Below are 121,896 nucleotides of genomic sequence, written 5' to 3' on the forward strand. Positions count from 1 at the left end.
ACCTCCTCCTCCATACTTTACGGTGGGAAATACACATTGGGAGATCATCCGTTCATCCACACCTCGTCACAAAGACATTTTCTGTATTGACTGACCTTCATGTCTTAAAGTAATGATGAACTGTCCTTTATCTTTGCTTGTTTGAGCTGTTCTTGCCATAATATGGAATTGGTATTTTAACAAATAGTGCAATCTTCTGCACACCACCACTACCTAGTTACAACACAACTGACTGGCTCAAACGCATTAAGAAGGAAATAAATTCCACAAATTAACTTTTAAGAAGGCACACGTGTTAATTTAAATGCATTCCAGGTGACTCCCTCATGAAGCTGGTTGAGAGAATGCCAAGAGTGTGAAAAGCTGTCATCAAGGCAAAGGGTGGCTTTTGTTAGACTCTCAAACTTAAACATATTTTGATTTGTTTAACCTTTTTGGTTACTAAAATGATTCCATATGTGTTATTTCATAGTTTTGATGTCTCACTATTTTTTTACAATGTAGAAAATAGTAAAAATAAACAAAACCACTTGAATGAGTAGGTGTTCTAAAACTTTTGACTGATAGTGTACATTCTTAGTATATCTTGTGTAAATTCATCCAGTGTTCCCAACTCTTGACTCTGTCCACATTTTGTTGTTTAACAAAGTGAGATTGTCATTATTTTGTGAACGATATACACAAAATACTCTAATGTCAAATTGTAATAATAAAAAATAAAAAACATTACTTATTTAAATGAAAAAATAAAACACTAATATACTCATGTTAGAATCACCTTTGGGAGCGATTACAACGGAGTCTTTCTGGGTAAGTCTTTAAGAGCTTTGCACACCTCGATTGAACAATATTTGACCATTGTTATTTTTACAAATTCTTCCAGCTTCTGTCAAGTTGGTTGTTGATCATTGCTAGACAGCCATTTTCAAGTCTTGCCATAGATTCAAGCAAATTTAAGTCAAATGTAACTAGACCATTCAGCATTGTCTTGGTAAGCAAACCCAGGGTATATTTGACCTTGTGTTTTCGGTCATTGTCCTGCTGAAAGGTACATTTGTCTCCCAGTGTCGGTTGGAAAGCAGACTGAACCAAGTTTTCATCCAGGATTTTGGCTGTGCTTAGCTCTATTCCATTTCTTTTTATCCTAAAAAACTCCCTTGTTCTTGCCAATGACAATCATACCCATAACATGATGCAGCCACCACCATGCTTGAGAATATGAGGAGCGGTATTCAATGATGTGTTGGGTTTGTCCCAAACATAGGTGGTCAGAGATGGTCGCATCGCTTCAGGTCCTTAGGAAACTATGCAGTTATTTGTTTTTTTTAATGTATTATTTCTTACATTGTTAGCCCAGAACAGCTCAAGTGTTATTACATACTGTCGGGAAGAACTATTGCATATAAAAGCGATGTCAACTTACCAACATTACGACCAGGAATAGATCTATCCCTGAAGAGGATCCCTTGTTCTTACCTCCACCCTGGACATGGGATCTTATCCCAGAGGCCGACCCAAAACAATGTGGTTGCCGCAGGAGATGCAGATGGAGCCGCCTACTGGTCAGACTCAGAAGGCGAGCACACCATCCACCGCTTCCGAGCATATTACTTTCACTGGACTCTATGTAAACCATACTTCCCGGGGCTGCATTTATTGTAGCTGGGGATTTTAACAACGCTAACCAGAGAACAAGACTTCCTAAATTCTATCAGCATATCGAATGTGCGACACGAGCGAGTAGCATTCTGGATCATTGGTACTCTAACTTCTGTGATGCATACAAAGCCCTCCCCCGCCCTGCCTTTGGCAAATCTGACCATGACTCCATTTTGTTGCTCCCAGCCTATAGACAGAAACTAAAATAGGAAACACCCATGCTCAGATCTATCTAACGCTGGTCTGACCAATCAGATTCCACGCTTCAAGATTGATTCGATCACGTGGACTGGGATATGTTCCGGATAGCCTCAGACAATAACATTGATGTATACGCTAACTCGGTGAGTGAGTTTATTAGCAACTGTATGTCGTACCCACTGTGACTGTTAAAACCTTTCCGAACCAGAAATAGTGGATTGATGGCAGCATTTGCGCAAAACTGAAAGCGCGAACCACCGTTTTTAATCATGACAAGGTGACTGGAAACATGACCGAATACAAACAGTGCAGCTATTCCCTCCGCAAGGCAATCAAAGAAGCAAAGTGTCAGTATAAAGACAAAGTGGAGTTGCAATTCAACGGCTCAAACACGAGACGTATGTGGCAGGGTCTACAGTCAATCACGGATTACAAAAAGAAAACCAGCCCTGTCGCAGACATCGACGTCCTGCTCCTAGACAAATTAAACAACTTCTTTGCTCGCTTTGAGGACAATACAGTGCCACTGACACGGCCTGCTACCAAAGCCTGTGGGCTCTCCTTCTCCGTGGCCAACGTGAATGAAACATTTAATTGTGTTAACCCTCGCAAGGCTGCCGGCCCAGACAGCACCTGTAAACGCGCCCTCAGAGCATGCGCAGACCAGCTGTGTGGTGTGTTTATGGACATATTCAATCAATCCCTATCCCAGTATGCTGTCCCCACATGCTTCAAGATGGCCACCATTGTTCCTGTACTCAAGAAAGCTAAGGTAACTAAATGACTAATCGCTCTGTGGCACTCACTTCTGTCATCATGAAGTGCTTTGAGAGACTAGTCAAGGATCATATCACCTCCACTCTACCTGATACCATAGACCCACTCCAATTTGCTTGCCGCCCCAATAGGTCCACCGATGATGCAATCGCCATCACTCTGCACACTGCCCTATCCCATCTGGACAAGAGGACTACCTACAGTGCCTTGCGAAAGTATTCGGCCCCCTTGAACTTTGCGACCTTTTGCCACATTTCAGGCTTCAAACATAAAGATATAAAACTGTATTTTTTTGTGAAGAATCAACAACAAGTGGGACACAATCATGAAGTGGAATGACATTTATTGGATATTTCAAACTTTTTTAACAAATGAAAAACTGAAAAATTGGGCGTGCAAAATTATTCAGCCCCCTTAAGTTAATACTTTGTTGTTAAGTTAACACCTTTTGCTGCGATTACAGCTGTAAGTCGCTTGGGGTATGTCTCTATCAGTTTTGCACATCGAGAGACTGAAATGTTTTCCCATTCCTCCTTGCAAAACAGCTCGAGCTCAGTGAGGTTGGATGGAGAGCATTTGTGAACAGCAGTTTTCAGTTCTTTCCACAGATTCTCGATTGGATTCAGGTCTGGACTTTGACTTGGCCATTCTAACACCTGGATATGTTTATTTTTGAACCATTCCATTGTAGATTTTGCTTTATGTTTTGGATCATTGTCTTGTTGGAAGACAAATCTCCGTCCCAGTCTCAGGTCTTTTGCAGACTCCATCAGGTTTTCTTCCAGAATGGTCCTATATTTGGCTCCATCCATCTTCCCATCAATTTTAACCATCTTCCCTGTCCCTGCTGAAGAAAAGCAGGCCCAAACCATGATGCTGCCACCACCATGTTTGACAGTGGGGATGGCGTGTTCAGCTGTGTTGCTTTTACGCCAAACATAACGTTTTGCATTGTTGCCAAAAAGTTCAATTTTGGTTTCATTTGACCAGAGCACCTTCTTCCACATGTTTGGTGTGTCTCCCAGGTGGCTTGTGGCAAACTTTAAACAACACTTTTTATGGATATCTTTAAGAAATGGCTTTCTTCTTGCCACTCTTCCATAAAGGCCAGATTTGTGCAATATACGACTGATTGTTGTCCTATGGACAGAGTCTCCCACCTCAGCTGTAGATCTCTGCAGTTCATCCAGAGTGATCATGGGCCTCTTGGCTGCATCTCTGATCAGTCTTCTCCTTGTATGAGCTGAAAGTTTAGAGTGACGGCCAGGTCTTGGTAGATTTGCAGTATTCTGATACTCCTTCCATTTCAATATTATCGCTTGCACAGTGCTCCTTGGGATGTTTAAAGCTTGGGAAATCTTTTTGTATCCAAATCCGGCTTTAAACTTCTTCACAACAGTATCTCGGACCTGCCTGGTGTGTTCCTTGTTCTTCATGATGCTCTCTGCGCTTTTAACGGACCTCTGAGACTATCACAGTGCAGGTGCATTTATACGGAGACTTGATTACACACAGGTGGATTGTATTTATCATCATTAGTCATTTAGGTCAACATTGGATCATTCAGAGATCCTCACTGAACATCTGGAGAGAGTTTGCTGCACTGAAAGTAAAGGGGCTGAATAATTTTGCACGCCCAATTTTTCAGTTTTTGATTTGTTAAATTTTTTTTAAATATCCAATAAATGTCGTTCCACTTCATGATTGTGTCCCACTTGTTGTTGATTCTTCACAAAAAAATACAGTTTTATATCTTTATGTTTGAAGCCTGAAATGGGGCAAAAGGTCGCAAAGTTCAAGGGGGCCGAATACTTTCGCAAGGCACTGTATATAAGAATGCTGTTCATTGACTACAGCTCAGCATTTAACACCATAGTACCCTCCAAACTCGTCATTAAGCTGGTTCTCGACCCCGTCCTGTGCAACTGGGTCCTGGACTTTGACGGGCCGCCCCAGATGGTGAAGGTAGGAAACAACATCTCCATCCGGCTGAACCTCAACACTGGGGCCCCACAAGTGTGCGTTCTCAGCCCTCTCCTGTACTCCCTGTTCACACATGACTGCGTGGCCATGCAATCTTCCAACTCAATCATCAAGTCTGCAGAAAACACTAGAGTGGTATGCTTGATTACCAACAACGACGAGATGGCCTACAGGGAGGAGGTGAGGGCCCTCAGGGTGTGGTGTCAGGAAAATACCCCCCATCCACATTGACAGGACAGTAGTGGAGAAGGTGGAAAGTTCCTTGACGTACATATCATGGACAAACTGAAATGGTCCATCCACACACAGCGTGGTGAAGAAGGCGCAAAAGCACAGGAGGTTGAAGAAATTTGGCTTGTCACCTAAAACACACAAACTATACAGAATACAGATTCTCAATCGAGAGCATCCTGTCGGGCTGTATCACCGCCTGGTACGGCAACTGTACCGTCCTCAACCGCAAGGCTCTCCGGAGGGTAGTGCGGTCTGCGCAACGCATCATTGGGGGCAAACTACCTGCCCTCCAGAACACCTACAGCACCCGATGTGACAGAAAGGCCAAAAAGATCATCAAGGACAACAACCACCCGAGCCACTGCCTGTTCCCCCGCTATCATCCAGAAGGCGAGGTCAGTACAGCGGCATCAAAGCTGGGACTGAGAGACTGAAAAACAGCTTCTATCTCAAGGCCATCAGACTGTTAAACAGCCATCACTAACATAGAAAGGCTGCTGCCAACAAACACTCAAATCTCTGACCACTTTAATAAATGGACTTAATAAAGGTATCACTAGTCACTTTAAATAACGCCACTTTAATAATGTTTACATTTCCTACATTATACATATGAGATGAGTATACTGTATTCTTTACCATCTACTGCATTTTGCCTATGCCGCACAGCCACCGCTCATCCATATTATAAAGACCCTGGGTTTTTATAAGCGAGGATATCGACTCTGCTGCTCGAGCATGCTTTTGCGGCACAGTCGATAGCGTGCTGGACTTCGGGCTAGAAGGTCGAGGGTTCGAGACCTGCTCCCTGCCTGTTTCATTACAATATATTTATATGTACATATTCTTATTCATCCCTTTATATTTGTGTATAAGATAGTCGTTGTAAATTTGTTAGATTACTTGTTAGATATTACTGCATAGACGGAACTAGAAGCACAAGCATTTCGCTACACTCGCATTAACATCTGCTAACCATGTGTATGTGACCAATGCAATTTGATTTGATTTGTTTTCAGGACATAAAGTGTATTTCTTTGCCACATTTTTATCCATATTACTTTAGTGCCTTATTGCAAACCGGATGCATGTTTTGGAATAGTTTTACTTCTTTTCACTCTGTCATTTAGATTAGTATTAGTAGTGGAGAAACTACAATGTTGTTGATCCATCCTCAGTTTTCTCCTATCATAGCCATTAAACTCGAATGCAAGTACATTATACACTAATGGCAGAACAGCAAGCCAGAGTAAAGCCAATGACATAGCCACCAGACCGGTAAATTTACCTTGGCAACATAACTAAAGGACCAGAGATGTAACATAGCAATGAATACATTTGAGTAGATTGGGATGAATGAGCAAAAATATACCCTGGTTCCTTTACCATTTGTGTCAGGGTTAGACTCAATTCAATGAAGGAAATTAATGGAAATTCAATTAATACCCTGGAAAAATGTCCCTAGTGCACTTCCTAAATTGACTGGAATTAAAAGGGAATTGACTTCAAATCTATAGTTGGAGAAGCCATATTGGATGGAGGTGCACTATTTCCTTAGAGAGGAAGGGTTTGTTTAGGATGTGTTGTCAGCAGAACTGCCTGCTCATTGGCTACGTTTGAAATGGCAACCTATTCACTATATAGTGCACTTCCTTTGACCAGGACACATAGGGCTCTGGTCAAAAGTAGTGCACTATATAGGGAATAGAGTACCATTTCAGACAGAGCCAATGACTTCCTGGGGAGAATGGAAGGATTTAGTGGACAGAAGGACATTTCTTTCCCATGTGACACCTCTCCACTATGACATGACAGATGTGTCAGCGTAAGAAAGTTTCTGAGGGCAATTGGCATCCTCAAAGCTTTTAAGATTTCTGTATCTTACTATTAAGCCACTATTATTCTTAGAGAAAAATATAAAGCGAGAAAAAGACAGGGGAAAAATGCAATGAGAGCATTAACTTCAGCCAAAGATGATTGATATACTGACAAGACACATGTTTCTCCGCCCTGACAATGGAAGTCGTTGTCCACAAAGCAGCACGACGGGCTGTCTAGCTCCCGCCTATACTTTCTTTGGATTGGTGGATATATCTCATTATTGTAATAGTTTTTTGAACATTCGTTGAGGGTGACGTCAACCGCCTGTATTCAATGGTGAGAGATGCTATGCTACTAGCATCACGCCATGAATATGCATAGCCATCTCGAGACAACTCCGATATAAAGTGTTTTTTCTCAAGGTTTCTGGGATGTTGTGTGTCTTACTTATACTGAACAAAAATGTAAACATGCAACAATTTCAAAGATTTTACTGAGTTACAGTTCATATAAGGAAATCAGTTAATTGAAATTCATTCATTAGGCCCTCATCTATGGATATCACATGACTGGGCAGGAATGCAGCCATGGGTTGGCCTGGGAGGGTATAGGCCTACCCACTTGGCAGCCAGGCCCACCCACTGGGGAGCCAGGCCCAGCAAATCAGAGTGAGTTTATTACAGACAGTTGGAGGCAGCTTATGGTAGAGAAATTAACATTCAATTCTCTGGCAACAGTTCTGGTGGACATTCCTGCAGTCAGCATGCCAAAATGCACACTCCCTCAAAACTAGAACACAATGCCACATATGTCTTATCTCATGAAACATGGAACCAACACCTCACATGTTGCGTTTATCTTTTTGTTCAGTATTCTATATATAGCAGTACACTCGTAACAACTAAAGCATTGCAGAACTTGTATTTGATTAAATAAACCTCACGTAGCAAATAGAGTGCATTCGGAAAGTATTTAGACCCCTTCCCCTTTTCCACATTTTGTTACGTTACAGCCTTATTCTAAAATGGCTTGAATTAATTGTTTTTCTCATCAATCTACATACTATACCCCTATAATGACAAAGCAAAAACAGGTTTACAGTAGTTCGCAAAACCCCCGCACCTTATTTACATAAGTATTCAGACCCTTTGCTATGAGATTCCAAATTGAGCTCAGGTGCATCCTGTTTCCATTAATCATCCCTGAGATGTTTCTACAACTTGATTGGAGTCCACCTGTGGTAAATTCAATTGAATGGAAATGATTTGGAAAGGCACACATGTCTATACAGTGCCTTGCAAAGGTATTCACCCCTCTTAGCGTTTAAAAATAAATAAATCATTACAACCTGTAATTTGAATGGATTTGTATATGTATTTCACGTAATGGACATCCAAATTGGTGAAGTGAAAAAAACTACTTTGAAACTGAAAAGTGGTGTGTGCATATGTATTCACCCCCTTTGCTATAAAGCCCGTAAATAAGATCTGGTGCAACCAATTCAGAAGTCACATAATTCCACACCACTAAGCAAGGGGCACCACCAAGCAAGCGGCACCATGAAGACAAAGGAGCTCTCCTAACAGGTCAGGGACAAAGATGTGGAGAAGTACAGACCAGGGTTGGGTTATAAAATAATATCTGAAACTTTGAACATCCCACGGAGCACCATTAAATCCATTTTTACAAAATAGAAAGAATTTGGCACCACAACAAACCTGCCAAGAGAGGGCTGCCCACCAAAACTAATGGACCAGGCAAGGAGAGCATTAATCAGAGGCAACAAAGTGACCAAAGTTAACCCTGAAGGAGCTGCAAAGCTCCACAGTGGAGATTGGAGTATCTGTCCATAGGATCCCTTTAAGCAGTACACTCCACAGAGCTGGGCTTTATGGAAGAGTGGACAGAAAAAAGCCATTGCTAAAGAAAGAAATAGGCAAACACGTTTGGTGTTCGCCAAAAGGCATGTGGGAGACTCCCCAAACATATGGAAGAAGGTACTCTGGTCAGGTGAGACTAAAATTTAGCTTTTTGGCCATCAAGGAAAACGCTGTGTCTGGCGCAAACCCAACACCTCTTATCACCCTGAGAACAGCATCCTGCGGTGGGGATGTTTTTCAGAGGCAGGGACTGGGAAACTGGTCAGAATTGAAGGAATGATGGATGGCGCTAAATACAGGGAAATTCTTGAGGAAAACCTGTTTCAGTCTTCCAGAGATTTGAGACTGGGATGGAGGTTCACCTTCCAGCAGACAATGACTCTAAGCATATTGCTAAAGCAACACTCGAGTGGTTTAAGGGGAAACATTTACATGTCTTGGAATGGCAGAGTCAAAGCCGAGACCTCAATCCAATTGAGAATCTCTGGTATGACTTAAAGATTGCTGTACACCAGAGGAACCCATTCAACTTGAAGGAGCTGGAGCAGGTTTGCCTTGAAGAATGGGCAAAAATCCCAGTGGTTAGATGTGCCAAGCTCATAGAGACATACTCCAGGAGACTTGCAGCTGTAATTGCTGTAAAAGGTGCCTCTACAAAGTATTGACTTTGGGGGGGGGTGAATAGTTATGCACGACTCAAGTTGTCTTATTTCTTGTTTGTTTCACAATAATTTGTTTTGCATCTTCGAAGTGGTAGGCAGGTTGTGTCAGTCAAAAGATACAAAAATCAATTTTAATTCCAGGTTGTAAGGCAACAAAATAGGAAAAATGCCAAGGGGGTGAATATTTTCGGAAGCCACTGTATAAGGTCCCACAGTTGACAGTGCATGTCAGAGCAAAAACCACTATGATGTCGAAGGAATTGTCCTTAGTGCTCCGAGACAGGATTGTGCCGAGGCACAGATCTGGGGAAGGGTACCAAAAAATGTCTGCAGAATTGAAGGCACCTAAAGCACTCTCAGACCATGAGAAACAAGAATCTCTTTGGCCTGAATGGCAGCATCCCTACGGTGAAGCATGGTGGTGGCAGCATCATGCTGTGGGGCTGTTTTTCAGAGGCAGGGACTGGGAGACCAGTAAGGATCGAGGGAAAATTGAACGGAGAAAATGAAAGCCTACTCCAGAGTGCTCAGGACCTCGGAAGGTGAAACTTCGCCCCAGTCTAAGAGGACATTCACCTTCCAACAGGACAACGACCCTAAGCACACAGCCAAGACAATGCAGGAGTGGCTTTCGGAAAATTCTCTGAATGTCCTTGAGTGGCCCAGCCAGAGCCTGGACTTGAAAATAGCTGTGCAGTGACGCTCCCTATCCAACCTGACAGAGCTTGAGAGGATCTGCAGAGAAGAATGGGGGACACTCCCCAAATACAGGTGTGCCAAGCTTGTAGCGTGATACCCTAGAAGACTTGAGGCTGTAATCGCTGCCGAAGGTGCTTCAACAAAGTACTGAGTGAAGGGTCTGAACTCTTAAGTATTTGTATGTAGTTTGTGTAGATTTGAGGGAAAAATCTATTTAATCCATTTTAAAATAAGGCTGTAACGTAACAAAATGTGTAAAAAGTCAAGGGGTCTGAATACTTTCGGAATGCACTGTAAGCCATAAATGTTTTGTTGACCAAATTTGACACTCTTTCATTGACCTCCATACAAAAAACTTTGCTTGGTGGGCAAAACAATGAAACAAATGCCACCAGCTGGAGGGAGACAGATTTTCTGCTGAGTTGGGCCTCTCTTCCTCTCTGCTTCAGCCCAGAGTTCTGATCAGACTAGATCTCAATGCCTCAGCATACCAGTGCCTGTCTTGTTTATTCAGCCTCTCCACAGTGTGGTGAGCAGCACTACCGCCACCATGCAGTAAAGACAGGTACTACAGCTTTGTTCTTCCTCACTTTTCCAAAAGCTTACTACAAAGCACCTATTTATTAATGTAGCTGTCCATCTGAGTCCCCGTGGGCTTTTATGGATACACTTCATAAACAGACAAGGCATCTCTAGCGATATCACTATTTGTGCAATGTGTGCATCCCATATTCCTCCTAATTATCTAACATTATTAGCCGATATTCTCAGGGCATGAGAGGCCCGACTTTCTCACACAATCAAGTCAACATCTCCTCTTCTCTTCAACACAGCTACTGTAATGGTGCAGTCGCCCACCACAGGAGGAACACTAGAGGCAGGGCACCATTAACCTTGCGGCCATAAAGCTAGGAGGAGCTTCCGTTAGATGAATGAGGACATGCGTCGACAAAGTGCACCAACTCCTGGTGTGATAGTTTCTGCATGTCTACACAGCAGTCTGTCTGTTCCTCTTGCGCACAGGAAATGCCAGGCTGGCTGTGTGCCCAGGCTAACACTCAGCAGCAGGTTCCCATCCTGAACTAAACCCAGCATAGAAGGGCCGGCTCCAGACATAAGCGGTTGCTTAAGGCCCCCAGCCGCTATTTAACTTTTTTTTTTGGAACTCAGTCTGGGTCTCAACTTACTGTTGAGATTCAGAATAGTAGAATACACAAGGTGCAATTTCAAAATGTGGTTGTTTTTCTCTTGTTATGTCAGTCACTGAATTATCCATTTTAGCTAATAATGTTTGGATTGTTAAGTTAGTCTAGCAAGCTATCTAATTATGGCTGAATACCAACCAGACAGGCAGGGCACGTACCTACAAGCCCTGACCTCCAAGGGGCCCCTATTGATTTTGTTAGTCATTCTCCCTCAGATATCATTAACATGGTACAGTATAAGTCTTGGCAAAATGTGTTGCAGGAAATTTAGCTTTAAAACTTAACTTCTCTCTGTCTCATGGCAAAATGAGTAGAATTGCATGATATTTTTTATAAAATTACTAAACTTCTCTCCACCCCATGGAAAAATGTGTAGAATTGCTGAACGATTGCTGAACGCTTGCTTTAAAACGGCACATTTGACTCTACTCCCCAAAGCAAAATGCTTAGGGGTATGAATTCAGAAAGTACTCAGACCCCTTCACATTTTCCACATTTTGTTACGTTACAGCCTTATTCTAAAGTTAATTAAATAAGCAATTTTCCTCATCAATCTACACACAATACCTCAATGACAGGAGGACAGAAATACCTTATTTACATAAATATTCAGAAATAAATAGCCTTTGCTATGAGACTCGAAATTGAGCTCAGGTGCATCCTGTTTCCATTGATCATCCTTGATGTTTCTACAACTTGATAGGAGTACACCTGTGGTAAATTCGATTGGACATTATTTGGAAATGCACACACCTGTCTATATAAGGTCCCACAGTTGACAGTGCATGTCAGAGCAAAAACCAAGCCATGAGGTCGAAGGAATTATCCGTAGAGCTCCGAGACAGGTTTGTGTCGAGGCACAGATCTGGAGAATGGTACCAAACAATGTCTGCAGAATTGAAGGTCCCCAAGAACACGATGGCCTCCATCATTCTTAAATGGAAGAAGTTTGGAACCACCAAGACTCTTCCTAGAGCTGGCCACTCAGCCAAACTGATCAATCGGCTGTGAAGGGACTTGGTCAGAGGTGTGACCAATAACCTGAATACAGGTGTGCCAAGCTTGTGGCGTCATACCCAAGATGTCTCGAGGCTGTAATCACTGCCAAAGGTGCTTCAACAAACTACTGAGTAAAGGGTCTGAATACTTATGTATATGTCCTATTTCAGTAAAAAAAAAAATTATACATTTGAAGAACTGTAAAAAAGAAACAGTTTTTGCTTTGTCATTATGGGGTGTGTAGATTGAAGACAATTAAAAAAAAAAACATTTTAGAATAAGGCTCTAATGTAACGAAATGTGGAAAAAGTGAAGGGGTCTGAATACTTTGCGAATGCACTGTCACCAAAGAATACATTGTCACCAAATTATTGTGATAATATCGCATCGTGAGGTCCCTGGCAAATCAAATTTTATTGGTCACATACACATGGTTAGCATATCTTAATGCGAGTGTAGAGAAATGCTTGTGCTGCTAGTTCCGACAATGCAGTAATATCTAACAAGTATTCTAACAAATTCACAACAACTACCTTATACACAAATATAAAGGGATGAATAAGAATATGTACATATAAAATATGGATGAGTGATGGCTGTGTGCCATAGGCAAGATGCAGTAGATGGTGTAGAATACAGTATATACAGTTGAAGTCGGAAGTTTACATAAACCTTAGTCAAATAAATTTAAACTCAGTTTCACAATTCCTGACATTTAATCCTAGTAAAAATTCCCTATTTTAGGTCAGTTAGGATCATCACTTTATTTTAAGAATGTGAAATGTCAGAATAAAAGTAGAGAATTATTTATTTCAGCTTTTAATTTTTTCATCACATTCCCAGTGGGTCAGAAGTTTACATACACTCAATTAGTATATGGTAGCATTGCCTTTAAATTGTTTAACTTGGGTCAAATGTTTCAGGTAGGCTTCCACAAGCTTCCCACAATAAATTGGGTAATTTTGGCCCGTTCCTCCTGACAGAGCTGATGTAACTGAGTCAGGTTTGTAGACCTCCTTGCTCGCACACAATTTTTTAGTTCTGCCCACAAATTTTCTATGGGATTGAGGTCAGGGCTTTGTGATGGCCACTCCAATACCTTGACTTTGTTGTCCTTAAGCCATTTTGCCACAACTTTAGAAGTATGCTTGGGGTCATTGTCCATTTGGAAGACCCATTTTGCAACCAAGCTTTAACTGATGTCTTGAGATGTGGCTTCAATATATTCACATAATGTTCCATCCACATAATATTCCTAATATTTCTTCCTCATGATGCCATCTATTTTGTTACGGGCACCAGTCCCTCCTGCAGCAAAGCACCCCCACAGCATGATGCTGCCACCCCTGTGCTTCACGGTTGGGATGATGTTCTTCGGCTTCAAGCCTCTCCCTTTTCCTCCAAACTTAACGATGGTCATTATGGCCAAATAGTTCTATTTTTGTTTCATCAGACCAGGGAACATTTCTCCAAAAAGTATGGTCTTTGTCCTATGTGCAGTTGCAAACCAAACCATTTTTTAATGGCGGTTTCGGAGCAGTGGCTTCTTCCTTGCTCAGCGGTCTTTCAGGTTATGTCGATATAGGACTTGTTTTACTGTGGATATTACTCTTTCCTTCAGCATCTTCACAAGGTCCTTTGCTGTTGTTCTGGGATTGATTTGCACTTTTCACACCAAAGTACATTCATCTCTAAGGGACAGAACGCATCTCCTTCCTGAGCGGTATGACGGCTGCGTGATCCATGGTGTTTATACTTGTGTACTATTATTGGCACAGATGAATGTGGTACCTTCAGGCGTTTGGAAATTGCTCTCAAAGATGAACCAGACTTGTGGAGGTCTACATTTTTTTTTCTGAGGTCTTGGCTGATTTATTTTGATGTTCCCATGATGTCAAGCAAAGAGGCACTGAGTTTGAAGGTAGGCCTTGAAATACATCCACAGGTACACCTCCAATTGACTCAAATGATGTCAATTAGCCTATCAGAAGCTTCTAAAGCCATGACATCATTTTCTGGAATTTTCCAAGCTGTTTAAAGGCAAAGTCAACTTAGCGCATTTAAACTTCTGACCCACTGAAATTGTGATACAGTGAATTATAAGTTAAATAATTTGTCTGTAATCATTTTCTGTTGGAAAAATGATCCGTGTCATGCACAAAGTAGATGTCCTAACTGACTTGCCAAAACTATAGTTTGTTAACAAGAAATTTGTGGAGTGGTTGAAAAATGAGTTTTAATGACTCCAACCTAAGTGTATGTAAACTTCCGACTTCAACTGTACATATGAGATGAGTAATGTAAGACATGTAAACATTATTTTAAAGTGGTGTCAGTTAAAGTGACTAGCGATACCTTTATTAAGTCCATTTATTTAAGTGGCCAGAGATTTGAGTCAGTATGTCGGCAGTAGCCTCTCTATGTTAATGATGGCTGTTTAACAGTCTGATGACCTTGAGATAGAAGCTGTTTTTCAGTCTCTCAGTCTCAGCTTTGATGCACCTGTACTGACCTCGCCTTCTGGATGATAGCGGGGTGAACAGGCAGTGGCTCGGGTGGTTGTTGTCCTTGATGATCTTTTTGGCTTTCCTAGGTGCTGTAGGTGTCCTGGAGGGCAGGTAGTTTGCCCCCAGTGATGCGTTGTGCAGATGGCATTACCCTCTGGAGAGCCTTGCGGATGCCATTTGGGATGTAGCCTGTGTGTTCCCAGAGTTGTGGGTCTGCAGCAGGCAGCACTGACTCAGCTGCAGAGCCACCCCTAGCCTTTTGGGGGCCCTAAGCGAGCTTTGTTTGCAATTGCCATACCAGGCGGTGATACAGCCTGACAGGATGCTCTCGATTGTGCATCTGTAAAAGTTTGTGAGTGTTTTAGATGACAAGACAAATTTCTTCAGCCTCCTGAGGTTGAAGAGGTGCTGTTGTGCCTTCTTCACCACACTGTCTGTGTGGGTGGACCATTTCAGTTTGTCCATGATGTGTATGCAGAGGAATTTAAAACTTTCCACCTTCTCCACTACTGTCCCGTTGATGTGGATAGGGGGGTGCTCCCTCTGCTGTTTCCTGAAGTCCACGATCATCTCCTTATGTTTTTTTTAACGTTGAGTGAGAGGTTATTTTCCTGACACCACACTCCGAGGGCCCTCACCTCCTCCCTGTAGGCTGTATTGTCGTTGTTGGTAATGTTTTACTCACGTTGGCGATGGAGAAGGAGAGCCCACAGGCTTTGGTAGCGGGCTGTGTCAGTGGAACTGTATTGTCCTCAAAGCGAGCAAAGAAGTTCCCTGCCCTATAAAATGTTTTGCCCGCGAGGTGGGGGGCAAACAAAGCTTGCTTAGGGCCCCGAAAAGGCTAGGGCCGGCTCTGCAGCTGAGTCCGTGCTGCCTGCTGCATATAGTGGACTACTGTTGACCAAGACCCATAGGGCTCTGGTCAGTGGTAGTGCACTCAATAGGCGGCGTGTGAGTTTCAAGTTTGGAGAAGCTATTTCATCCCCTAGAAAAATCGTATTTTTGATAAAGCGTTTGTAGTCACATTTAAGATGGTCTACTATTCCTAATGTGATGAGTAGATTGGATAGTCATAAATTAGGATTATGATATACTGTTACCAAAAAAAATAAACGTTCTTAACATGTTGCTTTCTTTGCACACATTGGAGCTCAGGCCCAGCTAGAGGAACATTTAAAAGTAGTATTTGGGAAAAATGTTGCCCTTTATGAAGACATTTCATGCTATTCTACAACACTTGACTGGATACATATTTGCAGAATATTTAAAATGGCCTAATTCCACAACATTTACATGGGTAGCCTACTCTGACACTAACAAACTGAGATCAATAAAAACGACCTTGTCCTTAATGCAATCATCTAATCTAGGCCTACAAAAAGGGGATACACATATTGTAGCCTACAATATGACATCCATCTTGCCTGGAGGAAATGATATTGTCTTAAAATAACTTTCCAGTGGCACTGACTCACCCAATGTTAATGACAGTGAATATGCACACTCGCAGGGGTTATGCCTAGCCAACTGTTTGCTCAATTTAGGAGTTGAGAACTAAAGACAGATTTGTTTTTCTTGGTCTTTTCTCTTTTGTGTTTTTCCCGCAATTGAATTTTGGAATATTGCGATAGGTTTAGGACTATTTTAGATGCATTTCGCTGATGTTAAAATCACAGGCCACAGACGCGATAGTCTGGCGTCCCATTGTCACATAGATACGTGTCTCTGACAGTGCATTTCCACATAAACACGTTGGGGGCGATGAAACAATGGAGCCCCGTTCACTTTCAATGGAGAGAAGTGAAGTGGGCGGGGGACCGTTGGGCGATGTTAGTAGCATGGGCGAGGGAGAGTGAACAGGGTGGGACCAAAGTTGGGGAAAGCTGAACTTAATGAAAATACTCTATTGACCAATCGAAGTTCACTATAGCTTCCAGCCCCTACTGGATTGGCTGTTGATACCTAGCACTACCTACTCTGCTAGCTAACACCCACGTGAGGGAGAAGCTAGAACCGCTATCTAAATTAACGTGCCGTGTTTCAACGTTTATTCGCTAAGTGCACAGGACACAACAGGTGTAAAACAGTACAGTGCAATTTTTAACTTGAGACCTCTTTCACAACAATGCAAAGAAAGAGTAATAATAATAATAATAATAATAATAATAATAATAATAATAATAATAATAATAATAGAAAATATAACAAAAAAGCAAAAACACAAGAACTACAATGGGAGTTAAAGAAACACGAGAATGCAGGTACTGTATATACAGGTGGATATCCCTTCTAAGACCACCATCTTCGGGGAGGCACAGCCTGAACGGGAACCTCCCCAACATTCCCAACCAATGTGGCTCCGGGACGTGTCCTCTATTCATTTGAATGTGTTGACAGGGAAATTCCTTGAGCTGTGATGAGAATCTGAAAAAGTATGAAAGCCAACGGTCCAATATTGTAGTTTGCGTACATGTTTTGGACTCTGATAGACCCCGGCGATTTGATATGTGCAGCGTATGCTGCTGAAATGGTGTTTCCCGACTGTAGACTATGCGCTTGTGATTTTAAACAATACACAGCTATTTCTTTTAAAGAAGCTAATGATCTTCTGTAACCAAATCATGCTCTCTGGTGTAGTATTTTCAATGATTTCTGTATAATCAGGAGTAATTATATAATTACAAATGTACTTTTAGGCTAAACTGCTCCTAGCCTATTGCCTTTGCACTATATGTGTCTGTTTACACTCGGAAGAGGCATTACGCATTGACACATGGGAAGCCATTCAATTTCAATTGAAGGAAAGCAAGAGAATCGGAGTGAGCAGGGACCTAAACAGGTGGAATTAAAGTTGGGGAAAGAGGAACTTTATTAAAATCCTCTGGATATCTTGGCGCGAGTGTCCAATCAAAGCTCACAATAGCTTTCAACCCCTACTGGATTTGCTGACAATGACCGTTAACACCTAGCACTACCTACCGTGCTTGCTAGCTTGTTAGCACCCACATGGGGGCTTAAGCTAGCGTGGCTAAGCAAGTGCCGCTTGTATAGTGTAAATGCTACGTAAGGAATAGGCTGCCATTTTGGAGGCAGATGTAGACAGACAGAGGTAGCGTGACTCGGGCTGGCTGCAGCTCCCTGGTCAGGCTGTAGGTGGCAGCATAGCACCCAGGACCAAGTGCTGCCAGGGATGCAGAAGGCTTCAAGTGGTTGTCAGGGAGATTCTGGTCTCATTGATCAGGATGGCTGGCTGAGAAGAAAATAGCCTGAATCTTACTCTGATAGTGGACACAGTAGCATAGACATCTCCTGCATTGGCGTATAAGCTCACATATAAATTGTGTACATTTGCTTATGTAGGCTCCTTCATTGGGGAGAAAGTAACAACGCTCCTGGGTATACTCTATTTCATTGCAGCCTATGATCATGTGTCTGTTTACATTTGTGTCATTAAGTTATACATCATACTATATTAGCCCTTGCCATACAGTATAGCCCCTCCCCTCCCCCATCTAACTATCCCACTTTGCTCATTGCCGCTCCATCTCCCTCTGTCTGAATCACATTCCAGCTATTAAACAGCTCTGATAGGAGCATTACATCACTCAGAAGACCATCTCTGGCGTCGGGCCAGCGGCAGAAAGGCGATTAAAATTAATTAAGGAACAACGCCCAATTAAGAGGGGAGTCACAGGTCAGACAATGGCTGCATTCATCACCTCAATGCTCAGTTGGAGAGACGAGGCCATGTACTCTTATTTTATGGCCAGACTACATCTTATACGCTCCCCTTTCACGCTGTCTCTCAGTGGTCCATGCCAAAGAGTACTTTGTGTTGCACTACATAAGAATTACACAATCAAAAGATATTAACAGGGCCCTTCATAAAAAAGCTATTTTGTACGTTAAGTCCGGAGTGCCAGGGGATAGTAGTAACAAATATTTCCTAATATGCTACCTAATCATCCTCCATATCTGAACTCTTCATACCTCCTCTATAGAGGTACATTGACACAAAGAAAATAATGTATAACAACCCAAGAAGAAGAGAAATGAAAACAGATTAGGGGAACAGATGAGCTGAGGACCTCACAGAACCAAAGAGGAATAATATGAGACTGTACAGTCGTATTTGATACCATTCCACCTATTCCACCACAGCCATTACCACGAGCCTGTCCTCCCCAATTAAGGTTCCACCAACCTCCTGTGATACTCTTGCTGTATCTCCCTCCCTCCCTCCCTCCCTCCCTCTCGCTCCCTCCCTCTCTCTCGCTCGCTCCCTGCACCAGTCCGTCATTAAGATTCTGGTGCCATGCGACTGCAGCACTTTGCAAATGGAAGGCTGGACATAATTTCCCTAAAATGCTGTTTTTTTATCACCTATTTCCCCTTGATCAGGCTGCAGAGCGCATGCGATTGATGGCTGACGGCCCCTTTGACAGCCCAGCGTTTTTACGGTCAGATTTACGACCTATCTGCCGCTCAGCCCTGCTCTTTACGGCTCATACTCTGTAAAAATGCTTCTTTCACAGATAAGGGCTAAAGGGAAGATCGGGGGACGGAGTATAGCTGTGTGTGTGTGTGTGTGTGTGTGTGTGTGTGTGTGTGTGTGTGTGTGTGTGTGTGTGTGTGTGTGTGTGTGTGTGTGTGTGTGTGTGTGTGTGTGTGTGTGCGCTATAATAGACACAGAAACAGAGACACGTTAACCCGGCCAGAACAAAAAAAATGTAAGGTGCTGGTCCTCATAACATATTCTCTTTCTTCATTCTTCTCTTTATCAATGTCCACGTTTTATTCTTTCCACGGCCAATGCTAGGTATGACTAGAGAGATTCTACCAGGAAGAATCCGTAACAGGAGAAACAGAGAAGAACGTGTAGTCGGTGTTCATTTTAAACCCTACAATCTTCCCCTGCAGTAAACTGGGTGTTAATGTCTTCCAGAAAAGAGAACTTTACTATTGACAGATATATAAAGCATGTGGTCTTATAACCTCTGCTCTCTGTCTCTGATGAACCTTACCACTCTGAAATTCACACAACATGTAACAAGAACACACAAAGCCAAGTGCCATGAAACATTGCATGATGGGGGATATGAATGGCTGTGTGTGTGTATGTGTGTGCCCTTTTCATCCATTACATGCACAAATATGAACTGTGGCTATTTATTACGTGTAGCCCTCGATCACCCTGTTACAGAGAGAGCTACAATGATCAAAACTGAGATTGTATCTGATCTCTGACAGGTGAGAAATGGTAGGAGGAAAGTCAGAGAGAGGAATAGACTCTGGATTTTCAAAATCAGAGAAAAAAAATCACTATCTGGGGAAAATGAGTCATCAAAACGCTATTCTGTGTTACCCACTCCCCCTTCATAAAATCGTTTCCTGTACCCATAATGCAGGAGACATTTGCAATGTCTCTGTGGTTTCCCTTCAGCCTTCTCCTCAGCTCCTCTCCAGTCTACTTTGAGCTTTACGCATGACATCCAAACCAATCGCCAGCCAATGTTGCATGTATCTAAGCTGCTTTTTTAGAGGCCATTTCACTAGAGCCTTTCATTTTTACACATTTCCTCTGAGGACTCGTAACTTAGCTACTGAAAAGAGACTGGCCACAGTGCTTACATTCTTAAAGGTCACGTCAATGAGAGGTCATTGGCTTAGACGAAAAACTGCCCAACAACGAAGAGTCAGATATTCAAGGGAGGAGGATAGAGAATGGAATAGAAAACAGACAGCTCACACACACGCACATGCGTACAAACAGGCCATGCAAACACGCACACACACAGGCACGAACGCACACGTGTTAACGCAGGCACCTGGTAACGTTTGGCTGGCTGGTACTGGTTCACAGCTCCAGACAGATGGGAAAATGGCTCCATCTGACGCCTCTCCCCACCTCCCTGTAGGCCATAAATCTCAGCCCTTCCCCTGGGCAACCTTGCTTCAGCTCACAGCTAAAAAACGTCAATACAAACATGATTATGCTACAATTGGAGGTACTGAGGGAGCAAATTCAACAGAAAAACAACAAACACTGGTAGCTACTGGTACCAATATATCCTTGTACCATCCACTCAGCTGCTCTCTCCATCTTGCACTTTGCAAGTGAAGACAAGCAACAATCGATTGCCTGTCGGAAGAGCTTTGACACTAGTGTGTGTCTCCCTAAGCCCATCAATTACGTCAGTATCTCAATTACTTGGCTATCTTTTGTCAACTTTGCAGCGTGTTACTGTCTAATGGAGTAGCATCGCACCCATCAGGACCAGGGGGCATCTCTGAGCCCGGGCACCCTTTACGTCCGTTGTCTTCACACGGATGAGACAGGGGTTCGATTTTAATGCAACCGCCTCACTGAGAGCCTGGGGTTGAGCAGTAAAGAGGAATGCCACTGCCTGCCTGCTTGTAAACTCTGCTGTCTGGGTGGGAGGGGGTGGATGGGGGTTTGGTTTTAAGGGCCAGAGAGGAATTTGAGTCCTTCAGGGGATAAACACCTACCGCCAAAGTTAGGATCAATTCACGCAGTGCATATTATGAGCATGCACACTTTAAACAGCTATCTGCATAGTGATGATTTTGGAAATAAAACAGCATCTATGTTGCAGTTGCTTGCTCCTGTGTGTGTGTATGCACACACACACACACACACACACACACGATAACACTGGCTAAATCTATGAAGTTAAAATGCCTATTTACTCTGTTCCATCTGATTGCATAATCCATCAGCCCAGCCAGACAATTTATAAACTTGATCTCTACTATAAAAAGCATCTAGAATATTAATTTATTTATTTAACAAGGCAAGTCAGTTAAGAACAAATACTTATTTACAATGACGGACTACACCGGCCAAACCTGGACCAAATGTGCGCCGCCCTAAGGGACTACCAATCACGGCCGGTTGTGATACAGCCTGGATTCAAACCAGGTTGTCTGTAGTGCCTTAGACCGCTGCGCCACTCGGGAGCCCTAGATATTGTCTCACATTTCATTTTCAACAGCGGAGACCTGTATAAACCTTGTGATTGTTTTAGCTGTGTTGTTGTCTAGCTTCTCTGAACAAAAGTGTGCTGACGAAAGAGCACATTTTCTGTGCCAGGTGAAACCATGCATCATTAGCTCATTGTTATGGATGATTCCAAATAAATGTCACTAGAAAACAGCATAAACAAAGGCAAATGCAGCTGCTTCGTTGTTATTCTGGCTGCACAGTTCGACATGACTGTAAATAGCTGTAGTTGGCTAGTTAGCAAGCACGTTGCAAGCCAATATGGCAATGGAACATTTAGAATAAATGACTGGGTCGTGTTCATAGATACAAAACGACTGGGTCGCTTCTCTGGCAACCGAAACCGAGAGAACAAACGACCAGCTGGCTTGGGTAGCAACCCTAGATCTGTGTCGGGACTATATCTTGTGGAAGGATGAAATAGTATGAATAAATTAATCAAAATAAAGTTTTTCATGAGAATATGCCAATCATTATTTGAATATGTTGGTAACCCCTTGCATAAAAGTGATAATGCCCCTAAAGCCGGTGTTTGGAGGATATATTGATAGTTTGAAAGCCCTAGACTTCGTCTCAGGCCTAACAACGCCCATGTCCATATATCCTCCAAACCCCAGATTCTCGGGCATTATCACCAAAATCTTGAATGACAACCCTCATCTAACTTAACTTAACAGTATCCTGTTCCATATCTAATTGCTAAAAGGCATGTAAAAAGCATACTACAGAAAGAGCCACACAGAGCACCAGTCTCCACCCTCTCCTGGCTGTTTTTTCAACAAATATGGAATGTATTTAAAAGGTGTGTGTGTGTGTGATGGGGTGTAGGGTGCCCTTGTGACTGCCCAGCCCAAGAAGAGGGGGGTTCTCCACCTCCCTCCTGCCTGCCCTCCACTGCCTCATCCCGGGATCGGATCAGATGGACGATCAAACACTAATCATTCCCTCTCGGTCCATCGAGCGTAAAGCTGTCATTAATTTTGTGGAATTACATCAAATCCGGGACATTCTTTATGCGGCCTGCGGCCCAGCGACAGTTATACGACAAGGACTGCTGGGCTAAGCAGATGGGGCAGCTCAGCCCTGCATACTAACTACCGTCATCTCTCGCTCTCCCTCCCTTTAGCAATCTCAGTACCGATGCTGCCTATACCTCTCCCTCTAACCCATTTAAATCTCTCACTAGCTTTCTCTGTCCTTGGTTTTCCTCGCCTCCTACCCCCTTTTCTTTGTCGTCATTCAGTCCCTTGCTCTTGCTCCCCCCTCCCATCTCTCTCACACAGACGCTTATTTTCTCTTTAGCATTAATCCACTCCATCACCATGGTTCTACTGCCCCTGTCCCCACCCTCCCTGGGCTAGCCGCTTGCTGTCAATCACCATTTTTCCTCCACCCTATCTTCTCACTCCCCTCCTCTCCATCTCTCCTTGTCATCCCAGGTTGATTTATTTCTTATTTTATGTACAACCCCATCAAATGTCCCCCTCATCCTCCTCTCTCCTATATCCCCACCACCTTCCCTCATATATCCCCTGGTCGTACCCACCCGCTACCCCACCGTCATCTGATACTTTGTTAATAACCTTGACCCTATGGATTCTAATCATGACCTCTACCAACACTGACATTCCAACCTACTGACCGATGATACATCAATCCAGAGACCTGTAACTCAACCAATCACTCAAAATTCACCTAATAGAATTTACAATGCTCATTCTTGAAATACTTCACTGTATCATTCTTCCCAAGTCAAATCAAAACACACACACACACACACACACACACACACACACACACACACACACACACACACACACACACACACACACACACACACACACACACACAGTTTACAACCTACACAACCGTGATTTGAGCCTCAAGATTATCACCGCAATTAACACCACGTGCCAATGGTTTCCACACAGGTTTTAGGTTTCCAGACATTTCTCAGTATGGGTAGGTTCTTTGTGTCACAGACAGCGAATTGATGGTTACTGTGTCTTCCCAGAGGCATGTTAACATGACCACTGGTTGTGCATGTTTTCCCCCCCATAACATTCCATGTTGAGGATGACAATAGGAGGGTTTGGAGGTAGCTTTCCATCTGCCTGTATACCGTATGGCAGTAATTGTGCACTGTGCTGATATGGGGGTGGCTGGTGGACGTTCTCCTTACTGTGATACATAGCAGGACGAGTGGTGGGCGTGGAGGAAGAGGCAGGGGCTTGGACTACGCTGATTGGTAGACCAGATCTGAATGGCATCTCCTCCCCTGGAGACAAAGGGTGGAGTTCCAGCAGCGCCTCTACCGTGTGTGTGTGTGTGTGTGTGTGTGTGTGTGTGTGTGTGTGTGTGTGTGTGTGTGTGTGTGTGTGTGTGTGTGTGTGGTTACACAGCTAAAAGTGCATTGCATGAAAACGCTATTGTGCTTCATTCGTTGCAAGTTTCACCTGTGAACCATGCGAAGCTCAACCCAGTGTCCCCACTGCAAGCCGAAAACATCACACACACCGAACCCTGTGCACATGAAACTAAATAGCAGTAGCTACCGGAAAGTCCTCATTATCTAATCATGCGGCACTGCTAAGATGGAGGTAACGCAGCTGACCCAACTTATTATTACAGTCTTAAAAAAGACTTCTCGCAGGAAGAGAAGTGGGGAAATCTACTGTCCATTCTAGAGTTTTATGTGCAGACTACTGCAAATAACCCACGTCAACATTCAGGTCAGAAGACTTTGGGAGAACACAGACAAGAAGGCAGAGAAGTGTAAATAAAAAAGAGGGACGAAATACAAAACTCTTCTGTTACAAATTCTGTGTACCAGTTTTGCTCCTAAAGATGATTACAATAGCATGGTATTGTTTTTCCTGTTACTGAGAATGGAATCAGAAGGATGGTGGTCGGGGTTAATGTTAAGGTGCACACTTAGGAAATAAAGGTTTCAAAAGGGTTTTTCGGCTGTCACCATAGGGAGAACCCTTTTTGGTTCCAAGTAGAACCCATTTTGGTTCCAGGTAGACTTTCAAATCAAATCAAATTTTATTGGTCACACATACGTGGTTATCAGATGTTAATGCGAGTGTAGCGAAATGTTTGTGCTTCTAGTGCAGTAATATCTAACAAGTAATCAAACAATTATCCAACAACTACCTAACACACACAAATCTAAAGGGATGGAATAACAATGTGTACATGTAAATATATGGATGAGCGATGGCCGAGCGGCATAGACAAGATGCAATAGACGGTATAAGATACATTACTCATCTAATATGTATATACTGTAAGATATGTAAATATTATTAAAGTGGCATTGTTTAAAGTGAGAAGTGATGCATTTATTGAAGTCTGCAAGCGTAGCCCAAAGACTTATTTTGGGTTCCATGTAAAACCCTCTGTGTCAAGGGTTCTACCTGGAACCGTAAAGGGTTCTTCAAAGGGTTCTCCTATGGTGACAGCCAAAGAACCCTTTGAGGTTTTAGATAGCACCTTTTAGTGAATAATGAGTCCCAGGTGTGCCGCCAAAGATACCAGCGTGTGGAGATATTGGTAACACCCCCTCCCCCCCAACCACTCAGTTATGGACACCTCACGGGCCCTTTATTAGAGCAGTCTCATTCACTGCCTGGCTGCATACAATTACTACTCTATGGTCGGCCCATAGACCACTACATACTCTAGCCAGGTATGAGAGGACTAATGTGGCATCGCCTGGACAGACACATCCCTCCCAAAAAACATTTACAGAAAGACAGGCAACTCATATTAATAATTGACGATACTGACAAAAATATATACGCAACATGTAAAGTGTTAGTCCCATGTTTCATGACCTGAAAAAAAAAGATCCCAGAAATGTTTCATACGCAGAAAAAGCTTATTTCGCTCATATTTTGTGCACAAATTAATTTAGTAAGCATTTCTCATTTGCCAAGATAATCCATCCACCTGACAGGTGTGGCATATCAAGAAGCTGATTAAACAGCATGATCATTCCACAGGTGCACCTTGAGTTGGGGACAATAAAAAGCCACTCTAAAATGTGCAGTTTTGTCACAACACAATGCCACAGATGTCTCAAGTTGAGGGAGCGTGCAATTGGCATGCTAACTGCAGGAATGTCCACCAGAGCTGTTGCCAAAGAATTTAATGTTAATTTCTCTACCATAAACTGCCTCCAATGTCATTTTAGAGAATTTGTCAGTACGTCCAACTGGCCTCACATTCGCAGACCACGTGTAACCCACGCCAACACAGGACCTCCACATCCGGGTTCTTCACTTGCGGGACAGTCTGAGACCAGTCACCCGGACAGCTGATGAAACTGATGAGTATTTTTGTCTGTAATAAAGCCCTTTTGTAGAGAAAAACTAATTCTGACTGGCTGGGCCTGGCTCCCCAGTGGATGGGCCTATGCCCTCGCAGCCCCACCCATGGCTACACCCCTGCCCAGACATGTGAAATCCATATATTAGGGCCTAATGAATTTATTTCAATTGACTGATTTCCTTATCTGAACTGTAACTCAGTGAAATTGAAATTGTTGCATTAATATTCTTGTTCAGTATAAATCAATAGCCACTATTACATTACCCTATATTATAGTATACACTGAGTGCACAGAACATTAGGAACACCTTCCTAATATTGGATTGCACCCCCTTTGCTATCAGAGCCGCCTCAATTCATTGGGCATTGACTCTACAAGGTGTCGAAATCTTTACACAGGGATGGTGGTCAATGTTGACTTCAATGCTTCCGACAGTTGTGTCAAGTTGCCTGGATGTCCTTTTGACTGGTGGACTATTCTTGATACACACAGGAAACTGTTGAGCGTGTAAAACCCAGCAGCATTGCAGTTTGTTGACACATTCAAACTGGTGCGCTTGACACCTACTACAATACCCCATTCAAAGGCACTTAATCTTTTGTCTTGCCCATTCACCATCAATGGCACACAGACATTCCATCTCTCAATTGTCTCAAGGATTACAAATACGTCTTTAACCTGTCTCCTCCCCTTCATCGACACTAATTGAAGTGGATTTAACAAGTGACAACAATAAGGTATGATAGCTTTCACCTGGATTCACCTGGTCAGTCTCATGGAAAGAGCAGGTGTTCCTAATGTTTTGTACATAGTGTATAATACAAACTTTTATATTGAGTGGATCCTGACACAATGAATTTATGAAGTAATGTATTTTACTTGTATACATGCTAGATCAATCCGAGAATATAATGGTTGTCTAACAGTGCTATGCTGTGTAATATGCTGTGATTGATAGTAAGTAACTGCAGTTGAACACAAACAATCTCTCCAAAGTTAAGCTTGGGTTTTGGGGACAATACCATGGCACGGAGTGTCTTCGGCAGTGGTGTAAAGTACTACTTAAGTAGTTTTTTGGGGTATCTGTACATTACTATTTATATTGTTTTACTTTTACTTTACTCCTAAAGAAAATAATGCACTTTTTACTCCATACATTTTCCCTGACATGCAAAAGTACTTGTTACATCTTGAATGCTTGTTCTAATTCACACAATTATCAAGAGAACATTCCTGGTCATCCCTACTGCCTCTGATCTGGCAGACTCACCAAACATATGCTTAGTTTGTAAATTATGTCAGTGTTGGAGCATGCCCCTGGCTATCTGTAAATCAACAAAACAAAGGAGATGATCGTGGACTTCAGGAAACAGCAGAGGGAGCACCCCCTATTGACATCAACGGGACAGTAGTGGAGAAGGTGGAAAGTTTTAAAAGTTCCTCGGCGTACACATCACAGACAAACTGAAATGGTCCACCCACACAGACAGTGTGGTGAAGAAGGCGCAACCTTAGGAGGCAGAAGAAATTTGGCTTGTCACCTAAAACTTTAATTGAGAGCATCCTGTCGGCCTGTATAATTGCCTGGTCGGCCTGTATCATTGCAACTACACCGTCCTCAATTGCAAGGCTCTCCAGAGGTTGGTGCAGTCTGCACAACGCAGAAACGGGGGCAAACTTCTTGCCCTCCAGCACCTTTAAATTTGTGTGTATTAGGTAATTGTTGTGGAATTGTTAGATTACTTGTTAGATATTACTGCACTGTCGGAACTAGAAGCACAAGCATTTCGCCACACTCACATTAACATCTGCTAACCATGTGTATGTGACCAATAAAATTTGATTTGAAATTAATTTGCTTAAAAAGAAATTAGCAATTACATTTACTTTTGATAATTAAGTATCAAAAGTACATTTAATTGCTAAAATATAATCAAAAGTATAAATAATTTCAAATTTCTTATATTAAGCAAATCAGACGGCACCATTTATTATATATATATATTTTTTAATTAATTTAATTTCCGGCTAGCCAGGGGCACACGACAACACTGACATCATTTACAAACGAAGCATGTGCTTGGTGAGTCCGACAGATCAGAGGCAGTAGGGATGACCAGGAATGTTCTCTGTTTAGTGAGTCCCCCAGATCAGAGGCAGTAGGGATGACCAGGAATGTTCTCTGTTTAGTGAGTCCCCCAGATCAGAGGCAGTAGGAATGACCAGGAATGTTCTCTGTTTTCATACTTGTGTAAAAGTATTTGGTTTTAAAGAATATTTCAAACAAAATACTTTTAGACTTTTACTGAAGTAGTATTTCACTGGATGACTTTCACTTGAGTCTTTCTATTAAGCTATCTTTACTTTTACTCAAGTATGACAATAGGGTCCTTATTTCATCACTGGTCTTCGGGGTATTGACTGCACCCACTCAGGTGGGTCCTGATGACTTAGTGATAAAGTGAGGTTGGTTTGAGATTCACCTAAAACACTAGACGGCAGCGCAACAAGGCTTTCAGTGGACTCAGTATGGCAGTGGTCAATTTAAAAATGGAACCTTTATTTAACTAGGCAAGTCAGTTAAAGAACACATCCTAATTTGCAATGACGGCCTGCACGCCTAATGACATTACTTGTAGTGAATACTTCAATAAACTCAACTCGTATTCTCCAACAAAACCTCAAACAAATCGCATGCCTTGAGACTTGATTTCAAGTAAAAATATGATTCAAATAAAACATGACAACTAGACAAGGAATATGTTGCAAAGTGTCCTTCATATAAATAACTACATCGGCTGAACATTGTCTACCTTTCCTGAACTCAAATACACATTTCTAAGGGAATGACACTTGTAAGTTGAGGCCTCCAAACATCTACAACACAAGTGTCCTCAACCTCCTACTATTATGAGTCAGCAGAGACCTATCACTGTTTACAACATATTATTTTATTACACTACATTACTGTGGTTGTTGAAAGATGTATACGAGTAACAGAATTCGCAAAAACATTATCTACTGATAAATCAGCTACAGGGTATGATAGGTCAAGAGTGTCCATGAGCACGCACTCATGGACACGTCGGCTCTTCCCGGACACAGTTGCGCAAATTACGCAAACGTTGCAAATATCCATCTGTTAGTTCGGTAGTTTTCATATGAAGTACAGTCTGATTACATAGTAGCCTAAAGAAAATAGACAAACTGTACTCCGAAATGCCTCCATCCCAAATGGCTTTCGTTTACAACAAGTCAACCAATCTCAACAGCCGCAGTGAGTGACCGGTGCGTTTTACTACCCCACTCAGCACAAGGGAGCTGTAGTTCAGGAGCAATAGTTACAATCACAGAGTTTCTAAACTATATATTAGGTTCTATACCTTTCAGGATATGCTGTTCTCCCAAGAACTGTATTTACCAAGCCAACTGTTTATTTTTGTAGCAGTAGCAGGTACCCAAGTATTAGCTGACAGGCGGTTGTGTGCATCACTTTATTTCAATCATATCTTTGAGAATAGGCAGCACTAAAGCCATTGGTGGAAAATTGCATACCAGCATTAGGTAAGCTTTTTAAAACAATTCCATAAGAATGTATGTGTATTAATTTATCAATGTTGTTAATGTCTTCCATGACAACGAAACTATATTTGATGACTATTGACAAAACTTGAATCAACTAGACTGCCAATTAAATTTGCTTAGCCTATTACAATTCTTTAGAGTTTATCAGTAAATTAGACATTTATTGTCAAACGAGTCAAACCCTTTGATGTAGCATATATTTGATTCCAAATTGGTGAGTGAATATACATACACACACACACAGTACCAGTTACACTTACTCATTCCAGGGTTTTTCTTTATTTTTACTATTTTCTACATTGTAGAATAATAGTGAAGACATCAAAACTATGAAATAACATGTGGAATCATGTAGTAACCAAAAAAGTGTTAAACAAATCAAAATACATTTTATATTAGATTCTTCAAAGTAGACACTTTGCTTTGCACACTCTTGGCATTCTCTCAACCAGCTTCATGAGGTAGTCACCTGGAATGCAATTCAATAAGAGGTGTGCCTTGTTAAAAGTTAATTTGTGGACTTTCTTTCCGGGGGGGGGGGGGGGGGGGGGATGTACAGAACATAGCCCTATTTGGTAAAAGACCAAGTCCATATTATGGCAAGAACAGCTCAAATAAGCAAAGAAATTACAGCCTATCAATACTTTAGACCTGGAGGTCAGTCAATATGGAACATTTCAAGAACTTTTGACAGTTTCTTCAAGGACAGTCGCAAAAATCATCAAGCGCTATGATGAAACTGGCTCTCTTGAGGACCGCAACAAGAAAGGAAGACCCAGAGTTACCTCTGCTGCAGAGGATACGTTCATTAGAGATAACTGCACATCAGATTACAGCCCAAATAAATGCTTCACGGAGTTCAAGTAACAGACACATCTCAACATCAACTGTTCAGAGGAGACTGCGTGAATCAGGCGTTCAAGGTCAAATTGCTGCAAAGAAACCACTACTAACGAACATCAATAAGAAGAAGAGACTTATTTGGGCCAAGAAACACAAGCAATGGACATTAGACCGGTGGAAATCTGTCCTTTGGTCTGATGAGTCAAAATTTTAGATTTTTGGTTCCAACCGCCGTGTCTTTGAGACGCAGAGTAGGCAAACAGATTATCTCCGCATGTGTGGTTCCCACTGTGAAGCATGTAGGAGGAGGTGTGATGGTATGGGGGTGCTTTGTTGGTGACACAGTCTGTGATTTATTTAGAATTCAAGGAACATTTAACCAGCATGGCTACCACAGCATTCTGCAGCGATACGCCATCCCATCTGCTTTGCGCTTAGTGGGAATATCATTTGTTTTTCAACAGGACCATGACTCAACATACCTCCAGGCTGTATAAGGGCTACTTAACCAAGAAGGAGAATGATGGAGTGCTGCATCAGATGACCTGGCCTCCGCAATCACCCGACCTAAACCCAATCGAGATGGTTTGGGATGAGTTGGACCGCAGAGTAAAGGAAAAGCAGCCAACAAGTCCTCAGCATATTTGGGAACTCTTGTTGGTAAAGCATTCAAGGTGAATCTGGTTGAGAGAATGCCAAGACTGTGCAAAGCTGTCATCAAGGCAAAGGGTAATACACATTTGATCAGGTTTTGGGAAAGAAAATATTATTAAACAAACCGGAGAAGTGTCCCCACTGGCATTTCCAAGTCTCTGGATGAGCTGGAGACATTGACGGAGGAGCAGGACAAGGATGAGGAGGAAGGATATGGGGACAGGGACGACTTGCTCCTGTTGGTGCCCAAAGCTCAGCTCCTGCAGGTGGGGGTGGATAGATGGACAACTCACTTTCACTCAACTTCTCTATAAATATTTCATACTCATGGTGTAATGAGTCCAACATGAGTACAGTTTGCAGGTAAAATTAATGCACACGAGGGAAGTCTCATAATAGTTCTGTTGCTTGAGGTTACTCCATTCAAGTTAAGTGGTTTACCATTCCCTGTTTGGATCATCTCCTTTCTAAAATAATAGTTGCGTGCGGGAGTGTGGCGATGCAATCTTCCAAGCACATAGCTGATGTCTGGCATGTGGTCGAATCACACCTCAACCATTACTTTTCACCTTAGTCATTCCATGTAATTTCCGTAAGCCATGACACCCAACATCTCTTATGTATACTGAACAGAAATATAAACACAACATGTAAAGTGTTGGTACCATGTTTCATGATCTGAAATAAAACGACCCCAGAAATGTTCCATAATCACAAAAAGCTAATTTCTCTCCATTTTTGCACACATTTGTTTACATTCCTGTTAGTGAGCATTTCTCCTTTCCCAAGATAATCCATCCACTTGACAGATGTTTTGTTTACCTGGCCACTGTTTCAAATGCTAACTTTTTTGCATTTGTGGCACAACTCCAATGCAAGTCAATGGTATCTTATATATATTTTTAAATGTGCTTCATATCCAAATAATCTATAAGTAACCTCATTGAGTTACACAAAACATTTTTAGATACTAGATTGGATTTTTGACAGAAATGCATTTCAAACAGTGGCCAGGTAAACAAAACCAAAGCAAGGGTTAGGGTCATACCTGGTGCATAGACTGCTTAAAAAATCTATACGTAATTTAGTAATTTGTGTGAACCATCCCTTTAACAATGGGGAGGGGGGTGATTGTGGTCAGAACATGGTAATATCAAGACTGGGACATAAACCCAACAACTTCAATGACTTATTTCTCTAAACAGGGAGGAAAAACATCACCATATTTACAGAGAATACAATACACAGGATGAAGAAACAATACTCTGAGCCACAGCTCCATAGCTCCACAGCTCCATAGTACTTGTAAAACATAGTTGAAGTTGGAAGTTTACATACACCTTAGCCAAATACAATTAAAATCCGTTTTTCACAATTCCTGACATTTAATCAAAAATTCTATTTAATCTAAAAATTCCCTGTTTTAGGTCAGTTAGGATCACCACTTTATTATAAGAATGTGAAATGTCAGAATAATAGTAGAGATAATGATTTCTTTCCACTTATTTCTTTCATCACATTCCCAGTGGGTCAGAAGTTTACATACACTCAATTAGTATTTGGTAGCATTGCCTTTAAATTGTTTAACTTGGGTCAAACATTTTGGGTAGCCTTCCACAAGCTTCCCACAATAAGTTGGGTGAATTTTGGCCCATTCCTCCTGACAGAGCTGGTGTAACTGAGTCAGGTTTGTAGATCTCCTTGCTCGCACATGATTTTCAGTTCTGCCCACAAATTTTCTATGGGATTCAGGTCAGGGCTTTGTGATGGCCACTCCAATACCTTGATTTTGTTGACCTTAAGCCATTTTGCCACAACTTTAGAAGTATGCTTGGGGTCATTGTCCATTTGGAAGACCCATTTATGACCAAGCTTTAACTTCCTGACTGATATCTTGAGATGTTGCTTCAATATATCCACATAATGTTCCAGCCTCATGATGCCATCTATTTTGTGAAGTGCACCAATCCCTCCTGCAGCAAAGCACCCCCATAACATGATGTTGCCACCCATGTGCTTCACGGTTGGGATGGTGTTCTTCGGCTTGCAAGCCTCCCCCTTTTTCCTCCAAACATAACGATGGTCATTATGGCCAAACAGCTCTATTTTTGTTTCATCAGACCAGAGCACATTTCTCCAAAAGTACGATTTTCGTGCCCATGTGCAGTTGCAAACCGTAGTCTAGCTTTTTTATGGCGGTTTGGAGCCGTGGCTTCTTCCTTGCTGAGCGGCCTTTCAGGTTATGTCGATATAGGACTCATTTTACTGTGGATATAGATACTTTTGTACCTGTTTCTTCCAGGATCTTCACAAGATCATTTGCTGTTGTTCTGGAATTGATGCACTTTTCACACCAAAGTACATTCATCTCTAGGAGACAGAATGCATCTCCTTCCTGAGCAGTATGACGGCTTCGTGGTCCCATGGTGTTTATAACTGCGTACTATTGTTTGTACAGATGAACGTGGTACCTTCAGGCATTTGGGAATTGCTCCCAAGGATGAACCAGACTTGTGGAGGTCCACAATTGTTTTTCTGAGGTCTTGACTGATTTCTTTTGATGTTCCCATGATGTCAAGCAAAGAGGCACTGAGTTTGAAGGTATGCCTTGAAATACACCCACAGGTACACCTCCAATTGACTCAAATGATGTCAATTAGCCTATCAGAAGCTTCTAAAGCCATGACATCGTTTTCTGGAATTTTCCAAGCTGTTTAAATGCACAGTCAAGTTAGTGTATGTCAACGTCTGACCCACTGGAATTGTGATACAGTGAATTATAATTGAAATAATCCGTCTGTAAACAATTGTTGGAAAAATTACTTGTGTCATGCACAAAGTAAATGTCCTAACTGACTTGCCAGAACTATAGTTTGTTAACACGAAATTTGTGGAGTGATTGAAAAACAAGTTTTAATGACTCCAACCTAAGTGTATGTATACTTCCGACTTCAACTGTATATACTCATTGTTGGGGTGGGATTGGCGTGGTGTGTGGGGTGTCCGTGGGTGGCTTTCAACCATTTCTTTGGATTCCTCATGTCTAACTCATTGTTAGAAAGAAAGTGTGGTCCAAATTGAATGTTAGGTACTATATTTATTGAATATTATATGATTCCTATTAATTTAAATGACCCAATTGGATGCAATCAGTTAGCTTCATTTGTCAGAGACCAAATTATATTTCAACCAAATAATGTTGCAGATATGCTAATCTTAATAATTTCTAACAAACTATTTCACAACAATCTGAGATGGTGGGTGTCAAAATCCTCTTTGTGTTTTATGGGGTGGAACAACCCACATGTTCTCCCCTCTAAATACTGTAAACCCACTGACTCGTACATCTCAAGTTTCCTACTCCATTGAGAGGTGATGGCGAAAATAAGGTTCCAACTCATCTCGGTTTCACAGATCCTGAGTTCTGGGACAACCTTCAACATATCTCGGTTTCACAGATCCTGAGTTCTGGGACAACCTTCAACATATCTCGGTTTCACAGATCCTGAGTTCTGGGACAACCTTCAACATATCTCGGTTTCACAGATCCTGAGTTCTGGGACAACCTTCAACATGCAAGCCAGCACAAATACCCCTTTTCACTAACTCTTTTGACTCATTCACTGCTGTTACTGTTAATTATCTATCCTGTTGCCTAGTCACTTTAGCCCTACCTACTGTATGTGTACAGCTTTTCACAGTTCTACATGTATTACAATTAGATACTGTCATTTTATTTGCAATTAGATGTTCTAAACAGATGACCCACCACATGGCTGGACCGCTCATTGGACAGGATTAGGTGACTGCCGATGGCGGCAGATTGACGAGGGACGCACTTTCTGAGCTAAAACTGACCAAGAGGCATCTACAACAACAACATTCTGCCCAAAAACAATGACCATTCTTCTCAACAGTGGCATATGGGCTTTTTAGGTGAGCGTCGATGCCGCCCTTTGATAAGTAGTGCCCACTTAGTCAAAGCAGGGGAACAAAATATTTTGCTTGTCCATTCCCAGCGCGCCTCTTAAGGGTACTGTTGGAGAGATGCATCTCTTCAGCGCTCCACCAACATTCTGTACAAATAAAATCTAAAATAAATGATGTAGCAGATATAGGATACGATAGAAAGAGTATGTGGCCTATTCTATAGCCTACAGGCTGGAGATAAAATGTATGACAATGTAATGAGACGGAGATCCAGAGGCGGCGCTCCTATTGGCCGGGGACTTTAATGCAGGGAAACTTATATCAGTTTTATCAAATTTCTTTCAACATTTTAAATGTGCAACTAGATGAAAAAAAATCTAGACCACCGTTACTCCACACACAGAGACGCGTACAAAGCTCTCCCTCGCCCTCCATTTGGCAAATCTCACCATAACTCTATCCTCCTGATTCCTGCCTACAAGCAAAAATGAAAGCAGGAAGCACCAGTGACTTGGTCTATAAAAAGGTGGTCAGATGTAGCAGATGCTAAACTAAAGGACTGTTTTCCTAGCACGGACCGGATAATGTTCCGGGATTCTTCTGATGGCATTGAGGAGTACACCACATCAGTCACTGGCTTTATCAATAAGTGCATCGAGGACGTCGTTCCCACAGTGACTGTACATACATACCCCAAACAGAAGCCATGGATTACAGGCAACATCCACACTGAGCTCCTTTAGCACTGAGCTAAAGGGTAGTGCTGCCACTTTCAAGGAGCAGGACTCTAACCTGGAAGCTTATAATAAATCCCGCTATGCCTTCTGATGAACCATCAAACAGGCAAAGCGCCAATATGGAACTAAGATTGAATCGTACCACACCGGGTCTGATACCTCGTCGGATGTGGCAGGACTTGCAAACTATTACAGACTACAAAGGGAAGCATAGCCCAGAGCTGCCCAGTGACACGAGCCTACTAGATGAGCTAAATAACTTTATGCTCGCTTCGAGGCAAGTAACACTGAAACATGCATGAGAGCATCAGCTGTTCCGGCTGACTGTGCGATCACGCTCTCTGCAGCCAATGTGAGTAAGACCTTTAATCAGGTCAACATTCACAAGGCCGCTGGGCCAGACGGATTACCAGGACGTGTACCCCGAGCATGCGCTGACCAACTGGCAAGTGTCTTCACTGACATTTTCAACCTCTCCCTGTCTGAGTCTGTAATACCAACATGTTTCAAGCAGACCAGTCCCTGTGCCCAAGAACACTAAGGTAACCTGTCTAAATGACTACTGACCCGTAGCACTCACGTCTGTAGCCATGAAATTCTTTGAAAGGCACTATTATTCCAGAAACCCTAGACCCACTCCAATTTGCATACCGAACCAACAGATCCACAGATGATGCAGTTTCTATTGCACTCCACACTGCCTATTCCCACCTGGATAAAAGGAACACCTATCTGAGAATGCTATTCATTGACTACAGTTCAGCGTTCAACACCATAGTGCCATCAAAGCTCATCACTAAGCTAAGGACCATGGGACTAAACCCCCCTTCTGCAACTGGATCCTGGACTTCCTGACGGGCTGCCCCCAGGTGGTAAGGGTAGGTAACAACACATCCGCCATGCTGTTCCTCAACATGGGGGCCCCTCAGGGGTGTGTGCTCAGTCCCCTCCTGTACTCACTGTTCAATTATGACTGCACGGCCTGGCACGACTCCAACACCATCATTAAGTTTGCTCAATGACAACGATGAGACAGCTTATAGGGAGGACCGCGTGGTGCCAGGACAACAACCTCTCCCTCAACGAGATCAAGACAAAGGAGATGATTGTGGACAACAGGAAAAGGAAGACCGAGCACGCCCCCATTCTCATTGATTGGGCTGCAGTGGAGCAGGTTGAGCACTTCAAGTTCCTTGAAGTCCACATCACCAACAAACTAACATGGTCCAAGCACAACAAGACAGTTGTAAAGAGGGCACAACAAAACCTATTCCCCCTCAGGAGACTGAAAAGATTTGGCATAGGTCCTCAGATCCTCAAAAGGTTTTACAGCTGCACCATCGAGAGCATCCTGACGGGTTGCATCACTGCCTGGTATGGCAACTGCTCGGCCTCCGACCGCAAGGCACTACAGAGGTAGTGCGTATGGCACAATACATCACCGGGGCCAAGCTTCCTGCCATCCAGGACCTCTATACCAGGCGGTGTCAGAGGAAGGCCCTAAAAATGGTCAAAGACTCCAGCCACCCTAGTCATAGACTGTTCTCTCTGCTACCTCATGGCAAGTTGTACCAGAGCGCCAAGTTTTAGGTCCAGGAGGCTTTTAAACAGCTTCTACCCCAAAGCCGTAAGACTCCTGAATAGCTAATCAAACGGCTACCCTCTTCTATGCTGCTGCTACTCTGTTATTATCTATGCATAGTCACGTTAATATCTCTACCTACATGTACATATTACCTCAATTTACCTCGACACGGGTGCCCCCGCACGCACATTGACTCTGAACTGGTACCCTCTGTATATAGCCTGCTATTGTTATTTACTGCTGCTCTTAAATTATTTATTATTCTTATCTCTTTTTTTTTTAGGTATTTTCTTAAAACTGCATTGTTGGTTAAGGCCTTGTAAGTAAGCATTTCACTGTAAGGTCACCTGTTGTATTCTGGCACGTGACAAATATTTTATTTTTTTATTTGACACTTTTTACACAATGCAGGTTTCTCTAATCAAATAGCCTGACCTAAATGGAGTTCAATCAAATACATTTTTTGCTGTCATGTTGAAGAAAAAAAAACATATCCTAAAAACAGGACAGGTCAAAGTGAAATAGACCATATGGAAGGAACAATCACAACTGTGGTCCAGGAGTTTCACCCCATTGTCATGATCAGTGGTTTCACGTTTGTATCCATACATTTTGACAAGTTGATCATAGCGACAAAGAAAATACTTCTGCATTTCCCGCTGTGTAAACACGTTGCAAATAGGCTCACGATAACTCCTGATAAAGTTGGGTAAATTATATTCAGAATTTAAATAACCAAATTGATTAGTCACAGGAATTAAGACTAATAAAGCCAACGCAATGGCCTGTTTTTTCAAAACGGTGGGCCTACAACATGGATGGGAATTCATAAAATTCCATTGTTGACCGGCTTTACCCCAATAAGCACGAGCCGACGTAATTTGGACGTAATTCCTAGTCCTGTCCGGATGTCGTTTTAATGTGTTTTACAAACAGTAGGCTTACCACATAGATGGGCATTCATAAAATTCAATTTCAGACAACACTGTAGGCTACACCTCAGTAAGTATGTACTGCTGCCTACACCTCAGTAAGTATGTACTGCTGCCTACACCTCAGTAAGTATGTACTGCTGCCTACACCTCAGTAAGTATGTACTGCTGCCTACACCTCAGTAAGTATGTACTGCTGCCTACACCTCAGTAAGTATGTACTGCTGCCTACACCTCAGTAAGTATGTACTGCTGCCTACACCTCAGTAAGTATGTACTGCTGCCTACACCTCAGTAAGTATGTACTGCTGCCTACACCTCAGTAAGTATGTACTGCTGCCTACACCTCAGTAAGTATGTACTGCTGCCTACACCTCAGTAAGTATGTACTGCTGCCTACACCTCAGTAAGTATGTACTGCTGCCTACACCTCAGTAAGTATGTACTGCTGCCTACACCTCAGTAAGTATGTACTGCTGCCTACACCTCAGTAAGTATGTACTGCTGCCTTCACCTCAGTAAGTATGTACTGCTGCCTACACCTCAGTAAGTATGAACTGCCGCCAACGTCATTTGGATGTCTTTTTTTTATTCAGTTCCGGACCGGCCTTGATTTCCACATCCACAGACATTGGTTTTTGGTCTGGACCAAATCTGGACCAAACATAGTCTACGTCTATGTTTGGTTCAGATATTGACCGGTCTGTACCAGCTTTGATTTGGCCCAAACATAGACGTCTATAAATGACTTATTTTCAACTTTCAGTCAGAACTGAAAATGAACCTGATTTCAATGTCTGGAAAATATGTTTTTTTCAACCTCCTGAAAAATATGTTTTTAAACCATTTTAAACATACGGAAAATATATTTCCACCTTTCATTCAGAACCTAAATAGATCTTAAAACGTCTGGAAAATACTTATTTTAGAAGTCTTTTCAATGTCTTTTTGCTTACTGGGATTATTCTAGTTTTGTGGGGGGAGGAATTGTTTGGTCCTGCCTATGGCAGCAGAATGGCAAGGACTGACCCTGGCTCACCATATGTCTGCTACAGAGGGACAAAAGAGAGCCATGAGAAAACAAGCTTTGATCAGTCATGGAAATAAAAGTGCTGAAAACAAAGTGGGCTCCCTATTTAAAAAGAAGATGGAGAACACGATATGAAGGAAAAATACTGGAGTTCTGGTGCAGGTACAACCAACTAGCCCAACAATTATACTGCGATATCTTCAAAACAATGCAACATATTGTCAAAAATAATATTTTGATACGCAAGTGTATCAACTCTTTCCCCCATTACTAATTTCTAGATGTATTTACGAAGCACTGTACGTGTATCCTATTTCTCATCTATCTATTCATCTTTCCTTGCTGTAGCTTGATAAAGGGAGGGTGCAGAAATTGATCTGCGACGTGCAGTGGAAGGAGGAGTGGCTCCAAGAGAATAGGATTAAGAGGGAGAAACTAGAAGTGGAGCTTGGAAAAGAGAAGGATTGCAACAGGGTAATATAGTCAAGTGTATTGCAATAAGTAGGCTACACACAAAACACATAAACCATAGACCATTATTGGCACACAAAAACACACATCCTAAATATAACTGCCATTCCCCTAGTTTCTCTAATCTGTCCTCATCGGACATTCAAATCATATCGGAAACTGTTTCCAGTTTTTTTTTTTAAACATCCTCTGCCACGTTCACAGTAAACACAGAAAGACACATATGCTGGCAGCCTGGCATCAACACCCATCCATCACATTGCTCCCCACAGTGATTCACAAGAGGCTGGAAGTCACACTTAACCTAACAACTCTAAACACACCAGTGCCCCCTGCAGGTGCTGCTGAGCGATGCCCGCAGGGAGGAGCGTGAGATGAAGGCCAGCCTGAGAATGAACCTGAAGGAGGAGGAGCAGCAGCAGCTAGAGAGACAGGCAAGGATCAGGCTATGTGCCATTTATAAATCAGGTGGATTTATGTCTATACACCAAGTTTACAAAACACTAAGAACACCTGCTCTTTCCATGACAGACTAACCAGGTGAAAGCTATGATCCCTTATTGATGTCACTTCTTAAATCCACTTCAAATCAGTGTAGATGATGGGGAGGAGACAGGTTAAAGAAGGATTTTTAAGCCTTGAGACAATTGAGACATGAATTGCGTGTGTGCCATTCAGAGGGTGTATGGGCAAGACAAAAGATTTAACTGCCTTTGGACGGGGTACGGTAGTAGGTGCCAGACACACCCGTTTCTACACCTTGTAGAGTCCATGCCCCGACGAATTGAAGCTGTTCTGAGGGCAAAAAGGGGGTGCAACTCAGTGTATATTTAACTGCTGTTATGTGTGGCATCACTATTTATCAAATAAGATCTAAAAATTACATTTTAGTGTAAGATTTGGTTTGAGTAAACCATGTGGATGTTTCAATCTCTGTTAGTCTTACCATGTAATGGTTGCTGTGTACACATTCAAATACATACAGGACCTGCTGGACTACATGCATCAGCTGGAGCAGAGGCTGGAAGTGGCTACAGACAATAAGAGGAAGGAAGTGGCTCTCTACTACTCAACCAGTGATTGATATCAACACCACAGAGGCTTATGTACAGACCCAAAGCCAAGCACTCACAATATAAATTCTAGTCATATACAGTATAGTACAGACGTTGTCACATTCTTGGATGCTCATGAACTCATATTTAAAGAGACACCCTGTCTTCCTTTGTAGCTCGTGGCTACAAAGGAAGACTCCTAATATGACAAATTATTTGAGGATGAGAAAGCCTCTTCAGAGGATGAGAAGCCTACGTCTCCACTACACTACCAGACACCCAGACTACCCTACTGGAATGCCGCCCTGGAAAACTCCTCTCACCGGAGTGTCGAGTGTCCCCAGACAGAGACAGTAGGCCACCATATTACAGCCAAAGTCAAACTATATACATACCACCAAAACACAGAATACGTAATGGACACAGCATATTATACTTAACAAAAATAGATAAATGAATTAGGCCCTAATCTATGAATTTCACATGACTGGGCAGGAGCGCAGCCATGGATGGGCCTGGGAGGGCATAAACCCACCCACTTGGGAGCCAGGCCCAGCCAATAAGAATTCGTTTTTTCTTACACATTTTATTTTCCCCGGCACAAGGTGCACCTGTGTAATGATCCTGCTGTTTATTCAGCTTCTTGATATGTCACACCTGTCAGGTGGATGGATAATCATTTGTGCACAAAATGTGAGATAAATAAGCTTTTTGTGCCTATGGAACATTTCTGGGATCTTTTATTTCAGCTCATGAAACATGACACCAACACTTTACATGTTGTGTTTATATTTTTGTTCAGTATATAACACTATGGCTCATCCAAATAACACAAAAGCATGTTATTAACAAAACATACCAAATGACATCAGTACATGCATATCAATATCCCTGAAATCCTCACTTTAGTTGTTTTTGTGTGTGTATGTGTCCTTCTATCAATCTGGACTAAGGATGAGGAGGAGCACAAGACCAGTAAGGGTGAAGACCAGACCACAACAACCCAATCATAAGGTGACCATTCTGGCCTTCTGACATACACAGTGCAGACTGCTGTTAAACCGTCCCTGTTCCTTTCCTCTTCATGTGTGAGAATAAGTAAAGCACTGCAGCAGCGCCCCTGAATTAAAGAACAGCGGGAATAAGAGCATCTATAAAATGATAATGATTTTCCTCCCCCCCAAAAAAATATTTGAGTGTTATAGAGGTAATGCATCAGCTGGAGTAGGCCAGCGGGAGTAGAGCAGAGCCACATAGGGAGGGATGGGAGTAGAGGGAAATAAAGACCAGTGCTGGAAGCAGTGTGGGGATGATCCATCACTAGTCACCCACAGTGTTCCGTATTCACCACAGCATTACTCATTCTCCCACTCTCTCTCTCCAACCATTATTAACTACTATGCCCACTCTCTCTCGCTTTCATGCATGCATCCATCCACAGAGCCTCACCTAATGTCTCCCCATCTCCCTCTTTCATTGTGAGCTTACTGACTGCTCCCCCTTGTGGTAAAAAATGAGGACAAGTTGATTGAATATCCTACAAACAGTGATGGGCAACTTTGAAGGGGGTGGGGGCCACACAAAATCTGAACTCACCATGAGGGGCAGCAGTGGCTCGTGGGTCTGCATACCCACATATGCAGTCAGAGCCAGCCCTAGCCTTTTGGGGACACTAAGAAAAATATTGCCAGAGGCAATTCGACACATTTTGCCAATGGGTGGAGAGAAATGTTTGCAGTTTTGAATATGATATTAGAGTGAAAGTGACTAACAAAATCAATGGGGGCCCCCCGGTCGGTAATTGGATCAATACTACAAGTTTAGATAGCCGGCTAGTTGAAAGCAATCTGTCCAATACACTATTTTTATCTTGGTATACATTTTATCTAGGTGCTATAAACTAGCCCGATACATTTGGGAGCCGGCTGTAAAGATGTGTGTAGAGTTGTAAAAGTGTGCACAAGAGTGATAGAATGAACAAGTTCCCTCTTTGGTTTACTTTCAGAGTGCTTCACACTGTGTGGATGAGTTTTTGCAATAAAACACTGTCTGTTTACCGATTTATGCTCATCTCTATCCTGTGATTTTTGAGGCAGCGTTAAAACAAACGGTCCATACTCTATCACAGACTGGCTGGATGGAGCGGAAGATCAGGAAGGCGGTCAGCTGACGGCTACTCTGCCTCTGGTCGTCTTTCCAATTTATACACTCTCTTACTATTCTCCAATACTCCCTCTCTACCCAGCAACTGACTTTTTACAGTAGTCCGCTCCATGCACTTTCCTCCCTCCCACACACAAACACCTGTGCCCCCCCCCCACCCCATCAGTCCAGTCTAACATTCTTCTCAACCTTCCTTCTTTAGCACTAAAACATCTACATTCTGAAACCAACCTCCTCTACATAATCCGCTGGCCCTATTCCTCCCACACCTGAATCTGAGATGGAGGAAAAGCGCTCATTGTAAAATCAACGGTCTCATGCAGTTGCTTTTACAGCCTGCTCTGAGTCTGAACTCTGGTTTGTGGTTTTGCTCTGTTTGCTCTGTGCTAAAACGCAAACATTAGAGCTACCCTCTTTGAGAATCCCACTACCACTCTACTATGGCATCACATATCACACCACCACTCTTCAACAAGTCCATCCTTCCTTCCCTAATCTGCTCCTTTTCATTCGCCCTCACTCTCGGTTAATATTATGATTGTCTATCTTAAGGCCTTTAACTCTGTATCCTTCTTGGGCTCAAGAACATCCCTATCTGCCATCTACAACTAATCTACAAGGCTTCCCTGAGTGACCCTTGAATGATGTATGGTCCAAAATGCCTTTACCCTCTGATGTATCTGATAATATTCTCCTCATATTCATCTGCACCCAAGGGTAAGAGAGGCTCCCCCTCCTCCTTTTTTCTCTGTGCAGTTTTTATTTTTTTTATTTTTTAGAGCAGTCTCACTCCAGGCAGCCAAAGGCAGATCAAATATAAATGAAGGCAGAAACACATAAAAAAGGGGGAATAAAATATACTGCCCAGCCTCCTTAAATCCCCCATCCGCGTTCCCATGGCAACGTGCCTCAGCGCAGTCAAATATACAAGGTCGTTAAAAGCTTCCTTGTAAAACAGTGTATAATGTATGGACCCTGTTTTAATCCTTGCACTGCTTTATCGATCTCTGTTTAATGAAAGTTAATTATAGCAATCATTTAATTAGCAGTCCTATCCCAATTTATTACATTTTCTCTCTCCCTATTACTAAAAATGACCATGCTGAAAACACATCAATCATTGAAGGGAGGCTTGTGTATGTGTGTAATGCATGCAAAGATTCATTATGCCAACTTTCAAGATCAGAGTGAGCATTTTCGCAAAAAAACAGTAGGGCCTATCCCCCAATCTAACCAAATCAGGTGGGCCGGTTAGGTTATACATGACTGTCAGCAGCTAGGTTTCCATCCAATTTGCGACAGATCTTCATGCGAATATTTTAAAATCCACATAAAAAAATATGCGCATTTTCCCACCAGTGGTGTTTCCACCAAACGGATTTGACTTCCTGGGGATAAAAGTAATTGCGTGATGACGTAGTGTAAAGAAAATGTACTTTTTTCGCTTAATGTGTTTCAATCGCATATTTGACTAGTTTTGTCACAAAAACTGTTAAATAGCAAATGTATCTAGTCTGGTTTTGGCACGTGTGCTCCAGTCAACAGCTCGCAGTGCAGATCGGATGTGCGGTTAGGGTAGTGTAGTTCTACATGACATTATTATGGATAAGAGCGAGAATAATTTGTATTTGTCAAACAAGCATCAATCACTTTGTCACCAGAATAAAACCCTCGATATATATTCGAAAGGAGCGTCCAGATCACCGTGCACTTTCACCACCCTGTGAAGTTCATCATTTATTTAATCTGTAGCCTAATAAACTGTGTGGTTTCCTGAGTCGTAATGGGAGGACCACACACCATATCATCACGTGACTCCCACATTTGTTTAGATATAATAATGGACATAATATTAATATTTGCTCATAAGGCGTTTGCACCACAATTTCTCTCATAATAGGCCTACATTTTACAGACACAAAAATATTCAACCATGATGAACGAACAAATTATCTGTCCGCATTTATAAAATTGTACCAAAACTACCTGTTTCCATCATATCTGTCGTGATATTGCTTTTAATACGTTATGACTTTACTCGCAGAAAACTCTTGATGGAAACGTGGTTAGTGTCCCTGTAGATGTGGTCATGGAGAACATGACATTACAAACTAAGAGGTAACAGTTAATGGTCTAAATCTAGAGGACAAGAGAGCAACCACTGCACTTACTGTCAACTTGAGTCGACGGATGAAAAATGGGTCTTCCCCAACGTCCTGCAGCTTACTTCATTACAGTTTCAATATGCAAATGCATATTAATTCATAGTTACTTAAAATATTAATTAAAAAGGCATGTAATTCGTCATTGTCCATGTTTGGCTAATTGCGCATGGGCAGAAGCGTATGCTGAGTATTCATTCATCGGATTCAGTTGCAAAACGTTTAGCAACGGAAAAACATTGCCTGTTTTTCCAAACATTGGAAATGTTTTTAACATAGGAAAAACATTGCCTGGTCTGATGAATCCCGGTTCCTGCTGTTTCATGCTGATGAGAGGACTAGGGTATGGAGAAAACTACATGAGTACATGCATCCATCATGCTGCGTGTCAACATTGCAGGCTGGTGGGGCATGTTTTCATGGCACATGTTGGGGCAAAATTTGAATACCACAGGATTTCTGAAGATGATTGCCAATCAGGTGCATCCCTTCATGGTATCTGAGATATCATTTTTTATTTTACTTTTATTTAACTAGGCAAGTCAGTTAAGAACAAATTGTTATTTACAATGACAACCTACTTGGGAACAGTGGGTTAACTGCCTTGTCCAGGGGCAGAATGACCGAGTTTTACCTTGTCAGCTAAGGGATACAATCCAGCAACCTTTCGGTTACTGACCCAACGCTCTATCCACTAGGCTACCTGCCGCCCCATGGCTAGAATTGTCCAGGAATGGTTCCACAAACAGGACAGTGAATTCAGCTTACTGCAGCGGCCTGCACCAGTCACCACATCTCAATCCCTGGTTCGAGCCCGGCGAGGGGACGGACTAAAGTTATACTGTTACATTGGTGCCGTGACCCGGATCACTGGTTGCTGCGGAAAAGGAGGAGGTCAAAAGGGGGGTGAGTGTAACGGATGTGAAACGGCTAGCTAGCTAGTTAGCGGTGGTGCGCACTAATAGCGTTTCAATTGGTGACGTCACTCGCTCTGAGACCTTGAAGTAGTGGTTCCCCTTGCTCTGCAAGGGCCATGGCTTTGTGGAGCGATGGGTAACGATGGTTCGTGGGTGACTGTCTGTGTGCAGAGGGTCCCTGGTTCCAGCCCAGGTAGGGGCGAGGAGAGGGACGGAAGCTATACTGTTACATTGATGCTGTTGACCCGGATCACTGGTTGCTGCAGAAAAGTGTTAGGGTTGCGTCAATCGAATCTGGTATCAGGATAAGTATGAAACTGAGTCACTGAATTGTATATTATGTACTTTTTATTAGCTAAGCAATAAGTGGTAAATGCAATTTTCATATATACGGGCTCTCTGCCCCACCTCGCAGGGCAACCAGAGAACTGACTTGTTCCTGACAAAGATATTATAATATACTCTGACAGAAGTAGTTCCTGATTCACAGAGTAGAGACTGGGCGTGGTTTAAACTCACCCAGCCTATCGTTGATTGTTGGCGCACGAGCTGGTCCCAGCCTCCTAGACATTTCAGCGGTCAGTCGTTGTAGTTGTGTAGAATATCTATGCACCCATGCACTCGATACAGTCATCACACACCTGGCTCCTGTTACCTAACAAAAGACCAGTTGTTCCCTACCCTACGTTCTGTTCTGTATGTGCCCCCAACAATTCATGATAGCTGCCTACAACCAAGGCCAGCCACAGCCTTTCCGCTAGTCACACCATATGTTGCAAAATGTTGCTTTTAACATACACAGACACCCTCATGATAGGCCAAGCATATTTTCAATCCTCACAAAAGGAGAAGGTCAAAAGCGGGGTAGTGTAACCGATGTGAAATGGCTAGCTAGTTAGCGGTGGTGAGCGGTGGTGCGTGCTAACAGCGTTTCAATCGGTGACGTCCCTCGCTCACTCGCTCTGAGACCTTGAAGTAGTGGTTTGCCTTGCTCTGCAAGGGCCACGGCTTTTGTGGAGAGATAGGTAATGATGCTTCGTAGGTGTCAGTTGCCTGTGTGTGCAGAGGGTCTCTGGATCGAGCCCGGGTAGGGGCGAGGGGACAGACTAAAGTTATACTGTTACACACGCAGGTTAAAATACCAAAACCAACTGTGAACCAACTATATTCATTTGGGCACAGATGGTGGGAAACACACAAAACATTAATGGACATCAGTTAGATAGCTGTTGCTAGCAGTTTTTCCTGGGAGATGAACATTTACCTGACCATGTATATGGTCCTCATTTAAACTGGTTCTTTGTAGAATTTTGACCTGGATCATACAAAAATCGTGTGTTTTTCATCTCCCATAATTCATCCACAGATACAAAGGGAAACCTAGTTCGATTTTAGTTAGTGTGATTAATACCCTGTGAAAGTAACTGTTCCTTCCGATTGACTTACATACAGTTACTTACGTGTCCACTAACCTTTTGAATTGGCTTCACGATTATACCGTATCATCAAATTCGTGGAAACGCTAATTCGTGGAAACGATATCTACTTTTTGCCTGACACAAGTAATTTTTCCAACAATTGTTTACAGACAGATTATTTCAATTATAATTCACTGTATCACAATTCCTGTGGGTCAGAAGTTTACATACACTAAGTTGACTGTGCCTTTAAACAGCTTGGAAAATTCCAGAAAATGATGTCATGGCTTTAGAAGCTTCTGATAGGCTAATTGACATCATTTGAGTCAATTGGAGGTGTACCTGTGGATGTATTTCAAGGCCTACCTTCAAACTCAGTGCCTCTTTGCTTGACATCATGGGAACATCAAAAGAAATCAGCCAAGACCTCAGAAAAGAAATTGTAGACCTCCACAAGTCTGGTTCATCCTTGGGAGCAATTTCCAAACGCTTGAAGGTACCACATTCATCTGTACAAACAATAGTACGCAAGTATAAACACCATGGGACCATGCAGCCGTCATAACGCTCAGGAAGGAGACACATTCTGTCTCCTAGAGATTAACATACTTTGGTGTGAAAAGTGCAAATCAATCCTAGAACCACAGCAAAGGACCTTGTGAAGATGCTGGAGGAAACAGGTACAAAAGTATCTATAACCATAGTAAAACGAGTCCTATATCGATAACCTGAAAGGCAGCTCAGCAAGGAAGAAGCCACTGCTCCAAAACCACCCCATAAAAGCAAGACTACGGTTTGCAACTGCACATGGGGACAAAGATCTTACTTTTTGGAGAAATGTCCTCTGGTCTGATGAAACTAAAAAAGGACTGTTTGGCAATAATGAACATCGTTATGTTTGGTGGGAAAAGGGGGAGGCTTGCAAGCAGAAGAACACCATCCCAACCGTGAAGCACACGGGTGGCAGCATCATGTTGTGGGGTGCTTTTCTACAGGAGGGACTGGTGCACTTCACAAAATAGATGGCATCATGAGGCAGCAAAATAATGTGGATATATTGAAGCAACATCGCAAGACATCAGTTAGGAAGTTAAAGCTTGGTCACAAATTGGTCTTCCAAATGGACAATTACCCCAAACATACTTCCAAAATTGTGGCAAAATGGCTTAAGGACAACAAAGTCAAGGTATTAGAGTGGCCATCACAAATCCCTGACCTCAATCTCATAGATAATTTGTGGGCAGAACTGGAAAAGCATGTAAGAGCAAGGAGGCCTACAAACCTGACTCAGTTACACCAGCTCTGTCAGGAGGAAGAGGCCAAAATTCACCCAACTTATTGTGGGAAGCTTGTGGAAGGCTACCCAAAATGTTTTACCCAAGTTAAACAATTTAAAGGCAATGCTACCAAATACTAATTGAGTGTATGATGTTCACGTGTATGATTTCAGTTTGTGAGTGTTTCTCAACACTATAAAGAAAACTTTTTATAAACAATGGCAACACGGCCAAGTTGATCTGAGCCTTGCTGTTGGAAAACCACATTAGTGTCTGACTTTCGACTGTAGCAGATGCACCTGGGACTTGCAGTGTCTCTAATAAACCAAGTTCTATTTTAGCATTTGGCATCACAGAAATGAGCAGTGTGGATGAAATGATTGAATAACGTATGTGTACATATGTTTTTGCAACGCTAGCACATGCAATGTGTTGGTGCAGTCAAGGTGATCGGGCACCTGGTTCGATCCCATGTAACAAACCATTTATTTAGCTCCTACAACTCTGGTCTCTTCTGCCTTATAGGACACATTTGGTATTGTCCTTTTTTATTTGACCTTTAAAGTAGTCTATGGGCTAGGAGTAACCTTGATCCGTGGTTCAGATTTGTTTAAATAGCCACTGTGTCACGGTCGTCATAATGAGGAGACCAAGGCACATGATAAGCTTACATAATGAAAATGAATTTAATGAAAAGAACAAACACTGAACAAAACAAACCGTGAAGCTATATGACTAGTGCAAACAGGCAACTAAACATAGAATAACAACCCACAAACTATCTCAGGAATATGGCTACCTAAATATGGTCCCCAATCAGAGACAACGATAAACAGCTGCCTGATTGAGAACCAATCTAGGCAACCATAGACATAAACACCTAGACTAGAAAACCCCATAAACATACAAAACCCCCTAGACAATACAAAACTACACAAACCACCCTTGTCACTCCCTGACCTAACCAAATAATAAAGAAAACAAAGATAACTAAGGTCAGGGCGCGACACACTGATAAATTCAGCTAATAAAAAAAAAAAAATGCATTACCAATTGGGCATGGCCAATTCAACTAAATTACTTGGTTTGAAAATACCCTAACAGCCTTTTCACACTACAGTATCTTGCTGACCTGTAACCTACAGTACAGTGCTGGTTCAGATATTTTCTTTCAGCAAGGTTTCAGCAACTGTTGTGGATGTGCAACCAGGCCAGCGCAGTACAGCTCCACTCAGATTGGCTCGACTCAGTAGCCTAGTAATAAAAGGGTGGTGTGTTACACACAAATGTGTAACATGCCAATGTTGCCCCATTCACTCCCAATAGAGTAGGAGGAGATTCACCTTGCTATGGCATGACTACATCGCCCCCTTGTGTCCATGTGTTTTTACCAGGTATGCCATCTGTATTGAAGCAAATTACATTGTAATAGAAATTAGCACACACATTTAAAAGAGAAGTTTCTTTATAAAATCAAATTATTTGAAAATACAACAACATCCAGACATACAGAAGAGACAACTGCCTCAATGACAATCAAATCAAATAAAATAGTAACAACAACGACAGGCTACACAAAGCGTTGTTTTGAGAAAGGGACAGCAGGTAGAAAAACAATAGAAAAACAAACTACCAGTACATTTTATCTCAAAAGAGCATAAAAACAAAAATGGGGATTTCATGTTTTGACACAAACAGAAATACAAATCTTAGGCTGATTTTGAAATCCCTGAATTTAATTAAAATGTTGTATCCTTAGTTTTTTACAAATTCAATTCAAATGTAAAGTCATGGTTATAAAAAGTAACACCAACAAATAAGAACAAAATGCAAATGAAAATAAGTATAGTACATTCTGAAAAGCTATTATTTCTCATAAAATACCCAACAATCCTAAAGCATTGAAAAGGAAGCGCTTATTATCAATAATAAAATCTGTGAAGAGCCACAAATATTCAAACTCAAAAAATAGCACACATATTTCAAATGAATGACCTAATTGAGATTCTTCATGAATGATAACACTGGTGTAATTGTTTTTTCTTTGGCCAATCTATTTTCAGTTACCATCAAACAATCACTACTAAATGTCAGCTGTCTATGAAAAGCTTTTGCACCAAAATATATGCCCCATTTTCTTCAAATAGGCCTAAGAAAATACAGGTTCCCACATCTAGATTTCTTTCTACATTGGTTGCTTGCTAAGTGCTTGCTAAATGCACAAGAACCATGGCTTTTTGCTACATCTGCTTAGCTTCAAACAAAACATTGACTACTGTATATAAAAAGGAAACAATGAACAAACACTTAAATAAATGTCCTTTATTCATTACTGCTATTCCAAGAAGCTCCCCGGGAGTCCAATGAACCTGATTGAAAATCTCATTTAGAGGTATGACGATGGTATCAAATATATTGCTAATGTGACTAATATTGTGAGACAGAGGCTGAGAGTCCTCTGCAGCATTATGAGACCACACACACACAGAACACAGTTAATATGGCTTTTGTTTTGAACGAGCGCTGTCAGATATCCCACTACAGTAGCTACAGTGTGTGAACTGCGCTCCAGTAAGGGTTGAGGTTTATGCATCAGGGTGTGACTGACTGTATAGGAAAGTTCTCCCTCTACTCCATGAGGGCTGAGTACTGACTAAGACGTAGGCTTGTGCAGTGGCTGCTGACGTGAAGATGTAAATCACTCTTCCAGAAGAACTAATGGCCTCAATGCACACTGGGGATTAACTCCAAATCCATTCCATACACTGGAAGTCTTACTCAGCCTAAGGTCCATGTTAATGCTTTACAACCACAGGTTTGAATAAATCCACACACTGCTGTGTCTGTTTGTCATAGTAAGAGGCCAACGGCAAGGTGCCAACGGTATGCAATCTGAATATACTGTAGATGTGGGGTTTGAGTTATTATGAGCATTAATGTGCCGCTCCTTTATCAAAGTAATATCTTGTACAGTAATGCTTGGGACAGGAAGATACATGTATAGAGAACTGGGGTGGAATATCTCAATTGTGGACTTTCAGAGAATGAAATGTAGTCATTCTACATTGACTAACTTATTTAAATCTCAAATTCATCAGAAACATTTCTTATTACACATGTAAAGTACAGTATATCAAAAATGAAATGACATCAAAGAATGCCAGAATCCCAGCTTTGCATAGATCAGGGCTCTCCAACACTCTTCCTGGAGAGCTACCGTCCTGTAGGTTTTCGCTCCAACCCTAATCTAGCACACCTGATTCTAATAATTAGCTGGTTGATGAGCTGAATCAGGATTGTTACAACTGGGGTTGGAGTGAAAACCTACAGGAGGGTAGCGCTCCAGAAACAGGGCTGGAGAGCCCTGGCATAGATTCACTTTACAAATGAAGAATTCTCTATATGACTGTAGTAAGAAAATCAACCATATGGTTCTGTGCATGTTCTTGGAGAGAACTATGGACCAAAACTCCTAGAACCCAGTTTATGTATGTAGACAGTTTCCAAAATACTGTCTCATCTGCTCTATGGTAAAGTAAGCACAAAACACAAAATGTTCATTATACAAGTAATGTGAGAAACACTCTCGCTCACCCTCACACTCATTCACACACACACATCTACATACCACACACACAGTCATTTCCTGATTCAGGCAGCTCATACAAGGCTATCTCCCTCTCATGGGTTTGCATATAATTCCAATATTTCTTATTCATCGCTCTAGGAGGGTGAAATTTCATGGACATCGATGATATGTGTAATTATGACCTACATGCTTGAGTTATTCCATTGGATTAATGGAATGGACCCTAGACTGAACTGGTCCGGTGAGTGTTGCTTAGTGATCCAGTTCCATGTATTCTTTATCATATCGCTGCTCATTATGGCTTACTTTCAATGTGCTGTACTGTTATCAACACACCACCTGAGCCTTGGCTTGGGGCTGGGAGTAGACACCTACTTTCATCATCACAGATACTCAGCTATGTGCTGGATTCTGCCCACCCAGATATCGGATCACCCCCCCCCCCCCCCCCCCCCCCCCCCCGGTAGACCACCAGGCATTCCACTGAGAACAAAAGGAAATGACAACGAAAAGAGAGTCCTCTTTCACATTCAGATCCCGCTTGAATGGCTTGTAGATGAAAAGAACAGGGAGTGTAGCGGACCATCGGTGCTACCCCACACTTCCTTGTGGTGATTTTCTTCAACATTCCCACTGGTGAGATGTGGTCCTTCTCTAGAGTCTAGAGTCACCTTGAGTCAAAGCATTGGCATTAAAAAAGCATCAAATTGACTCTGCACACGTGGATGTTTAATGAGTGTGTTTGTGTGTTTATGAACTGTATGTGTTGCTCTGAACTATTGCTTGTAAAAATCCTTGTTGTTTTTGTTTGTCTCACCCTGCAGAGATCTAAAGTAAGCTCTGTCCCAATGAGTGAAGTCACAAGCACAGACAATGTAAAGATCAGAAGAGAGTTGTCAGTTTGCGAGATGGGTCGCCAGATTGAGAATCTATCGCTAGTTTGAGATGGCTCATCAAACATGAGCATGACTGAAGCCCAAACATACAAAAGAACAATAAAATAGAAAAATGCATAGTAATACACATGAATATACAATATGATGAAATATGAATGCATATGTTTTCTTTTGGAAAGTCATACAATAGAAGAAAAAAGGTCAAATGTCACTGGAAATGATTTTCAAAGGCATGTGTGGCAATGGTTTCCACATTAAGAGTTTGGTTGTTGCAGATGTCGTTTCGTCATTGCTCTTGCACTTATCCTAGCCGTTAAGGAAAGTGGGGGAGTGCATTTCCTATAGACCACCTCTCGAAGCTGCTGCCCCTCCGTTTAGCATTTCCTTGCATTTCTGTTTGTTTGGCGACAGCGTTGTAAAGTAACATAATGGTCAGTGTTATGGTTGGCACAGTGATCTCTCGCGACCCTTGACCCAACTCAGTGACATTTAGTGCTTGTTTTTCTCCCTCTTCTCTTATTTCCCGGACTACGTGTTCCACTTGTTCCGATAGAAAGGGCCCGTTTCACCAGGGAGTGTCAGAGTAGGTTCAACACATATACAGCCTTTACTTCTCTGTCTATCTAGAGCAAAGAGGGAATTATTATGGGTATACCGTATGTATCTGTATGTGTGTATATTTGTAAATGTATGGGGGGGGGGGGGTAACAACAGAGGTGAATGCTAGGTCTTGGCAAATACCCTTGTTACAGGATGGGCTGCTCATGTAGGGAGATGACTTGGTGTGCTAGGACAGGGAGTGTTGGTCTGTCTGAGGGTGGTGGAGCAGGAGGTGATGTGTGTGGGTCAGAGTGCATCACAATGTCTCTCACTGGGCTCTCCCAGTCGCCCCTTTCTGGGACCCCCCTGCTGCCACTGCAGCCTCCCCCCAAGGCTCCCCATCGCTGTCCGCCCCTCTCTCCCTATCCTCATCCCCCCATTCGTCCTCCTCATCTTCCTCCTCCAGGTTCTTCTCCTCCTCTCTCTCTTTCTTGATGGCCTGGATGGCGGGGGGGGCGGCGGCAGAGGCGCTGTCCCCAGAGTCGCTGCTGTCCTCAAAGGCTTCAGGGTTCTCCAGCATCTCCCTGATCAGAGGAGGCATGGGGCCTGGGATCTCCATCTTCAGAGTGATGGCCCTCTCCGCACCTACAGTACACAGAGAGAGAGAGAGAGAGAGACAGAGACATGCATAAACATGAGTTTACATTCACATTTACATTTTAGCCATTTAGCAGACTCCTTCAGAGCAACTTACAATCAGTTAGTTTTTCATTGTTAATTATTTGGGGCTCTATGTCTCTATCAATACTGACTGAAAGCCGGAATCTGAGGCTCTACCGTACATGCATATTGATCTATGTGTCAGGATGTGTTAAGGCTATGGCCGGCCTATGTTATGAATAGAGATCTAGGCTGTGCCGTGTCTCTGTTCTGTACTGTGTACTACATCCTTATCTGTACTGACCCTTGGTGCTGATGCCCCTGAGATCAGTGACCTTCATCAGCATACGGGGGAACAAATGTGGCTTGTTGGGGCGTCTGCGGCGGGCATAGATCTTTAGGGCCTCCAGGAGAGGCTCCTGCAGCTTGTCTACCTTCTGGGGCTCCTCCAAGTCCATACGGTCTGAGGGAGAGAGCCAACACACAGGGTCAGGAGGGGGGGTGGGCAATGATAGAGGGTGAGGAAGAGTAAGCAGCCAATGACAGGGTCGGGGGGGAGGGGGACTGGAACATTAAGAGAAGAGGAGAGAGTGCTTAGTATATTAAGACAAACACACATGCGCATGCACACACACACACACACAGTCACACAAACAAACACATGAACACAAGCAATAACAGCCAATGCTGCAGTACCTCCACAGATGAGGCAGATGGCGCTGAGGAGGCCAGTCTCTGTGTCGTCCATCTCCAGAGGCAGCAGCTGGCCAGCAAAGGCAAACACCAGTTCTGTGAGCGGGCCGAAGCCTGCGTTGTGCATCTGGGTCCGGTTCAGGGTCAGCCCGTCTGAGAAGGTCATTGTGTCCTGCTCCGGAGTGTAGCGAGTGCAGATCCTCAGCATCTGAGAGTGAGGAGAGGAAACGATAGAGAGGTTAGGGGAATAACGACAACAAGGATGATGAAAAGGGAGGACGAAGAAGAGGAGGTAGTGTAAAGTGTAGGGAGTGACAGAGGACAGTGACATGTGCATTGTGAAATGTATGTGTATAGTGTGTGTATAGTGTGTTGAGGGAAAGCAAAGTATGGATAGAGCATTGTAAGGGAGAGAGAGGAGTGAATAGATTGTAGTGAGGGAGAGAAGGGTGAAGGTGGAGGGGGAGATGAGTTAAGGTGGAGGGAGAGATGATGGAGGGTTAAGGGAGACATGAGTGAAGGTGGAGGGAGAGATGAGTGAAGGTGGAGAGAGAGATGATTGAAGGTGGAGGGAGACATGAGTGAAGGTGGAGGGAGAGATGAGTGAAGGTGGAGGGAGAGATGAGTGAAGGTGGAGGGAGAGATGAGTGAAGGTGGAGGGAGACATGAGTGTGAACTGTAAAGAGCAGTGGGGGAGAGAGGAGTACAGACAGAGTGGAGGTGGGGGTCGGGGGGTGTTCAGGTACCAGTATGTCCAGACAGGCTGATTTGAGAAGTGTGATCTGGTCAGCGATGGTGAGGGTGGTGAAGCCTGGCAGGCGCTTGGCAAACTCCACTATTTTGATGATGCACTTGGTGGAAAGTTCACTGAACTTATCCCACAGCCCCAGATCCAACTGCACACGGTGGTCTGCACTGGAGTTCTGGAACACAGGAGAGACACAGAGAGAGAGGGGTGAGATTTGTGTGTGCCTGTGTGTGCGTGTGCGTGTGTGTGTGTGTACTTGACTCACTGTAGTGTATTTGCCCAGCTGGACGAGTGAGGGGAAGGTGTCTTTGTGGGCCTTGCTGACTTTGTTGACTAGCTCCTCCAGTTCTCCACTGAGCTCATAGCTCTCCGGCAACACCACCTCCTCCTTCACATCTTTCTTCTTCTTGTTCCTGTCATTACGCACCGCTGCATGGGGGACAAGGCAGCAGGTGCCCTGGCGGTTAGAGAGTTGGGCCAGTAACCGAAAGGTGGCTAGTTCGAATCCACGAGCCGACAAGGTGAAAAAATTGCCGAAGTGCACTTCAACATGGCACTTAACTCTAATTGCTTCAGGGTTACTGTTGATAATGGCTGGCCGTGACCCTACTCTTTGAGACAACACATTTTCAACTATTAATACACTCTTGAACATATGTGACCTAGGACAAAAAAAAGCACCTACTAAATTAAATTAAAACGAAGGAGGGAGAGAAGATGAGTGAAAGGGAAAGTGATAGATTGGTGGTAGTTGTTGTCATCTAATAGAGCAACACATCCCTCATGCTTCTCTCCTTCCTTCCTCTCAGGATGGCCACTTATAGAGCGGCTATATTGTGATTTCAGTGCTACCCCAGTACAGACATGAACTGTACTGAGATCCCTTTCCAAAACACTCTTTGCCACACAATCACTCTCACACGCTCTCTGTATTCAAACCATCTCTGATCCCACCTTTACACTTGATCACAGCATACCCAGAAGGTATGGGCAAAACTGGCTGTAATGTCATCTTTCTGAGGCCCTGGCACTCACCTTCTTTGGACATGCCGACCTCAAAGCACTTCTGCAGCCGGCAGTACTGACAGCGGTTACGGGTCACCTTGTTGATCTGACAGTTCTTGTCTCGGTGGCAGGTATACACCATGTTCTTCTGAATACTGCGCCGGAAGAATCCCTGAGAGAGATACAGGGATACAGAGATACAGAGAGAGATACAGAGAGAGAGAGAGAGAGAGAGAGAGACCAAGAGAGAGAAATCAGCCATTAAACCATTGTTTCCAGGAGCATAGATCTCTCACTCCATAGCCACAGGAGGGGATTTGAGCCCATGCATTTGTCCTTAGATAAAGATTCCACCAGAGGGCAGCACAGGCATCTTTTCATCCTCTAACGTCAGAATAGTGATGAACTGCATGGAAACAATTATGGTAGACTGTCTGTGTGCCCCTGTCTGACTGTTCATGGCTTGTTTGTTTGTGTATGCATGTTCTGTATATATCATGTATTTGCTTGGGTTTTACACATCCTGTTTGTACATATTGACTGAGTCTCTTTGTGTGTCTCACCTTGCAGCCCTCACATGAGCTGACCCCATAGTGGTATCCAGAGGACTTGTCCTGGCACACGAAGCAAGGCTTGTAGATGCGGGGAGGAGGAGGCGGAGAGGGTGAACTGGGCACCATCTCCTCAGAGCTGGTGCTCTGGGTCTCTACTGCTGCTCAGATAGAGGGAAAGTTAGAGAGAGAAAGAAAGAGATTGTTTATTTCACTTTTGGTTATTATCTATTTCACTTGCTTTGGCAATGTAAACATATGTTTCCCATGCCAATAAAGCACTTTGAATGTAATTGGAGAGAGAGAGAGAGAGAGAGAGAGAGAGAGAGAGAGAGAGAGAGAGAGAGAGAGAGAGAGAGAGAGAGAGAGAGAGAGAGAGAGAGAGAGAGAGAGAGAGAGAGAGAGAGAGAGAGAGAGAGAGAGAGAGAGAGAGAGAGAGAGAGAGAGAGAGAGAGAGAGAGAGAGAGAGAGAGTGAGTAGGGGGCAATAAAGACAGACTTAAACTTACTGCACATTTCAGTATTGCAGCTAATAGGTAAACTGCATGTCAGATGATTAATGCAATTCATGCAAACCATCTTTGAAGGCACATTACAAGTACAGTACACAACTGGGGTTCAATGGGACCCACAGTGTTGCTCCCTAAATAAATTAAGCTGATATATAAATATGGAGTAACTGATAAAGGCAGACTTGTCAACAAACAAGCCCAACCCCCCTCTAGCCCAACCTTTCAGCTCTACCCAGGAGGGCAGCTCAAAGGCAAACATTTTAAGAGATGAGGGGGGGGTTGGTTGGTTCAGCGCTGATTGACATTGGAGAGAGAGAGAAAGAGAGAGATCGAAAGAGGGAAAAGAGACACAATTAGCTGATGGCCAGATGGCTATGCTGATAAAATGCTGATTGGCAGATGAGATTTGATTGCCGTCTCCACTTCTGGGGAGTGGGGGGTGGAGCATACCTCTGACTGTCTGACTAACTGACAGCTGAATGGTGTGTGTGAGTGTGTGAGTGTGTGAGTGTGAGTGTGAGTGTGAGTGTGAGTGTGAGTGTGAGTGTGTGTGTGTGTGTGTGTGTGTGTGTGTGTGTGTGTGTGTGTGTGTGTGTGTGTGTGTGTGTGTGTGTTTTAATTGGAATGCCTGTCCAACCCGACATGCTTGTATACCTCTAGCCACATTTGAACAAACAGACTGAAGGTGTTTATGAGACTGCTGTCTCCCTCTGTCCCTCCCTTCTGTCTCGCAGGGGGAAAATGGCACACAATATAACACCATTTGCTGTCCCACAAGCAGTCATTCAACTGCTGCCAATGAAAACCCTCAAAATAAACAACGTCAAACACACACACACACACACACACACACACACACACACACACACACACACAGAGAGACAAGAGAGACAAACATTTGAACACAGAGACAAACCTTGGTCCATGTCTAAAAGGGAAATCGTCTTTATTTTTTATTCACCTTCATTCTAAGAGTGCAGTCCTTCTCTTTTTCATCACTGACCATTTCAGGTCTATGCACCATCTAGCTACTCAACATAACTACAAATGCACTGTGTTTTTCCTGACTTCACACACACAAAAAAGATCAGACATTTGCATAGACACACACACATTAATTTATAAATGGTCAAAAGCACATATACACATACATTTAGCTACATTCACTGACCAAGCCCCCCAAACAATCCCCTCTAACATGCCTTTCAACTTTCACCTTCAGTCACCCCAACTTCACCTCCACATGCCCATTCCCAAACCCCCCTGTTTTTCTCTTGTTTCCTGGCCCTAAATTCCTCTGCGCAGGCTGGCCAGGGTTTAATAGAGGACCAGGCTCGTAAGCTGGCCTATAAAGGCTGTGTCTGGGCTGGGAAGGAGGCCCCCGGCCAGGCCAACCGCCTCTTTATTGGGATCCAGTCACCTTGGACAGCCATTCACACCACCAGCTGGACCCTCGCATCCCTTCCCCGTAAAAAAAAAGACAAAAAAAACAAAAATGGAGGGGTTGAAAATCCAAAAGCCACGCACAGCCCCCCTCCTAGCTGCCATCTTCAATGGATAGAACAGTTCTGGCCCAAATGTGGACCTCTACCCCCCTCCAGCCCCCTCTCTCTCACACTAGGGCCTGCGTTTAACAAGAGAGGCGAGACTTCAAAAATAGTAGAAAAGGGCATAAAGGAAAAATGTCATAAAAGAAGAGCGGGACAAATGAAGAGAGAAATACAGGGGGAGAAAGAGAAAGACACGAGTTAGAGGACAGAGTGCTACCAGTGGCTAGAGAGGTGGAATAAAACTCTGACCCTTTAGCTTTGACCTTGACTGATGAGATGTTTTGTAAGACCACCACCACCATCAGTATTAGCTACCAATGGCCTAACAGTCTACTACCACCACTACCATTAGTACTAGCTACAAATAGTGTGACAGTCTATTACCACCACTACCATTAGTAATAGCTGCAAATAGTGTGACAGTCTATTACCACCACTACCATTAGTAAATCAAATCCAATTTGATTAGTCACAGGCGCCGAATACAACCTTACAATGCTTACTTACGAGCCCCTAACCGACAGTGCCGTTTCAAAAAATATGGATAAGAATAAGAGATAAAAGTAACAAGTAATTAAAGAGGAGCAGTAAAATAACAATATATACAGGGGGGTGCCGGTACAGGGTCAATGTGTGGGGGCACCGGTTAGTTGAAGCAGTATGTACTACGTGTAGGTAGAGTTCATTTTTGTGACTATGCATAGATGAAAACAGAGAGTGGCAGTGGTGTGGAGAGGGGAAAGGGGGGGGGGGTGCAATGTGAATAGTCTGGGTAGCCATTTGACTAGATGTTCAGGAGTCTTATAGCTTGGGGTTGGAAGCTGTTTAGAAGCCTCTTGGACCTAGACTTGGCACTCCTGTATCGCTTGCCATGTGGTAGCAGAGAGCACAGTCTATGACTAGGGTGGCTGGAGTCTTTGACAATTTTCAGGGCCTTCCTCTGACACCACCTGGTATATAGGTCCTGGATGGCAGGAAGCTTGGCCCCAGTGATGTACTGGGCTGTTCGCTCTACCCTCTGTAGTGCCTTGCAGTCGGAGGCCGAGCAGTTACCATACCAGGCAGTTACCATACCAGGCAGTTACCATACTAGGCAGTGATGCAACCAGTGATGCAACCAGTGCAGCTGTAGAACCTTTTGAGGATCTGAGGACCCATGCCAAATCGTTTCAGTCTCATGAGGGAGAGTAGGTTTTGTTGTGCCCACTTCATGACTGTCATGGTGTGCTTGGACCATGTTAGTTTGTTAGTGATATGGACACCAAGGAACTTGAAGCTCTCAACCTGCTCCACTGCAGCCCCGTCGATGAGAATGGGGCGTGCTTGGTCCTCTTTTTCATGTAGTCCACAATCATCTCCTTTGTCTTGATCACATTGAGGGAGAGGTTGTTGTCCTGGCATCACACGGCCAGGTCTCTGACCTCCTCCCTATAGGCTGCCTCGTTGTTGTCGGTGATCACGCCTACCACTGTTGTGTCATCGGCAAATTTAATGATGGTGTTGGAGTCGTGCCTGGCCATGCAGTCATGAGTGAACAGAGAGTACAGGAGGGGAATGAGCACGCACCCCTGAGGGGCCCCTTTGTTGAGGATCAGCGTGTCGGATGTGTTGTTACCTACCCTTACCACCTGGGGGCAGCCCGTCAGGAAGTCCAGGATCCAGTAGCAGAGGGAGGTGTTTAGTACCAGGGTCCTTAGCTTATTGATGAGCTTTGAGGGCATTATGGTGTTGAATGCTGCGCTGTAGTCAATAAATAGCATTCTCACATGCGTTCCTTCTGTCCAGGTGGGAAAGGGCAGTGTGGAATGCAATAGAAATTGCATCATCTGTGGATCTGTTGGGGCGGTATGCAAATTGGAGTGGGTCTAGGGTTTCTGGGATGATGGTGTTGATGTGAGTCATGACCAACCTTTCAAAGCACTTCATGGCTACAGACGTGAGTGCTACGGGTCGGTAGTCATTTCGGCAGGTTCCCTTAGTGTTCTTGGGCACAGGGACTATGGTGGTCTGCTTGAAACATGTTGGTATTACAGACTCAGACAGGCAGATGTTGAAAATGTCAGTGAAGACACTTGCCAGTTGTTCAGTGCATGCTCGGAGTACATGTCCTGGTAATCCGTCTGGCCCAGCGGCCTTGTGAATGTTGACTTGTCTAAAGGTCTTACTCACATCGGCTGCGGAGAGCGTGATCACACAGTCTTCCGGTACAGCTGGTGCTCTCGTGCATGTTTCAGTGTTATTTGCCTCGAAGCGAGCATAGAAGTAGTTTCGCTCGTCCGGTATGCTCGTGTCACTGGGCAGCTCTCGGCTGTGCTACCCTTTGTAGTCTGTAATGGTTTTCAAGCCCTGCCACATCCGACGAGCGTCAGAGCCGGTGTGGTACGGTTCAATCTTAGTCCTGTATTGACGCTTTGCCTGTTTGATGGTTCGTTGGAGGGCATAGTGGGATTTCTTGTAAGCTTCTGGGCTACAGTCCTGTAGCTTAGCATCTGCTTCACCATTTTTATTGATCTAACACTGGTGCTTCCTGCTATAATTTTTGTTTGTAAGCAGGAATCAGGAGGATAGAATTATGGTCAGATTTGCCAAATGGAGGGCAAGGGATAGATTTCTATACATCTCTGTGTGTGGAGTATAGGTGGTCCAGAGGACTTTTCCCTCTGGTTGCACATTTAACATGTTGATAGGAATTCAGTAAAACAGCCTCTGACTGTGGTGGTATGTAAACTCTCTCAGTAGGTAATGTGGTCAGCAGCTTATCATGAGAAACTCTACCTCAGGCGAGCAATGACTCGAGACTTCCTTAGATATCGCGCACCAGCTGTTGATTACAAAAATATACAGACAGCCGTCCCTTGTCTTGTCAGACGCCGCTGTTCTATGCTGCCGGTATAACGTATAACCAGCCAGCTGTATGTTAATATTGTCGTCGTTCAGCCACGACTCCGTGAAGCACAAGATGTTACAGTTTTGAATGTCTTGTTGGTAGTTTCATCTTCCCAATAACTCGTCCATTTTATTGTCCAAGATTGCAAGTTCGCGAGCAGAATTGAGGGGTGTGGTCGTTTATTCGATCGCCTCCTACTACTCAGAAGGCAGCCCGCCCTCCGGCCTCTCTTTCTCCGCCTCCTCTTCACGTAGATCACTGGGATCGGGGCCTGTTCCCGAGGGAGCCGTGTATCCTCCGCCTCGGGCTCTTCAGAGTCGTGAAAGAAGAAAAATGATTCTGCTAGTCCGTGGTGAGTAATCGCAGTCCTGTTGTCTAGAAGTTATTTTCGGTCATAAGAGATGGTAGCAGCAACATTATGTACAAAAATAGTAAAAAAATAACTTACAAAGAACGCAGATAAACAAAACAAAACACAATCATTTGGGGGCTCGTAAAACGTCTGCCTTCTACTCCGGCACCATTTTAGCTGAACATTTTAGTACCAGCTATCAACAGCGTAACAGTCTACTACCATCACTAACATTAGTACTAGCTACCAATAGCCTAACAGTCTACTACCATCACTAACATTAGTACTAGCTACCAATAGCCTAACAGTCTACTACCATCACTAACATTAGTACTAGCTACCAATAGCCTAACAGTCTACTTCCACCACTACCAGGATAACAGCGAACGATATTGCCACTCCTATTTGACATATCAAATCAAAACAAATTGTATTGGTCACATAGACATGGTTAGCAGATGTTAATGCGAGTGTAGCGAAATGCTTATGCTTCTAGTACCGACAGTGCAGTAATATCTAACAAGTAATCTAACAAATTCACAACTACCTTATACACAAATATAAAGGGATGAATAAGAATATGTACATATAAATATATGAATAAGCGATGGCCATGCGGCATAGGCAAGATGCAGTAGATGGTATAGAATACAGTATATACATATACATATGTATATACATATACTGTACATATGAGATGAGATGCTATCAATTTATCAAAACGTCATTCCGCTACCTAAGAATAGTAAAGCCCCCTTTACTGGCTCAAATAGCCGACCAATCAGCCTGTTACCAACCCTTAGTAATCTTCTGGGAAAAATTGTGCTTGACAATGCTATTTTACAATAAACAAATTGACAACAGACTTTCAGTACGGTTATCAGGAAGGACATTCAACAAGCACTGCAACACTTAACAAAAAAGCTGCAGTTAGTTTCAGAATGGTTGGCAAGGAATAAGTCTTTCCTACATGTTACAAAAACTGAAAGCATTGAATTTGGTGATAAATCATTCACTAAACCCTAAACCTCAGCTAAATCTTGTAATAAATAATGTGGAAATTGAGCAAGTTGAGGTGACTAAACTGCTTGGAGTAACCCTGGATCGTAAACTGTCATGGCCAAAACATATTGATACGACAGTCGCTGGGGAGAAGTCTGTCCATCATAACGCGCTGCTCTGCTTTCTTAACAGCACTATCAACCAGGCAGGTCCTACAGTCCCTAGTTTTGTCGCACCTGGACTACTGTTCAGGCGTGTGATCAGGTGCCACAAAGAGGGACTTAGGAAGATTGCAATTGGCTCAGAACAGGACAGACTGTGGGAGGCACACAGTACTACATAGAGCCATAACTACGCAGAACTATATTCCACATCAAGTAACTCATGTAAGCTGTAAAATCTGATTAGAAAACTGATAGAAATACACCTTATGGAACAGCGGGGACTGTGAAGCAACACAAACATAGGCACAGACACATGCATACACACACATGATAACATACACACTATACACACACGTACACATGGATTTTGTGTTGTAGATATGTGGTAGTAGAGGAGGGGCCTGAAGGCACACACTTGATGTGTTGTGAAATCTGTTGTGAATGTATTGTATGGTTTTTAACATTTTAGAACTGCCCTAATTTTGCTGGACCCCAGGAAGAGTAGCTGCTGTCTTGGCAGTAGCCAATGTGGATCCATAATAAATACAAATACAAATACTATTAGTACTAGCTACCAATAGCCTAACAGTCTACTACCACCACTACCGTTAGTACCAGCTACCAATAGCCTAACAGTCTACTACCACCACTAATAATACCATTGGTACTAGCTACTAATAAGCTACGAGTCTACCATTAACATTAGTTAACTACTACTAGACCAATAGCCTAAAACCACTACCAAAACCACTACCACCATCGGTAGCCCAACATCTTACTACAACCAATAGCCTACATTGGGATGCTACCACTACTTCAACTGTTGCTCCTATGGTCACAGGAACCACAGCCACTAATGCTTTTACGGCTGGTGATTAGAGTCAGAACTTTTTCGTGACCTGCAATCCCCACCAGGAATAACTCTGGGCCCTCGTTCACTATAACGTCTCTGATCAGTGTTACAGAAGACTGAGGTTGCTTAACTGTGATCGCATGTAGACATTCAAGTGAATATGTCTGAGCATTCCAAAATATAATCCTGGGCCCCAAATCCTTCTACCATGGCCTGAGACAGACAGAGATCCAGTCCCAGGATATGTCCAAAATGACTACTTTTTACCAGGGCCCATAGGAAATTAGAGCACTATATAGGGAAATAGAGTACCTTTTGGGACACCCATGCTGTCAGTAGAGACAGGTAGTGGAGGTGGGAGTGGGTTGGTGCTGAGTGAGGGACACTGTAACCGGAGTGCTGTTTTCTGTTTATGTAGTAACACTACAATGAAAGAAAGGCCCAGAAAAAAAGCTCCTATTGAAAAGGAGGAGCTGCATGTGGCGCCAGGGGAGAGGTAGTGACTGACAATGTCTGACGCGAGGGGGGAGAGGTGGAGAGAGGGAGAGACAGAAAAGGGGGAGAAGACAACAGGACACAAGATAAAGGGAGAGAGGGAGACAGAGAAAAGGGAAAGGGCATAGAAGGAGTGAGGGAAAACAGGAGAACACAGAGAAATAGATTGGGACAATCCCAGCTCCACCTGGCTGGAAGAGACCGAGAGAGAGGGGGCCTGGATCTGTCATCATCCTGAACTGAGCCCAGCCTCTGAGCCTCAGCCTGAAAAAACGCCCCTCTCTCTCTCCTTCTGTCTCTTTCTTCGCCCAGGGCTTACCTCACAGCGTGTCACTACATCAATCAGCATCCATAGGACTACCCCTAGACAAGCATTTAGACCAGCTCCACCCCTCACAACTCCTTCCATCTCACTTTATCCCTCTCTCTCTCCCACCTCCCTCTCTCCATCCTTGTTTATCGCTCTACCTTCCTTCTTCCACCTTTTCACTTTGTGCAAAAGTGGGTCTGTGTCTACCCTGGTGCTTTAGTTAGCTGCAGTTTGCTCTCTCTCTCTCTATCTCTCGCTCTATTGCGTTCACCTTTTTTCTCTCCCTCTTCCTTTCATTCTCTCTCGCTCCCTCTTTCTTTCTCTCTGCTTCTCCTTCAGTGTGTCTCCTCAGCTCTACACATCTCTCTCTTGCTCTCTCTCGCACTCCCCCTCTTTCAATTCAATTCAAGGGCTTTATTGGCATGGGAAACATAAGTTAACATTGCCAAAGCAAGTGAAGTAGATAATAAACAAAAGTGAAATAAACAATAAACAATAAAAAAAAATTACAGTGAACATTGCAGTCACAGAAGTTCCAAAATAATAAAGACATTTCAAATGTCATATTATGTATATATACAGTGTTTTAACAATGTGCAAATAGTTAAAGTACAAAAGGGAAAATAAATACACATAAATATGGGTTGTATTTACAATGGTGTTTGTTCTTCACTGGTTGCCCTTTTCTTGTGGCAACAGGTCACAAATCTTGCTGATGTGATGGCACACTACGGTATTTCACCCAATAGACATGGGAGTTAATCAAAATTTGATTTGTTTTAGAATTATTTGTGGATCTGTGTAATCTGAGGGAAATATGTATCTCTAATATGGTCATACATTTGGAAGGAGGTTAGGAAGTGCAGCTCAGTTTCCACTTCATTTTGTGTGCACATAACCTATCTTCTCTTGAGAGCCAGGTCTGCCTACGGCGGCCATTCTCAATAACAAGGAAATGCTCACTGAGTCTGAACATAGGCAAAGTATTCTTTTAGTTCGGGTCAGTCACAGTGGTTAGGTATTCTGACACTGTTTACTCTCTGTTTAGGGCTAAATAGCATTCTGGTTTTCTCTGTTTTTTTGTTAATTCCTTCTAATGTGTCAAGTAATTATCTCTTTGTTTTCTCATGATTTGGTTGGGTCTAATTGTCTTTCTCTCTCTCTTGCTTTTTCACTCTCTTGCTCCCTCTTTCTCTCTCTCTGCTTCTCATTCAGTGTATCTCAGCTCGACACATCACTGTTTAGAAAACAAAAGCTCCTGTGAAACCTGAGGCCTTCCTTATCAGCCCCCAGAAGCCTGGGACTCAATTAGCATGACAATCCCCATCCTGAGTGCCGTGTGTCAGCCTAGCCTATGAGGAGGGGTGATGATGGGTATGGGTGGGGAGGGGCAGGTACAGCAGAGCCATCACAATTCCGTATAATTTTACTCCTAATCCCCTCTGTCATTGCATGGCTTCTTTATGCAGGGGAGGGAGTGAGTCTTCATAGTCCCTCATTGTCACTTATACATGCACCACTTTCTACCATCGGTTGGCCTTCACACACTCCCCCATCTATCCCCCTCTTTCTCTCTGTCTGTCTTTCAACCATGCATCCTAGGTCTGTCTGTCTTAACTCCCTCTACCTATGCTAGCTATTACAGCTGGGGCTTGAGGCTGACATACATTTTTCACCTAATTACAGAGTTTTCTTGACTTTTGAGACTTATTAGATGTCTGAATGAACCTCAATGTAGATACAAGCTTGTCAGTTACACAATGTTGTTGTTTTTGTCCGTGTAGGCTGTAGCCTACGTTAGTACAGTTTGCTTGCTACAACAGCCGGACCGTGAAGAAGCTTTAGTCAAGACCTTATGCAAACTTTTCACCCATTTGTCATATATGTCACATGGATCCTAGCGGTGAGAAATGCATTTTCATATCAGGCACACACCCACACGCACACAGTGTAGCGTGTTGAATGTGTGCTGTGATGAAGGGCTCCTTTCATTCGCTGTGGGCGACAGAGTGGGGCACATTGCCTAAGGGGCAGTTCAGATGTCTCAGGGGTGGGCTTCAGCCAGCCTGGTGGGCTTGACAGACCTTCTCCATGGGATGTTACTATGGGAGTATCCTGTGATTTTGTCTACGTTTATCTTCCCTTGTATATTTTAAAAAGTTATATTTTATTTACTAGGCAAGACAGTTAAGAACAAATTCTTGTTTTACAATGACGGCCTACCTGGACGACGCTGGGCCAATTGTGCGGCGCCCTATGGGACTCCCGATCACAGCCGGTTGCGATACAGCCCGGGATCGAACCAGTCTTTGTAGTGACGCCTTAGACCGCTGCGCCACTTAGGACCCATAAGTAGTGTTCCTGACCCAGGTATCTGACAAGGAAAAACTCCATGTCCTAGTGATACCTGGCAATAACGTAATAGCATTTTTTCCTGGTCAGGTCACATGGCTTTTTCTAGTTCTAATGATTGATTTTGAGATGGCATTTTATAGAGATGAGTTTCTGCACAAACTTCAGTTGTGCCAACATAATGGAATCTCGGTATATGACTGTAGGCGTTCAGTTTTAAATTGGACGTGCTCCAATCTACAGTATGGCGCAATCAGGTCTCCAAAGACTCATTTGGTTTGCAAATTTCCTTTTACATAACTTCTCGCCTCACAAAATGTTCTGGAGTCTGCTGTGGAATGTGTGTGCGTGTGAATGTGTGTGAGTGTAGCCTGGTTTCAGCTTATGAACATGTTGGAATGTGTGTGTCGGTTTTCAGTGTGACTTTCAGTGTGACTTTCAGTGTGAAATAGGGGAACAACACATACAGTATGTGGGAACAACACACAAGAACACCACCTTAAGCCTGATGTGAGGGAGAAAATGGAGACTACGTCAACTCATCCCATCCTGTATATACCAACAAACAGGAAAACAATCCCCTTGTGTGTCTTCAAACCCATATGCTCCACCATGACCACTGACTCTTTGAGCATGATGTGGGCAAATGTGTGAACTGATTTAGTTCGGGTTGTATCTGTACACTGGTGTTGAACAGACTAATTCTCTATAACAGATAGGCCTATGTTTACAGATAACCAATAAGGATTTACATTTTTTAACCAGGCAAATCATTTAAGAACAAATTCTTATTCACAATGATGGCCTACCCAGGCCTAACCCCGACAACGCTGAGCCAATTGTGCACCATCCTATGGGACTCCCAATCACAGCCAGATGTGATACAGCTTGGATTTGAACCAGGGACTGTGATGCCTCTTGCACTGAGATGCAGTGCTTTAGACCGCTGCGCCACTCAGGAGCTCCAAATAGGCCTGAACCCCAGGAGAGGATATGCTGAGTGCGTGGATGTGTTAATGCGGGGAGGGGGGGGGTCGAAGGGATTTCAGTCTAAAATGTGGAGCAATGGCACTTCCTTTCGTCAGCTGTCTTAAGTTCAATACCTACACCCCCAATCCTCCCTCACCTCCCTTCCCCCTCCCTGGCCTGTCCCATATCCCTCCCTCCCTCTCTCCCCCCTCTGCCTTCCTGCTCTGTTGGGAGGAGGAGCCCTTCCTGTCATTGGCAGTTTCTTTGAAAGGAAAGCCTGTGATAAAACCAGTCTACCGTCCAGGAGATGGCTCCATAAAAACAGCAACACCAAACGCACAGGCAAGAGGGGGTCACACGCACAAACACATGAGCACACACCAGCTCATGCATGCACACACACAATCCGAGAGTAATTATCACACCCTTACTAGAACGACACACAGCCATGGACTATACGGCAAACACACACACATACACACAGATAATGTGGAGAGTAATGCTGCAAGTTCACCTACAGATGTAGGATCTTAATTTGATCACCCTGTTGCAGGGAACTTTTAGGAAATGTACAACTTGTAGTGTATTTGAGGTTTAAAAAGGCTTCTGAAGTTTTTAATTTCCATTTTGAAATGTCAGACTTGAAATTTCAGACTAAATTATTAATATCCATTAATTAAAATCCACATAATACTTCATATTTCCTGTTGCTGCAGGGTTATTTTCCTACTGTAGCAGATTGGCTCAAATTAAGATCCTACATCTGTACTGGCTTCTGCATATGTCCAATACAACTGGGGGGGGGGGGGGGGGGGGGGGGGGGTCTTTTTTAGGGACGGTTGTTAAATCAGGATTGCCCCTCACATTCACCTCACATTGCATACAAAGCAGCCTTTCTTCTTTACAACACCTCATAAAGCTACCTTTTTATTTCACCCCTTTTTTTTTATGAAACGGAGTCAACATTTGGCCTCCCCTCATCTCCCCTACTCACCAACTACCCCTACTTTCCGCACAACACTTTCTTGTCAGATGACCAACACTATGCTTCAAACAGCCATGCCTTCCTAATCCCACCTTGATGAACAACAACACTGAGACAAAAACACACATAGACATATACACACACACACACACACACACACACACACACGTTTCAATTGTTTCCAAACATCCAACCATTGAAGTCAATGTGTTGTGGCCATGGATGGGAAAGACTGTTATGACACAATGAAGAGGGGAAGACAAGCTAGAACAAGACTATATGGTAAAGAATATTCATTACAACAGGTGAGGCTGGCTGCTCCTCATACTACAGTAACTGTTTTTCAATAACTCTACCAAGCTAATCCCATTACTTTTAAGATTGTTTGAGTTACACTGAAATTGGGAAACAATTTGTCATTACTGTCAAGAACCACTAATCCCAGTGCAATACAAGTGGTTCAGTCACCACAATTACTAAAGCACTCATCTGACTGAGTGAGGTTGAGTATCTAAACAACCTAGCTACAAGTCCAACAAGGTATTTCAACTACTTTGCGTTAGCAATTTAAGAACAGGATTCTCAACCAGTAAATCAACATATCAGTCATCAATATATCAATCAACTAATCAGTCACTCAAAATCAACCCCTTTTGTGTGGTCGGCCAGCTTAGCACATCTGAATAGGCCTCAGTTAATAACTCAAACAGCAACTCAAACATACACAGTAGCTAAAGCTTGGCACAGGTTATTTTTGTCTGAAGAGTAACAATCAGTTGACTAGCTACTTACTGGTGTTCTGCTCAGCATTGCTCTGCCACAGGAAGACAGGATCCCCACTTCCTCTGGGGTTGGATCCCAAACTTCGATACATACACACTCCCAGAGACAGACAGACAGACAGACCATACACTAACACACACAGGTGTGTGTGTCACGTCACGCCATTTACAACCATTCTATGTCTATCTGGGAGAAACCATAGAGAGGTGCCTGACGACAGTCCAACATTGTACAAAATATAGTGTACCAGTCAAGAGTGTGCAAGGCTGTCAAGGCAAAGGGAGGCTGCTGTGAAGAATCTCAAAAATAAAATATATTTGGATTTGTTGAACACTTTGTTGCTTACTACATGATTCCATATGTGTTATTTCATAGGTTTGATGTCTTCACTATTATTCTACAATGTAGAAAATAGTAAAAAATAAAGACAAACCCTTGAATGAGTAGGTGTGTCCAAGCTTTTGACCGGTACTGTATAATGTAGAAAATCTTTATATCATGTAAATGAGTGGTTCTCTGACTTTGGAAAACAATTACAGACTAATACAAAAGGTAGGGTTGACTGGGTCCTTCTCCCACTGGCCCTGGCCCAATGGCACTATGACAAAGCCAGTCCAGAGGTGTCCCAGGACACTGTGCAGGACGCATAGGAGTGTACGCACCATGGACAACCAATATTATTTACTGTGCTCCCTTGCCCACTGAAGACAAGCTATAAAATGCTATTCCTGAATTCCATCAGGGGCCTGTGAAATCTGTGCAGGCACAAACAGGGACAGCCGTCTCAGCATTGAGACAGACACACAAAAGCACACACACCACAGACACAAATACACACACCGTCTATGGGATGTATTCTCTCTCACTCTCCCTCTAAACCCTCTCAACTACCATCTACCTCACATATAGTATTTCACTCTGTCTCCCTATCCTTGTTTTAGACAGATTTAATCAAACTGGCCCAAGTATGTTTGTGTAAATTCTTACTGTACAACCTGTTGCCTTTGTGCATGCATGTGTTACTATGGAAACTAAAAACATATACCTGTGAGCGTCAAAGTATTTGCCATTTTTATTTGACCATGAAAAAAGTACATTTATGCTAATGTTTTACTCTACATGCTGCAATGTAGATTTCATCCTGCCTCTCCAAATTTTCTTAGAGAAATATTCTGACTTTACAGTTAATCTGTAACCATATTGTTTAATCCTGAAGGTGTGACCGATGTGAAATGGCTAGCTAGTTAGCGGTGGTGCGTGCTAACAGCGTTTCGATCGGTGATGTCACTCGCTCTGAGACCTTGAAGTAGTGGTTCCCCTTGCTCTGCAAGGGCAGCGGCTTTTTTGGAGCGATGGGTAACGATGCTTTGTGGGTGACTGTTGCTGATGTGTGCAGAGGGTCCCTGGTTCGAGCCCAGGTTGGGGTGAGGAGAGGGACGGAAGCTATACTGTTACAAAGGCACAGCCTTTAAGACAAACTAACATTTAATCCTATTTCACCTGAGCTTCCTAACATAGTCATGACACGTACAATGTGGCCATGTGACCTTCAAGGTGGTAGTGAATAAGACATCAAGGGCAGAGAGGAGAGAAGCAGAGAGAGACAAGGGATTAGTGTTATCACTCCCAGAGAAGACATGCTGGCCTATTTTCTGATGAAAGGACGAAACCCCCTGAATACAGAAGAAGGGATGGAATTGTAGGGGGTAAATCTTAATCCCTAATCAAACCCCCATTCATCCCCCTTTCATCCCTCCTCTTCTTGCTGCCCCGTCCCCTGCAGGCAGTCTAATCTCTTAATTGAGCCTTTTGTAATTATAATTGAATAATTAAAGGCCTTCATTAAAGGCAAAAAAAAAACGTTGACGTATTCTGACAAGACACAAGATCCGAGGGATACTGTATGCATGATTCAGTGAGACCGACACACATATACTGTAAGACAGAAGTTTACTTAAAGCTGTAATACGTAAATTTTTGGTCAACACAACCAAATTCACAGAAATATATGTCATAGATCTGTCATTCTCATTGAAAGCAAGTCTAAGAAGCAGTAAATATGTTCTATGTGCACTATTTCTATACTTCCCATTCTCAAGTTTCCTTTTTGCATCTTTAACTTTTGGTTTCGTACACCAGCTTCAAACAGCTGAAAATACAATATTTTTGTTTATGGAAAATATATTTCACAGCGGTTTAGATGGTACAATTAGGCGAACTACTCAAATTTTAGCAACCAGGAAATGTCGGAGCATCTTTAAGGCAAAAAGGAAAGTAGGGTGCGTGGTATAATGCGAACGTCTAGCAACCCAAAAGTTGCGTGTTCCAATGTCATCAGCCTACTTTTTAAGCTACTTTTTAGCTAACTCTTCCCCTAACCCTTTAGTCTGACTCCTAAGCTTAACCCCTAGCGTAATAAATGTTAGCCACCTAGCTAACATTAGTCAAAACAAATTGCAATTAATAAAATATCATACGAAATGGATGAGGGACATCCACAAGTTAATATATAGGCTACCATAAGGAACATAACATATACTAATTGGAATGTCCAGTGATTTTCTTTTACTATGTTACGTCTACTCCTGAGTCCAGGTTGAACACACTCACAAAGACCCACTTCTTTGAGAATGTGAATGAGTTCTTACTGGTTATTATGCTATCCTACTTTCTAAATTAGATTTTAGTCCGACCTTTCCATGTTTGGCAATGTAAGGGCGAGCCATTGCTAGCTCATCCGTCTGTTGGCAACAATGAGGGCTAACCAGTGTGAATAGAGTGGGTGAATTACGCCTCTTCGCGAGTTATTGTCTCTCGATGTTTACTGAGGTTATTGGGAACAGAGGATGGAAACAGAACACCGGTCTAAAGATGAACACTCAACACTCTAGATCCCTCTTTTCTCTCTCCCCCGCCCGGGGCCATCCACGCCTATCAAAGGACATTTCTGTGGTCTTTAGACCTATTCTGTTTTCTCATTATCTTTGTCTCTTTCTCAAACTGCCTAACAACAGATATTATTTTGTGAAGGCAACCAATCGTACGACCAGAGAAAAGTAGTTTATAAACGGAACTTAATTCACTTAAAGTGTTCGTGGAAAAAATAAATCTCATTATCTTCAATCAAAAAGTGTTGTGGTGGCCACGATGTACATTTGCGCAACAGAAACGTAATAATAAGGACATTTTGGACAGGACATTATAGGACCTAGACTGTTAATAAAGAACGGCTCATAGTTTCGATATCCAATACAACTGTAGCAGTATTTTGTTGTCCTCCTGTCCCCTCAGAAGTTGGCGATTGTATTTAGCGAGTTGAGACCGGCTGTGGTCTCGCTCGTCCTGACAGCTCATTCGTCTTCATTACGGGAACACCGTGGGGCTGACAGCGCCTGAAACCCTGGTGTCTTCACGATTAATGAAGATATATAGGCATTTCACCTTGAAGAACTTAAACTAACCAGCACACGGTGTAGGCCTACTGTCATGAAGTAGAATTCGCCTGGGTCGCAATTATTAAACCGACACAAAAGGCGCTAAGGGGCACAGCCTTGCGTAAACGCGTGTAGGCCATCTGGATGAAATAGATAAATATAACATCTGTAATAGTTTCCTGTGTCTTCCCTGCCTGAACACGTTCTTATAGCGCAATGGCAAGCCCCCCCCCCCCCCCCCCCCTCCATCTTTCATATTCAAATGAGCATGCCAGAAACACCATGTTGCCAGTGCCAGAGTAGGCTATTATCATATGAAATACAGTGGTGAGGGTAGATGGGCTGCATAACAATAACAACTTATTTTCTCACACCCATTGTTTTCACTCCTTTTCACTCATACAGGCATGATGTGTGTTAGCAAAGTGGCAAAGCCTCTAGGAAAAGAGAGAGAGAGAGAGACATGGCCCTGTTATACCCCAAGGCCTCAGTTGTTACTGTAAAGCTGTATTGTCCTACTTACTCATGCTCTAGTTATTCTTCATTAACAGTTTTGCCCTCAAATGAACTTTTAAGTTAGATGATAATTGTGTTTTTAAGTAGGCCTAGTTATTCACATTGCATCAGTTACCCAGATCTCTACTGAAATGGGTCATAGGCTTTCATCGTTGGGCCTCTTGTGATCCCTTTTAAGGATCCCCGTTCATTTTGACTTTGGTAGTTAGCTTCTAAACACCTCACAAGTTCAGGGGGCCCATATTGTGAGAGAAAGCTAAATCAGTCATCTGAAGTCATTCAAAAAGAAAACAAATGTGATGATGAATAAATATGCAGTCCCACACACTGAGCACATAAACAAACAGACTGGAGGACGAGAAAGGGCACTGAGAATCAAATGGAATCGGTCTCTTCCTGTGGAGAGAGCTCTATGATAACACCAGCACTCTGATAAGGACACACATGCACACTGAGATTGTCACTCTTTCCACATGATCACAATAACACCGACGGCCTGATGAGGAGAGTGAAAACCGTGTCTCTGCCCAAACACACACAGCACACACACAAGCCTTTACAGTCTGATGAGTCGAGTGAGGAGACAGAGCAAATACTTCACTTACACTGAACACTGGCTGTCCCACCCCAGGCAAAGGGGTCCAGACCAGGGAAGAAGGGGTTGGCCTTGCCCAGCATACAAGCCCCCTGAGTGGACACGTCGAAGAGCGGCCGAGGGGCCATCCCTAGAGCCTCCATACAGTCAAACATGTTCCTCTCTCTAGCTCCACACACACTATTTTGTCCAACAACCACAACAACACCAGAGTCCTCTTCTGCTGTGGTTGTTCAGCTGAGCTTAGCTAGCAGTGACGTCTCAGAGGAATTTCCTCCCAGAGAAAAACAAGAGCAGCTCAGAGCAGGACTGGCGTTCCAGGCTTGTGGTTGTTGTAATAGTGGACCTCTGTCACTTTCAGTCGGGGTGAACCTTCTCCAGGTGCTGTGCGTCTGTCTCAGCCTCTGCTTGGTTCCACTCTGATAAAGTCCTTGACTGGCTTCTCTCTGTGTATAGGTCTTGGAGTTGAACAGCTTTTTTCCCTTTTGTCTTCTCTTTCTCTCTTCTCTTGAGCTCCAGACTACTTCCCACTCTCACACACAGTCCTCAGTCACCCTCTCCACTGTCTGGGTGATTCTCATTGGGAGTTGTAACTGATCTAAACACCCCCCTCTCCTTAGCTCTCTGGGCCTCTCACACACAGCTAGTGATACTGTGGAGTGAACCAACAGCCTGTTCTCTCAGCAAAGGGGGGGGGGGGGGGGGAGCAGGGAGGGAACTAGAAAGCCAGGGGCGGGCCCATTAGTCTGGTCGGTCACATAACAAACTTTCTATCCTATGTTTTCCCTTTGATTTCCCTTCCTCCTCTTCATATTTCATATTTTACAAATTAAAACAAACACCATGCCTCCCTCCCTGTCTTTCTTTCTATTTCAATTCCAATTTAAGGGCTTTATTGGCATTGGAAACATATGTTTACATTGCCAAAGCAAGTGAAATGGATAATAAACAAAAGTGAAATGAACAATAAAAATGAACAGTCAACATTGCACTCACAAAAGTTCCAAAGGAATAAAAACATTTCAAATGTCATATTATGTCTATATACAGTGTTGTAATGATGTGCAAATAGTTAAAGTACAAAAGGGAAAATAAATAAACGTAAATATCGGTTGTATTTACAACGGTCTTTGTTCTTCACTGGTTGCCCTTTTCTTGTGGCAACAGATCACAAATCTTGCTGCTGTGATTGCACACTGTGGTACTTAACCCAATTGATATTGGAGTTAATCAAAATTGGATTTGTTTTCGAAATCTTTGTGGATCTGTGTAATCTGAGAGAAATATGTGTCTCTAATATGGTCACACATTTGGCAGGAGGTTAGGAAGTGTAGCTCAGTTTCCACCTAATTTTGTGGGCAGTGTGCACATAGCCTGTCTTCTCTTGAGAGCCAGGTCTGCCTTCGGCGCCCTTTCTCAATAGCAAGGCTATGCTCACTGAGACTGTACATAGTCAAACATTTCCTTAATTTTGGGTCAGTCACAGTGGTCAGGTATTCTGCCACTGTGTACTCTTGCTCTTTCTCTCAGCCCCCCTCCTCTTCTCCTTTCTCTATTGAAAAGCCCCCTTCTCCCTCCCTCCCACACAAACTTGAGCCTCCCACATCCCTCCTTAGGGTTCAAACACCAAAGTCATTTATGTGTCCCCAATGCCACTTCATAGTGTCCCCATGGGAGGGCAAATGTAATGAGTCAACAGACAATGTTAAGAGAAGACTGCCATCCTATTGTAAATGAATGCTGAGACTGAGTATACCACACTGTTAGTTTGCATTAATTGGCAAATGGTAATTTCTGATGGTTATATACTGTGTGTGGGACTGTAGGGTGATGGTTAAAGTCAGAGGCGCCACCCAGAGGCCTCAGTGGGGAGGAACAGGGGGGAAACAAATATGCAAACACGCACATATGAGCAGACACAGTCTCGTTCTCCCTTAGCTCTCTCTCTTGTCCTCATTCTCTCATTCTACCCCTCCCCTCCTTAATTATATCCTGCTTTTATTGGAATGAGTCTCAGATCACATTATTGCTGCCCATACTAGTACACTCTGTACCGTTCACCTCTCTCTCTCTCTCTCTCTCTCTCTCTGTCTGTCTGTCTGTCTCTCTGTCTCTCTCTCTCTGTCTCTCTCTCTGTCTCTCTCTCTCTCTCTCTCTCTCTCTCTCTCTCTCTCTCTCTCTCTCTCTCACACAGTCAGTAATTTCAATGACCGTATACTGAACCGCGTCCAGCACCGCAGTGCTAGTTTCATGCACACCACAGTCACTGGGTTCAAACACAAGAAAAAAGTTTGACCAAACACATACAAAACCACAGCAGCAACGTAGACAAAACTTCTACTGACAAAATCTCTATAGAATGCTTATAGAGCTGTGGTGCATTAAAGAGAGAGGGGAAGTCATTTTTACTGATACAGATGTTATTTCATAACATGTGAAGAGAGGAGCATGTTCCATAAATCAACACGTCAGCTGTTTGTACAGTGTGTTCTCCAGTCTGTCTATCATGTTCTCTCTACCTGGGAGATGATTTATGATGATTTAAATCACGCCACAGAATGTTTTATTGATTTGAGTACAGTTGGGGCTTGTCCATCTCCATGGATTGATGATGAACTGGGTGAGGCATTTTGTCAAAGACATTTTGTCAAATCTAAACTAGAAATTGATGAACAGAATTATAGAACACTACGTAAATATGCAGTTAAATTAAATCGTGAGAAAAATACGCTATTTTATAAAAATGCTTTTATTGATTGTAAAAATGATTCTAAAAAGGTATGGTACACAGCTAAGGGCTTACTTGGTACATCTATTTCAACATGCCCATTTAGTGTGGAGGTTGACAGGAGAACAATAACAAAACCAGCTGATGTTGCCAATCATTTGGCAGATTGTTTTCCAAAGAGAAATGTATTTACTGAGCGATAATGTAAACACCCCTTCTTTCATGATCATATTATGAGCAAAAAAACATGACCTTTTAATCTACAAATGGTGTCAGTAGAAGAGGTATTAAACCTATGTAAGTCATTACCCAATGGTAAATCTACAGGTTATGAACTTATGGAAAAAAATGTACTTCGCTATGCTGCTCCCGAGATTTCAGCTCCACTGAAATACATATTTAATTGGTCACCAGAAAAGGGGACATTTGCAAATGTATGGAAGAATGCTAAACTGTGTCCAATCCCGAAAGACAGCAAAGAATCCATTACGCCTTCCAATAGTCGACCAATTAATCTACTCCCTTCACTCAGTAAGATATTGGAGGGTATTGTGAGTAGACAAATATGGGAGTACATGGGAAAATGATCTGATTACAGCCAATCAGCATGCTTATCGCAAAAACCATCCCACTACCACTGTATTGGTTGACATAACTGACCAGTGGCTCAATGCTATGGATAATGGCAGGTTTGTGGGTGTACTATTTTTAGATTTTAATGCAGCATTTGATTTAGTGGATCATGAAATAACTTTGACTAAATTATTGCATCATGGGTTTAACTTCTTAAGGCTGCAGGGGCAGTATTTAGCTTGGATGAAAGGTGCCCAGAGGTGCCCAGAGTAAACGGCCTGCTCCTCAGTCTCAGTTGCTAATATATGCATATTATTATTAGTATTGGATAGAAAACAATCTGAAGGTTCTAAAGCAGTTTGAATGATGTATGTGAGTATAACAGAAGTCATATGGCAGGCAAAAACATGAGAAGAAATCCAAACAGGAAGTGAGAAATCTGAGGTTGTTCGATTTTCAACCCAGGCCCTATTGAATTCACAGTGGGATATGAATGAAGTTGCACTTCCTAGGGCTTCCAATAGATATCAACCGCCTTTAGAAACTTGAATGAGGCTTCTACTGTGTTGTGGGACTGAATAAGAGTTGAACTTTTTATTTTTTTATTTCACCTTTATGTAAACAGGTAGGCTAATTGAGAACAAGTTCTCATTTACAACTGCGACCTGGCCAAGATAAAGCATAGCAGTGTGAACAGACAACAACACAGAGTTACGCATGGAGTAAACAATAAACAATAACACAGTAGAAAAAAAAGAAAAAATAAAAAAAATAGTCTATAGTATGTACATTGTGTGCAAAAGGCATGAGGAGGTAGGCAAATAATTACAATTTAGCAGATTAACACTGGAGTGATAAATGTACAGGTAAGAGATACTGGTGTGCAAAAGAGCAGAAAAGTAAAAAATAAAAACAGTATGGGGATGAGGTAGGTAAATTGGGTGGCTATTTACCGATGGACTATGTACAGCTGCAGTGATCGGTTGGCTGCTCAGATAGCAGATGTTTAAAGTTGGTGAGGGAGACTAAAGTCTCCAACTGCAACGATTTTTGCAATTTGTTTCAGTCACAGGCAGCAGAGAACTGGAAGGAAAGGCGGCCAAATGAGGTGTTGGCTTTAGGGATGATCAGTGAGATACACCTGCTGGAGCGCGTGCTACGGGTGGGTGTTGCCATCGTGACCAGTGAACTGAGATAAGGCGGAGCTTTACCTAACATGGACTTGTAGATGACCTGGAGCCAGTGGGTCTGGCGATGAATATGTAGCGAGGGCCAGCCGACTAAAGCACACAGGTCGCAGTGGTGGGTGGTATAAGGTGCTTTAGTAACAAAACAGATGGCACTGTGATAAACTGCATCCAGTTTGCTGAGTAGAGTATTGGAAGCTATTTTGTAGAGGACATCGCCGAAGTTGAGGATCGGTAGGATAGTCAGTTTTACTAGGGTAAGTTTGGCGGCGTGAGTGAAGGAGGCTTTGTTGCGAAATAGAAAGTTGATTCTAGATTTGATTTTGGATTGGAGATGTTTGATATGAGTCTGGAAGGAGAGTTTACAGTCTAGCCAGACACCTAGGTACTTATAGATGTCCACATATTCTAGGTCGGAACCATCCAGGGTGGTGATGCTAGTCGGGCCTTGGGGATCTCAGACAATATGAAAGAGAGGTTGAACAGGCTGGTAATAGGGGTTGCGACAATGGCGGCGGATAGTTTCAGAAATAGAGGGTCCAGATTGTCAAGCCCAGCTGATTTGTACGGGTCTAGGTTTTGCAGCTCTTTCAGAACATCTGCTATCTGGATTTGGGTAAAAAAGAAACTGGGGAGGCTTGGGCGAGTAGCTGCGGGGGGCGGGCGGAGCTGTTGGCCGATGTTGGAGTAGCCAGGAGGAAGGCATGGCCAGCCGTTGAGAAATGCTTGTTGAAGTTTTCGATTATCATGGATTTATCGGTGGTGACCGTGTTACCTAGCCTCAGTGCAGTGGGCAGCTGGGAGGAGGTGCTCTTGTTCTCTATGGACTTTACAGTGTCTCAGAACTGTTTGGAGATAGAGCTACAGGATGCACATTTCTGCTTGAAAAAGCTGGCCTTTGCTTTCCTGACTGACTGTGTGTATTGGTTCCTGACTTCCCTGAACAGTTGCATGTCGCGGGGACTATTTGATGCTATTGCCGTCCGCCACAGGATGTTTTTGTGCAGGTCGAGGGCAGTCAGGTCTGGAGTGAACCAGGGGCTATATCTGTTCTGCATTTTATGAACGGAGCATGCTTATCTAAGATGGTGAGGAATTTACTTTTAAAGAATGACCAGGCATCCTCAACTGATGGGATGAGGTCAATATCCTTCCAGGATACCCGGGCCAGGTCGATTAGAAAGGCCTGCTCGCAGAAGTGTTTTAGGGAGCGTTTGACAGTGATTAGGGGTGGTCGTTTGACTGCGGACCCGTAGCGGATACAGGCAATGAGGCAGTGATCGCTGAGATCCTGATTGAAGACAGCGGAGGTGTATTTGGAGGGCCAGTTGGTCAGGATAATGTCTATGAGGTTGCCCTTGTTTACAGATTTAGGGTTGTACCTGGTGGGTTCCTTGATGATTTGTGTGAGAATGAGGGCATCTAGCTTAGATTGTTGGACTCTCGGGGTTGTTGGACAGAGTTTGTTAAGCATATCCGAGTTTAGGTCACCTAACAGAACAAACTCTGAAGCTAGATGGGGGGCGATCAATTCACAAATGGTGTCCAGGGCACAGCTGGTAGCTGAGGGGGGTCGGTAGCAGGCGGCAACAGTGAGAGACTTATTTCTGGAGAGATTCATTTTTAAAATTAGAAGTTCGAACTGTTTGGGTATGGACCTGGAAAGTATGACATTACTTTGCAGGCTATCTCTGCAGTAGACTGCAACTCCTTCCCCTTTGGCAGTTCTATCTTGACGGAAAATGTTATAGTTGAGTATGGAAATCTCAGAATCTTTGGTGGCCTTCCTAAGCCAGGATTCAGACACAGCAAGGACATCAGGGTTGGCAGAGTGTGCTTAAGCAGTGAGTAAAACAAACTGAGGGAGGAGGCTTCTGATGTTGACATGCATGAAACCAAGGCTTTTTCGATCACAGAAGTCAACAAATGAGGGTGCCTGGGGACATGCAGGGCCTGGGTTTACATCCACATCACCCGCGGAACAGAGGAGGAGTAGGATGAGGGTGCGGCTAAAGGCTATCAAAACTGGTCGCCTAGAGCGTTGGGGACAAAGAATAAAAGGAGCAGATTTCTGGGCGTGGTAGAATATATTCAGGGCGTCATGCGCAGACAGGGGTATGGTGGGTTGTGGGTACAGCGGAGGGAAGCCCAGGCACTGGGTGATGATAAGAGAGGTTGTATCTCTGGACATGCTGGTTGTAATGGGTGAGGTCACCGCATGTGTGGGAGGTGGGACAAAGGAGGTATCAGAGGCATGAAGAGTGGAACTAGGGGCTCCATTGTAAACTAAAACAATGATAACTAACCTGAACAACAGTATACAAGGCATAATGACATTTGAGAAAGACATACAGAGGCATAAAGTAATCGCAGGTGTTGATTGGGAGAGCTAGCTAAAACAACAGGTGAGACAACAACAGCTAATCAGCTAACACAACAACAGCAGGTAAAATGGCGATGACTAGGCAGAGAGGGTCGGATTAACTACACACAGAGCCTGAGTTCGCGGCTGGGGCCGACAGATAAAAAATAAATAAACAGAATGGAGTACCGTGATTAATGGACAGTCCAGTAGGCATCAGTTATGTAGCCAAGTGATCATAGTGTCCAGGGGGCAACAGTAGATGGAACAGGGAAGCCACCACTACGCTAGCGACACTGCGTTTAAAGTTAGTTGCCCTGGGCTAGTAGGAGCGTCTGCTCCGACGGAGGCCGGATGAAGGCACAGCGGATGGAGTATTCGTCGGCAAACCAGTCGTGGTGGTGCGGTGGGGCACCGTGTCAACAGAAAATCCAAGCCAGATGGCGAAAGAGGTATTGTGGAATTTAGTTTGCTAGCCGGGAGATGTGCCTGGCTCACGGCTAACTGGTGCTAGCTTCGTGGCAGTGGCATTAGCCACTATATCCAATCGGTAGCAGCAGTGATCCGGTGCCAAGGTCCAGAGTTTACAGCAAGGATCCGGTGGAGTATTGGGCTCTAGCCGTGTATGAGTGGGGTTCGGGTGAACAGCTGAGTAGGCCGGAAGGTGGGCCTCAGGGATTGCTTCGGTACTGGGTACCACGGTGAGTGCAAGCTAGCTGTGAGCTAGCTAGCTGCAAGCTGTGAGCTAGCTAGCTGCAAGCTATTACGGCAGGAATCCGGCGTTGATGTGGAGAGACAGTCTGATACTGGTAGACTAGCGAGTGTTATCCAGGCTAAAAACAGGGCTGGTATCTGTGCAGAAGGTAAAAGCCGCTAGCAGTGGCTAACAATGACTAAATAGCTTGTAGCTAATTAGATGGTTAGCTTCTGGAGGTTCTTGAATGTGTTCTAAAATTTAAAATAATAGCGATTAAATTTCACATTGGGTGAGGCAGGTTACTGGAAGGTATAATCAAATTAAAAATCGAAAAGAGATTGAAAATAAATTGAAATATCTATACAAAAAATACGAAAAATACAAAAGTACACGAGAGGACAAACAAACAAACATGTATTCACTGCTACGCCATCTTGGTATGAATGAGTCAGGTTACTGGCAGAGAGCCATTTCCTGGTCACACGCATTCCACATGATATCGACCTGCATTCCGTTGCTCCTCTAGACACAAAGGAATTCTCCGGTTGGAACTTTATTGAGGATTTATGATAAAAACAAATCAAATCAAATCAAATGTTATTTGTCACATACACATGGTTAGCAGATGTTAATGCGAGTGTAGCGAAATGCTTGTGCTTCTAGTTCTGACAATGCAGTAATAACCAACAAGTAATCTAGCCAACAATTCCAAAACTACTACTTTATAGACACAAGTGTAAGGGGATAAAGAATATGTACATGAAGATATATGAATGAGTGATGGTACAGAGCGGCATAGGCAAGATACAGTAGATGGTATTGAGTGCAGTTTATACATATGAGATGAGTATGTAAACAAAGTGGCATAGTTAAAGTGGCTAGTGATACATATATTACATAAAGATGCAGTAGATGATATAGAGTACAGTATATACATATACATATGAGATTAATAATGTAGGGTATGTAAACATTATATTAGGTAGCATTGTTTAAAGTGGCTAGTGATATATTTTACATCATTTCCCATCAATTCCCATTATTAAAGTGGCTGGAGTTGAGTCAGTGTGTTGGCAGCAGCCACTCAATGTTAGTGGTGGCTGTTTAACAGTCTGATAGCCTTGAGATAGAAGCTGTTTTTCAGTCTCTCGGTCCCAGCTTTGGTGCACCTGTACTGACCTCGCCTTCTGGATGATAGCGGGGTGAACAGGCAGTGGCTCGGGTGGTTGTTGTCCTTGATGATCTTTATGGCCTTCCTGTGACATCGAGTGGTGTAGGTGTCCTGGAGGGCAGGTAGTTTGCCCCCGGTGATGCGTTGTGCAGACCTCACTACCCTCTGGAGAGCCTTACGGTTGTGGGCGGAGCAGTTGACGCACCAGGCGGTGATACAGCCCGACAGGATACTCTCGATTATGCATCTGTAGAAGTTTGTGAGTGCTTTTGGTGACAAGCCGAATTTCTTCAGCCTCCTGAGGTTAAAGAGGCGCTGCTGCGCCTTCTTCACGATGCTGTCTGTGTGGGTGGACCAATTCAGTTTGTCTGTGATGTGTACGCCGAGGAACTTAAAACTTACTACCCTCTCCACTACTGTTTCATCGATGTGGATAGGGGGGGTGTTCCTTCTGCTGTTTCCTGAAGTCCACAATCATCTCCTTAGTTTTGTTGACGTTGAGTGTGAGGTTATTTTCCTGACACCACACTCCAAGGGCCCTCACCTCCTCCCTGTAGGCCATCTCGTTGTTGTTGGTAATCAAGCCTACCACTGTTGTGTTGTCCGCAAACTTGATGATTGAGTTGGAGGCGTGCGTGGCCACGCAGTCGTGGGTGAACAGGGAGTACAGGAGAGGGCTCAGAACGCACCCTTGTGGGGCCCCAGTGTTGAGGATCAGCGGGGTGGAGATGTTGTTGCCTACCCTCACCACCTGGGGGCGGCCCGTCAGGAAGTCCAGTACCCAGTTGCACAGGGCGGGGTCGAGACCCAGGGTCTCGAGCTTGATGACGAGCTTGGAGGGCACTATGGTGTTAAATGCTGAGCTGCAGTCGATGAACAGCATTCTCACATAGGTATTCCTCTTGTCCAGATGGGTTAGGGCAGTGTGCAGTGTGGTTGAGATTGCTTCGTCTGTGGACCTATTTGGGTGGTAAGCAAATTGGAGTGGGTCTAGTGTGTCAGGTAGGGTGGAGGTGATATGGTCCTTGACTAGTCTCTCAAAGCACTTCATGATGACGGAAGTGAGTGCTACGGGGCGGTAGTTGTTTAGCTCAGTTACCTTAGCTTTCTTGGGAACAGGAACAATGGTGGCCCTCTTGAAGCATGTGGGAACGACAGACTGGGATAGGGATTGATTGAATATGTCCGTAAACACACCAGCCAGCTGGTCTGCGCATGCTCTGAGGGCGCGGCTGGGGATGCCGTCTGGGCCTGCAGCCTTGCGAGGGTTGACACGTTTAAATGTTTTCCTCACGTCGGCTGCAGTGAAGGAGAGTCCGCATGTTTTGGTTGCGGGCCGTGTCAGTGGCACTGTATTGTCCTCAAAGCGGGCAAAAAAGTTATTTAGTCTGCCTGGGAGCAAGACATCCTGGTCCGTGACGGGGCTGGATTTAATTTTGTAATCCGTGATTGACTGTAGACCCTGCCATATACCTCTTGTGTCTGAGCCGTTGAATTGAGATTCTACTTTCTAGATTCTCTATACTGACGCTTAGCTGGTTTGATTGCCTTGTGGAGGGAATAGTTACACTGTTTGTATTCGGTCATGTTTCCGGTCACCTTGCCCTGATTAAAGCAGTGGTTCGCGCTTTCAGTTTCACGCGAATGCTGCCATCAATCCACGGTTTCTGGTTTGGGAATGTTTTAATCATTGCTATGGGAACGACATCTTCAACGCACGTTCTAATGAACTCGCTCACCGAATCAGCATATTTGTCAATGTTGTTGTCTGACGCAATACGAAACATATCCCAGTCCACGTGATGGACGCAGTCTTGGAGTGTGGAATCAGATTGGTCGGACCAGCGTTGAACAGACCTCAGCGCGGGAGCTTCTTGTTTTAGTTTCTGTCTGTAGGCAGGGATCAACAAAATGGAGTCGTGGTCAGCTTTTCCGAAAGGAGAGCGGGGCAGGGCCTTATATGCGTCACGGAAATTAGAATAGCAATGATCCAAGGTTTTTCCAGCCCTGGTTGCGCAATCGATATGGTGATACAATTTAGGGAGTCTTGTTTTCAGATTAGCCTTGTTAAAATCCCCAGCTACAATGAATGCAGCCTCCGGATATATGGATTCCAGTTTGCAAAGAGTCAAATAAAGTTCCTAATGATTGATTCTATACTTAGGTTGAAACGTTTCTTCGACCTGTAATATAACTTTTTGAAGTTTTTGTCCGAAGTAATGCTCGACCTGCACGAGCGTTTGGATTTGAATACCTAACACGCTAACAAAGTAGCTACTTGGACATAAATAACGGACATTTCCGAACAAATCAAGCATTTATTGTGGAACTAGGATTCCTGGGAGTGCATTCTGATGAAGATCATCAAAGGTAAGGGAATATTTATCATGTATTTTCTGGTTTCTGTTGACTCCAACATGGCGGCTAATTTTATTATTTTTCTGAGCGCCGTCTCAGATTATTGCATGGTTTGCTTTTTCCATAAATTTTTTTTGAAATCTGACACAGCCGTTGCATTAAGGAGAGGTATATCTATAATTCCATGTGTATAACTTGTATTATCATCTACATTTATGATGAGTATTTCTGTTGAATCGATGTGGCTATGCAAAATCACTGGATGTTTTTGGAACTAGTGAACGTAATGTGCCAATGTAAACTCAGATTGTTTTATATAAATATGAACTTTATCAAACAAAGCATACATGTATTGTGTAACATGAAGTCCTATGAGTGTCATCTGATGAAGATCATCAAAGGTTAGTGATTTGTATTTTTTGTGACTATCTTTGGCTGGAAAAACGGCTGTGTTTATTCTGTGGCTTGGTGGTGACCTAACATAATTGTTTGTGGTGCTTTCGCTGTAAAGCATATTTGAAATCGGACACTGTGGTGGGATTAACAACAAGATTACCTTTAAAAAGGTATAAGATATTTGAGGAATTTTAATTATGAGAATTCTGTTGTTTTGAATTTGGCGCCCTGCACTTTCACTGGCTTTTGTCATATCGATCCCGTTAACGGGATTGCAGCCATAAGAAGTTTATAATGAGGCAGCATTGAATTGAGTACAGCCATATCTAACTGACAGGAAACAGTCCACCTATTTCAATGAGTTGTTTTCTTCCCCTCATGCTCCAAACGGTGGAATACCACAGGGCAGCTGCCTTGGGCCACTTCTTTACTTAATATATACCAACGACCTTCTTTACGCCTTGTCTAAAACTCAAGCTACTATATTTGCAGATGATACTACAATTTATACAAATGGACAATCGGTTCAACACATACAGCAAGCTCTATAAGTAGATCAGGGAAATATCAGGGAGTGGTTTTGTTGGAACAAGAAAAGAAAACCAAGGTTATGTTGGTCTGTTCCACCAGGAAAAGGCCAACACAGCATTGTATACAATTAAGTATGGGTGAGTGCAAATTGAGTGGCAGAAGTTGCAGAAACCAAACTAGTAGGGGTGCAGCTAGACAACTGCTTATCATTATTGTCTCAAAAAACGACTCTATGTAAAAAATACAAAATATGCAACTGCAAGCATGATCAGAAGGATAGTTAAATATTTACTGGGGAAGATTCTTAAGCAAATAACACAAGCATTAATTGAGAGTCAGGTGAACTACTGTGCTGTGTTCTGAGGAAATGCATCAGCAATCGAAATTAGGAGGTTGCAGATTGCACAGAACACATCAGCAAGGATTGTTTTAAGGTGGAGATACTGTTCTTCAGGTATAGTCATGCTCAATGCTCTTGGTTGGCCATCAATCAACAAGACAATTGAAAAAAAAAACATTATTCTTTTATTTCACAGTCAAACTCCATTCACAACAGTATTCAGTTTGTAAGAGACAGACATTCAGTAAATACTAGGAATAGATTGTCCACAATCTATGTGTTATCCAGACAGAAAAGAGAAATAGGCAAAAGAGCATTTCAATTTATCGTAATAAAGAAATCAAATAATTTATCTGAGCAAACCAGAAACAGTTCAGTATATAAATTCAAACAATACTTTAGAACCATTGAAATATAACAAATTGGAAGGTTATGAGGTACTGGTCAATATGTCAGTGTATTATGTCTGTTTGTAACAGTGAAATGTGAAAATGTGATTGTATTATAAATTGTATTTTAATGTTTAAGGACTCTTGAAAAGATTAGTCCAAATGAGGACTAAAAGAGATCCTACTAAAATCAAATACATCATCTCTATCGCTCTACCTCATCTCTCGCTCTACCTCATCTCTCTCATCTCTCTAGCTCTCTACTACCTCATCTCCATCTCTCTACCTCATCTCTATCTCCCTAGCTCATCTCTCAATTAAATTCCATTCAATTAAAGGGATTTATATGCATGGGAAACATATAGTACCAGTCAAAAGCTTGGACCCACCTACTCATTCCAGGGTTTTTCTTTATTTGTACTATTTTCTACATGCAATAACATGAAATAACACATATGGAATCATGTAGTAACAAAACAGGTGTAAAACAAATCAGAATACATTTTATGTTTGAGATTCTTCAAAGTAGCCACCCTTTGCCTTGATGACAGCTTTGCACATTCTTGGAATTTTCCCTTGAATGACTTTTGACCGGTACTGTATGTTTACATTGCCAAAGCAGGTGAAATAGATAATAAACAAAGGTGAAATTAGCAATAAAAAATGAACAGTAAACATTACACTCACAGACGTTCCAAAAGAATAGAGACATTGAAAATGTACATGAAAATGGCTATATACAGTGCTGTAATGATATGCAAATAGTGGGAGTACAAAATGGAAAATAAATAAACATAAATATTGGTTGTATTTACAATGGTGTTTGTTCTTCACTGGTTGCCCTTTTCTTGCGGCAACAGTTCACAAATATTGCTGCTCTGATTGCACACTGTGGTATTTAACCCAATAGATATGGGAGTTTATCAAAATTGTATTTGTTTTCAAATACTTTGTGTGTCTGTGTAATCTGAGGGAAATATGTGTCTCTAATATGGTCATACATTTGACAGAAGGTTAGGAAGTGCAGCTCAGTTTCCACTTCATTTTGTGGACAGGGAGCACATAACCTGTCTTCTCTTGAGAGCCAGGTCTGCTTACAACGGCCTCTCTCAATAGCAAGGCTAATCTCAATGATTCTGTGCATAGTCAAAGCTTTCTTTACTTTTGGGTCAGTCACAGTGGTCAGGTATTTTGCCACTATGTACTCTCTGTTTAGGGCCAAATAGCATTCTAGTTTGCTCAGATTTTTTTGTTAGTTCTTTCCAATGTGTCAAGTAATTATCTTTTTGTTTTCTCATGATTTGGTTGGGTCTAATTGTGTTGCTGTCCTGGGGCTCTGTGGGGTCTGTTTGTGTTTGTGAACAGAGCCCCAGGACCAGCTTGTTTAGGGGACTCTTCTCCAGATTAATCTCTCTGTAGGTGAGGACTTTGTTATGGAATGATTCCTTTTAGGTGGTTGTCGAATTTAACGGCTCTTTACTGGATTTTGATAATTAGCAGGTATCGGACTAATTTTGCTCTGCTGCATTGTTTGGTGTTTTTCTGTTTTGTGTTTTTCCCTCTCTCTACCTCATGTCTCTCTCTCTACCTCATCTCTCTCTTTCTCATCTCTCTCTAAATTCAATTCAAATGGCTTTATTGGCATGGGAAATATATGTTTACATTGTCAAACAGTAAGTAAACATGACACTCACAAAAGTTTCAAAAGAATAGAGACTCTCTCTCTCTATCTCTCTCTCTTTCTCCCTCCCTGGTTTGTGTTTTCAACTCTTTCAGATTCTCTCTCTTCCCTCTTCATCTGGCTTGTGTTGCCTTTCTAATTCAATTCATTACATTCAGTTGATTTGCCCAGCCCTGGGGTTATTGACTACTTCAGCCCCATTAAAACCACGCTTTCCCCCACAAGCCTACTCAATTGCCGTGACTTTGGATACTTCATATGGTCAACTCCACCCCCCCCCCCCCCCCCATCCATCCACCCCTCCCCTTCCTTCCCTCGTTCAGGAGGGATGAACTCTGGAAGAAACCCCCACTGGGGCTCTAACTCCCCCTCCAAACTTCTCCGGCTCTTCTCCTCCCCTCCTTCCCTGGTTTCTGTTCCTTCCCTGGCTCACTTTTCTTCTGATCACTGTTTTTTGGATTCTCATTATCCATAATGATTTTCCCTTATTTTATAATTGCAAATTTGCTGTTATGTCAATATCTTCCCCATTATGTTAATGTACTGTTGCATTTTTTTCTCTCTTTTACTCTTTCTCTCTGCCTCTCTTCCTCTTTTTCGCTCTCTTTTCTCTCACTGTGGAAGTTTTAGGGTCAACTGAACAATAGTGAAACTTCCAAGAAAAAAGTCAATCTTTTCATAATGCTATGGCCTCTTTTTGCCCTTTTGTCTTTGCTTTGTTCATGTAAGCAAGTCTCCCACCAAACGTGTCCCTCTCTTAGTCTCAACATTTTTACCTGTCTTTCAACACGTCACACACACACACGCTCGTGCACACACACACACACACACACACACACACACACACGCACACTTCTCTGTGACACACAGCAGGGAGCGTAGCTGCACAATCTCAGCCTTCTCTGTTCTCTCCACACCTTGGGACAATTACAGCCCCCCTTACCCCCTCAAATCCCCCTTCCTACAGCTTCCAGCCCCAGGACCGAGGAAAGAGAGACAGAAACGAAAGAGGGAATGCAGACAGGAAAAGGGCGGTCCATTCTTTCTTTCTCTCTCTCCAACTCTTTTTCTAACACATGCACTCACACTCACATGCACACACACGCACATACACACACATAGTACACACACACATAGTACACACAAAGTCACATTCCAGCTCCTCACAGGGCATTTCAGAATCTGGTTCCTCAGCCATTCATCCTGTCATCATCTCTGAGAGAAACACACACAGGCCAGAACAATGGGCTCTCTCTGTCTTTCATAACAGCAGCACTAACAGTATGGGCACAAATCACAATGTGTTCATCAATAAAGCTGCAGTCACAATTATGGTCTCATTTAAGGAACTTTTGGCTGCATTTTGTGTGGTATTTGCCTGTGTTGGAATGTACAGCATTTGCTCATAAATCCAAACTTGTGTATCAGACTGTGGATCATTCTAAAAGAGAAAGCTTATAGTAATCTTGACATTGTAGTGATAAATAACACAGGCTGAGAATGATGAACACAGCCAGGAAGAGCTTTGGATCAGGAAGAGATCCATGAAGTCCTACATAAGTTTAGTGCCTATACATGACGAACACAAAATGCTATTATTATTTTTTACTATTATGATAATTAGGATTCTTGATTGTCGGGATTTTCTGTTTGTATGAGCCCTCGTGAAAGGCTTTGGCGCATCGGCCAGACAAGGCAAATTGGAGAGCCTACGCGCCGCCCTCCTCCTTGGACTGCAACCACCTAGTGAGCTCCATTGGACCACCTTGCTCTCAACACCACGCCTTTATTTATGCGGAGGAATTTCATTGGTTTATGTTTGTGTCCAACTCTTGTCAAAGGCTACTTAATCTTCATCTGTCATCATGTGGAGTCAGTCACCCACAGCCCCATCTGTGCATTTGTTTGGATTTTGTTCCTGACTCAAGTCTCTCTTCTAAACAACTACATTTTTAAAAAAAATGTAAAAAAAACAATTAGTGTTTCTTTCTGAAGGAATGGACTCATTCTCTGATTTATGTGTGTTTCGTCTTGTTGCGCACCCTGTTCTGATGAAGTTTGGGCCAGAATAAAAAGGTTTGAAACATTTTTCAACCAGAAGTGAATTAACTTCACCACATTGTGCTTAATTATCTTTCACCATAAACACATTCTATCTCCCTCTCTTGATCACTGTCACACACACACACACACACACACACACACACACACACACACACACACACACACACACACACACACACACACACACACACACACACACACACACACACACACACACACACACACACACACACACAGGCCTCTCTGCTGGTTGAGAGCTGGGACCAGAAACAAAATTCCAACCGATGTTATATAAATAAATAATTAGACACAATGCCCTGTTTGTTCTGGGCCCCTTCAGTACCACAGCAACCTTTACTTTTAGGCCATTCTCGTTATTTTTTTTTCATCAAAATGTGGCATTAATTTTAATCGCTTTGTTTTCCATCTCATCTCTGACTGCTTCTGACCAGGCTGTCCAGGCAGACCTCCAAGAGCCGCCGGCTTATATGACAGCAGAACGTGTTTGTGTGTCTGCAGGGCCATAGATACATAATGAGGACACTGAATTGTTTCCAATACTCTTTTTTAAAAATGTTATAAGAACTCCATCAGGTCTCAACTTACGGCTGAGAGTTAGAATAGTAAAATACACAAGTTTTTTTTACTGCGACCTGGCCAAGATAAAGCAAATCAGCGGGACACAAACAACACAGAGTTACACATGGAATAAACAAAACATACGGTCAATAACACAATAGAAAAGTCTATATACAGTGTGTGCAAATTAAGTAAGATTATGGACGTAAGGCAATAAATAGGCCATAGTGGCAAAATAATTACAATTTAGCAATTAAAAACTGGAGTGATAGATGTGCAGAAGATGAATGTGCAAGTAGAGATACTGGGGTGCAAAGGAGCAAAACAATAAATAACAATATGGGAATGAGGTAGTTGGATGGGCTATTTACAGATGGGCTATGTACAGGTGCAATGATCAGTAAGCTACTCTGACAGCTGATGCTTAAAGTTAGTGAGGGAGATAAGTCTCCAGCTTCAGTTATTTTTGCAATTCGTTCCAGTCATTGGCAGCAGAGAACTGGAAGGAAAGGCGGCCAAAGTAGGAGTTGGCTTTGGGGGTGTCCAGTGAAATATACCTGCTGGAGCGCATTCTACAGGTGCATGCTGGCTTTGTTGCGAAATAGGAAGATGTCGGAGATGCTTAATGCGAGTCTGGAAGGAGAGTTTACAGTATAACCAGACACCTATGTATTTGTAGTTGTCAACATATTCTAGGTCAGAACCGTCCAGAGTAGTGATGCTGGACGGGCTGGCAGGTGCGGGCAGCGATCTGTTGAAGAGCATGCATTTAGTTTTACTTGCATTTAAGAGCAGTTGGAGGCCACGGAAGGAGAGTTGTATGGCATTGAAGTTCATCTGGAGGTTTGTTAACACTGTGTCCAAAGAAGGGCCAGAAGTATACAGAATGGTGTCATCTGCGTAGAGGTCGATCAGAGATTCACCAGCAGCAAGAGCGACATCATTGATGTATACAGAGAAGAGAGTCGGCCCGAGAATTGAACCCTGTGGCACCCCCATAGAGACGGCCAGAGGTCCGGACAACAGGCCCTCTGATTTGACACACTGAACTCTGTCTGAGAAGTAGTTGGTGAACCAGGCGAGGCAGTCATTTGAGAAACCACGGCTGTTGAGTCTGCCGATAAGGATGCGGTGATTGACAGAGTCGAAAGCCTTGGCCAGTTCGACGAATGTGGCTGCACAGTATTGTCTTTTATCGATGGCGGTTATGATATCGTTTAGCGTGGCTGAGGTGCACCCATGATCAGCTCGGAAACCAGATTGCATAGCGGAGAAGGTACGGTGGGATTCAAAATGGTCTGTGATCTGTTTGTTCACTTGGCTTTAGAAGACCTTAGAAAGGCAGGATAGGATAGATATAGGTCTGTAACAGTTTGGGTCTAGAGTGTCTCCCCATTTGAAGAGGGGGATGACCGCGGCAGCTTTCCAATCTTTGGGGATCTCAGACGATACAAAAGAGAGGTTGAACAGGCTAGTAATAGGTGTTGCAACAATTGCAGTGGATAGTTTTAGAAAGAGAGGGTCCAGATTGTCTATCCCAGCTGATTTGTAGGGGTCCAGATTTTGCAAGTCTTTCAGAACATCAGCTATATGGAATTGGGTGAAGGAGAAATTGGGGAGGCTTGGGGAAGTTGCTGTGGGGGGTGTAGAGCTGTTGACCGAGGTAGGGGTAGCCAGGTAGAAAGTATGGCCGTAGAAAAATGCTTATTGAAATTCTCGATTATCGTAGGTTTTTCGGTGGTGACAGTGTTTCCCAGCCTCAGTGCAGTGGGCAGCTGGGAGGAGGTGCTCTTATTCTCCATGGACTTTACAGTGTCCCATAATATTTTGGAGTTTGTCTCTCCCTTTATCAATTCAATTCAGTTCAAGGGCTTTATAGGCATGGCAAACATATGTTAACATTGCCAAAGCAAGTGAAGTAGATATCTTTATCTCTCTCTATCTCTATCTATCTCTCTCTCCCTCTATCTCCCCCTCCTTTCTCTCTCTCTGTTTTTCTCTCCCTCTATCTCTCTCTCCCTCTCCCTCCCTCCCTCCCTCTCTCTGAGGGGCAGGGCTAAGATGTTATCAGTTATTAAGTGGTGCTAATGGACTCCCTGCCGTTTGGTCTGAAGACTCCAGATAATAGCAGAGATCAACAGATAACAGCCACTGTGACCAGATGAGCTGATTATCTCCCTGGTAGATCAGGACACACACGCAGAGGCACACACACACACAGCAATACCACAAAGTTTCCCTACTAACTCAATCCGGGAGCTACAGTGAGCTACAGAAGTATTAGGACAGTGTGATTATCTCCCTGGTAGATCAGGACACACACGCAGAGGCACACACACACACAGCAATACCACAAAGTTCCCCTACTAACTCAATCCGGCAGCTACAGTGAGCTACAGAAGTATTAGGACAGTGACACACTGTTGGTTGTGTTGGCACTCTACTCCAGGACTTTTCATTTGAAATGATACAATGACTATGAGATTAAATTACTGACTGTCAGTTTGAACCGTTTAGAAATGACAGCACCTTTTGTATATAGTCCGCACATTTTACAGGACCAAACGTATTGGGACAAAGCCAAAAGAACAACAAAACATTTGTCACTGTCCCAGTACTTTTGGAACTCACTGTATCTCTCTCACTGACACTGTGCTCAACAGGTATTTCTAATCTTGATGCCAGCATAGCAGATACTGCGTCAACTTGTCTGTGTGTGCGCGCGCATTTGTGGTGTGTGTGTGTGTGTGCGTGTGTGTGTGTGTGTGCGTGCGTGCGTGCATGTGCGCTCACGACCCGGGTGCATACTCCCATCGTTTAGTGTCTTTGTGTGTGTTTGTCAGAGTGCGTCCGTGTGTGTGTGTGCTCGTCTGCCAGTGAGTGTGTGTTCTCCAGGCAGGATGTGTTGTCAGATTCCTCCCCAACCTTGGCTCAGCCAGGGGGTTTAATGGGGAGTCCTCTCTACTGCTCTCTGCCTCTTCCTCAAATCCCTATGGGATTGATTGAGCAGAGGGAGAGAGGGACGGAAGGAGGGAGGGACTGACATGTGAAAGCCTGGCAAGGAGAACAGACAAGTTTGGACATGGAGGACAGGGAAAGCAGAGGGGGAGTCATGAGTGTTTTGTTTTACAAGTCTTTTACAGTTTTTATGACCACTACACTGAATTGGAGGGCTGGCTACTTACTGTAAGTCATTTTGGATCAAAGTGTATGCTCATTGTTGAGATCATTGTTAGCATGAATGTTCAATTGTTATACTGTATTGGCAGATTTTCCTGACCATCCAACCTGACCAAGAAAAACCCTAGGCACTATTCAATTTTTTTTATTAACTTATCTCAATAGTTTCAAGTTCTACTAGTTAGTATTTAAGTAGTGTCAATAATGATGATTGTGGAACAAACTCAAAATACTCAAATGTATAAGCTTTCAATCTCAAACCGTTCAAGGCCATTTGTTTCCTCAAACCATTTGGGTTAGCAGTCCACTGCAACTTACGATCAAACTAACTTTGTCCAATGAAATGTACTAGTGTCAATTTTTCTTTGTTCTCTCCAGCATCCATCTGTCATTGATCTGTTCCTCTCCAGGCTTCATTCCTGCAGTATTGACATCTATGTGTTTCATGTGGTTATAGTCAGAGCCAGGGCACTAATAACAGAGCAAATTGCTCATACTCACATTACTCTCAGTCTCTACATGTCTGCTGGAGAGGAATAGGGGCAAGGAAATTACTGTACTGTGTATTTTTGACCTTTATTTAACTAGGGAAGTCAGTTAAGAACAAATTCTTATTTTCAATGATGGCCTAGTGGGTTAACTGCTTGTTCAGGGGCAGAACGACAGATTTGTACCTTGTCAGCTCGGGGATTTGAACTTGCAACATTCCGGTTACAAGTCCAATGCTCTAGCCACTAGGCTACCCTGGGACTGCTGGACGTGTGTGTGTGTGTGTGCATGTGTGTGTGTGTGCATGTGTGTGTGTGTGCATGCGTGTGTGTGTGTGTGGGTGCGTGCGTGCGTGCGTGCGTGCGTGTGTATGTGTGTGTGTGTGTGTCAGACTTCAGTCTCCTTTCAACATGCTTAAAAGAGATAGTAGTATTTCAAATTATTTCCCACATGCTTTCTCCCTCACTCATCCCTCTACTTGTTCAACACACTATCACAGCTTATTGTGAAATAGACACATATTACATAATTAGACATTTGTGAGAGGCACAAAAAGGTTAATCACAACGCATCTTGTGTGTATTACATGATTTTCTGTCTTCGTAACGCATTCATGTACATTTAGTGTCTATTTCACGATAATCTGTGATACTGGGTTGACTTTTCTCTCTCTCTCTCTCTCTCTCTCTCTCTCTCTCTCTCTCTCTCTCTCTCTCTCTCTCCCAATTTAAGGGGCTCTATTGGCATTGGAAACATATGTTTACATTGCCAAAGCAAGTGAAATAGATAATAAACAAAAGTTAAAGAAACAATAGAAAATTTACAGTAAACGTTACACTCAAAAGTTCCAAAAGAATAAAGACATTTAAAATGTCATATTATGTCTATATACAGTGTTGTAATGATGTGCAAATAGTTAAAGTACAAAAGGGAAAATAAATTACCATAAATATATGTTGCATTTACAACGGTCTTTGTTCTTCACTGGATGCCCTTTTTTGTGGCAACAGGTCACACATCTTGCTGCTGTGATGGCACACTGTGACATTTCACCCAGTAGATATGGGAATTAATCAATGTTTGATTTGTTTTCAAATTCTTTGTGGATCTGTGTAATCTGAGGGACATATGTCTCTCTAATATGGTCATACATACTGTATGTCAGGAGGTTAGGAAGTAAAGCTCAGTTTCCACTTCATTTTGTGGGCAGTGAGCACATAGTCTGTCTTCTCTTGAGAACCAAGTCTGCCTTTGGCGGCCTCTCTCAATAGCAAGGCTTTGCTGAGTCTATACAAAGTCAAAAATGTCCTTATTTTTGGGTCAGTCACAGTGGTCAGGTATTCTGCCACTGTGTACTCTCTGTTTAGGGCCATATAGCATTCTAGTTTGCTAATTTCTTGTGCATTGTGTCAAGTAATTATCTTTTTGTTTTCTCATGATTTGGTTGGTTTGTCCTGGGGCTCTGTGGGGTCTGTTTGTGTTTGTGAACAGAGCCCCAGAACCAGCTTGCTTAGGGGGATCTTTTCCAGGTTAATTTCTCTGTATGTGATGGCTTTGTTATGTATGGTTTGGGAATTGTTTCCTTTTAGGTAGTTGTTGAATTTAACAGCTCTTTTCTGGATTTTGATCATTAGCGGGTATCAGTGCAGCAGACGGCTCTAGTGCCCTTGCCAATTTGTGATATTTGTTGAAGAGGGTGGGGCTTAAGCTGCATCACTGTCTCACCCCCCCGGCCCTGTGGAAAGAAATGTGTGTTTTTTTTGCCAATTTTAACCACACACTTGTAGTTTGTGTACATGGATTTTATAATGTTGTATGTTTTTCCCCCAACACCACTTTTCATCAATTTGTACAGCAGACCCTCAAATTGAGTCAAAACATTTTTTTTAAAGGATGAGAAGACTTGCCTTTGTTTTGGTTTGTTTGTCAATTAGGGTGTGCAGGGTGAATAGGTGTTCTGTCATACAGTCATTTGGTAAAAAGCCAATTTGACATTTGCTGAGTACATTTTCTTTGGGTTGATCAGTCCTCGGTTCCAAATACTAGGGAAGATGTCAGAGCTGAGGATGATGTTAAAGAGTTTAAGTACAGTGGGGCAAAAGAGTATTTAGTCAGCCACCAATTGTGCAAGTTCTCCCACTTAAAAATATGAGAGAGGCCTGTAATTTTCATCATAGGTACACTTCAACTATGACAGAAAAATGAGGGGACAAAATCAAGAAAATCACATTGTAGGATTTTTTATGAATTTATTTGCAAATTATGGTGGAAAATATATATTTTTTTCTGGCTCTCACAGACCTGTAACTTCTTCTTTAAGAGGCTCCTCTGTCCTCTACTCGTTACCTGTATTAATGGCACCTGTTTGAACTTGTTATCAGTACAAAAGACACCTGTCCACAACCTCAAACAGTCACACTCCAAACTCCACTATGGCCAAGACCAAAGATCTGTCAAAGGACACCAGAAACAAAATTGTAGACCTGCACCAGGCTGGGAAGACTGAATCTGCAATAGGTAAGCAGCTTGGTTTGAAGAAATCAACTGTGGGAGCAATTATTAGGAAATGGAAGACATACAAGACCACTGATAATCTCCCTCGATCTGGGGCTCCACACAAGATCTCACCCTGTGGGGTCAAAATGATCACAAGAACGGTGAGCAAAAATCCCAGAACCACACGGGGGGACCTAATGAATGACCTGCAGAGAGCTGGGACCAAAGTAACAAAGCCTACCATCAGTAACACACTACGCCGCCAGGGACTCAAATCCTGAAGTTCCAGACGTGTCCCCCTGCTTAAGCCAGTACATGTCCAGGCCCGTCTGAAGTTTGCTAGAGAGCATTTGAATGATCCAGAAGAAGATTGGGAGAATGTCATATGGTCAGATGAAACCAAAATATAACTTTTTGGTAAAACTCAAATCGTCGTGTTTGGAGGACAAAGAATGCTGAGTTTTATCCAAAGAACACCATACCTACTGTGAAGCATGGGGGTGGAAACATCATGCTTTGGGGCTGTTTTTCTGCAAAGGGACCAGGACGACTGATCCGTGTAAAGGAAAGAATGAATGGGGCCATGCATCATGAGATTTTGAGTGAAAACCTCCTTCCATCAGCAAGGGCATTGAAGATGAAACGTGGCTGGGTCTTTCAGCATGACAATGATCCCAAACACACCGCCCGGGCAACGAAGGAGTGGCTTCGTAAGAAGCATTTCAAGGTCCTGGAGTGGCCTAGCCAGTCTCCAGATCTCAACCCCATAGAAAATCTTTGGAGGGAGTTGAAAGTCCGTATTGCCCAGCAACAGCCCCAAAACATCACTGCTCTAGAGGAGATCTGCATTGAGGAATGGGCCAAAATACCAGCAACAGTGTGTGAAAACCTTGTGAAGACTTACAGAAAACGTTTGAACTCTGTCATTGCCAACAAAGGGTATATAACAAAGTATTGAGATAAACTTTTGTTATTGACCAAATACTTATTTTCCACCATAATTTGCAAATAAATTCATAAAAAATCCTACAATGTGATTTTCTGGATGTTTTTTTCTAATTTTGTCTGTCATAGTTGAAGTGTACCTATGATGAAAATTACAGGCCTCTCTCATCTTTTTAAGTGGGAGAACTTGCACAATTGGTGGCTGACTAAATACTTTTTTGCCCCACTGTAGATATGGGAGTACTCTCTTTCTTTCTCTCTCTTTCTCTCTCTCTCTCTCTCTGGACAACAGCACCCCCTTTGAACTTGTGTGGAAACTCTGACAGCCCCACTGGCTCACCCATTCAAAAACAAGAAACTGTTTCAAACCTCTCCCCCCTCTCTCTCTCTAATCCCTCTCTTTTCATGTTGTTTTTTATATGTTATAATTTGATTCACCTCTGTAAAGCCAGCTCATAAAGGGACACTTGTTCTTCCTGCTGCCTTCAGACTAGAGAGAGGCCAGGCTGGCCCCGGCCCTGTACCCTGCCAACCCACTGCCTGTAGCCCCCCAACCCCCCTCCCCTGCGGGCCGGCCTACCGGCCTGCCTGCTTTACCACATGGAAAAACCCTGCTTTCCTGGAAGGGATGTTTTTTGCTCTCTCTCTCTCAATCTCTCTTGTTTTCTTTCTCTCTCTCGCTTTCTCTCTCTCTCTCTTGCTCTCTCTCTCCATCCCAATCCATCCCAAGAGTTGTGACTGAGTAAGATATAGCAAAAGGGTGCCTTTTTGAGTATGTTATTGTGTGTGTGTATACATTATGTATTGAATATGGAGAATATGATTAACAGTACTTACACAATGCAGCCATCTCTTTCGGTAGGTCTGCCCCAAATCGTCCAAACAGGCTGCTATTGGCCAGCAGGTCGAAGGGGGAGTGACTCCTCATGGAGTTGAAGGCAAAGGGGTAGACAGCAGGTGAAAAGCCAGTCATGTGACCCACCTGCCGTTCCCTATTAGTTGCCATGGCGTTGAGAGAATAATTCCGGTCCAGGATAGCTCCGGTCCACTGTCCCGCTCAGGCAGTGGTCTTCTTGGGGTTGGTCCTGCGGGCCTGGAGAGTACAGGGCTGAGGAAGTATGATGAGCTGAGGTGGGACCCACAGACGAGACACCAAGCCTGGGCAACACTGCCTCAGATCTACGCTCTCTGGAGGGAAAGAAGAGAGAATAGGAGGTTAGTTACAATGCCTGTCAGTTTAAAGTAGGCTACACAGCCTCAATCCAAATGCATCAATATATGATCCAATGAGAAGTCTGTTACAAACATAACATCATTCATGGAGAAACTGTAGCAGACTCAAAAAATGGTAAGAAGAAAAGTGAATGATGAGGAATAAAGGGAATATGGGATATGATGAAGACAGCAGTGGGCAGAGAATGAGAGACAGCGACAGTTCTAGGGAAAATAAGTACAAAGTAGGACTGAGAGGATGAGACAGAGCAGAGAAAGGCTTCCAAACAGTGCAATGCCATCTGATTTAAATCAGCCCAACTCCACTATAAAGAGTCTCTGTGTTTTCTCTGCCAGCCTGAAACTGTGGCTGCTCTGCCCAGGGTACTGTGCCCAACACACTTAATCCATTACAACACGGGTTAAGTGTGCCCCCCCCCCCCCCCCATCTTCTGGGTCAGATACACAGAAAGCAGCAGAAGATGTACCTTGTCAGATCAAATTATTTCCTCTATCTATCATTGTAACTCTCCCTTTCTCCCTCCCTCCGTATCTCCGCCTGGTGTACCATCCCACCCCCCACAGAGTGATGTGATGAGTGGATGGGGTCACATTCTCGCCGGTAGATCTGTGGTTAACACACAGGAGCCAAAGAATGCAGTGTTGTTTTGGGCATGCTGCAGCTTATGAATCATAGTGTGAGAGAGAGAGAGTTAGAGAGAGAGAGAGAGAGAGAGAGAGAGAGAGAGGAGAGAGAGAGAGAGAGAGAGTTAGAGAGAGAGAGAGAGAGAGAGAGAGAGGAGAGAGAGAGAGTGAGAGAGAGAGAGAGAGAGAGAGAGAGAGAGAGAGAGAGAGAGAGAGAGAGAGAGAGAGAGAGAGAGAGGAGGAGGAGGAGGTGGGAGAGGGAGAGGGAGAGGGATGGAGAGAGAGAGAGAGAGAGAGAGAGTTAGAGAGAGAGAGAGTGAGAGAGAGAGAGAGAGAGGAGGAGGAGGAGGTGGGAGAGGAGAGAGAGAGGAGGAGGAGGAGGTGGGAGAGGGAGAGGGAGAGAGATGGAGAGAGAGAGAGAGAGAGAGAGAGTTAGAGAGAGAGAGAGTGAGAGAGAGAGAGAGAGAGAGAGAGAGAGAGAGAGAGTTAGAGAGAGAGAGAGGAGAGAGAGAGGAGGAGGAGGAGGTGGGAGAGGGAGAGGGAGAGGGATGGAGAGAGAGGGAGAGAGGGGGAGAGAGAGAGAGAGAGAGAGAGAGGAGGGGAGAGGGAGAGGGAGAGAGAGGAGGGGAGAGGGGGAGTGAGAAGGTGGGTGGGAAGGAGAGAGATAGAAAGAGAGAGAAAGAGGGGGAGAGGGAGAATGAGAGAGGAGAGAGGAGCAGAGGGAGGGAATGGTGAGGAACTCACAGTACCGTCTCAAAACAGGGAAGAACATGTCCATGGATTAACATGTACAGTGGAAAAACACACTCACACACACACTCACTCTGCAGTGACCTGTTCCACGCACTGGGGGGCACTGCAGGGGCAGTAGGGTGGCATACTGAGCAAGAGCGCAAACATGCACACATACACAAATGTACACAAAGAGGCCATAACACACACAACCCCTGAAAACGGACCCATCAGCGCAAACACATACTTGTATTCTTTTCTTCCTCCTTCCCCCTGTCTGTCTGTCTGTCTGTCTGTCTGTCTGTCTGTCTCTCTCCCATGTTCACAGAGCTAGCTAATTACAGCCTACTGCAGCGGGGCACCGCTAATTTAGAGTTCCATTCCAGTAAACTGTTCCACATGTGGGGCCAGGCCGGCTGGCCAACCCAGCCACGTTACAGAAAGGACACACACACCACTCACGCATGTGTGCTTCCCTATACCATATACCATATACAATACATAGGACCCTGCGTTTTTCCTGTTCAGGTCACACTGTACCCCCCTACACTATACACATAGGATTAACCCTTCTACCCAAGACATTCGATCCACTAAATCAACCCAGTGGATACTCTACGCCCCCTATCAATACCCTGACCCATCTATCATCACAACTGTCATAGATACCCTCTCTCTTTCTCCTCTCCATCTCCTCTTCCTGTTTCTATCCCCTCCCCTGCTCTAACCACCTCATCCTCCATCCCTAAACCTCCCTCGCAACCGTTTCCAATCAGTCCACGAAATACATCCCTCTGCCAGGATTTGAATCTGCTTCTCATTGTTCTATTTGTTCCATCAGGTCTGCTGTTAGGCCGAGCTCTGACCCGGAGGTTTACGGGATGTTATGGTTGTGTTGTTTTGTTTGCTTTTTTTTGTCTTGTTGTGTTCTGTTCTGAATAACCATGCCTTGTAGCTCATTACTCATTGTTCCTCAACCACACACATGTATGCATGTACACGCAAACAAAAGCATCAACTATCTCACAATTGTTTTCAAAGCCATAAATTCTCTTATTGACATATTTTTTTTAAAAGTTTGGATCTTCGGGGGTTTCAGCACTTCTCTGTGAGGGCCAATTTCTCCTCCAAATATTTTCACCGAGAGAGAAAAAAGGCTTTTGTGCGCCAGAGACAAAGAATCTCTTATAGTAAGAAGTATGGGCAACTAAATAAATAATTGAGTAGGTGGGATTGTATGAGTGATGTAGACGGGTGTCCAATATACACATGCAAGTAAGTGGTGCAAAGACATCCCTTCAGACACACATACTCACTCCCGCACAGATACACAATCATTGACTTTATTAAGCACCCTTATGGGGAAGTGTTTGGTGGGAACCAGGGTCAGTCGGAAGCTCCATTGCTATCTCAAATTGACCCTGAAGAGGTGAAGTATGGAGGAGAGATGAAGTTATTACGGGATCTGTTGGGAGGAACCACACCACAGACAGCCCTGGTGTTGCTTCACTTGCAATGGGCTCCCTTACTGATCACAACACAAGACCCAAGTCTCTCTAGTACTATGAAAGAAAGAGAAAAAGAAGGAAAGAAAGAAAGAAAAGCAGGGAAGGAAAAAAGAAAGTGGTGAAAGCGAAAGATGATAGAACACAGAGGGAAAGAGAGAGAGAGAGTAAGAGAGAGAAGAAAGAAAGAGTTTGTTTCAGGCATCTGGAAGGCACGGAGCCTTTCCTCCATTCGTAAGAGGTGAGTAGCGCTTCATTAATTACTCCCACATTGGGAGCTGGATTGAGATGAGAAAGAGGGGACTTTGGTGAAGAAAGAGGGAGGGAGCGAACTGGCTGATGAAAAACGTACATAAAAATAAAGAAACGGTTTATTTCCCCCAATAAACACACAAAATAATGAGCCTCCAACCCAGAGAACTGTTGCATTTTCTCTAATGAGTCACACCAGCCAGGGGAGCCTCTCTCTCTCTCCCTCCAGGGGTAACACACCTTGGGCAGGGCAACAAAAGCAGTGCTGTGCGTTTCTGGGCTTCCAGGCCTCAATGCTGCCTTTATGAGGCCGGGCTGGGTCGGTTCAGACTGGGCCGTCTGGCCCTGCTGAGACACACACACACGTACAAACACGGTGTGTGTGGAGGGGGCAAAGGGGTGTTGTCTCAGTGATCTCATCGCCCACCATCACCCTCAAGTCCATTACCCCAAGTCCCGACCTGACTCAACCTGCCACTCTTCACGCACACGCACACACACACACACACACACACACACACGCACACGCCCGAGGGGTGCACAGGTAACTGACGCCCACCGAATGCAGAGGAATTAAAAGCAGCTTTGGTGTGTGTGTGTCAGAGGTTTTCCATTCCAAAAAGACCTTTAACTGAAGGGCAGACCTCAACACACACCAAACAGAAAAACATTTCTTGCCTCTCTTCACACTGGTTCTCGTGAAAATGTTTATTTTACAGAAGTATTTGACATTGGTCGAACAGCTAGACATATAAAATGTATACATATATTTATACTGTATAGCATAGGCTTGATTTTGGGCTCCCGAATGGCGCAGCGGTCTAAGACACAGCAGTCTAAGGCACTTAATCTCAGTGCTAGAGGCATCACTACAGACACCCTGGTTCAAATCCAGGCTGTGTCACAACCAGCCGTGATTGGAAGTCCCATAGGGCGGTGCACAATTGGCCCAGTTTCATCCGGTGTAGGCCGTCATTGTAAATAAGAATTTGTTCTTAACTGACTTGTGTAGTTAAATAAAGTTTACAAATAGCCTACACCAGCCACTGCATATATAACTATGACCTTTGGATATTTTTCTAATCCTACTTCTAATTTTCTTTACAAATAAAACAAACAATAAAAGCCTGTCTGAAGTTAATCACAAGTAAAATCTGTCCTCCAGTGTTACCAACTGCACCTGCCTCTTGTTATTCAGGGACCATGTACAGTGTAAAATGTGTTTTTTCCAACTGAGTTAAACCCACACAACTGCTTGTTTGTGAGGCGAAGCGTACACTTCTCTGGGTGATTTTAAGTATCCAGCTTTCATGTGGCGAATGCAACCCACTGAGTAATATGGAGGCGTGGTTTAATATGCCTCTAACTACTGACTTAAACACACACACACACACACACACACACACACACACACACACACACACACACACACACACACACACACACACACACACACACACACACACACACACACACACACACCAGGTCATTACTGAGGTGGGCATGCAGAGAGAGCTTTAATCAAACTCATAAAAACTGCACACTGTGACCCCAAGTCATTCTTTAATGACTTATTAAATCACCTCTCTGCCTGCCAGACATGTTTCACCGACTGGCTTAAGGTTTTAATCTCCATGTGTACAGTTGGATATTTTTACTGAAACAATACAAGTTAATTCACTTAATTCAGAGACGGACCATCACTGTGTGTAAGTGATGTAGATTTGAGGAGCATTCACAGCTATCTAAAGCAGTTTGTGTAAAACCTCATGCAGCTCAACTATTCAGCATTAAATCCATAAATGTTCTATAGAACAAGACGTTACGATCTAATATATTTTCCCAACATGGAATTAGAGCTGGCATTAGAACTGGTTAGAATTTGTTACCAGTTGTCAAAACTGCCAGGTTATGCAGCTACTACATACAGTTGACGCAGTAAGACTGAGGGATGGAGAATTTAAAATCGCAGCAGGAGAGAAACTGAAAAAGTCCCAAACTCCAATCCTCTCAAATCGACCCAAGCAGGATAAATGAGAAGTGTGTAAAATCATGCCGTCTTTAGTTAAAAACATGGGCTTATTTGTTAAGTGGAGTTAAAGTATGTAGTCAAAATACAAAAAAAAGTATATAACCTTGTATTTGTATGTGGGTGTGTGTGTTTTTCCCTCTCTCTGCAGAAGTGTTGTCTGCTGTGTCTGAATTAGCACAGGGTCAAACGGTCCGCATGGCAAGTTTCACATGGCACACACACACACACACACACACACACACACACACACACACACACACACACACATGGCCAATCGCACAGACAGACATGCTGATAAACTTACACACACACACGCCTGCACACACCCGCATGCACACAGACACACAAAATATATTTGCCCACAAACAATACACAATTCAATTAAATGTTCTCTCTTTCCCAGACAAAATAAAAGGCCATAGTATATGAGCTATGTTGACATATAGCTGGCTCTCTAAAACACATGCTACCATCGGTCTCGTAAAAACCAAAATATTTTTACGATTGTGGTCTAGGCTTGCGAACAATAACTATAATTTATGAAAGCTATTATATTGTTGGCTTTGCTATTTTTTGTTGTTGTAACTATGCATGTACATTTCCTTTATTAGCCAGATATTTAGATACTATTTATGACCAAGATGGTAAGTTAAAAAACGACAATGCCCTTTTTTACCACTGTTAACTTCTTTGACGCAAACTAGACTCTTGTGCTAACACAAACACTGTCGTGGGAACGAAATGTTTAACTTCATGTGAACATTTTACTTCCAATTGTGGAAACTTTCACCTCATAATCATTCGTTATGGTTGCTTTGTTTCTATGTAACCATTGAGTCTACATTCTCATTCACAGCTCCTGTCTCCTCTAGCCACAGCCATCTCATTGTATCTCTCCCTGTCAGGCGGACAGATGGTACAGAAACATGGGATTTGTTTAGGCAGCAGTAACTGCTTCTCACACGCCTCATAATAGCGCCTATGGAAATTGGAATATGTTTTATCCAACCAAGCCTATAATGTGTTTCTATACTGTCCTCTATACCTTCCACTGCAAACAATCATTTGAGCTGTGCTTTAGCCACATAATGTCAAAATAACATAAAAGTGGCTTTCAGTCTTTGTAATAACATCACTGTTACTGTTACAATCACTGTCGTAACCTTTACAATAACTTACTAACCATAAATAATGGTAGTTACAGATACGCCAGTGACTATAATACTGTTACTCTCTTAATGGCAGGCCTAATCATAATAGTGGCTGCAATAACAGCACTAATGACGGTAATGATGATAATAATGTTTAAATCAAACGCACAATGGTGCCGTTATGGGGAGCCCAACCCCTCCGGCTGACTCTGGGGTTGCCAGGTCGCGACTGAGGTCACCCCATGTCGCTCCAGGCTACAGATAGGGTTCAGGGGTCACTCTTAATCGAGGCATTTAGTAGGCACCTTTTAGCTCTGTGCTCACGTGTCTGTGTCAGTCTGCCCTAGTGCTGGAGTTACCCTCTCTCTATCTCTTCTCTTTTGCTCTCTCCCGTCTCTCTCTCGCTCTCTCTCTCTCTCTCTCTCTCTCTCGGGGGTCGAGGGTTGCGTTCCGCCACAGAGGAAGGACTAGAGGTGACCTGCTGTGTTTAAAGGACTAGTGGATGTTGATCTGAAGGCATGCCTGAGGCTGTGATTAAAGTAACACACAGACAGAGGACAGCTTCACTGGTACACCAGGTGGCCAGATGATACAACCTGACCCAATGACAATGACCACTATTCAACAGACTTAAACACAGTGTTAAAGTACCAAACACGGTACCTTATGAGACAAAGATTTTGAACTAAACAGCAGTGCACCAATAAAAGTGAAGCATAAAGCTTTTTTTTTTTTAAATATGAAGAAGAACAGTCCTACTTGGAGGAAAATGTTCATTTGGAAAGAGTTAAATGTGATGAGTAGCCACACACAAGAGAGTTGTTCTTAAACAACGCAGAACAGACGAGCAGTTGAATAGCCTGTATCAGAAGTGAACAGGCGCTCCAACTCAACACTTAAAGCAGAACCACACTCCTGCATGGTTTCCATTAAGAGTCCTTTATGTAACACCAAAGAAAATAAGTCATCGTTACCGAACAAAAATATGTTTGTTTCGTCCAGGCTGGAAAACAAGAAAATACCATTCTGGAAATATATCATTTAATGAAATTGCCATTGATATTCATAGAGAAAAACTGAAAGGTCGACAAAAGAGCAACATCTCTCTCTCGCTGTACTCTGTACACCATTGTGACTATACTGGCACACAAGAGGAAACGAGAAGAACAGGCATTTACATTTTGAGCAAGTAAAGCTCAACTATTGCTGGTACCTATTGTCCCCTCAAATGAAAATAAAATCAATGGCTTTGGTGCAATTTACACAAGTACGTGGTATGTTTTCACAACTCTAAGCACAAAAAATGGCTCATGTTTCAAAACTCCAAGCACATTTTGAATTGATGTGTACAACAAACACATTCACAAAGTGACTTGTTCACTGCACCAAATCAATTACAATTTGAATACACATTCAAAATGCAATATGAATAGTACTTTTGATATGATTTTCTTGTAATTTGTTAACAATACAATTAACTATCACTTAATCAAACTGCTCAAAACTGATAACTACTGAACTAAAATGATGTAGTGCCGACCTTGTTTTAAATTGCTTTTGTTTTATTTTCACAAGTATGTGGTGCTTTTCACAACTCTTAACTCTCGCAATGATACACTTAAAGTCCTACAATACTCTAAATAGATCATCAAAAAGGCAGATGTTTCAAAACTCTAAGCACATTTTCAATTGACTAAGTACAACACACAAAATCATACCATCACTCTTTCAACAAATTGAATCAGTGTTTCATCTACAAATACATGTTTCACATTGCAACACATGTTCATAAAAAGTGTATCATTGCCTTTCCCGTTGCCTTTCCCATTGCCTTTCCCAGACATTATTACTACTATTACTTATTTTGACGGCTCTTAATTGATGATCACTTAAACGTTTGGTAAACCTATACATTTTGAGAACTACATGAAGTTCATCAATGTCACGTCCTGACCCTAGCTCCTTTTTTATGTCTCTATTTTAGTTTGGTCAGGGCGTGAGTTGGGGTGGGCATTCTATGTTTTGGTTCTGTGTGTTATATTTCTAGGTGTTTGGCCTGGTATGGTTCCCAATCAGAGGCAGCTGTCAATCGTTGTCTCTGATTGAGAACCATACTTAGGCAGCCTGTTTTCCCACCATGGGTTGTGGGTAGTTGTTTTCCGTTTCAGTGTTTTCACCATATGGGACTGTTTTGGTTTTAATTTATTCTCTTGTTCTTTTGTATTTAGTGTTCAGTTAATTAAAGGAAATATGAACACGTACCACGCTGCGCTTTGGTCTACTCCTTCTTCCTCAGACGAACATCGTTACTATCAATTTGATCACTCTTTGCTGCTGAGAATTGTCCTGCACAGCAGGAAAATCAAACTTTGTAGAATATCTGAGTTTTAAAAAGCCTGCTAAAGTTTGTAATTTCCACTTAGACATTTCAGATTTGATTTGCCCGAACAAAACATGCAACAACACCTATGAAAATGTCCATTAATCATAATCCACATAATACTTCACATGTATTGTTGCTGAAGGATTATTTTCTTGCTGTTGCAAACTGGATCAGATTAAAGTCCTACATCTGTAGAAACATAGAAAGTATTATATATACTCAAATGTACCTCTATGATGATGACTATTATGATTTAACTTAACTTTTTCTGCCTGAATTGTAAATATATTTTTTTTGTCACTGGCCTACGCACAATATCCCATAATGTCAAAGTATAATTATGTTTTTCAAAATATTTACAAAATAATATAAAATTAAAAGCTGAAATGTCTTGAGTCAATAAGTATTCAACCCCTTTGTTATGGCAAGCCTTAACATGTTCAGGAGTACAAATGTGCTTAACAAGTCACATAATAAGTTGGATAGACTCACTCTGTGTGCAATAACAGTGTTTAACATGACTGTTGAATGACTGCCTCATCTCTGTACCCCACACATATACAATGATCTGTAAGGTCCCTTAGTCGAGCAATGAATTTCAAAAACCGATTCAACCAAAACAAAAGACCAGGGAAGTTTTCCAGAGACTCATAAAGAAGGGTACCTATTGGTAGATGGGTCAAAATATACAGTCATTGAATATTCCTTTGAGCATGGTGACGTTATTAATTACACTTTGGATGGTGTATCAATACACCAGGTCACTACTAATATACAGGCGTCCTTCCTAACTCAGTTGCCGGAGAGGAAGAAATCGCTCAGGGATGGAGCTAAGCACAGGCAAAATCATAGAGGAATACCTGGATCAGTCTGCTTTCCACCAGACACTGGGAGGGGAAATCACCTTTCAGCAGGACCAAAGGCCAAATCTACACTGGAGTTGCTTACCATAGAAGACAGTGAATGTTCCTGAATGGCCAACTTACTTAAATCCAATACTTGAAAATGTATGGCAAGACCTGAAAATGGTTGTCTAGCAATGATCAACAACCAATTTGACAGAGCTCGAAGAATTCTGAAAATAATAATGAAAATATTGCTGCACAATCCAGGTGTGGAAAGCTCTTAGAGACTTACCCAGACAGACTCACAGGTGTGATCACTGCCAAAGGTGATTCTACAAAGTATTGACTCAGGGGTGTGAACACTTATGTAAATTAGATCTTTTTGTATTTCCATTTCAATACATTTGCAAGGATCTCTTGAAGCATGTGCTTTATTGTTTTGCATTGGCCAATAGAGTACTGTAATACTGTGATTGATATCATTTACATAGCAGACACTTTTATCCAAAGTGACAACATGATATTCCTTTCATTACATTGTGAAATCTGTCTTCAATCACCACACCTTTGATCACACATGGGATCAAAATTCTGGAAATGTAATATTCAGTCAATATTAGTGCATCATGGGAAAGCAGTTTAATGTCATTTACAGTACTGTGTACTACGTTCAAAGGGCAATTTTGAAACATGTATCTTACCTTCCTTGCTAATGGATTAACTGGTTGTTAAGATAACTAAATTGAGAAGATATGATTATGTGTTTTGGTGATTAAACCAATGTACTCGTTATATTTCACAGTAAATGTATATTTTGATTAATGGTTATGTGGTGAAAGATGTCTAAAAACAAAATGAATGCACAATGAAAGGTGTATAACACTGTGCTACGTTTAAGTGATAATACCACAGAAGCCGACTTCGTCTCGGGCCTAACAACACCTGTGCCAATATATCCTCCAAACACCGGCTTCAGGGGCATTATCACTTTTATACAACAGGTTACCAACATATTCAAACAATGATTGACATATTTTATTTAAAAACATAATTTTTATGAATAAATTCATACTATTTCATCCTTCCACAAGACATAGTCTCGACACAGATCTAGGGTTGCTACCCAAGCCGGTTGGTTGTTCGTTCTATCGGTTCGGTTTCCTGAGACGCGACCCAGACGTTCAGTCTTTTCGTTCTGTATCTATGGACACAGACGTTCATTCTAAATGTTCCATTGCCTTACTGGCTGGCAACATTCGTATCCCTTGTTTGCTCACTAGTTAACTACGGCTAACTACGGCTAACTACGGCTAACTTACAGTCACGTCAAACAGTGCAGCCAGAATAACAACAGTAGCTGCATTTGCATTTGTTTAAGCTGTTTTCTAGTGACATTTATTTGGATACATCCATAACAATGAGCTAATGAGGTCTGATTTCACCTGGCATAGAACATGTGCTCTCTCATCAGGACACTGTTGTTCAGAGGCCAATGACACAGCTAACATAATCACTTCCAACTGAAGCTGGAAAGACTGAAAACTATATCCATAAAAATGATACCAGCTAATTCAAGATTACAACTGGCTGAGAAACACTGCCGACCTGTCTGTCTGTTTCATCCCGACTCATTTTATAGTGGAGATCAAGTTTATAACTTGCCTAAGTGGCCTGATGAGACAGTGGATTGCACAGTCAGATTAACAGAGTAGATAGGCATTTTAACATGCTAGATTTAGCCGGTGTTAACTTGTGGAATAGACACTGGCTGGAATGTGCTTTTAACCAATCAGCATTCAGGATTAGATCCACCCGTTGTATCATTTTTTTTTTTACAATATCCAACTGATTTACAATTACCCTATTTCTGATGATGACATACTGTATTTCTCAACATTCTCACAATCTGCTGTTGGACACTAATTATTTAAAAAATGGTATTGTCAGATACAGTATGGAAAATGATATTTGCCATCTACTATTTGTTCTGTTCAGCACCTCAAAAGAGGAGAGTTTGAAAGTGGGTTGGTATGGACAGACAGGCAGGTGGGGGGGGGCGAGAGAGAAATATAGAGAGAGAGAGGTAAGGAGAAATGCTTCGTGTTGACAGATGACTGGAGACCATGAAACAGAGAGAGAGAAAGAAGAAAGAGAGGAGCCAGACAACATTCTCCTACTGAGGGCCCTGCCTTGCAAAGCGAAGGGAACAAAGACAGAGATGGCAAGGCAGTTAAAGGAGTTAGGCGGTAATAACCTACGCACAAACACTGCAGGTGCGTCATGAATCTCTCTTTGTGTGCATGTGAAAGATGTGTGAGAGAATATTACTTAGACACACGTGTATACATTTTTATACATGTGTGTTTGCTGGGAATGTATCTAAAGTGTATGGGCAGACAGGACAAGAAACATCAGTCTGGCAGGTAAGGTGAGTTTGATCATAAAACAAACACACAAAAAACACACTTAGTCATAAACGAATGCTATCAAAACAAGTTTAACAATAGCATACATTATTTGAAATAAATTGGGCTCCACGACTTATTACATTTCCAGACTTCAGAGGTCCATACACATATGTACAGTATACATTATGTACTGTATATTCTAACCAAACTAACCCCCATACAGTATGTGAATCAGGGAATGGGGCTAACTAAATGGCCATTATAGAGATGGCAGTCATTGGCATAGTTAGTCAGTTTAGCCCACCCTGATCGTTAAGGTTAGGGTTTAGAGAGCGTAAACTGATCCTAGACCTGTGCCTTCCTGTTGGTTGCTAGTGGGTGACCTGAGGGTTTGATGGGATTGAGAGTATTGTTGCTCAGGGCGATTAGTTGACACTCTTTCCAGATATCTGAGAAATTTACAGGGTGATGAAAACCACTCTAAGTGTTTGGATCTCTGACTTCAAATTTATAGAGATGTATGACCTTAATTTAATCACCCTGTTACAGGATACTTTTCCTGGATTCTTTTCCTGTTGGAGCAAACTGGCTCAAATTAAGATCCTACATCTACACCCCCAGACACGCACACACAATACACACGCAAAAACACACATAACAGCTAACAGCTAACTATACATTTAAACTGAACGGTGCAATTCACAGTGACTATACACAAGATTGCCAGTTCATAGACACATTCTCATAAATACCAGGATCACTAGCACACAAAGACATGAGTACTCACTCAGACACATCACATATACAGTGAGGAATGGCTCTAGTAAATCTCCACTGACTTCACTCACACAGAGAGAGAGAGATCCAGTCTGACACAGAGTTGTGGTGATAGAGAATAAAAGAAAGGGACTCTCCGTGGAGTATATTTAGACACACTCCGACCATGCTGTCTGCCAAACACTTCACAGACAGGATCTTAACTTGAGCCAGTTTGCTACAGCAGAAGAATTATGCTGACCCAACAGGAAATATTAATTATTATGTGGATTATAATAAATTGTAATTTTTGTAGGGGTTACATTTATCGTTACGGAAAATCAAGTCTGAAATTTGAAAGTGTATTTTTTGTATTTTACCCCCATAAAAATACACTACAAGTTTGCATTCTCAGCAACAAAAGAGTGATCAAATTAAGATCCTACATCTGTACACACAATGCTTTTACTGGAACTGGCTGGTCTCGCTCTGGTGGGACACACTAGTGTGTTGTGTTGATCTCTTAGGGAAACGTGTGTGTGTGTGTGTGTGTGTGTGTGTGTGTGTGTGTGTGTGTGTGTGTGTGTGTGTATGTGTGTGTGTGTGTGTGTGTGTGTGTGTGTGTGTGTGTGTGTGTGTGTGTGTGTGTGTGTGTGTGTGTGTGTGTGTTCATTAGGCAGGTCGCTTAAGCTTGACTTCGAAATTTGACGTCTAGGTTGTTTTTGTTGTTGTTGCTTTAACCCTACCCCAGGCCTTAACCCTTACCTTAACCATTCCGAATGAGTGTCTAAACTTAATGTTTTAACTCTATCCAAAACCTTAACCTTCTAAATTTGACGTTTAGAGCAACTTTGAAATGTGACATTTGGAGAAAAGTGTCTAATTCTGCAGTGAGACTGTGAGTGCTTGTTAGTGTACATGTAGATGAGGGAGAGAGAGTGTGTTACTATAGTGAATGTGTGTTTTTATTAGTGTGTGTGGACACAAACCAGCATTTAATGTGGTGCTTAGCCACATTAAACCTTTGTGCCCTGTCTGTGCTCTATTTGTTGCATCTTCTTCCTCCTCCTCCTCCTCGTCTCTCCATGCCAAGATAGTTACTAGATGTGCTGACTAACATTCCACCAGACATTAGGAAAATGAATCTGGAATAGATTTGTCGGGCATCCGCTACATTGGCAAAGGGCAGGATAAGCATTGCATAGAGCTGTACTCCATAGATCAGCACACTGAGGTCAGAACACTGAGCTGCTGAGTGTTACTGATCAGCATTATATCACAGCAAGACGGAACACAACAGTTAAACCACAGCTTTGTACACAAAGTAAGAGATAGTAAAAGTTTAATCTAGTAAAAGTTTAATCTAAACAAATTCGATTCAATAATATAACTCTATTTATAATAAAATTGATGGGGACATGTTGTTTTTGACAAGAATTGTGCCTATCCCCACTGTATGAGCGACTCACAAATGTGTGTAAAACACTTTAGTTTCACTTTTCCTGTAAAATAAACCCAAACTGAGGATCCTCAAACGGTTGCAGGTTGTTGCTGAGAGAGGATGGAAGTACATGTAACACCATGTACTGAAGGTTTACTACATTGGGTCAAAGAGTTTGTTTTTTCTTTCACACACGCACACACACACTGCACACCACAAGGAAACAGAGATCAGACGCACACGGCTCTCAGTCATCTCCCGATATTCAAATCACGTCGTTTCAATGTTTCCATGTCGCTTGTATAATTGCACCTCCGTAACCTGTTTACATAACCTTATGTGTTATGTGACAGGACTACTGCACAATGCATACACACAAACATGCACATACACATATGGGCATATACACACACACACACACACACACACACACACACACACACACACACACACACACACACACACACACACACACACACACACACACACACACACACACACACACACACACACCAGAGCAGACCAGACCTGCTCCAGCCATTTGCATGACTGATGAAGCATCTGCCGAGAGTGACAATTCACAATATGATTGAGCAGCCTGTGGGCAAATTAGAGGCTCTGTCTAATCCTAGCGTAGTCACTGCTTAATAGGTCTGTGCTACTTTATGCTGGGTGTGACCATAACATGGGGAGGAAATATGCTGACATATAAGGACCCATACTATAAAGACATTGAGATGGAATTACACTGACATACACTGAGTATGCCAAACATTAAGAACACCTTCATAATATTGAGTTGCAGATCCCCCTTTTGCCCTCAGAACAGCTTCAACTTGTTGGGGCTTGGACTCCACAAGGTGTTGAAAGCGTTCCACAGGGATGCTAGCCCATGTTGACTCTAATGCTTCCCAAAGTTGTGTCAAGTTGGCTGGATGTCCTTTGGGTGGTGAACTATTCTTGATACACACGGGAAACTATTGAGCATGAAAAACCCAGCAGTGTTGCATTTCTTGACACAAACCTGTCCCCTAATACCATACCTCGTTCAAAAGCACTTCAATATGTTGTTCTTGCCCATTCATGCTCTGAATGGCACACATACACAGTCCATGTCTCACTTGACTCACAGCTTAAAAATCCTTCTTTAACCTGTCTCCTCCCCTTCATCAACACTGATTGAAGTGTATTTAGCAAGTGCCATCAATAGGGGATCATAGCTTACACCTGGATTCACCTGGTCAGTCTGCCATGGAAAGAGCAGGTGTTCTTAGTGTTTTGTACACTCAGTACACATATATCATGACATGGGGAAGAAAGTGCATTATGAAGGTGTATTACACTGACATGCAGTGCACGTCCCTATAGCATAACATTAGTGTGGCCGATGCCATGTGAGAATATTAAAATGGAATGAGGAATCACTTTGATCACTACTGAGACAACAGTTTGTGCATAGATTAAAGGTTCTTCACATATCGTGTCATGCAACGCAGTGCTCATGTCATGCCAGTTTGTCACAATAAGAATTTAAGCGTTTGATTAGGAAACTATAAAGTTGTCATACAATCAGCAAACACACACAAGAACACATTAAAAAAACATGTCACACACTCATGCATACAATACTACACATCTACTCACACTTGTAACAACGGTCAAGCACAAGACAGGCGATCTCTGTCTTTCTCACTAGTTTACCTCCTTCTCTCTCTTTAAATCTGTTCTCAATTAAAGCTGTCCTCAGGAAACTCAAACTCTCCCCTTGTAGAGTCCCATTCCTCCCCAAACACACACAAGCACTCTCTGTTTCAATCATCTCCCCATCCATACACACACACACACACACACACACACACACACACACACACACACACACACACACACACACACACACACACACACACACACACACACACCATACAAACACACCACACAAACACTCTTGTCTCAGTCCTGCTCTGACATGTTCTCTTTCTCTTTCTTTCTTTCTCTCTCACTCCAAAGAAAGACTCAGAAACAAAGAAAAAACAGGAAAAAGAGAGACGGTCTGTAAAGTTCAATCCGAAACCCAAACTCACCAGCTCTGCAGTGGGTCTGGAGTACAGATGGGCGAATGAAGGAAGAGAGTGGATTGAGATATGTGTAGTAGAGTTCAGTTCATCAGTCAGAAGTCCCTCTCAGAGCGAAGATAAAGCACAGCCTGTTGCATTCTGCTTTCCTCTCCCTTTTCTCTCTCTCTCTCTCTCTCTCTCTCCCTCTCTCTCTCGCTCTCGCTCTCTATCCCTCTCTCTCTCTCTTTCCCTTGATCGCTCACTCACTCCCTCTCTTCTTGCTCCCTCTCTCCCCCTCTCTCTCCCCTACTGAAATCATTATGCACTTTGATTTACAAACCCTCCCTATCACGTGATCCAACACTTCAAATATACAGTGCATTTTTTTACAAGCCACAGAATGCCTGAAGGAATGGAAAATAGAGTCCAGAAAGCTTAGGTTTCAGCTTCTCAGCCCCCCTCCTCTCTCTTTCCTTCTCTCTCTCTCTTTCTTTGTCTCTCACTCTCTCCCTTCACTCTTCGTCCCAAACCTTTGGTCTGTCACCTTACTGTTCTTGGATGTTTCATTTCCTTGACTATTCCCATATCTCCCTTTATGCATATTCCTCTTCCTTTAAAAACAAACAACTGCCCACCCAACTTTGCATGTGTGTGCGCATGTGTGTCAGAGGGGGAGGGGGGGGGCGCATAAATGCCAATTTGTTTGTTTTTCTTCTCAGTCCCAACATGCTCTCATGTTCTATGGTCCTAGATTCTCTTTTTATTTAAAGTCACACACACGCACACACACACACACACACACACACACACACACACACACACACACACACACACACACACACACACACACACACACACACACACACACACACACACACACACACACACACACACACACACACTCTCTGAAACAGTCATTACCTAGCAGACATACACAAACACACATGCAGCAGAAGGCTGTGTACCTTCGGGGATATCAGTATGAATCCTTGGCCTTTGCTTAATGTTTACAATGGCTGAACTGTGGGACTGGGGCCAAGGATCTGGGAGCCCAAGAGGGGCCTGAGCCACGGACCACTGAACACACTATTGTGACTAAATCTACACAGTCACACTGAATACACAGTCAATATATATTAAACAATGAATAATAATAATTTAACAAGAATAACAAAGATATAACATCTTGGCCATGTTCTGTTATAATCTCCACCCCGCACAGCCAGAAGAGGACTGGCCATCCCTCATTGCCTGGTTCCTCTCTAGGTTTCTTCCTAGGTTCCGACCTTTCTAGGGAGTTTTTCCTAGCCACCGTGCTTCTACACCTGCATTGCTTGCTGTTTGGGGTTTTAGGCTGGGTTTCTGTAGAGCACTTTGTGACATCAGCTGATGTAAGAAGGGCTTTATAAGTACATTTGATTGATTGATAAGTCTGGCACGTGAATCTACAAATTGGAGTGTGAAAAGCATTTCTCATAAAAGTCCTACAAATCTATTTGCTAAGGAATAACCAACAACTTTTAAAGTAATAACTATTCTTAAAATGCATCAGTTGGGCAAACTCTTAACTAACACATTACGTGATGATAAACAATAATGGGCAATTCCACGATAATAGGTGTTCTAACTGTGCTTTCGTCTAACTTGTTCAGTCTCAGAGGAGCTGAGAACCACTTACCCCCTAACCTCCCCTCAGCCTCACTCCTACCTTAGCCCTTTACCCTGCTATCCCCTTTCAGCCTTAATCACACACACACGCAAACACACAGGCACACACGTATTAGCACACGCACACACACTAAAGACTACATTTGTCACACATCGGGCAACTCCAGAAACACACACACACACACGCACACATACTTAACACACCTTGACATGGAAAGTACAATGGGTTCATTCACTGCTCTGTTTCAGAAGACGCCTGTTCTGTTCCTCCTCTAGGATTTTCCTAGGCAAATCAGCAGTGTGGTTTTCTGGTAAGGAAGCATTTGATGGAGGTACAATTAATCAGTCATTACATAAAGCCCTACCCCACAGGATCCAAGCCTGCGTGCCTGTCTAAATGCCCATCTGCCTGCCTGCCTGTCTGACTGTCTGTCTTTCTGTCTGTCTCTCTGACTGCCTATCTGTTTGTCTTTCTGCTTTCTGCTTCCCTGCCTGTACACGCAGGAGATTAATTAACTCTCATCTGTCTCGTAATGTCTGAGGGAAACAGTCTACCAGTCTACCAGTCTTACATACAGTCAACCAGTCTGAAACAGGTTGAATAGACTGAAACTAACTCTAGCCGACTGTAAGACGGCTGGTAACAGACAAGCAAATCAAATGAAGACTGTATCCGATGGACCTTCAGTAGAGATGTAAGAAAGGGTCTCACCAGGCAATAGATAGTCTTTGTGTGCACATACACTGAGTGTACAAAACATTAAGAACACCTGCCTAATATTGTGAGCATATTACTGTCTGTGGGGCAGTAGCATCAGGGAGGTTAAAGGTTAGTAGCGTTTGTGTTTCAGTGTCAGTGTCAGTGAAGTGTGTGAAGACGAGGGGGGGTAGATTTATGGTTTGAGTGTGTGTGAGTGTGTGGGTGTGTGCAGTCAACAGAATGAGGTATCGAAGGCAGATAAGAGTGCCTACTCTCTATTTCCTATCCCCTTTCCCCATTGGCTTGCACCCACACTCTGATTAGTGGTTAGAGTTTATGTTGGTCAGGATAGTGTCTGTCTATGTGTATGGTTGTGTTGTACTGTATTTTGCACTTTGTGTGAGCCACATCAAGAGCAGCTGTTGCCAAAGTAACAGCCAAATAGAGTTCCAAATAAAAAATAAAACAATTATGAACCTAAGTGCATTATGCACATCTGCTACAGCAGGGGTTCCCAACTTTTTTGGCCCTGGACCCCATTTTGATGTTTAATAAAATGTGTGACCCCCACCATGTAAAACAGGTGATTAATCAACGGCCATTTGGGGCTATGAGTCTATTAAAAATCAGTCTGATAGTACTTTTGACCGTATTTCAAACTGAAAGACATTTGGTTTGAAGTGACTGAAATACATCAGAAAGGTATTGGGAAGTACAGAAGATCACCAGGCAATCATTTTGTATGATCTTCTGTGTAGAAAAGAACATCACCATTGATGATATATTTCCCCCGGTGTGATTTAGTGCCTGGTCTTGTCCACTTTGTTCTAATGAGTCCTACGCGGCTTGTAGACATTGTAGAGGGAAACATTCTTATCTTTCAGTGATGGGGTCATAATATTTTGTAGTTTAAACGGTTCAGAAGATAGAGCCACATTTGTAGGAAGAAACATAAACCGCTCTGTTCATTAAAACCTAATCTAGTGGCTACTGGAGGTTACTGACATAACCCCGGTTCTGTGAACCAAGCGCGATTTGATTTATTTCATTTCAGAGTTTCTCTAGCTACCCCATTTTCAAATGGGATGGCAACCCATATTTTGGGAAACACTGTGCTAAAGGCTGTGAGAGAAAGAGAGGAATGGCAGGTAGTTAGTCCAGCGGTTAAGAGTGTTGGGACCGCAAATTAAAGGTTGCTGGCTTAATTCCCCTAGCCGACTAGGCAAAGAATCTGTCGATATACCCTTGAGTAAGGCAACTAATTGCTTCTGTAAGTCGCTCTGGATAAGAGCGTCTGCTAAGTGACTCAAATGTAAAACAAAGCTGGGATCGTGGTGAGGATGGAATGAGAGAAGAATAGTGGGAGGGCCCTGATCATGTAAAAGGAAGGTGGGATCGTGGTGAGGATGGAATGAGAGAAGAATAGTGGGAGGGCCCTGATCATGTAAAACAAAGCTGGGATCGTGGTGAGGATGGAATGAGAGAAGAATAGTGGGAGGGCCCTGATAATGTAAAACAAAGCTGGGATCGTGGTGAGGATGGAATGAGAGAAGAATAGTGGGAGGGCCCTGATCATGTAAAAGGAAGGTGGGATCGTGGTGAGGATGGAATGAGAGAAGAATAGTGGGAGGGCCCTGATCATGTAAAAGGAAGGTGGGATCGTGGTGAGGATGGAATGAGAGAAGAATGGTGGGAGGGCCCTGATAATGTAAAAGGAAGGTGAAAGGCATTACAGCTGTTGTTTGCTCCAGGAAAAGGAAAACAGCAGAGATACAAGAAGAGGCTGAGAGTGAACTGGAAACGAGGCAGTCGAAAGAGAGTGACATTTTGGAGAACTTAAAATGGGGCCCCATTTGGACGCAAGCAGTGTAGAAACCGCAGAATGGTGTGAGCCCTAGGCTGGAAAGACAGGGAGGGGGAGGGAGGGGGATTGGAGAGAGAAGAAAATAAGGGGTGGGGGAGGAGAGGGAGGGGAGGGGTGTAGACGGCAGGTTTTAATCAGCAGCAGGCCGTTGGTAATGAGATCACTATCCCGCTTTCTCTCAGATTGATGTCATGTGAAGCTCTGAGAGGCACGCCGAGAACGACAGGCATGCACACACACACACACACACGCACACACACACACACACAAACACACACACACACACACACAAATAAATACACACACACACGAATACCAACACTCAGAAAGATCTACAGATAGGCAAATGCTCTTACACCAGTATACATGGTCTGGTGCACACGCCACACACACATACTTTTACTAACCACTAGGTATGTTAAGTGTTGGAAACAAGAACCAACACAAACAAATACAAACAATCACACCTCCACACCTAAACACACTTGAACTCCCTCACACAGACACACACAGGCACATACATACACATATACAAACAACACTCTGGACCAGTGGCAGAGAGAGAGAGAGCGCGAAAGAGAGAGAGAAAGAGAGACAGAGACCATATGTTTCCCATGCCAATAAAGCTCTTTGAATTGAGTTGAGAGAGAGAGAGAGAGAGAGAGAGAGAGAGAGAGAGAGAGAGAGAGAGAGAGAGAGAGAGAGAGAGAGAGAGAGAGAGAAGCAGGGGAACAGTTGTCAATTTTGGGTAATAAAGTTAAACACATCCTGTGATGGAGCTCATTCATTCTACAGCAGCCGCACACTGTGTAACTTACACTTCTACACTGAAGAAAAATATAAATGTGCAACATGTAAAGTGTTGGTCCCATTTTTCATGAGCTGAAATGAAA

The 121,896-nt window shown here is 43.0% G+C and overlaps 1 protein-coding gene across 4 annotated transcripts; it reads right to left on the reverse strand.

Moving 5' to 3' along the window:
- Positions 1-50,196: 50,196 nt before the first annotated feature.
- LOC110494234 (retinoic acid receptor gamma-A) lies at positions 50,197-117,411 on the reverse strand. 4 transcript variants are annotated; one of them, XM_036950319.2, is made up of 9 exons: positions 116,799-117,411; positions 100,193-100,543; positions 57,444-57,592; positions 56,911-57,052; positions 56,141-56,304; positions 55,874-56,050; positions 55,131-55,335; positions 54,739-54,897; positions 50,197-54,419 (listed from the first exon to the last, which is right to left on the reverse strand). In XM_036950319.2, exons 2-9 carry the CDS (start codon positions 100,359-100,361, stop codon positions 54,103-54,105), a joined length of 1,482 nt encoding a protein of 493 aa, XP_036806214.1. In that variant the 5' UTR covers positions 100,362-100,543; positions 116,799-117,411; the 3' UTR covers positions 50,197-54,102. The 4 variants fall into 4 exon arrangements, with proteins under 4 accessions (XP_036806214.1, XP_090061766.1, XP_021424817.1 ...); XM_090205640.1 differs by lacking the exon at positions 116,799-117,411 and adding an exon at positions 116,362-116,518; XM_021569142.3 differs by lacking the exon at positions 116,799-117,411 and adding an exon at positions 113,308-113,456.
- Positions 117,412-121,896: the final 4,485 nt, after the last annotated feature.

The sequence above is a fragment of the Oncorhynchus mykiss genome, chromosome 17, assembly GCF_057628025.1.
Source record: "Oncorhynchus mykiss isolate SJ-2025 chromosome 17, ASM5762802v1, whole genome shotgun sequence".
NCBI classification, from domain to species: Eukaryota; Metazoa; Chordata; class Actinopteri; order Salmoniformes; family Salmonidae; genus Oncorhynchus; species Oncorhynchus mykiss.

Excerpts from the sequence above, each read along its gene's own strand:
- LOC110494234 (XM_036950319.2), bottom strand. The coding sequence starts at position 100,361 with ATGGCAACTAATAGGGAACGGCAGGTGGGTCACATGACTGGCTTTTCA. Across the intron at positions 56,305-56,910 it reads GGTCGGCATGTCCAAAGAAG|CGGTGCGTAATGACAGGAAC; the intron begins GTGAGTGCCAGG and ends TCCCCCATGCAG. Across the intron at positions 54,420-54,738 it reads CAGGGGCATCAGCACCAAGG|GTGCGGAGAGGGCCATCACT; the intron begins GTCAGTACAGAT and ends TGTGTACTGTAG.